General features: G+C 40.2%; 1 protein-coding gene and 1 pseudogene across 5 annotated transcripts; one reads left to right on the plus strand and one right to left on the minus strand.

Moving 5' to 3' along the window:
- Nucleotides 1–56,893: 56,893 nt before the first annotated feature.
- Nucleotides 56,894–119,751, minus strand: IBTK (inhibitor of Bruton tyrosine kinase). 4 transcript variants are annotated; one of them, XM_080934820.1, is made up of 29 exons: nt 118,590–119,750; nt 114,120–114,800; nt 109,825–109,921; nt 106,980–107,104; nt 103,425–103,535; nt 101,905–102,075; nt 99,759–99,876; nt 99,489–99,669; nt 97,660–97,783; nt 94,290–94,467; nt 92,532–92,706; nt 90,912–91,508; nt 90,078–90,164; nt 89,253–89,335; nt 89,138–89,175; nt 88,611–88,707; nt 85,993–86,094; nt 83,730–83,847; nt 83,462–83,522; nt 82,847–82,968; nt 79,968–80,080; nt 76,581–76,729; nt 74,325–74,485; nt 71,868–71,960; nt 71,179–71,322; nt 64,393–64,536; nt 60,336–60,407; nt 59,718–59,847; nt 56,894–58,070 (listed from the first exon to the last, which is right to left on the minus strand). In XM_080934820.1, exons 2-29 carry the CDS (start codon nt 114,438–114,440, stop codon nt 57,939–57,941), a joined length of 4,044 nt encoding a protein of 1,347 aa, XP_080790946.1. In that variant the 5' UTR covers nt 114,441–114,800; nt 118,590–119,750; the 3' UTR covers nt 56,894–57,938. The 4 variants fall into 4 exon arrangements, 3 of the variants coding, with proteins under 3 accessions (XP_080790946.1, XP_080790945.1, XP_080790947.1); XM_080934819.1 differs by having other exon boundaries at nt 92,532–92,709; XR_013975482.1 differs by lacking the exons at nt 56,894–58,070; nt 64,393–64,536 and having other exon boundaries at nt 59,794–59,847; nt 92,532–92,709; nt 118,590–119,751.
- Nucleotides 95,866–97,145, plus strand: LOC308434145 (G patch domain-containing protein 4-like; annotated as a pseudogene). The gene has a single exon. The product of its transcript is annotated as a G patch domain-containing protein 4-like (transcript).
- Nucleotides 119,752–144,179: the final 24,428 nt, after the last annotated feature.

The following is a 144,179-nucleotide window of genomic DNA, read 5'->3' on the forward strand; positions in this document are numbered from 1 at the left end:
TGACAGCGTAAATTACAAACTAATGAAGTCTACCTTACAAACTAATGAAGATTTCAGTTTTCACCAATCACAGCATTAGGCTCAGCATTTCCTCCTCTAGAGCTGCCATGGAAGAATTACCTCTCTGGACTAACTGAAGATGGCTGCTGGATCATCTGTAGTTTACTTTGTCATGTGATAGACAAAAATCTGATGCACACTCAAACAATGCTGCCTCCTCAGAAGCTGGAGCGATCAGCTAGGATCCTGTGAAGTTTTCTTAGGCAACTGGGGAGTCTTCAAAACAGCTCCTGCTGGCAGCAAGTGTGATCCTGCTGGCTGTTTGACAGTCCTTTTGCTCAAGGCAGTCAGAAACACTTGAGGGCTACAATTGCTCTCCCAGGAGGTCTTTGCTTATTTACAGGAAACTGAACAGAGAAGAAGTACTTGTAATTAAAAAAAAATAAAGAGCTTGTCATTAGTAGTAATAGTGATTATTAACATGTATATTAAAATATGGTTACACTACTTTCCTTTGTTCTCTTTCTTTTTCTAACTTCTCCACGATCTTCCTCCATTCCCTCCTGAGCTCCTGGCCTCCTCTTCCTTAACTGTCATTGTTACATGTATATGTATTTACTTCTTTTGAAAGTCTATCTGCCATTTTATATACAGTAAAAACTATATTTACCCTTTGTTCATTTTTTTCTAATATGAAAATATTAGGTAACTAGGAAGGAGGCATGGGATTATTCCTTACCTCTTCCACCAACCTTTGTAATCCCTCTCAGTCTCCCCTAAATTCTTCATTTCCTCAGACAAACTACAACGTGCCCCAATCATTTATTTTTTTATAACAGGTCACAGGAAGCAAAGAATAGAGTACCCTATTCTCTTTCTATTTGGCAAAATGGGAAAATGTGTAAAATGATGTTTTTATCAAGAGTCTCCCAATTCAGTAACAACACGACATCCAAGTATCAAGGTGGCACCTTGCAGTCATTCATCTTTGCTTAACTGAAGACACTTGAGTGTAGAGAAAGAATTATCTAAAAAATAATCTTAATCTAATTATGATAAAAGAGAAAAAGTAGGAAGGCAGCTCTGGCACCAGGGACAGGGTCTTTCCAGCCAGCATCCTGAATATGCCAGATGTGTTTTCCAGTTAATGATAATGCGTGTCCTTATCCCTGGCTCTTTAATCAGTAACAAAATCAAGTCAATTAGCTTTGTGTGTAGCTGCCAATCAGGAGACCCCGGACTCAGTAATCACCACTCTAAAAATATCTCAAAGCATTTTCAACATCTCTTTATTTGGCTGGGTCAGGCAGTATCTGAAGGCTCTAGTCGAATTATAGACAATATTCTGGGTGTAGCTGTGAGTGACCAGTTATTTATTGCACATGAGGACTTTGAATTGTAAATTATTTCAGATGATCAGTAGTGTCTATGATCAAAGACTGGCCAAAGGCACTATGAATCACAATATCACATAGACATCACTGACAGACTTCCTATCCAAAAATAGGATTAATCTTAAAATTATAATAAATAATTCTACTATTCAGTTAACATACAGGATTATCAAAGCCAGCATTTAGATTGTAGAGGGAAATGACTCTGATAATTTAAACATGGTTGAGTCTTGGTAGTTTGGTATTGTGTGTGTGTATGTGTGTGTGTGTGTAAGGGGAAGAAAAGTATGATGCTTTGAATAATGGCCCTCATAGGCTCATACATTTGACTGCTTGGTCAACAGGAGTGCTATTACTAGAATAGGAGATGTGGCCTTAGAGGTGATGTGGCCTTGTTAGAGGAAGTATGTCACTGGAGTTGGGCCTTAAAGTTCCAGATGTTTAAGTTCAGCCCAGTGTCCTGCCCTTCCTGATACCTGCAGATCCTAATATAGAACTCCCAGATTCTCCAGCACCCTGTTTGCCTATATATCACCACGCTCATAACAGACCTCTGAAACTGTAAGCCAGTCCCAATTAAATTTCTTGTAGGAGTTTTCATGGTTGTGGAGTCTCTTCACAGCAGTAGAACACTAACTAAGACTGGAAGGCAGAGTACAACTTCAGGTGTCTTCTTTATAACACAGCTCACCTCCTTTTTAGATACTCTCATGGGCTTAGAGCTCACCAATTAAGCTAAGCTCGCTGGCCAGTGAACCCCAGGGATCCTCCTGTCTTTCCCTGTCAAGTGCTGGAATTACAAATACATGTCACTGTGCAAGCCATTTTTAGGAAGTTCTGTGGGTAATGTGTGCATCCTTCTGTTTACAAAGCAATCACTGTATCCACTAAGCCATCCTCTACTGAAGATAAACACATTTTCAATTTTATATATAGGATGCTTTTAGTATTTGTTTTAAAAATAAAAGTTGTTAGAGAGAGTTTTCTTTATGTCCATACCTTAATGATGCATACCCCAAACCCTTAAAGTCTTGGCTTGCAGTGACCATGTTTACTTACCCAGAGTCAGTGTTGTGGTTTTCTGGCTGTGGATAATGTTTTGATCTTTGAGCTTGAACTTTTTCTCTTTACTGGACAAAAAAGAACAGTTTCATCTGTCAAAGAGCCCCCTGTGCCTTCTTGCTGACACCCCTAGGATCACAGAGAATCCATTCACTGTGGCTTCTGGGGAGACAGCTCCTATAACAAACCACACATGGAAAGCTGAAGTTTACCACTGGACCATCCTAACCCTGTGGCTATGGCCTGTGAAATCTGAGCAGGGAACAGTGAAGTGGGTGTCTCATGATCTCCTTTAGACATGTGCAATTAGACTCCTTGAAATCATTGCCCAAATGAGATATTGGGCATTAATCTTAGTATAAAGTGGTAGATGTGTTTCCTACATTTTTGAAAATAAAAAGAACCTAAGTAAATTCTTAAAAAGCAAAGTACAATATATTTTCTCCTAATATAGAGGTGTGGGGAGCACCAGACATTGTATTATCTTATATTTGTTGTCTTAGATACCTTTCAATTACTGTAATAAATCATAGTATATAAGGCAACTTATAGAAGAATTTATAAAGGCTTACAGTTAGGCAAGTCAATGACTATTATGGTAGAAATAATGTCAGAAAGGAATGGAGCTGACAGTAGCTGCGAGCTTACCTCTTAAGACACAGACATGAGGCAGTGAGCCAACAACACTAAGAATGGCATGTACTTTTAAAATGTCAAAGCTTGACAGCAGCGATGAATGTCTTCTAACAAAGCCATACCTCTTAATCCTTCCTAAACAGTTCCACCATTCAGTCATCAAGAATTCAAATACATGAGCCTTTGGAGGCCATTCTTATTTAAACACATTTTTAGAACTATAAAAGTTACAATTGAATCAAAGAGCAGAGTGATAATCACCAACAGCATACAGGTAGGAGAGCTTTAGGAAGACATTGGTCAAATTGTTCAAAGGTCACAGTGTTCTATTGAGATAGTAATAAACTCATTGTCTATCCTATAACACTGTGACTATAGTTTATAGCAATGTGTCATACTACAGAGTTTTTTATTCTTGCTGCAAAATAAGTATATATGGTAAAATACATGAGTTAACTTGATTTAGTCATTAAACAATATATAGTCTTTTTAATATCTTATATACTGAAAATATATAAAATTTCTCAATTATAAAGTTAAAATAACTGTTTTAATATGCTTTAACTGGAATGTCTGTTCAATATGCCCTGCCAGCCCTTATCTTACTTGTCTTTATTCCTTCTACAACTCATTGATTCCAAGGCAAAGATCAGAGCCCAAGTTTCCAAACCAACCATTCAATGCTAAGAGAACACGTTGTCTCTGTAGCCTTATTTAGAAATCTTGGGGACTCCTTGGTAGGGTGTATGTCATGTGCTGTCTAAAGTGAACCCATTTACTCAAGCTGAGACAAGAGCCATTTGCCTTCAACGTCTTTCAGAGATACAGGGTGGAATTAGAGGTTCCTGTGTGGAGTACAGTGAGGTCTTTCAGAGTGAGTTTTCTCAAGCGAAAGAAACCGTTTGTGGTAACTCCATTCTAAAGGAACCAAACTGAACCACCAGACATACCTTCACTAGAGAGGTGGATTGCAAATATTTGTTTAAGTGGACTTGAAAAGGAACCTGAGACTGACTGCTTTGGATGAATTAGCACCCTGGGCTAAAAGCACCTTGGTGAAGCCTTGTATGTGATGCAGCAGAGAGGTGTTCTGACTTGGCACTGCATTCGAGTTATATGAATTCGAGTTATTTACATAAGTAAATAAAAAAAATAGAGTAAGTGGGTCTTAAACTATCCCAGCAAAGAGTTCACTGAATTCTACCCCTTATTTTATAATGTTGGCGACAATCAGGACATTTGGCTTTTCCAACCAGCTCTGCAAACATACATGTGCATAGTTACAGTTCAATAAGAAAAACTAAGAGACTTTACTTATGCCACAGGATGCAGTTAAGGTCATCACTCGGCTGGGACCAGGATTGGAATTGGGCAGAGAGGCCTGGCAGCAAAACTTTAAGATACCTAAAATGGACAACTGCTTCAACACAAGGTAGGGAGACCCAGCCTTGCCACAGCCTTCAGAGGTTCTGAACACGATCAGAACTCAACATATGCTTATTATAACAGAAGCACGGACAGCCTAATGTCACACCTGACATGTCATGAAGTACCTTAGAGTTGGTGACATCACTTGCAGAACCCATTACAAAACCAAGAATTGTATTCAAGGTGATTTTTGTCCCTCTGAGGTTTTCTGTCTCAACCTGACAAGGGGTTTGTTAAATCATACTTCGTTTTTTAATACCATTGTTCCTTGAACCCCAGAATATTAACTAAGCAAATAAAAACTTCCATAGGTTTGGAAAGATGCATGACAAAGGCTTAATTAATTTAAGCTCAGTAAGACTTCTCAGAGTCCCATTAGAGAAGTTGTTCTCTCATCTCTGACCCCACTCCCACAATTTTCCAAAACTGTCATTCAAAGTTTTGGATCCTAAAGATGGAAAAGAGGTCTACCTGGAGGATCTAACAAGAATTTCTCCAAATGCTAAGATGTAACTATCTCTAACTATGGGTGAGTGTATCCAAGTGAACTGTCTGGGCTTCCCTTGTCCCTCCCTTGACAATTTAGGATTCTGGTGATAAATACATTTACCCATAGAAAGCCAAACAGAAAAGTTCAGGAATTAGAGACTAGATCTCTCACTAAGGAAGCCTCAGAGACCAGACAGGGGGAGATGGGCGGGACTTAGTGTGTTTAGCAAAGCAGAGAGAAAGTGGGTATCATTTGTCACCTGGAGGCTAACTTTAAAAGTAGTATAACTATTTTAATATTTTCCCTAGAAATGGGAAGGGAGAACCAGAGTCCTGAAAGGCTTGGCTCCAGCATTCACCAGAAGCGACTATATCTAAAAAGCAAGAGGATCAGATGATCATGAACTCAAGGACGTAGCTCCCTCTCCATATGAGCTCTCTGTAGGACAGAATGACAGATAGAAGGGCTTCTTCACTAGTCATTGTGTGCTTCCAAATCACAAAATAAGATGTATGTGGTATTCCAGGAGTTGGGTTCAGAACTTCATAGTATCTTCTCCACTGAGTTCTATCACTTAATGTGTATCATGGAAGCCCAACTAATTTCAGTATCCACAAGGGTTGACCTCCAAAGATAATATAAATTGTGTAAGAGGTAAGAAGGTTATAAGACTGATTATATTTAAAAACAAGCATTTATACTTGAGATTGGACTAGATTGAATTTTAAACAACTTCCAAAGACAGAAAATTATAAATTCTGGACAAAATATTACTTTAGAGCTGGGGGAAAATTAGATATAATAGTACAGAGAACATTTCACAGCACGCATGATCATTTTCTTTATATAGCTTTTTCTTCCTACTCTAACAAACTATCTGAAACCATCTATGTTACAAGCAAAAAGTTTGTTTTTCTTATAGTTTGGGGGTTCAAAGCATAGTGCCAACTCTTCTAAGAACCTCACTATAGATGAATCACGAAAGGTGATTCACATAGGAGAGGAGAGGTCATATGTCCAGGCAGGAAAGCATCAAGCTATTATAATTGGTGTTGATAACCTGCTTTTGTATGAGCTACTTCAAAATTTTTCTAGTACTTTCTTACTCCCCTTCAAGAGAGAGTTCCATCAATACCCCACAAGCTCCCTCTAAACCTTGAGCTGTCAGCATCTCTTCCAAAAATGCCCACTCTAGGGCCTAGAACTCCAACTCCTGAATCCTTGGGATGAAGAGCCATCTACGCCATTGTATCATCTTTCTTGAAGAAATCTTCTGTAAACAACATAAAACTGTGTTCTATGAAGACTGCGAGTTATTAGGAAAAATAATGATTTTAGGTTACTGTGCCAAAACTGAGGTTTTGCAATTATTTCATCCTTGCCATAAATTTTTAGTTAAAGCTCGGTATGTGACCCCTTTGTTTTCCATAAATTTTTATAACTTTCCTAGATATGAAAATCATGGAAAAATAAAGTGTCCTGTGGTCCTCATTCACATCCTGCTCAATTTTGAATAGATTAATGGATAACGTTTTGGAATCCACAATATCTGTTAATTATTTCCTTAAAGCTGAACAATGTATTAGAGTAGACTTTTTATAAGTATCATCAAGAATAACATACTTTTCATTATTATTTTACTTATTTTTATTCCACATGTTCTCCCCTACTGGTCCTCTGTCCTGATCCTCCCCCCAGAATTTTTCATCCCATTCTCCCTCCCCTTTGTCCTACATCCCCCAACCCAGGCATTCCCCCTCCCTGGGACATCAAGTCTTTACAGAATTAGGTGTATCCTCTCCCACTGAGGTCAGACAAGGCAGTCTCTTGCTACATATCTGCTAGGGCCTCAGACCAGCCAGTGTATGCTCTTTGGCTTGGTGGCTTAGTCTCTCGGAGTTCCCATGGTTCCGAGTTAGTTGACACTGTTGGTTTTTCTGTGGAGTTTTCATCTCCTTCATCTTCTTCAATCCTTCCCCTGACTCTTTCATAAGGGTCCCCAACCTCAGTTCAATGGTTGGCTGTAAACATCTGCATCTGTCTGAGTCAGCTGCTGGTAGAGCCTCTCAAAGGACAGCCATGCTAGGTTCCTATCTGCAAGGACAACATAGCATCAGTAATAGTGTTAGGGTTTGGTGCCCACCCATACAATAGATCCCAAGTTGGACCATTCCTTCAGTGTCTGCTCCAGTTTTGTCCCTGCATTTCTTTTAGTAAAAATAATTCTGGGTCAAAAATCTCCAGCATATTATTTTAAGTACCTATAGTGGTAACCTAACTGTTTAATGGTTTTAGAAACACCTTCAGTTATATTATTTTGTTCTATCTCAAGTTTATTCATATTAAAATAAAATGTGGGATTCAGTATTAGTAAAGAGTGTTTAGAACTAAGATCGCTCGTGCATTAATTCAGGCCTTGATGGAAGTCCAGAGAGTATCTACTGAGGACTGCAGACTTTTTTTCCGGAGGTCCCAGAACAGAATAATTCAACCAGGGGCTGTAAATAGTGGTAGAAATTGAAGCAGTTTGTTAAGAACAGTCCTGAGTGTAGAAGCAGGATCGAGAGCTGGGAAAGGTCCTGGTTTCAGAGGTCCTGCTCCACAGGAGTCATTAATATGGTCATTAATGCAGCACCCACCTTCTCCCACCTTTGTGTGTTATGCACTTTTCTTGCACAAGACCATCCCTTATATGTAAGCCTGCTGGGGAACAGTTTCCAGTTGTAATGTACATTACAGTGGTGAATGTTCATGTGCTGTTTGTTTTCACTGAGAAGCTGGCTCTGGAAGCAGGGTTGTTCCCCTATTCCTATTTCAGACCCAATGCTTAGTTCAAAGAGCCTTCCAAGGCCCCCTTGTCCGGAGATGGGCCACCTCCCCTAAGTCTCCGATAGGAAGGATAAAACAGAGTCAAAACACCATGTCCCTAAAAACAGCTGGAAGGTGAATAATTTCCAAAAGATTATCCATTGTTTATCCCATGTTATAAAAGTGTCTGCAATGGGAAAGGGATGCTGAGAGTTCAGCGGCGGGTGGTTCAGCCATGGAGAAAGCTCAGTGAGTCACTTTATCGGACTGCCTCAGCTTTCCCAGGTAATTTCTGCTGGGTGCAAACCCCCAAGTTTACGGTGTGACCTTTATTCACTGCTATCTGCTCTTTTACCTGGAAACTCCATCTGTAGAGACACAGGTCTGCCTGGGACTCTCAGTGAGGAACTACACTTTATGGGGTAGCCTCAGATAGCTTCTGCTGATGTTTGTAGGCTCCCAATTAGAAGATGTTACCTTTATTTGCTTGCTTGTTTTGGCTTGGCCCCCTCACCTGAAGAGACAGTCTATCTTGTCTTAGACTCTCTCCAGCTATAGTCACAAGGAGGCTTCTCTAGTCCGTTTCTGCTGGATATTTTAAGCACATAATGTGATGGTGCTTTCCTGTCTGTCTGTCTGCCTACCTACCTATGTGTCTATGTATCTGTCTGTCTGTCTACATCCAATAATTGCTTGTCATTTTTCATTTTATTTTTTACTTGCTTTATACATAATAAACTCATTCATTCAAAAACAAAAAGGTTTTTTTTTTTAACAACAGGCTTCTTTTATATGTTAACCTTTTTGCCAGTTACATACATGTTTAAAATGAATTGAGCCCACACTCATGCCCATCGCCCTCTGTATTCTCCCCCAACTCCTGCTGACTCCTTTCTTCTTTCAGACAAGGCCTGATCTTACCCCCATGTCTAGTGACATGGTGTGTGTTTGTCTGTCTGTCTGTCTGTCTGTGCTCCTGTGTATATATGAGGAGGTTCTTATGAAGACAGCAAAAAGTTTATGTGTCCACTAGTTCTTCCAATTTTGGCCACTTCTTTCATGATATTGTTTAGATTTGAGGGTGTTTAGAGCTGAGATCTTGTTTAGAGCTGAGATCTCAATAGTTGCTTATTCCCAGAACTTGAACCAGGTGGAGTCTCTGCATTTTCCATCACTCTGTGCAAAAGAAGCTTCTCTGATCCAGGCTAAGATAAGGAGTAGCCAATGGGTCTAATTATACATGTTTGGGGTGAAGTTTGGCTATGGGTCCACTCTGCAACACATCAGTAATGGTCTCTCCTAGAGTCTGTGTCTGCCCCATTCATAATCTTGTAAGCAAGTTTATAGTACCAGATACATATTATCTCCCAATGAGTCTGCATCAAATACAACTGGAGAGCAGTTTGTTAACCACAAAATATTCTTGACAGTATTGTAACAGTGGGCACATCATGCCTAGCAAGTTGGTAAATAGTCTACAGGGTACATAGTTGGGAAAGACCATTGGTGTCTTTTCTCCCCTGTACCCAGAATAGCCCCTTCTAGAACTATCAGGGAGAAAGCTAACAGATTAGTCCCAGGTTAGCTTCTCTGTTTCTTATATCCAGAGGGAATGATATCCTTCAAAAAAGTTTTACCATCTTGTTCTGTTAGATGACCAAGAGCAAAGGCAATTGCCTGCTCACTAACCTTGATGCACCCCTCCCCTGCACTATTCTCCTGTCATACTTTGGTTCCTGTAGTGTGTGATGGGTCATTCAGTCATCTGAAGATAATTTCTTGTGTCAGTTCAATATTCACTCACTGAATATGACACACAGCACATAATCTTGATGGTGAGAGACTACAGCCACCTTGAATTTCTTCTCTCTTTGTCTTTGTAAAGTTATACCCACAAGCTCCAAGTGTCTATAAATAATAAATGGCAATCAGTTAGGCTTGACACAGAAACATTCTTGCTTTGAGATAGGACTTGTGTCCACTTCCCCAACACTAATAAGGGAGCTATTTGCAATTGATACCTACTGAAAAAGGCAAAGCCAGTTTTCTCCAGTGGAGTGATGCTGGGCATATAAACCACATTCCAGTAGATTGCCAACAAAGAAACAGGCATTTGGGGGGCAGCTTTTTTGGTTTGCTTGGTTGGTTTGGGTTTTGTTATTGCTGTTTTTGTTTGTTCCTTCATTTGTTCGTTTGTTTGTCTTGTTATTGTCTTGTTGGATCTTCCTTCATTTGTTTGTTTATTTTCTTTTTTTTTTTTCTTTTGTTTTTGAGAGAAAAGAAAGGAAAGAGAGAAAGAGCATGAAGTTGAGTAGGTAGAAAGGTAGAGACAGCCAGGACTATTTTCTCCATAAAATATAGCATTCTAACGATCACAGTCTAAATGAGAATTAAGATGTTCCAGAAGCAAAAGTAAAGGGCTGGAATGTACTATAAAGCATGCTTTCCTTTCTCCTCCCCTTTCCTGTAACTAAAATCATATAGAGGCATCTACTGCTAATCCTGTTATGACTCCTGTAGGAAAATCAGTGACGATTTGTTCTAACCATAAACACTGTCAGGAACCATCACTACAAAGGTTGTGGTAAAACTAGAAATAAACTAAAGCACTTCGATAAGTATGGGTGGTTGTGATGAAGACAAGAGGGTTGTTTTTCATTACTGTTGTTACTGCAGGTCACTACAGAGTCAAGCACCATGTTTCTGATGCCTTCTCTAACTTCTCCAAGCTTGCAAGGATGTCAAAAACACTGAGCAATCAATCTCGTAGTCCATAGGTCCAGAACACTGTTCTATTCCTTTGGTCATACTTTGTAAAACTCACTCAGATTCACTTGTCCCTGAGATACTTCATCCAACAGGCTTCATTATAATTAGAAAGATAATTGTAGTGATGGGAAGAGCGTTCATAGAGGGTCTGGGAGGAAATGAAATGCTGAGTATCGAATGTGATTTTCTCTTAAAGAGTCCCTAAGCTCCTTTTTTACCATGGCTCGTGGATACCTATAGTAATCCAGAACCTAGAGATGGGATACTCCAGTGTAAATTACTGCAGTCACTAAGCAGGTCTCCATCCAGTCTAGGCTGCCTAGGGACTTGAAACTAAGCAGTGTCTACAGTGCTTTATGAATCAGCTGTTCCCTCAGTACTAAACACAAATATATTTTTTACTTGAAAGAACAGCAAGAGTTTACCAAATTTTAAAATTATGTGAGAAAGTTTAATGTTTTCTATCCCATTTAACTGTGACAACTTTAAAAATTAACTAAAAAAAAAAAAAACTTCTTACATGAAGGGATATAGTTTAAAGTGATATTACCTGGTTATTGTTTTTTATCTTCTGCATACAAAAGGTAAACAAACAAGCAAGCAATGAAGAAGAGGCAGAAACTGAGTTACAGAATGTGGTGATTTTTATCCCCAGTATACTCATCCAGGGGTGGTACTTCTTAAGAGGGATTTAGAGGTGGGGCATTGTTTGAGTGGGTATGGCCTTGTTTGAGGAAGTGTGTCACTGGGAACAGGCTTTGTGGTTTCAGAAGCTCAAGCCAAGCTCAATATCTCTCTCTTCCTGCTGTAAGCCTGGGTGCCATCATGCTTTCCTTCATGATAATAATAGACTAGACCTCTGAACTCTAAGTCAGCCCTTGTGAATGGAATCATAAACTCGATCTACTTTGGATAAAAGCCACACAATCCAGGCATTTTGTTTACAAGCTGGAAGCCTAGACTGTGCAGGTATTGGAGCTATTCTAACTTACATCCCAACCACAGGTTCCTTGTTACTTGCTTGTTTCTCATGGCTCATGGTCCATTTTTTCTCATGGTAGTCTCCTCCTCTTCTGTGTTCTTTCTTCTTTGCTTCTGTCTCTATCTGCACTACCCAGTCAGGTAACTAAAAACCCACCCACCTCTTTCTATTGCCTACTCACAGGTGTTAGTCTTTTATTGACCAATTAACGTGGGGTGCAAGGCTTGCAAAACAAAAGCTGGTGTACTCCAGAATTTCTTCATAAGGGCAACTAGATCTTGTGGGTCAGAATTTAGTGTTCAAATTTATTGCATCACCAAAGCAACCCTATACAGCCCCCAAATTCATTTTTTATAAGAGTTGCCAGAGTTGTTGTATATCTTCAAGCAATACAACACTAATGGGGTGGGGGAGTGTGCGGGAGAGATGATGATTCAGCAATTAAGAGCACCGCTTTTCCAGAGGTCCCGAGTTCAATTCCCAGCAACCCCACAATAACTCACAACCATCTGTAATGGAATCTGATTTTTTCTGGTGTGCCTGGAGACAGAAACAGAGCAACCCACCCAGAAATCAGAGAAAAGATTTTTCTGTTTTATTTTCCATTTCCCCAGGAAGTGTATTTTTCTTGGCATAAGGCCTGAATTTACAGTATCTCTTTCTCCCTCTTTCTTACTGATGGGGACTTAATTTTGTAGAGGGGAAGTAAAATATTCAGGCAAAACCCCAAATGCAAGCACACACAGCACAGAGTTTCCTGGCTTCTCCTATAACTCTAACTCTAGATGTCCATATGACACAGGTGTCATCAATATGTTGCGGTTGACAGGTGGCTCGTACAGGAAAGGAATTCCTTTGTCTTTAAAAGTGAGGGATCTGAGACTACAGTGCCACTGAACTAACTACTCTCACTGCTCACAGGCAGAGTCAATCAAACCCACACCTATTTCCAAAGCAGCTTTGACTTTTTTATTGGTCTATGCTCTTAAATTCTGTTTCATTGTAAAATGTGAAGTGTTTCCTGATAACTAGATCTTGTGATAGAAGTTGTATCTGTCTGTCATCTCTGTCTCTCTGTCTGTGTCTCTCTATCTCTCTTTCTCTGTCTATCTTTCTGTCTCTCTGTGTCTCTGTTTTTATCTATCTCTGTCTCTGTCTCTCTTTTTCTCTATCTTTGTCTCTTTGTCTCTCTGTCTCTGTGTCTCTGTCTCTCTGTCTCTCTCTCTCTCCCATGTATGTGTGTGTGTGTGTGTGTGTGTGTGTGTGTGTGTGTGTGTGCCTGTATATGCCTATGCATGTACATGTGGAGACTAAAGGTCAGTCAATGTTAGATATCTTCTTCAATCTCTCCTTACCATATATATATATATATATATATATATATATATATATATATATATATACACATATACATACAGAATCTCCTACTGACCCTGTAGCTCTTCTTTTGCCCCAGTCCTCGGGGATCCACCTGGCTTCTCCCCAGTCCTGGGATTACAGGTATACTTTGTCACACCAGCTTTTTTATGGATGCTAAGAATTTGAACACTGCTCCTAATGTTTGAGCAGCAAATATGTTACCCACTAAGCCATCTTCCTTCCCAGCATAGACATTCTTAGTACTACATGACTTCAGAATCTCTCATGACTCACACCCAATGTAAAGGCCCAGGTACTTTTCTAGTCCCCAGTGTCAGATAAAGGTGCTAATTCCAGACAAGCTTTGGTTAGCCTGTGACCTGTGCTATGAGTGTGTCAGCATCTTAGAAACTGAGAATGCAAAGTTTTCCAAGCAAAGGAACTCCTTTGACAGAGTATAAGAAGGCCCTAGTCCATTTCAGTAAGAGCATAGAGTGTGTGGAGGGTTGTCTTTACGTTTGACAGCAATTTGCTTATTATTTCCAAATATTCAAGAAGGCATACATTGAAATATGAAGAAGAAATAAATACAGAGTATCAAATAGCAAAATAACTAAAAGTGACGGACCTATACTAAGAAAGACTATCACAATTTATAATGCCAAAACTGATTTTGAGCTTTCTGGCCTCAGATGCAAATGCATTCTACTGTGCTGGTAAAGGGAATAACAGTTTTCCAACCATTCAGCTGAAGCAGTTGACTGCAAGGTGACTCACTAGGTTATGGTTAAGTTATTGTCAAAGGTAAAGCCTGGAAATTCCACTAGAAGCGGGCTGGCCCTGACTATAGTGTGGTACTAAATAGGTACCAAAATTGACTTCTGCACCAGAGACCTGAGACAGAAAGAGAAACAAGAATTCTGAGCCTACAGGATGGAGATGAAGAAACTAAGGCATATGGAGGCAAACTATGCAACGGACATTTCCTACTTAATCTCATGAGGTCCCTATAACACATCCTCGAATAAAGGTGATAAAGAGAGCTTGGTTTTCCAGCTATACTAAAATGCTGCCATGTTAGTAATATCTTGACAGCGTGGCAAAAGACCCACAGAGAATGAATGAGAACACTGAAAAATAATCTTAACACCTCACAGACTCTGCAACTCCTATGCTGGAAGTTTGTGGTGTAAATGCAGCCATTGACCTTTTCTGAAGCACAATATCAAAGCCATGTGAGCAGGGATGCTCTACTAAGGAGAGAGGATCACAGTCCACCTGGATTCTCTTCCTAGGAACCCTTTCCTGAGGAGCAGGAGATCCCAGCGTAAGTCCCGGAAGTTCAATGAACAATTCCAAGTCGGGGCACTAATGCTAATGCTCTGAATTGGGCTTACTTGGCTCTGAGAGCTGAGGTGATAGATTCATACAAACCTTCCAGGGGAGGATTTATATATAATTCAGGCTGCTCTCCAGCACTGGCTGATTCATTCGACTGTGTGTGTTCTTTCTTCCCATGGCCACACGCATTGACTTGTAAAAACTAAGGACATCTGTTAAACCAGATATGTTTGAGAATGTATATTGGAAAATAAAGGACATGCTCTTATTCAGTTTTGAGTAGAATTAAATGTGGGGTTAAAGTGCAGTAGAATCTGTCTCCTCTGTTGAATGGACTTTGTCAGATTCAGTAGAAGTGACAAAACTTGAATCACTTGGAGAAGATGGAAGGCTGTCTAAGTTTGGTTGAGCATGGTTCAGTGGGCTAAAGAGCCCACATAAAATTCAGAAAGTGTGCTTCGACTGCTGGCTTTACTGTTCATGTTCTGCCTTCCACTGAAACTCTGAGCCATGGAGCATGCAAAGTTGAATGAGGCCTGCATACCGGGACTAAGAATTAACAGACATGACGCAAAACCATACAAAGACTCCTGGGATGTATTTTCATTTCAGATAGGTGTATATGTTGTGGTTTCTATTGTTTGGATAAACACCATGACCCAAAGCAATTTGGGAGGAAAGGGCTTATTTTCATTACACTTGGGATAACAATTTGTCACCTCAAAAAGTCACAGCAGGAACTCAGGCAGGGCAGGAACCTGGAGGCAGGAAATGAAGCACAGGCCATGGAGGAATGCTGCTTAGTGACTTGTTCCTCATGGTTTGCTCAGTCTGCTTTCTTTGAACTTAGGACCACAGCTCATGGGTGGTACTACCCATTATGTACTGGGCCTTCCAACATCAATCATCAATCAAGAAAATGTACCGTAAGCTTGTGCGTGGGCCAGTCTGGTAGGGCATCTTCTCAAGTGAGGATCCCTCTTCCAAAATGACTCTAGCTTGTGTCAAATTGACAGAAAACTAGTCATCATGCTATTCCAGATGAAGGACACTTCAGTATCTTGATCATAGATGTTACAGACTTCATGTAGGAGAGGAGCCTCAATACTAAGAATTTGTTTTAAAAATTTGGGAAGAGTCCACATAGCCCTAGGTAGAAATGTAATTTAAAATAATTGCCCAGAAGGTTCTTTCTTCTTAATCTCATCCTAATGGGAGGCAGCTATTTTAATCTGTACATGTAATACCAACTGCACAAGCCAGAGTCACTGCTTTCTGACTGACTCCAATCCAACTCTAATCCGCTGTTCAAGAGGGCCTGCCAAGCACACAGGGACTATGTCTTCTAAGGGACTGACAACTTACTTCTGAGACCTCAGACAGTGTAGTTTAATAATTTTCCTGAAAACTCAGAGAGGTCTCATCAAGCATATAATATGAGTGTGTCAGGATGAACATTTGCATATGGGTCCTGAGGCAGAGAATATAGGGCAATTATAATGGTTCAGTTCAAAGGAAGATATGGCATTGAACTGAGATCACCAAATAAAAGCAATGGTGGGAAAAGGGATAAAATAGACATAGGGTCTGGGCAGAAGAAAGGATTCTAATGCAAAAGGATTCTTAAGGATTTAGAAAGCAAAGCTTATAATTTTTCTAGTTATGATTAAATTATCAAAACTGAACATAATAATTGGTTTTGTGAAGAAATGCATTTGTACTATTTCATGATAAACAATGTCAAGGAAATAGGCGAGCAGCCTATCCCAAAACTAAAGAGCAATATTTAGTCAAATTCCTAAACACACCTGAAGATAAAGCTATGTCTCAAAACCCAAGGGCCACTCCCTTCCTGGTACTAGTGAAGCCATGGCCAATGGCCTAGGCAGGGTTTCCAGGAATCTAGAAGCATGTGAGGTAAGGATGGTCTGCCCTTCTAGAAGTTCAGAAGGGAACTGAAAGACTCATGTAGGGTATGCAACCCAAGAGGTGTCTCCAGGGATGCCAGACACGGAGAGAGGTGGGGCCTGATCACCAGTTTCATAGATGTCACAGAGGGTGGGTGGTCAGCCTTTAAGAGACACCCTGGGAGGTTTTCAGAGAGTACAATGGGTATCGTAGAGGTAATTAATGGTTAGGTTGGGCAATCATAGCTTCTTTCATCTAGTCACCATTATTAGTGTGTGTGTGTGTGTGTGTGTGTGTGTGTGTGTGTGTGCATACATGAATGGATACCAAAAACACACTGGAAGTCAAGGGCCAACTTCCTGTAATAGGTTCTCTCCTTTCTCCTTTGTGTGGCTTCTAGAGATTAAGCCCAGGCCTCCAGACTTAACCAGCATGTCCCATGCCCCTCCCCAGAGCCACTTCACCAGCCCAACCACAGCTTTTTGACATAAGAAAAGGAACAGTAATCACTATATACTCACGTGCTTTATTTTCCCTTCTGACAGAACCCCTTTCTAGGGCCTTCCCTCGAAGGTGAAGAGCTCCATCAAGGACAGTGTACTGCATTTGAATTGGCTGAGGAAGAAAGACATTATCCAGGACCCAGGGAACAGAGACCCTTTATGGAAGCATGCATATTTTACAGCATATTTCAGATAACAAGTATGAATGATAGACTTTGCAACAAAATGAGGACTTTTCTGGTTCCACCCAACAATCACACTGCACTCTCTTCTTCATGTGGGTTCTGTTAAACCCTCAGGTTGGAAAATTCTTAAGATGTCTATGTTTGCCAGCTCCAGAAAGGTAGGTGTGGCTAGTTATACAATCTAGTACTGTAATGTAAGAGACTCCATTGTGACAGGAGTCCCAGGAGGCCAGAATAACTTTAAGCAGTAACCTCAGAAAGGCCATTTAGCTGACATCCTCAGCTATAAAATAGATTATCACTAGTATTACCATTTTTCTCAATTGTGACCATAATGTGATATTAAAAATAAGAAATATGAATGTGTAAAAATTTATGTATCTTTTAAAGGCCATATAAGGTAATGTTAAAATTTTACATTTGAGCATTGTTGAGATGGCTCAGTGGGTAAAGGCATCTGAGTTGAAACCCCAGGACCCATATAGTAAAGAAAACAACCAACTCGCCCAAGTTGTCTGTCTTCCACACTCATGCCATGGCTCGTGTGTGTGTGTGTGTGTGTGTGTGTGTGTGTGTGTGTGTGTGTGTGTGTTTGTGTGTGTGTGTGTGTGTGTATATGTGTCTGTGTGTATTTACATTCCTTTAAATGTCATCTATCTAAATACACACACACACACACACACAATTGTGGGGGGAAATGTTTGCTGGTACTGGCATGGTGGCTCTTTAATCCCTGCACTCAAAAGGCAGAGGCAGGTGGATCTATGTGAGTTCATGCAAGCCTAGTATACAAAGTGAGTTCCAGGATAGCCAGGCCTATTGTCTCAAAACAAACAAACAAACAAACAAACAGAAAACTATAGTGAAGCCTGTTCCTGCCCACTAGATTTCTAAACACCAGGGAGATCCCAGACTCAAAAAACTTAATATCTGACTAATGGAATATCTCACTGTTAAACTACTTGTGATTTGCAAACTCACTCATTCTAAGTTTGAAGACTTTGATATTTCACACATGTTAATCTCAGATGCTAAAGTTCTAACTCAATCACTTCACCCTTCTGCTCTCTCTTTGTGAACAAAATCAGCATCCATCAATGTCACAAATGAGTAACTTGGGAGTTATCTGGCTTTCCTCCCCATTCCCTCCCACAGTCTGTTGCTATAAACAGCACGTGCATCTGTGCTAGTCATTGTTGCTTTTGATTCTTGCTTCTTTTAACTAGTATTCCGGTCTGTTTAATCCTTTCTGGTTTTTTTTTTTTTTCATTGTTACTACTGCAAATGTTATTTTTCTGAAATTGAAATACAGTCTACATATTCATGAACTCTCCGGAGAGCCCAATAGGAAAAAAAAAAAAAAAAAAAAAAAAAAAAACGAAGTCCCATAGCACAGCTCACAACCCTTCAAGATCTTGCCTCTCTCCCCCTCCTTATTTATTCTTTTGTTCTAAAATCCAGATACACTGATTTGCATTTTCAAAACATACAACCACCTCCCTGATTCCACATGTTACCAGTGCTGTTCTCAATAGCACTGCTACTTAGCTCTCTCCTACAGATCCTTTGGCCTCTGGGAACTTGCTTTGCCTTTGGGATTCTGGGACTGGAAACCTGGGCCTTGCTATCACTGGACAGGTTCTCTACCACAGCACTACCTACTTGATGTTAGTATCAACTCTTCCAGCAAACTGCCTGCCACACCACTCCCAACCTAGACAGCCCTTCGCCTTCCATCTTCACATCTGGCTTTGCTAATACTCTGAACCTGAAACCACTTTTCCACAGTCTGTTTTCTTAACCAGATGTGCTCCCTGAGGGCAAGAAGTGAGACTTTTATTGCTTTCTTCTCAAGCAGTCCCCTCTCCCCAATTGAACAGAGAAGGATTTCTCCTGACCCTCATCGGGTAGTAAAAGCTGGGGAGACCCATCCACGGAAGGAATTTTCTTTTGAATCACTTCCCAGACAGGAAAAGGATCACTTTAATTAGGCATGACCTTGAGGTTGGCCAGCAGATGGATAAAAGCAGGTCAACAGTTTAATAATAGGTCTTCTCTAGACCGATGACATTTTAAAGGAATGTACACAACTATCTGGGCATCCTTCAGTTTCAAGGCTAAAGAGAAGCCACAACAATCAGGAAGACAGTCCCTCTCCTTCAACTAAATGCCACAAGTCAATGAGAGTTTATTCCCAAGGTCCAAAGAATATCGGGTCCTTTGAGCCCTTTTTTCAGAAGAGAAAAAGAGAGACTAAGTTCTTTTGTAGTTATGTTTTTATCTCTTCTACTGTATGGGCAGTCCTCTTGGCCTTGAAAATTAGCAAGCGGTCACTGCTCCCATGGTAACAGCATCTTCTTGCACCAACTCTGGACAAGAAAGGACCAGAAGAAAAGTAGCCTTGAATGTTTTATTAGAAAACTCTTCTCTGCTTAACGAATCTTAGAAATCCATTTGACTATCATCTTCCCAGTAAGTTATTATAATTGATAAAGTGACATCAGTACTCCAACATGCACAACTATTACCTAAAAACACCAGGATGTACTCCCTCTATCTAGTCTGACTAGTCATCCCAGTTGCTCTCTCCCTTGAAACAGCCAAAATTCTGGACCAACACACTGTTCTCCACTCATGCATGTGTCCCTGTAGCAAGGAGAGCACAAAAAAAAATCCTTAAGCAAAGTAACAGCAGAGCTCCCATTTGGTTTTAGCAGACAATCCACTCAGATTATCAGAAGTATAGACAGGCAGAGAAACTTGCTCAACTTTTTGGCTGGAGAATATCCATGCCCCACCCCTTGCCAATGCGATTTCCATCAGACAGAATAGACACCTATATGCACCTATACAGGCAGATGCAACTTCTGGAAGGTAATAAGTTGTCTATAGCCTGGATCACCTCATCAATGTTCACCTAGCAACCTGAAAAATCTATAACTCCAACAGGGTTCCTGGTTTGCTTTCCTCTGGCTTTGTTGGTATCAGTTCCTCTTAACAAAATGTTTTCAGGAAGGCAGGAAGACCCAAAGGATGAAAAGATAGCACTCCTTTGAAACACTTTGATTTGTGTTTGTTTAAATAACACCCAAATTAGTTCCAATTATTCATTCACAAGTTTACAGAATGAACCGGGGTAACTGTCACAGGCGAGCCTAGGGTTCACATTTTTGTTTTGTTTTGTAGTTTTAAAAATATTGCTGTGATAAACAGCTACTAAGACTTTCCAGGTTTAACCATTGAAAATAGGGAACTCCAGTTCAATATGGATTTCAGATAAACTATGAAAACATTTCTGTCATAAATGTAAGATAATCCTTGGGATGTACAAACACTAAAAGAACCTTTATTGTTTGTCTGAAATTCACACGTATCAAGACATCTCGATTTCGTTCATGATACTACATGCATTCCTTATGGTCATAAACCGTTGGAGCAGACAGAAGAGAGAAAAACCACACAGAACGTTCAATGTGGTGGCAACGGCTCTCTCCAGAGTCGGGTTTCGTCTGACTTTTATGTTTATTAAAGTTGTGTGAAATTTTCCCTTTTTCATATTAGCTTTTGTATTGAGAAATCTAATGCAAGTTGTATTTTAGATAATCTGTACAGCAGACTTATAGTTATGGAAATTTTACCCAAACAAAGCTTTATTATTTTGAAATGGAGTCTATAGTCTACGCCTCCACGGCAGGCTGCAGGAGTAAGTGGCCCTAAGGCTCCCTGGTCTTCATCCTGAGCATCACGCTCAGGAGCTTTACCGTATAAGAAGAAAATCAGCATTTCCATCACAGAACATGCCTGCAAATGGAAATGCGGGTGTAGGCTGCAGAAGGAAGCAAGTATGGGGACTTCAAGGGAAAGGAGTAGGGGGCAGTACGTGCAGCAGAAAGGGAACAGAAATTGTCTTTCAAAGTGATTGGGTTTTTTTAACTCCCAAAGCACATACAAAAAAACAGTATGGATTTAAAAAAAAAAAAATTTATACATGAGCCATTGATTCTTGTGGTAAATATCGTTTCTATAAATTTGGTCCATGCTGGGATAAGTACTGAGCCAAAACCAAATGAATTTCACAGCCTCAGGCAACGCTTTTCTTACTGGAGTCTTATGGACCATAAATAGTCCCACCGACTGAGACTTTGTAAGCCTTTCAGAATCATGAATATTTGAGTGAATTTGCTGTGTTATTAATAATAGAAAACTGGAGCTATTTTCCCATGATAGAACAAGCAGCATCTAAGAAATTTGCATTAACAGTTCACTGGGATCACAATCAGACACCACGTCTGTTTATGTATATGTTCATTGGAAGTTACTTTCACTTTGTGGAACAATTTGTTAAAACTGGGTGATCTAGGCCATTTTATAAATCACACTAAGAAGTGGTTCCTCTTGGATCTGTTGGGATTCTTGGTGAATTTGCATGATTAATGAAGATTAAAGGTTATTAAAAAGTTAGATGACAAGTATCCATTGTGCTAATTATTGGCTCTTAGTCAAAGTCATTTTTGTAATGACGGATTCTGTAAAGAGTCTCTCAAACAAAAGAACGATGTTCACAAAGGGCCTGCCTCTTAGTGGAAGCCTCCTTTCAACTCCTGATTTTAATGGAATCTTACCTCTACGTTCCCAGCCATAGAAGAGAGGTTAGCAGAAAGCCACCAATCGGTGCTAGGGAAGACAGAACCTCTAGTTTTTAGGCTTCTTCATTTATTTTCCTTCTTAATTTTCTTGTGTTTTAGGGTCACTATTCCAAAAATAAGATATAAATGGTAACAATAGTATAAAAAACAAAGGGAAGGAAATCTGCTGATGATGATAATTTTCTCAGAAAATCTAAGAAATTCACCTTGTTTTTCAAATGTCAAGTAGAAACACCACACTATGGCATAAAAGCAATGTCTCTGTTCCTTTGTGTGAAAGAAAGAAAAAAAGAAAGAAAGAAAGGAAGGAAGGAGGGAAAGAAGAAAGGAAGGAAAAGCAGCTGTCTCCTTGAGTTCACAGTGCAACCAGAGCTGATTTCTTTTAACATGATGAGGACATGCCACCCCACCCCCGATAGTTTACAGTCTGCAAGCTAAGACAAGCCAAAGAGTCAGGAAAGCCAGGAGGGAAGTGAGGGGAAAGGAAGCAATGGGAAGGCAGGCGATGGGAGAGAAGAGAAAAGGAGCGTGGGTTGAATTGGGAAAGAGAGAGGACAGCAGGCAGAGAGAAGATCAGGGAACTGGAGGTCAGGGGTAGGAATAACCTGACACAGAATCTCGGAGTCAGATAGTGACTTAGAGGCTCCAAGGGGTGTCCTTTCCAGGGAATGGTCTCAGCTGGAGGGAACAAGAGTACTTTTAAAAACCCAAGGAGAATGGGAACCATCAGGTTGTTCTGTAGGAGCCTAGGTATGAGACGTGCTGTTAGAGCATGCAGGCCTAGCTGACAGACTCCAGATACCATAAGAGATCTTGTCTCAAAAAATTAGATTGAGGGCCCAAAAACCTGGGTCAGCAGTTAAGAGCTCTACTTGCTTTTGCAGAGGGCCTGGGTTTAGTTCCCAGCACTCACTTGGAAGCTTATGACCATCCATAGGTTCAGTTCCAGGGGATCGATGTCCTAGTCTGGCCTCAGTAGATGCTATACACACCACATAGTGGTGCTTTATATATTCATGCAAAAAAAAAAAAAAAAAATGGAAAGGAAAGAAAAAGTCAACCATTAGCCTCCATGGGCTCATTCACAGTTAAGCACACATTTGTGTACACACTCAGGTGCACACAGACACACTGGGTTGACATACTCCTCAGACTCTGTTTTTTTTTTTTTTATACCCTTTCTTCCATTGTACTAAAATAAACTTGATGATTTTTTCCACTAGTAGGAATTCTGCTTTTCATAGAAGAAACTACATTTTATGAATACACTTCTAATGCTGATGTCAATGACATCAAAACAAAGCATTCAGTGCTGAATGATTACTTAAATGCCTTAAAATATCTCTAAGAGGATTGATATTCTGATTCCCAATTCTACCCTCCCTCCCTATTCTATGAAGATATTTGAGATGCAAAGTAGATTGATTAAAATGCAAAATTCAGATTTAAACCAATGGTTTATTAGTGTTTGTCAAAATTAAGTTCCTGTTGCTGTGATAAAACACAATGACCAAAGGGAACCAGGGACGAAAACATATATTGATTTTTGTTAAATTTCTCTAACTTATTTCTTGATATTGCTTTTATTCTTATTGTTTTTGTTTTTTTAACTTTATTTTAAAAAACAAAGATAAAAGAAAAAATTTTAAATATTTTTGCATAAATGTATAAAAATACAATTTTATCAGTGCTTGGCTTTTTTTTTTTTTTCTTTTTTTTCAGGTTTGATACTCTGCATTAAGGTCTTACTAGTTACAATGAGCAAAAAGTACATGTAAAACAGGATGTAACCTGAAATTAGTCAACATTTTCTTGGTGTGTAAGGATTGAGCATGACTTTTTTTTTGTTTGTTTGTTTGGTTTTGTTTTCTTTTCTTTTTTTCTTGAAATTCACACAGTCTGTGAGTTGTTTCTGGGTCAGTCCGAGCCTCTGGGGTTAGCATCCCACTGTCAGTGACTGCATATTATGTCTGTTCTTTTGTGACTGGGTTATCTCACTCAGGATGATGCAACCATTTTCTTAAGAATTTGGGTAAGTCATTGTTTCTGATGGCTGAGTAGTACCCCTTTGTGTAAATGTACCACAATTTTTGTAGCCATTCATCTACTGAAGGACATCTGGGTTCTTTCCAGCTTCTGGCTATTATAAATAGAGCTGCTACAAAGATTGTGGTGCATGTATCTTTGTTGTATATTGGAGTATCTCTGGGGTATATGCCCAGAAGTGGAATAGCTGGATCTTCAGGTAGTACTATGTCCAATTTTCTGAGGAATCGCCAGACTGATTTCAAGAGTGGTGGTATCAGTTTACAACCCCACCAACAGTGGAGAAGTGTTCCTCTTTCTCCACAACCTCGCCAGCATCTGCTGTCATCTGAGTTTTGGATCTTGGCCAATCTGACTTGTGTGAGGTGAAATCTCAGGGTTGTTTTGATTTGCATTTCCCTGATGGCTAAGGATGTGGAGCACTTCCTTAGATGTTTCACAGCAATTCCATATTCCTCAATTGAGAACGTTTTGTTTAGCTCTGTACCCCATTTTTAACAGGGTTGTTTGATTCTCTGGTGTCTAGCTTTTTGAGTTCTTTGTATACCTTGGATATTGATGTGGAGTTGGTAATGATCTTTTCCCATTTTGTTGGCTGCCGTTTTGTTTTCTTGACAATGTCCTTAGCCTTACAGAAACTTTGCAATCTCATTAAGTCCTATTTGTTAATCTTTGACCTTAGAGCTTGAGCCATTGGTGTTTTGTTCAGAAAATTTTCTCCTGTGCCTATGTGTTCTAAGGTTTTCCCTAGTTTCTCATCTAATAGTTTCAGAGTATCTGGTTTAATGTGGAGATCTTTGATCCACTTACACTTGAGCTTTGTACAAGGAGATAAGAAAAGGTCTATTTTCATTCTTTTGCATGCTGAGTGCCACTTGGACCAGCACCATTTGATGAATAGGCTGCCCTTTTTCCATTGAATATTTACAGCTTCTTTGTCAAAAATCAGGTGACCATATACGTGAGGGCTCGTTTCTGGATCTTCTATTATTCCATTGATCCACATGCCTATTTCTGTACCAATACCATGCAGTTTTCAGCACAATTGCCTTGTAATATAGCTTGAGGTTAGGGATAGTGATTCCCACAGATGTTTTCTTATTGTTGAGGATGGATTTCACTATTCTAGGTCTTTTGTTATTCCAGATGAAATTGCACATTGATCTTTCCAACTCAATGAAGAACTGGGTTGGAATTTTGATGGGGATTGCATTGAATCTGTAGATTGCTTTTGGTAGGATGGCCATTTATGAAATGTTAATCCTTCCAATCCATGAGCATGGGAGATCTTTCCATTTACTGAGATCTTCCTTGATTTCCTTCTTTAGAGGTTTGAAGTTCTTGTCATACAGGTCCTTCACTTGCTTAGTTAGAGTCACACCAAGGTATTTCATAGTTTTTGTGACTATTGTGAAGGGTATCTTTTCCCTAATTTCTTTCTCCACATGTTTATCCTTTGAATGTAGGAAGGCTACTGATTTGTTTGAGTTAATTTTGTATCCAGCCACTTTGCTGAATCTGTTTATCAGCTGTAGGAGTTCTCTGGTGGAATTTGTGGGGCAACTTAAGTAAACTATCATGTCATCTGCAAAGAGTGATGTTTTTACTTCTTCCTTTCCGATTTGTATCCCATTGATCTCCTTTTGCTGTCTAATTGCTCCATCAAGGACTTCCAGTACTATGTTGAATAGGTAGGTGTAGAGAGCCGTTTGTGCGGCACCCAAACATGTTGACAGCTTCCCGCCGAGGACTCAGCAAACAGAGCTGTTGCCCAGCCAAGAGACTTAGAGCACATGCGCCACATACATCATAGCTTGCTCTCAGGGCATGCTAATGAGTTACTGGAGGGCACACCAATCAGGTAGAGACACAAGTCTCCTGGGCATATAAAAGCAGTGCATTTCTCTTCCACATGGAGATTCCCTGCTCAGAGTGTTGTACAATAAAGGATGTTCGCAGGAGAATCCTGTTGTTGCACGTCTTTTCTTGCCTGCAGGACGTGGGGCGAAGGACAGGTAGGGGGAGAGTGGGCAGCCTTGTCGAGTCCCTGATTTTAGTGGGATTGCTTCAAGTTTCCCACTGTTAAGTTAGATGTTGGCTGTTGGTTTGCTGTATATTGCTTTTATTATGTTTAGGTATGGACCTTGGATTCCTGTTCTTTCCAGGACTTTTAACATGAAGGGGTGTTGGATTTTGTCAAATGCTTTCTCAGCATCTAGTGAGATGACCATGTGATTTTGATCTTTGAGTTTGTTTATATGGTGGATTACATTGATGGATTTCCTTATATTAAACCATCCCTCCATCCCAGGGATGAAGCCTACTTGGTCATGATGAATGATTGTTTTGATGTGTTCTTGGATTCGGTTTGCAAGGATTTTGTTGAGTATTTTTGCATCAATGTTCATAAGTGAGATTGGTCTGAAGTTCTCTTTCCTTGTAGGGTCTTTGTGTGGTTTAGGTACGAGGGTTATTGTAGCCTCAAAAAATGAGTTAGGTAGTATTCCATCTGATTCTATCTTTTGGAATAGTTTGGAGAGTATTGGTGTTATGTCCACAATAAATGTCTGATAAAATTCTGCACTGAACCCATCTGGAACTGGGATTTTTTTTTTTTGGTTGGGAGGCTTTTGATGATTTCTTCTATTTCTTTAGGTGTTATGGGATTATTTAGATGGTTTACCTGGACCTGGTTTAACTTGAGGATATTGTATCTGTCTAGGAATTCATCCATTTCCTCCAGATTTTCCAACTTTGTGGAGTATAGGCCTTTGTAGTAGGATCTGATGATTTCTTGAATTTCCTCAGTTTCAGTTGTTATGTCTCCACTTTCCTTTCTGATTTTGTTAATTTGTATACTCTCTCTTTGCCCTCTAGTTAGTCTTGTTAAGGGTTTATCAATCTTGTTGATTTTCTCAAAGAACCAACTCTTGGTTTTGTTGATTCTTTCGATGGTTCTTTTTGTTTCTATTTGGTCTATTTCTGCCCTAATTCTGATTATTTCTTGCCGTCTACTCCTCTTGGGTGTATCTGCTTCCGTTTGTTCTAGAGCTGTTAGCTGTGCTGTGAAGTTGCTGATGTATGCTCTCTCCAGTTACTTTTTGGAAGCGCTCAGAGCTATGAGTTTTCCTCTCAGTACTGCTTTCATTGCATCCCATAGATTTGGGTATGTTGTGTTTTTGTTTTCATTGAATTCTAGTAAATTCTTAATTTTTTTCTTTATTTCTTCTTTGACCCTGCTATCGTTTAACAGAGCGTTGTTTAGTTTCCATCTATATGTGAGCTTTTTGCTGTCTTTGTTGTTGTTAAAGGCCAGCCTTAGACCATGGTGATCTGAGAGGATGCATGGGAGTATTTCAATCTTCTTATATTGATTGAGGCTCATTCAATGTCCAATTAATGGTCAATTTTTGAGAAGGTGCCATGGGGTCCTGAGAAGAAGGTGTATTCTTATACTTAAGGATGATATGTTCTGTAGATATCTATTAATTCCAGTTGGTTCATAGTCTCTGCTAGTTTTACAGTGTCCTTGTTCAGTTTCTGTTTCCATGATCTGTCCATTGGGGAGAGTTGGGTATTAAAGTCTCCCACTATTATTGTGTGCGGTGAAATGTATTTTTTGAGCTTTAGTAGGGTTTCTTTTATGAATGTGGGTGCTTTTGTATTTGGAGTATATATGTTAAAAATTGAGAGTTCCTCCTGACAGATTTCCCCTGTAATGAGTAAAAAGTGTCCTTCCTTATCTTTTTTCATAACTTTTGGTTTGAAATTTTCTTTATTCGATATTAGGATAGCCACTCCAGCTTGCTTCTTGGGGCTGTTTGCTTGGAAGTTTTTTTCCCACCCTTTTTCTCTGAGATAGTGTCTGTCTTTGTCTCTGAGATGAGTTTCCTGTATGCAGCAAAATGCTGGATTTTGTTTATGTATCCAGTCTGATAGCCTATGTCTCTTTATTGGGGAGTTGAGTTCATTTATGTTAACAGATATAAAGGAATAGTGGTTGCTGTTTCCTGCTATTATTGCTTTTGTAGGTTGAGTTGTGTCTGTGTCTCTTTCTTCTTTTGGTTTTCTTGCTTAGGAGTTTTCTTGTTTTTACTAGGATGTAGTTCCCCTTGTTGTATTGGGTTTTCCACCTATAATTCATTGTAGTGCTGGGTTTGTGGTCAGGTTTTGTGTAAGTTTAGATTTGTCTTGAAATATCTTCATCTCTCCATCGATGGTAATTGATAGTTTTGCTGTGTATAGCAGCTTGGGCTGGCACTTGTGCTCTCTTAGGGTCTGCATGATGTCTGTCCAGGCTCTTCTAGCTTTCATAGTCTCTTTTGAGAAATCGGGTGTGATTCTGATTGGTCTGCCTTTATATGTTACCTGACCTTTTTCCCTTACTGCTTTTAGTATTCTTTCTTTGCTTTGGGCACTTGGTGTTTTGACTATTATGTGTCGGGAGGAATTTCTTTTCTGGTCCAGCCTATTTGAAGTTCTGAAGGCTTCTTTTATGCTCATGATCATCTCATTCCTAAGGGTAGGGAAGTTTTCTTCTACAATTTTGTTGAAGATATTTACTGTGCCTCTTAGTTGATATTCTTCTCCCTCTTCTATTCCTATTATCCTTAGGTTTGGTCTTCTCATTGTGTCCTGGATTTCCTGGATATTTTGGGTTAGGAGCTTTTCGGTTTTTGCATCTTCTCTGGCTGTTTTGTCTATGTTTACAATGTTTTCTTCGGCCCATGAGATTCTCTCTTCCATCTCTTGTAGTCTATTGAAAATGCTTGCTTCTGTGACTCCTGATTTCTTTTTTAGGTGTTCCACCTCTAGGGTTATCTCTTTTAGTGTTTTCTTTATTGCATCAATTTCCGTTTTAAATTCCTTCTTCCATTCCTTCATCTCTTTGGTTCTGTTTTCCTCTAGTTCTTTGAGTTGTTTGAGTGTTTTTTTTGTTTCCTCTTTAAAAGCTTCTGATTCTTTTTGCTTTTCCTCCCGTTCTTGTTTAAGGATCTCTATCATTGTCTTGAGGCATGATTTTAGGTCTGCTTCTTCTTTTTCTGAAGTGTTTGGCATTCTGCTGTTTGCTGTGATGGGAGAGCTGGGTTCCGGTGTTGCCAGGTTGTCTTGGTTTCCTTGGGATATGCTCTTTCGCTTTCCTCTTGCCATTTTGTTGTCAGTGATATGTTCTTGCCTTTCCCTTGTACCTGGTCTGTGTCCCTGGATCTCCACTGGTCCAGGTGTCAGATGGTCCGAGTTTTGTTCTGCGCCCCAAAGCCGCCGGGTGGGAACCGAGTTCCCAATGCTGGGTTCTTGGTCCCTGGGTCAGGCAGGGCAGGGGCTCATTTTCTGTGTGCACTTGGCAGAGATCTCTCTACCCCCTGGCTGCTCAGTTCTCCTTCTCACCAGGCCTTAACCTGTGGGAACTGCTGGTCCAAGTGGCAGGTGGGCTGAGCCCTGTTCAGCACCCCAGAACCTCCAGGTGGGAACAGAGGTCACAATGCTGGGTTCCTGGTCCCTGGATCAGGCAGGGCAGGGGCGCGCTTTCTGTGTGCACTCGGCAGAGATTTCTCTGGCCCCTGGCTGCTCGGATCTTAACCTTTGGGAACTTCTCCAGACTCTGTTCTTATGACACACCCTTGACCTTCCTCTTGACTAAGGCTCTGTATTTCAGTGAGGGCATCAACGTTGGTCTTAAGAATGAGAAAGAAAGAGCAGTTGTGTTGCTGGAAGCTGAATAAGCCTTGATCCATTATAAGAGTATTCTTTGTGCATTCTTGCAGCTTAGCAACATTTTTGTAATTAAATTAATTAAAATACAATCACTCATGCACACACAGTGTTGTCTGCATGTATATGTTTCTGAACCAATGGGGTTCATTCCTGGAGAACACTCATTTTCCCAATCTCTGCAGTTATTAATCACCCATAGTTCTTCATCTAGGCATGGTGACAATGAGGATCTCCCACTTAGGTTGAAAGTTTGTGCTGGTGAGATTTATGCCAAGTTGATGAAAGCTAGAGTTATCTGAAAGAAAGGAAATTCAATTGAGAAAATGCTTCCATAAGATAAGGCTCTAAGGCATTTTTCTTAATCAGTAATTGATGGGGAGGGTCCAGCCCATTGTGGGTGGTAACATCACTGGGCTGGTGGTTCTGGGTTCTAGATAAAAGCAGGCTGAACAAGCCATGATGAGCAATCCAGTAAGCAGCATTTCTCCGTGGTTTCTGCATCAGCTTCTTTCTGGGTTCCTCTCCTGACTTCCTTCAACAATGAACTAAGATGTGTAAGTATAAGCCAAATAAACCCATTCCTTCTCAACTTGCTTTTGGTCACAGTGTTTCATCACAGCAATAGAAACCCTAACAAAGACAGATATCAAACTGATGGCATGGGTGCTTCCCTGTCATGGCTAAAAGGCACAATCTCACAGTGGAGTTCCTGGTCCTCTGGCTCCTGCAATCTTCCTACACCCTCTTCCACAACATTCTGAGCTTGAAGTGTAGGAATTGTCTCGTAGATGACCGTTTAGGACTGGGCACCCCACAGCCAACCAGTCTCTGCATTTTGAGTGATATACCTTTCTGTAATGGTCTCTCTCTGCTATCAAATAAGCTTATTTGATGAGGGATGAGATCTATACTTACTGTGAGCATAAGGATCAATATTTAGAATGCACTAGGAAAGTTTACTGCTTCAGGAGAGTGCCAGCAGTGGTTCTCCTCTAAGCTCCATGGCCTCACTAACCAGAAGCAGTTAATAAGTGTTAACATATTAGGCATGAGTCCCTCTGCTACTTATTATCCAGGATCTGAGTCCAACTAGACAGCCATTGGTTAACTCCAGGATATAAGAGCCACTATTGCACATTTAAGGATATCTTGCCCTGCTGTTCATTGCTGGTTCAGTAGATGCCACAGCTGGTAGGACTTTCTTTCGTCCCTTTCCAGCTTGCCTATCCTACCAGTACAATGAAAGTTAGTCCTTAGTGGGGGAGGCTTTCCAGCTAGTTCTAGCTCAAATCTCCCAAGTCTCCTATGTCCTAAGTACATGGTATGTTCAGCAAATAGGAACTTACCTTCAAGTTCTGGAGGGCAAACAACAGTAGTAGCAATAATATATATATATATATATATATATATATATATATATATATATATACATACATATATACATATATACATATATACATATATACATATATATATATATATATATATATATATATATATATATATATTGTTTTGGAAGTCTTTTGGGCTTTTGTGAACAACAACACTTATGCTGGAAGCCTGTCTAGAGGCTCGATTATGCGCACTGGACTTAGGCTAGCTGTCCTGCATAAAGCTAGTGCATATATGGTGTCTTCCTTTGGCCTCCAAGACTGAGCTGACTCACACCTGAGGAGGATGCTCCAGGCTCACTCCAAGCGTAGCAATGAGTCAGGCTAAAACCTAAGTGAATCCCACAAGTGTGCACATCACAGCCCAATGCCCAGAAGGTCCAGAAGTCCCATACATAAATTTTGCCCTAAGTGTAGAGGCTTTCCATTTCTATCAGGACCAAGCTCTCAACAAGAAAGGAACATGCCTGCCACTGTTCCTTAGCCAATCTGCGGCTGCAGAGGTCAGAGATCCTCGAAGAGTACCTCCTGTTGCCATTTTCCTAAGTTAAAATGGCCTCTAACTGTCTTTCAAATACATATCCTTATACCCACAGGTATGTGTAGAGGTCAGTCTTCATCAAAGAAGCTTCTTTTTGCAGCAAAAACCAACCCAGAGACCAGAATCTGGTAATAAATGACTGTAGGGTGTCCAGCCACAATTGTTCTAATCCAACACAAACACCTAAGGCTCATGGAAGAAGATGAAGAAATATTGTAAGAGATAAAACCACAAGACATTGTCCTCTAGACCTGACAAGGTTGCTTCGTGGTTGCCTAAACAAGATCCAAGACCGGTAGCAACCATATTTAGATAGGGGAAGTTTCACAAGGCTCTGCCCATAGAGGATGAGAGACTGGTAAATCAATGGCTGATAAGAAAGAGAAATTTCTATTTTCCCAGGGGCAAATGTCTCTCTCTCTCTCTCTTTCTCTCTCTCTCTCTCTCTCTCTCTCTCTCTCTCTCTCTCTCTCTCTCTCTCTCTGTGTGTGTGTGTGTGTGTGTGTGTGTTTATCTGTGTATGTGTGACAATTATACAGGAGCTCATTAATTCTAGATGAGGAGAGACACAATAGGAGGTGTAGGATTTCAAAGAAAACAGAAGAGGTAGAAATTCAAAGGAAACAGAAGAGGTAGAAATTATGTAAGTGTAGTGCTCAGGTATAAAATTTGCAAAAAATAAAAATTTAAATTAAAAAAATCACTAAATCTTCTGTCTAAAGCATTGGATTGTCTTATGAGGAAACACACCCATGCGCACACACAAACACACACACACACACACACACACACACACACACACCAAGGATTCTTCTCTCAGAAGGAAACAAATCATCTGGTTTCCTTCTCTATGCTACCCTTGGTGAGCTTCCTGTATTCTGAATCCGCAGGGGTCACAGGTCTTACTTGCTCAAGTATCAGCTAATTTGGCAGGGTTGTGCGCTTCTCCTCGTGTCCCTGCAGATGGGCTCAGATGGTTTGATGGGAAGCAAGCAGTTTCAGACAAATAACAACTTGACTCTCAGCTATCTCTGAACCAATACAAAGCTGGTGAGAGGTTTTAAAATCCTAGTAACAAAGCATGGCCTTATCTTCTTGAAAAAGACATTGCAGGAGGCTGGTGAGGCGGTACAGCTGGCAAAGGGCTTGCCACCATACCTATAAACCTGAGTCTGAACCCCAGAACTCATGGGAAATGAGACTCCAAACTGCTCTATATGTTGCCCTCTGACCACCACATGAAATGCACACACACACACACACACACACACACACATGTATGAACACACACAGGCATGCAGGCATGAATGAACACATACTTAAAATAAATAAATGTGTGTGGGCTGGGGGTGAAATGAAAAGGCACTGATGAATGGGAATTTATTTTTCTCCTCATCTCTTGCACTTTCTCCCTTCATTTCTGTGCATTGGGCATGGGACAGAGACCATTTGCCCCAACCAAAAAATTAAAATTAAAGTAATAAACATAGTTTACTATAATAGCAAACCGGCTAATTAGTCTCCTGGCCAAAACCCAAAAGCACGTTGAATATTTTTTCAACATAATTCCCTAGAAGAATTCCATAATAATAAACCCATATCAATTTTTTTGAGAGTAAGTCTCACTCAAGTGAGCCCCATGTCTTCAAAAGATACCGTTACACCTATGACATAAAATTGTCATAGAGAAGTATCTTGAAATCTGCTTAGATCCAGACTACAGCTGCTTGGACTCTGGCTTACCTACCACTGTCCCTCCCATTAAATGTATATAATATATTAAACATAATAAATTTCTGGTTTTCCAGATATACCCAAAAGGAAATAAACACACAGACACATGTAAGCATACATGAACACATAATACATGTTTATATTACAATAGAACATACACACTATTTTATAGTTAATAAAATACACAGAAATTTATAAATAGCATAATAATTACATAAGTTAAAACTGTGTTTGGATTTAAAATTATGTACATAGAAATAATATATAATAACCTTTATATTATTTAAATCATACATATATTTCTTACTCAATGTTACAAGTTATACATGTATCTCAAATGAATTTCTGTAACTTCAAAGAACTACATTAATAGGCAGTGATAGAAATCTTGTTTTTACAAAGTATATATAAGGTAATTTGAATGTATAATTTTATTCTTTGATGAAGCAACCTCTGAACACATTAAATTAAAAAATATGATTATCCTCAGTTCTGCCGAAGGTTTTGTGGCTGCTGTGTAGTAGAAATGACCTGGATTTAATAGTAACCCAACTTCCTTGCCTGGCCTCAGTGGGAGAGAATGTGCCTAGTTGCACAGGGACTTCATGTGCCAGGATGGGTTGGTGCCAACGGGGGTTTCGACTCCTTCTCAGAGGAGAAGGGTAGGAGGATCTGTGTGAGAGGGGACCAGGAGGAGAGGGGGTGTGCAACTGAGATGTAAAGTGAGTGAGAAAGTAAATAAATAAAATAATTTTTAAATTAAAAAATTAAAACTCAGGCTTTCCCAGAGGTCCTGAGTTCAATTCCCAGCAACCACATGGTGGCTCACAGCCATCTGCAAAGGGATCTGATGAGCTCTTCTGGTGTGTCTGAAGACAGCAACAGTGGACTCACATACATAAAATAAATAAATAATTCCTTAAAAACAATTAAAACACAAATTCACTGCAAAGGAATCTGCTGATTGAAAAGGCATGTTAACTTGTCCACTTTTTCCTTTGTAAAGTAAGAACCTTTATTTATAAGGATTATGTTTTTTCTGCCATATATTATGTAGAGAAAGTCAATGCACTAAAAGTAAAGGATTTCAGTCCAAAAAAAAAAAAAGCCGCCCAAATGAAGAGTATCTTTTGTCCCAATCAGGACTTGAAGGCAGTTTTGCAGGCAGGCTGTGTGGACCAGCTGCCTCTTCAGTGAAGCCACAGACCAAAGAAGCTGCAATTTGAGACCCCAGGTGGCTTTGTGCAAAGCAAGTTATTTCTACATTATCTAAAATGAATACAAACACAGTGCTGTATTCACAAAACAATAGCCCACGCTTTCCTCCTCCACATGGTTTTATAATACTCTAATTAACTTGAATTTATCTGTTAGCTAAAGTCTGTAATTGAATTGTAATCAGAGCCTCCCACTACATTCTAACTAGAAGTCACAACTGATCATCTTGAAATATCATCCAGTTTCTCAACTTGATGCTCATTATAAAACCATCCATAGAATTAGAATAGATATTTTATTCATCATCTATTCTTAGAGGAAATGTATTATTTTGTTATAACTTTGAATACGTGTTATAATTATTTTTCCAACTCCCAATGAAGGTTTTCTAATCAAAGAACTTGAGGAAATGTCATAAAAATAGGCAAGTGTCAATGGCGAATCCAAATGTAAATTCACTCGTAGTGAATAAATGCTCTGAAGAAAAATGATGTATGTGTCCTTAGCTTTTCTGTATTTAGGTTAAAAAAGTTAAAATTTTCCTTTTGGCTAAAATTAGCTTTAAGAGAATTCATATCCAATGTCCTAACCCCTGAACTTGCAGCACAAGAAACAGCTACCGTCCCTTGCTTCTCAACCCTGCTTATGCATAGCAAAATGTTCACAATGCATCATAGCAAATCTTCAGAATTTGGTGAAAAAATTTACTCCAAAGAGCTTTGTAAACTCGTGGAAATGATATGTAGTTTCCCAAGATTCCCCCCCCCCAAAAAAAAGAACATTTCTGTTCCATAGAAGGAAAATGATTTAAGGACTTTAAAAAATAAGTGTACGTCCATTGAATGATCAATGGCTTGACTGTGATGTTTCCACACACATGTATAATGTACGGTGATAATGTCCACCTCCTGTTGCTCTCTTCTGATTCTTCCTACTTCTTTCTGGTTTCCCTCCTTTTCTCAAACAAGTTCTCTTTTATTTTCATGTCTTATTTTCTTACAATCTAGATTGTACATATGAGAAAACATGTTATATTTGTCTGAGACTGGCCTATTCCATTTACTACAATGAGCTCTAGCTCCATATTTTTTCTCTGAAAATGACATAATTTCACTATGTTCAAATACATTCCATTGTGTATATGTAACACACATTCTTTATCTAGTCATCTGACGATGGACATCTGAGACAGTTTGCTATCCTTTCCTATATCTTGGCAAAGATGGCTCACTCTCATCACTCAGAAAATAAAACAGTCTCTCCTGCTTCCCTTTTATGCATGAAGAAAGTATCGCTGTCCCTCTGGACACCCTATCATTATTCTCATCCATTACAAGGATGCCGTGTTTGCAATGATTTCTTATTTTCCCTATTTTCCCTCAAATTTAATAAAATTTGGAGTTTCTTCCATCAACTCTAAGACTTGCTCACATTGATCATGGTATCTGCCCTCAACCCCAGCGACACTCGGTGACGTCATCAGATTAATGCCTTTCCATCTCTGTATTCATTCACATTCTTAGTTTCATCCTTAAGTTGGTGTCCCTAATGCTGAAAAAGTCACTGTGGCAAGTCAAACTCTACCCACACATCATGGTGTTCAAAATAATTAGGAAGAGTGATTTTGGCAGCTTTCTTGGTGTTCTCAGAAGGGCGTGAAAGACTTCTTTCTTTAGAAGCTCACAGAAAATAAGACTAAATACTTCATATGCTGACTATTTTGCAGACCTTCTCCTAAGTCCCTTGAATAAAGGCAATGACGTATGAGAATTACTTAAATCTATGTCATGTGAGTCAATGGCTATGCGACAGCAGAGGATAGATTACCTAACTAAGACACCACCATCAAACCTGTGATTCTCCAAGTTGGGAGCCAGAACCCTCCAAACGTAACAAGTGTCAGCCAGCCTGATGAGAAAGAAAGAATGAAGGGAAACCAAGCCATTACCCCACACATCCTTTCCAGAATTATGTGTTGCACACTACACGGCCCAATGTGAGATACCCAAACTAAAACTTGTGCTCTCCTCTGCTATCGCTAGAACTGTGGTCTCCTCCAGTGTCTCAGTGAACTCCAATACTTACCACTTCTCTGATGACCAGATTTAGAGATTATTTTAATTTGACTTGGTTTTCCCAGCATCTCATTCATCAGCAAGGTCTATGAGTCCTATAATACCACATCTATAGTAAAGATGTTGATTTTGTGGTTGCAAAGCCACTGTCTAGGAAACAGAATCACTAATACACACAAACAGCAACAAAACTAGAATTGCCAACACAGGGATGAGTAAGTTTTTAGTATAGTTTCTCAAAATGTCAACATTAAATCCATATATTGACTAATCAGTCTTAATTAAACAAATAAAAAGTATGTTCAAATTATTTTGAATTCAGGAAGAATGAAATCATATATGTTCCTAGAAATGGAAGCTAGGCCTACTCGGTAAAACTTTTCACTATTTTTTTTTTTTGCATGTCATGTTTTTAACATTTCTGTTTCAAACATATTTAGGGATTTCTTAAAATGCTTTTAAGTTCTTTGAGTATGAAGCAATTTTACACTTCTGCTACTTATATATTCTTGATTGCTAATTCATTTTCTGAAGGGTAGTTGTCATTTGGCTTACTTTTCCCTGGGGTAGGGTCCTCTTAAAAGTAGGCTTCATGCTGAGCTGGGTGGGAGCTGCATTGCAGAGACATGAATCACTACAAGTCTGAGGGTAATCTGGCTTACATAGTAAGGTCCAAACCAGCTAAGGCTTTATAATAAGACCCTGTTGCAAACCAAGAAACACCCAAGCAAACACAATAACCTCAATTTTATCAGAGTTGAAACTAAGTAAGTGAAATGTGTCTTGAATTCATTTTGAAAGGTTTTTAACTATATGCGGTTGAAATAAATTAAATCTTTTGATAGGTTTTTATTATTTATATTCACTGTGTAAAATGATGAGTTTCTTAGACATTTTCAAGCAAGATATTACATACTTTAACCATATTCAATCCCACATGCTTAAATTTAAGATATCCTCTTTAATTATTATTGTGACACACACAGATGCACACATACATACACATACATACACATACATACACATACATGCACATACATACACAAACACACAGAGACAAATGGGCATAGAAACAAATATAGAGAAAGAAAATATATTCATACATATCTAAAATCAGCATATGAGAAAAAAAATGTGATTTTTTTTCTTTCTGAATTTTGCTTAAAATAATGATCTCCAGTTCCACTTACTTTCTCTCAAATGACATAACCAACTTTTTATCATCACTAATTAAAATACCACTAGTTCTATATGCTGCAATTTCCTTTTCAACCTGATAGATATCTAGTCTGACTTCTAATCTGTGTAGTGCTACAAAAACACAGGCGAACAGGTGCCTCTGTAGTATGTTTAGACTCTTGAGGGTATATCCCCAAGAGTGATATAAAAAACGGAGAAGAATCATATAGTGGCCCTGTTTTAGTTTTTTAAGTTCTTGAGGGAGCCTACATTCTGACTGCCATAGTAATTAGACGAATTTTTAGGTCCCACAACATCCCCAATAAATGTTCCTTTTTCCTCAACACCTTGACTTGTTATCTTAATGATAGCCATCCTGAGAAGTAAAACAAAGAAAGAAAGAAAGAAAGAAAGAAAGAAAGAAAGAAAGAAAGAAAGAAAGAAAGAAAGAAAGAAGGAAGGAAGGAAGGAAGGAAGGAAGGAAGGAAGGAAGGAAGGAAGAAGGAAGGAAGGAAGGAAGGAGGGAAGGAAGGAAGGAAGAAATTAAAACCCACCAAAGACCTTAATGCAAAGCCTGAAAGTGAAAAATGGTTTATAAAAATATCTCAAGATCTCTACATAAGCCATAAATTGAAAGGATGTATAATGGCAAAGTTAATAGATGGGACTGCATAAAATTAAAAAGCATCTCTTCAGCAAAGGCGATAATGAACTGAGTGAAGATGCCCACAGAATGGGAGAGAGTTCTTTGTCAACTTCACATCTGGATGACAGTTAAAACTTATACCAGATGAAGAACTCAACAAACTCCCCAAACAAAAGCGTCAAATTAATAGATCCACAAAAGAAATTTGCTGGTTAGTATTGTGGCAACTTGACATAGATAGAGTCATCTGGGAGGAGGGATTATCCACTGAGTAAATGCTTCCATAAGATCAGTCTGTAGGTCAGTCTGTAATGCCTTTCCTTGATTAGTAATCACTATGGGTGGTCCCAGCTCATCCTGGGTTTGCAATCTAGGATTTATAGAAAGGCAGACTGAGCAAGCTAGTAAGCAGCATTCCTCCGTGACCTCTGCATCATGTCTCCAGGCTCCTGCCTTCAGTTCCTGCTCTTACTCTCCTCCGTGATAGACTGTTACCTGAGAGTTGTACACTGAAATAAACCCTTTCGTCCTCAAGTTACTTTTGACTGTGGTGTTTTATCAGAGCAGTAGAAAACCCTTACTAAATCGAAAATGGACAGATGATTCTCAAAGGGTGAACTATAAGTAGGGGGAAAAAAAAGCATGAAAAAGGTTTATCATCCACAGCTATCAAGTAAATGCAAGTCAAAAAAAACCCTGCATGGTGGCACATGAATGACCCCAAATAGCCAACACAACTGTAGGCAAGAACAGCTACACTCCTGGTATTATGATTCCCTGGTTTTATATTACCCTACAGAGCAATAAGAACAAAATAGCGTGGGGCTAGCACTCAGCCTTATGGACTGATGAAACAGAATCAAGAACCTAGAGATCAACCCACGCAGCTACACTCATCTGACGGACAACAAGGAGCAAAGACTCCCATTGGAGAAAAGACAGCCTCTTTCATAGTAAATGAGCTCTTAACAAAATTCTATCATAGATCCATCTACAAGAATGACTAAGAAAAAAAAATAGCTCTGATCTTTCATCATCTCTAAACAGAATTCTGTGGAGACTGAGAAAGCGTTATCTTGGTATTCTTCCCTCCCTAAGTGTTCCCAAGGGGAAGTCCCACTCTAGCAAATTACAGCACCAGAGTGTTCTGAGATTCCCTGCTTAAAGACTGTTTTATGGGGTGTGGGGAAGGAATAAAGAACGCTTCTCCACAGACCCATAAACAGTCAGTCTAACTCATAAGCCCTACCCCAGCACTAAAAGAGAAAGCCCACCATGTCCAAAGCCACTCAGCATCTTACTTTCCTCTCTTTCGTGTGTCAAGAAGAGATTTCTCAGGGGGCTATGTGCCTTTCAAGGCTCCAGGGATGGAGAACGGAAGGCACCAAGGCATCGTCAGGTGCCCAGAGCCCGGAAGCCTCACAGCCTTGTATAATGATGATTGTTTCCTATTTTTGTTTTCAAAAGAGAACAGAGAATTAGGATTATGTCATTAAAACATTAAAACATCGGCTTAACCTTCTATTTGAGGTGGACAAGTGGTAGCAATGGAGACAAAGCGAGACGTCTCGGGATATATTTTGGAAGTAGATTGACATATATTATGGTTGAAGAAGTAGCAAATAAAAAAAGGAACTAGGAATTACTCTGAGGTTTTTTGTTTCTTCTTCTTCTTCTTTTTTTTTTTTTTTTTTTTTTTTTTTTTTGAGTAACTGAGTTTCTTTGAGTTTTCCACTATTGAGAAAGAGAAATATAGTCAGGAGATATGTTTGTGGAGTAAGAAATAGAAATTAGAAAGTTCTGATTTGGGCCATTTTAAGTTTGCAGTGTATGGTAGCCACATAAGTGCAGAGCCAGATCCAGCACTTCAATCTGGGCTGACGTACACTCAAGGCCACTTACTGGACACTCCGGGTCACCTCGCTTCCTGAGGGGAAACTTCACTCTCACATTAAGCCAGGCCTTGCGTTTCTTTCTGTCAGCCATTTGCTCCCAAATCCTTCAAGCTTTCTACATTTCATTGAGCTAATGCTGACTCTGAATTTCCCCACCCAGCCCATTTGTTTCATCCCAATTTTCACTGCTGTATGTTCTCTGTAATCATTAGAACTAAGAGAACAAGATTGCAAAACTTCTGTTGGCTGGTCTCTATCATAACGCAAGAAACAACTCAACAAATAATAAAACAGCAGTCATCCGAATATGGTAGAATTTATGTTACTGTAAGCCGTTCCTGTTTGCATCCTTCTGACCCACTCTGGGTCCAGCAGATAACAAAGATTATTGAGTAGTATCAACCCTATAACATTTGGATGTCTTCACTTGATATAAAGGATGGTAACCAAGAAACTCTGCAAAGGCATTAAGAGACTTCTGGTTAACAAACACTCCCGTTTTAACCTTAAAAATGATCCCAAAAGTCTAAAACAAACAAACAAACAAACAAACACCCTGAATTCACAACAGGCTTTCTCCCTCAAGTTTGTTCATCTCAAAACTCCAGTTTTGGCTAACATTTTCTTTATCATTTCTTATTTGTCCATGCTTAAGATAGTAGAAGTCAAGTCAGGCATGATAGTGCATGCCTTTAATTCCACATAACTCCAGAGGCAGAGGCAGGCAGAATTCTGGGTCCAAGGCCAGCCTGGTCTACCGAGTAAGTTCCAGGACAACCAGGGTTACATAGAGAAACCCTGTCTAAAAAACCAAAAAGCAAAAATCAACAACAGCAACAACAAAACAAAGTAGAAGTCAAAAAAAAGGAGCAAGGGAAAGAAACTATTGTAAAAATACCTTTTTATTCACCAGATGTAATTGTCGTCTTCTTAGAGGCTACTCCCTCGGTCTGCTAACCTAGGCCTACTCCGGAAAGCTTGTAGCCTCTATACAATCTTATGGAGCCTAGAATGATCTCGGTCTCTGAGATTTACTGCTGAATGAGCTCACCCTTTCTAGTTCTTTCTGGGCTCTGGTTGACTTGTTCAACTCAGTTGTTCTGGGCAAACTCATCTTCCAGACGACTTATCAGTCTGGCCTTTCTCTCAGCCCCTGAATTGCTCTGCTTGATCTCAAACTCCAGCAATTCCTTCTAACCTTCTGGTTCCTACTCATTTTTTCGCTGGTTCTGTCTTTCCCTGTTCTAACTTGTTCTCTCTTCAGTCTATCTCTATAAAACTCTCCCAGTTACTGCCTCCTTCTCCCTCTCTGTGAAGCTCTATTCTCCCTCACAACTCTACTGTCCTGCTCGCCACAAACTCTACTGTATTCCTGTAGTATATTTTCTTCTTCTGTACTGTCTCTAGCTTCCCTTTCCTCTTCTCATGAGACTTGTGCGTATCCTCTGCACATATGCAGCTGGAGTCAAGGATCCTTGAGTTGGGCACACACTATTCTGTCAAATCTTTCTCAGATTTATCCCTTTGTCTCCCCCTTAATTAGATGTCACTTTCAAACATGGGTGCTTCCTTCTACAAGCTAACTTTACCTTTATCACTGTTTGAGATTAAAGATGGATATTAAGAGTGTGTCTGTATGCCAAAGAAATTAAAGGTGTGTGCTAGGGACTAAGCCACACCCTAACTAGTAACAGATTTAAACATCCAGTAACAGCTGTGGTCTTGTCTCGAACTTTATATCACTCTAACCCAAAGTGCTATTTGAAGCAGTCTGATGTTCTGAGAGCATCTGGATGGCTCTCCACAGTGGACTATTTACACAATTCATGTTCCTTACATGGTGAAAAGAGAAGTAATGGAGATGAATAAAGGTATTTCTTAGATCTCCTCAGACAAGGTGTTTGGCAGTAGAGCATTTTCACTGATGAAAATGAGTGAAAATAGCAAGGGGAATGGAGGCACAAAACATGAGAGGAAGACAGAAAGGATGCTACTTAGAAAAAATGTCCTTGAATTGAGGCAGAGCTAACATGACTCGCAGATCACAGGGATGCTTGCTTAAGGAGTAGACACTCTGAGGCTCTAGTACATGTTCAACAGAAGTCACCAAAATCCATGAACAGGAATTTGAATTCTGCACCTGAGAGACCAGTGCAAGTGTTGTAGCTACTTTTCTGTGATCAACACCATTAGCAACCCCCCCCCCCCGAGACAAAAGTTGATCTCTGTTGTGAAGGCAGGCAGGGCAGGCACTCAAGCAGAAACCTGGAGGCAGGAACTGAAGCAGAGCCCATGGAGAAAAACTGTTTATTGGCTTGCTCCCTGTGACTTCCATAACCTACACTTGTATACAAGTTAGGACCAGAAGTCCAGGAGTGGCATCACCCACATTGGGCTGGGCCCTCCCACATCCATCATTAATCAAGTAAATGCCCTAGACTTGTCTACAGGCCAATCTGATGGAGGGATTTTCTCAGTGAAGTTCTCTCTTCCCAGATGACTACAGATTGAGTCCAGTTGACAAAAAACAAACAAACAAACAAAAACCTAAGCAGCACTCCAAGTAACACCAGTACTAAGTGATGCTAATCTGGCTAGCCAGAGTCAGGAACACCACCATGCCTTTCACCACACCTCCATAAGAAATTAATTTGGGTTGCACAACTCGGTCTTCTGGTGTAGACAGAAATATTTCATATTTTAGAAATTACTAAAAATACTTATAGCTTGACGAAGCTAATTTAAAACACACAGGAGAGGCATGCCATTGCTTTGGTTCTCTGGGCTGCAGCTGCAGGAATGGCCACTTGTCCCTCAGCAGTGATGGCTCAGGCAGAAGCTCTCTGTGAAAGCATTTCTGTACTCGGGATGACCACTAGGCAGACAACAAAGTCTTTCTGTTCATTGGGTGACTGTGGGGTGACAAGATGAAATAGTCTCTAGTCCCCATTTTCCCTAAACTTCCAGGCATTTGGGCCTCCGCATCCTCATCCTACAGCGAGGTGGTTTTTTTTTTTTTGTTTGTTTTGTTTTTGATTTTGATTTTATGACCCAGAAACATATTTTATAATCTATTTCCTAATCTAGGAAAAGCTGAATCTTAGCCCTGTTTAAAAAACAGAAAAAAAAAAAAAAACAAAAACAAAAACAAAAAAACTAAAATTTGTTCTGAAAAATAAATGATTAAATAAAGCAACTGAAAAATATTTTCTTTGTTCTGCTGAGAAAACTCAACAGAGCCTGAGGACCCCAGCAAGCCTGGCCATTAGGAATCTTGGCCAAGATAGGAAGACAACCATGCTTACCCTATCCTTCCGAAACAGCCGTAAGGCATATCTGCTCCTTGGATAGAAACAACCGCTATTAGCTTCTTTAACAGCTTCAGCGAAGATGAACTCCATTATCCCTCAACATACTAGAGAAATAATTTTTTTTTCCCTCTGATGGAACTAGCAATACTTCTTGTGGAAAAACTATTTTGGCATAAATTTTCAAGAGCACACAAGGAGAAGCAATTTGCTGGCTCCAAAATGAACAAAGAAAAAGAAGAAAGAAAAAATCTGAAGGAAGGTGATGGGAGAGGAAGTAGGGAGAGGGTAGGAAGAAAAAGAAATGGGTAAGGAGGGGAAGGAAGAGGCAGAGAGGGGAAGGGAGGGGAAGAGAAGCTATCAGGAAATGGGAAGACCCACTAATCACATTTGTTCGAGGACGTGCTAAGCGGATGCCGATTTCACGCTCCGCATTTGAGACACATATGTCTCTTGATAAAAGCAAAGGGAATGAAATTATAAAGGCTGACAATGTCATCACCATAAAAAGCGCTGAAAATTATTGTCTTAAAATAAGCGCCTGGGAGGCCTGAGAGGCCTGGATAGTTTCGCCCACACAAAAGCAATTTCTTTTGTCATCGTCTTATTTAACTACTCTAATCCCCAGCAAAGTAAGTGTGGGGTTCTGACGAAGTGCAGTGTTGTGAACCATGACATTTAACAGATGAGCATGCTGTTCCTCCAAATGAGCCATTGCTCTGAGACTGGAGGAGCAAAAAAAAAAAAAAAGCCTGAAATGAATCACACAACCAACATACAATGGCACAAAAGATGACTCACCAGGTCCCAGGGGAAAAAGTAGGAGTGAATGGTTAGAGCTCTCAGGGAATCATGGTCCCAGTGGGCAGTTTATTTGTCTATATCACACTGAATCTGCAGCGGAAGGGATGCTACCAGAAGTGCTGTGATGGACAGGGCGTGAGAGAACTACTGCTTCTGGGATGGTGGTACTGCTTGTCTTCTGGGGCAGAAAGGGCCTATTGCTCTAAACCCTCTGAGTTTATGCAGCGAATGATCTATCCAGAAGGCTGCACGGCTGCCATCAGATAAAACATCTGGGATCATTTTACTTGTATGATACCTAGAGGCAGCATTCCTTCTTCAACGCGAAATCTAAACCATCCCTGTCATTTCAGGCTCTTTAATGAAGTCTGTTTCTCACAGGATGTCTCAGTCTTGGAAAATAGTATGTAAATTCCCCTACCAAATGGAACCACCTTTTTTTTTTTTTTTTAACTCCTTCTGCTGGGGTGGGGAGAGAAAGAAAGAGATCCATGATGCAAGTGATAAAGATGTGCTATCCAGGATGCAAGTGATAAAGATGTGCTATCCAGGATGGTGAGGGCAGGGGCTCACTGACACTCCCAAATAGCTCACACTAAAGGTGAATGCTCACTGACTCGTGAACAGTCCCGGAGATACTGTCTCCCATCGTTATTCCTTAAGAAAAAGGGGAAAGAAAAAATGTGGTATAATATGCCCCCACAGAATCACAGCTTAAGTGGCTTCTGGGGAGGCTAAACTTGCCTTTCTAGAGGTTCACCAGTGCAAAAGTATATAAATCAGGTACTGGCCCCTTCCTAATATAAACCATTGGAAAACATTGAAAACCACCCCACACATACACACAAGTCCAAATCCAGTGGTGGTGTATTGACAGGCTGTGATCCTGTCCTATTTAATGCTTGCGTGTTAGTCAACTTTACTTCTTGATGCAGTTTTTTTTTTTAAAGCAAAGTCAATATTGTGACGATTACTATCCCTATCTCAACTATAGGTTCCAAAACTATTTTAAGACATTAGAAAGCAAGTTAAAGCAAGTCCCAGGAAGAGTTCCAGTTAGAAGCCCAAACATTAGCACTCTTTGCAATTGGGAAATGAGCATCTTGCCCACATTCATTATAACCCACAGGGAAACCACATCTTTAACTTCTCCCATATGTTCTGGGTCTGCACAGTGACAATGCTTCTTGCTTACCGCCGTTCTTCACTTCATCTAGAAATAGCCAACAGATTGGATGCTATTTCCAGCCTGCCGGGAAGGATCCTAGGATTCTATGTTCACATGGGTTGACAAGGGCAAGCAAGGTTAGCACTCCTTTCTTAGGTCTGAGTGCCCCCCCCCCGACCTTGCATTACAATGGAGCTCAGAAAACATAGATGGCCAAGCTCGAGTTCCCACAGCTCTCCTGTAAGACAATCAGTGCACAGGTCCCCAAGAGCTCTCATCAGTGGTACCTCAGAAGAATTGAGAAGTCTTTGATTCTTTTCTGTCCAAAGCATAAATCATTGAGACTCCAAATGACCCAGGCCACATGGGCTCTTCAGTTTAAGTGGACTGCTGTCAACTGCTAAATCTTCTACACACTCTTTAATGAAATCTGTTTCTCATGGGATGGGATGTCTCAGTCTTGGAAATAGTATGTGATTCCCCTACCAAATGAAAACACCTATTTTTATAACTCCTACTGGGGGGGAGAGGGACATTATTTCCTTTAAGAAAAAATATTCTTACACAGGAAACTATAGTATGTAGATAGCTAACATTGCTTCCACTTTGTAGTTTATGGGAGGTAGCATAAAGTCACAGAGGAGAAAGCCGGTTCTTGGTAGGAGGTCCTGAAGTCTGACATCAGAGATCACTTTAGGTGTCAAGATGACCTCTTCTTAAAACACAGCATCAATGTTATGGCATCAAAAAAAAAAAAAAAAAAAAATCACAGCAAAACCCACATGCAGTCCTCACTACCAAAACAAAGTATGTTAGTGTTCCTGGGATTCTACTATGTTTTCCTACATGTTAAGTATTAATGAAACATGTCACCCCCTCAGACTCTTTTTGCTGTAGGCCTTTCCATTTAAAGAAACTTTCCTAAGAAGTCAAAACATTTGTTGAAACCTAGTGTGTGTACATTCTGGTGAGGGAAAACTACTGTTGGTTATTAGGTATTACATTACCTTACAATGAAAGGCATTTAGGGTGGGAGATTAACGCACAACATTGTCTATAGAATGCAATCATCTCTGTGACAAGGACAAAGGTGGTGTTAGATTACTAAACCAAAGTTTCTACACTTTTCCATCCAAAGAACTGAACTGCTGATTAAAAGCAATCTACCTGGTGGGCTTGGTCAAGTAAAGGCTATCTCAATCAAGACGTGTCAACAAAGCAGTTCCTCACCCATCTGATTGTTAGACATTTTTTAAAAGATTTACTTTATTCTAACTTATATGTAGGTGGTCTGCTTGTGTATGGATATCTCTGGAAGCCAAAAGAGGGCATCAAAACTCCCAGAGCTGGAGGTGCCAGGCAGTCCCATTGTGAGCCACCTAATGTGGATTCTGGAAATCAAACTCCAGGCTTCCTCAAAAGTACCAAGCACTCTTGACCAATAAGCATTTTCCCTCAGACCCTTAAAACTTTCATTCAGTGTTCAGATCAGCTTGATTGGGATTTCCTGCTGATTTCCAGACTGCAAACAGAACTCAAATGCTCTCTTTAGTTAAAAAAAAAAAAAAAAAAAAAAAAAAAAAAAAAAAAAAAAAAAAAAAAACATGCCATGGTTAGCAAAGTCTGACCGTGCAGACTCAGTCTCTGAGATATTTTAGATGATTTGTAGGCGGTCATGAAACATGCCTACCACTGCCAAGCAGAAAACTAGGCACCACTCATAACTTGCTTCCTTTGGCAGTGACAGTGGCAGGGGTGGGGGTGGGGTGCTGTGGGAAATGTCTGAATCCTGTGGGATCTGTCTTCAAGACAGAGATGAACACTTACTGCAGGAGTGGCTTTCTTATAAGACAATTCTTTTCTGGCCCACTCACTCTGTCCTACCTTGTGATGCCCTTTGTCATTTTAACATCCAGCAGTAAACCCTCACCAGAGGTCATTCCCGGGATCCTGGGCTTCTCTGCCTCCAGGTACATGAGACTGCTAAGCTTCTGTTCCTTGTGCCTACTCTTGGGGATTCTATTATAGGACAGAAATGGACTAAAGCAACCCTGATTCACTATGTGACTCATCAGAATCTTCCTCTGAAATTCATAGTAATTAAAATCCTGGCCTTTATAATCATTAGTGTCATTGTTAAAATAGATACAGCCACCGTGATATCTGTGGTCCCAGAATTATAGTCTAACAGAAATGTTCATGAAATAAATGCCAGATTTAAGATTCCTTAAGTTCATCAACAAGTGAATTTCTTCTTAAATCTGTCCACAGTTTGGGTTTTTTTTTCTCACAGTGTCCAGTTTAATGAAAAACATGTATACTATTTGGTAACCCACATCAACCTAACATGATGCAACTGTTTATGCAGAAGCTAATGAACACTTCGAGGAAAATGGCTGTTTTTATCTCCAGGAAGAAAGTTACGTGCCCCACAGCATTTGCACAGTATGCATCTATTTACAAACTATCCCAGTGGCTGCTTTCTGGAAGAAGCAATGGAAATGCATGTTTCCTCTATCCGAGGTGGACTTTTACAGATGTGGTCTCACTGTAGGGGAAAGAGGCAGCTGGAGAATCACAGGATTGCGTCAGGATAGGTGTGCAGAACAGAACCAACTGTCATAACTACTTAGTGGCTCTTGTTATTGTGACAGAGCAAGAATGCTCCCTGTGGGCCTTGCTCCTGAATTCTCTCCTTTCCCTCCTTCCTAGTCACAGGATAAAGACAGAAGTCTTGGGACATAGTTCCTTCTGTGGAAATACTTCTCCCTGATATTCATGTCATGCAAGGAAGTGGGGCTGGGTATCAGCTATTCTTATACGGAAGTGAGAATAGAGTCCCAGCTATGTGGAATAGTAAGGAGTGTGGCATGGACAACTGCAGGGCCACAGAGCTGTCTCTGTGTCAGTCCAAGGCGGAAAGAAAGGAACTCTGAATATGGCAATCACACTTGCTCCTGTGCTCACACTTAACTGGGAGTGAAGGTTCACTAGACAAATGAGACACATGTACTCTGCCACTAGTCTCCTGAATCTTGAGATACAGGAAGGGATGAAGACAAAAACGATTCATCCTCCTTTCGGTGTCTAAGAAAGGAATGAAAGAGATATTTAGTTAGAAAGAATTTAAGCCCCCACATTTAAATACATTGCCATAGCTTGGAGTGGAGGGTTACTTGGGGAGTGTTTCAAAAGCTCTTTCTTCTTGCAGGAAAAAGCATGCATAGTGAACGTGACAAACACTGACATTCAGTAACATCACACACACACAGACACACACACACACACACACACACACACACACACACAGAGAGAGAGAGAGAGAGAGAGAGAGAGAGAGAGAGAGAGAGAGAGAGAGACTTTACTCACCGGATGTGGTTTGATTCCACCCAAATACACCTTTACCTTTCTTTGTAAGTCAGTAGCTTTGCTATATAAAGAACAGAACTTTGCAGTGACATCTTAACTAACAGCATATGGAAGAGATGCCATAGCAACTCGACACAAGCTAGTTACCTGGGAAGAGGGAACCACCACTAAGAAAATGTCTTCATGAGACTGACCGTAGGCAGTTACAGCAAACGTTCCCGATTAACGATATGAGAGAGCCCAGCCATTGTGGGTGGTGCCATCCCTGAGCAAGTGACCCTGGGAGGTCTAAGAAAGGACTGACCATAAGCCTGAGGAATAAGCCAGTAAGTAAGCTGCACTCTGCCATGGCTTCTGTGTCAGTTCCTGCCTCTAGGTTCCTGCTTTGGGTTCCTGCCTTAAGTTACCTCAGTGAAAGTATAAGATGAAATAAAACCTCTCCTCCCCAGATTGCTTTTGGCCACAGTTTTTATGGCCACAATAGAAGCAGAAGACACTGCCTAACCCCAAGTTCACTCATTCACCCTTCAGAGTGGTCTTGTTTTCAACACTGGGGCTCTGCTTAGGTCGCCCTAATGATATTTTCCATTAGTTCCCTTGCCCAGTAAGTTCTCTGCCTACAAAGACAGGCATTAGTGGAGATGGGGCCTTTATGGTTCTTGCCAACCAATATTGAAATCTGATTCATGTCCCTGATGCTCTCAACACAATACACACAATGGCAATTACTGGCTCTGGGATTCCAAGTCCTTAGACTCTGTACTACTACGTTCTTAAAACCTGCAGGTCTATGTAACCCACAAACAAGGGGGAACAACAATCATTATTATTTCACTTCTTTTTTTTTTTTAAACAACAAACCAAACAACCTTGTAAGGTTGAAATAATTGTAGTCTCACAGAAAGATGCAAAAATACTACAGTCCCAGACAACCGTCAGCTAACTTCCCCCACCAGTAACATCCTAAGTAGAGCTACATACAGATCACAGCTTTTGTGCTTACTAGTGCAACATCAAACCAGAAAAGTATTATCATATTATCAGTCTATTACTTGCTTTTCTGCCCTCATCTTTAAGCCTATACTCATTTTAGAGCACTTTTATGTAATATGTTTTCATGTAACCACCTACGCAAGAGACAGACAACCATTTCAACTCTTTTCTGTGGCTACTTTGTTTTTTGACCCCTGCTGTAACTGACACCTGTCCCCTGGCAACTGCTAATGTGTTATCCTGTCATCCTCTACTTTATTTTAATAATATTGTATTTTTTAATGCACACACAGTATTTCTACTGTACATGTTGACTTTCTTTTCCAGCAGCCCTGCAGCACTTGAGGTCTGTGGAGGTTGGAGTCACGTGCCAACAGCTCATTTCTTTTCATTGTTTATGCATCAGTTTGGGGAGCAGCTGAAGCAATGCAGGGACTGTTTTCATCTCAGACATCATTCTCCTCCTCTGGCTACATAAGTAAACAGTAAACAATCCACCCACAATTCAAGGGGTGTAGATTGAGGGAGAGCTAGGCAGCTTCCGGTGTTTTCATATCATAGGTAATCTAAGAACGTCTGTGTGCAAGTTTTGTATTGTGTATAAACTTTTTTTTTTCTCTAGGAAAAATACTCAGGTGCAACTGCTGGCTCCAGGGGCAGTTTTCCAGAATGGCTGTGCCGTTTCTCATTCACACGAGAAAATACAAAACTCACTCCTTCCAGGTCCACTGCAACACTTGATGTTTTCACTGGTTTGTGGTTGTTTTTCACTTCGCACACCCTAAACCCACTGATCTCCTCACCCCTCTGTATCTGCCCTTCTGCCACTATAACTTCCCAGTTTCATTATTTGTTGGTTTAGTTAGCCAAGGCAGTAGGTATGCAATGATGTTCCCTTGCGGTTTTAATTGTTATTTTTCTACGAGCTAATGAAGGTGTTTTTGTGAGCTTACCTGCCAATTTCACTCCCTCATATGGTGATAACAGTTGTTTTCCCCCTATTTGGAAACCAGGGGTTTTTGTTGATGTTGATGGATGTGTGTGTGTGTGTGTGTGTGTGTGTGTGTGTGTGTGTGTGTGTGTTTAGGGCCTATGGCTTGTTGTTCATACTTAGAATGAAAGCCTTTCACTGCCACACATTTCCTATTGATTGTTTTCTTTCTCTTGGTTTTAGGTAATTCTTGGATGGCCAGTTTCTCCCTTATAAGAAACTAAGGATGCATTTCCAGGTGTTTGGTAAAGGAATTGGAAGAATGCCAGAAGCCACTGGGGGGCAGGTCGACATGAAACACAGGTGAGCTCAACAGTACTTTTATGAAAATTAAAGGCTAATCGTGAACCAAGGCAATTTTGTCTTTTAATATAAAAGAGACCAGACTGTTTTCTCTTACACAGCAGCTGTGCTCTGTGCTCTAACGTACTCTGTTCTTCCAGGTCTGCTCTGCTGAAGAGTTACAGTAGCTGCATTTGTGATCTCTGCTTCACCAACTACCTGCTCTTTATATAAGTCAACGCTATTTCATCTTCTGGTCAAGTAGGGATTATTATTGTGCATCAGCGTCGGCAGAATGTAGGAATTCAGGGACTATTTCTCCATCTTGGAAGTGGCACTCCTGGCTGTGTAAATAAATAGTAGCAAAGACTGAAAAGGATCACCTACGATACACAGGATTTAGGCTGAGGGGGATCTAGGTAACTTCTAATGTTCTTATTACACTGGAATCAAAGAATATCCATGCACAAGTTGTGTGTGAGTATAAACTTTTTTCTTTTTATACATTTTTAAGTTTATGTGTATGAGCACACTGTAGCTATCATCAGACACACCAGAAGAGGGCATCAGATCTCATTACAGATGGTTGCGTGGTTGCTAGAATTTGAACTCAGGACCTCTGGAAGAGCAGTCAGTGCTCTTAAACAATAGCCCAGTCCTAAACTTTTCTTTTCCTAAACTTTTCTCCAGCCCTAAACTTTTCTTTCTCTAGGAAAAGTACTCAAAATGTACCTGCTGGTCACATAAAACCCAGACCTTTAAGAGGCAGAAGTACTACTGAAGTCTGAGTTTCTGGTAGCATCCTGTGACACCGACTCACATAGTGATTTGCTGAGGCAAGCCAGTGGACAGACACGTGGGGTTTGAAGATTACAAACAGGACTCAGTGGACCGTGGCTGCACGCTTGCAAGACTAGCTTTGCAATGGCTTCACTGGTCTGGAGTCTTCACTGATCTCCGATTTGTTCCCTGGCTCTCACTGACTCATTCCTGTGATTGGGCAGAGGTCTGGCAGCATCTGTTGGATCTGCTGCCGATTGGTGTTTGGTAGCCTGACACTACTAAGCTGCTGGCATGCTGAGAGATAACAGAGATTGGAATCACCTCCAAAGAACTACCTCTAAACAGACCCACATCCCTTACCCTATTTACCATCTGCCCCACACACTCCTTTGGACAGTGGGCCAGAAAGGGAAGGGGGCAAAACATTTGAAAACCCTTATTAAAAGTAGTTTTGCTTTTTTAAATCTAAGTTTCATAGCTTCCATATCTAACTCTAATGTTGGGGTGATCCAGAATAACCTCCCAGAGGGCTCCCCCAAAAATATGCAAATAAAAGGGAGAAATTGCACTGGCATTTTACAGGTTCCAAGCAGCCCTGAAAACAGAGATCTTTGTTCAACATAATAATCCCAAATTAACTTAACCACGGGGCTTCTTAGATAAAAATCAGTGCTCCTCTGAATCAGCAGTCCATTTCAAGGAGCCCTGTACTACACAGAAATTGCTGTTTCAGAATGCTTGCTATTTTTGCAAACTATTTCTGAATCAAAGGGCATATAATGCATGTAAATTCAGTAATAGATGGTTTACTACATGGCATGAGATCATGTTACTAATGAAAGAAACCCTAATCAAGCTTTGTCAAATTATTCATGCAATCCACTTACATATGTGCACTTATATGTAATTATTTACATGTGTTTTATATATATTACATAAAGTATATAGTTGCCTTTGAACTCTAAAGATCCCTGAGTCTGAGGGCAAGTAAGAATAAAGGGAACAAAAAATTTTAATAATCCTGACTCCCACTTTGTAGGGCTTTCCAGCCTGACAGGTGATCAAGACGAAGTGCAAAGTGAATGTTTAACACCTAAGGATCTGGTTTCCTCTACTCCCTACTGCCCCCCCTTTAACTCCAATGTTTACTGCCTGGACAGCCTGGGGATGCTCTATTACTTTCCTAAGTCCGACATGAGCATCAGACCCTAAGCTCCTTCCTTGTTCTTGAATCCTACACTCTGTGGGATTTAAATAAAGGCTTGCCAGTGACCGCAATCACGAAAATTGGCTAAAGGGTACAGATACAGGCACACATCTCACCATTATTTCTCTAAGTTCTCCATTTCTACTATGACTGGACAATGAACCAAGGCTGTGACTCTGCTTTATAGCAACAGCACAAAGGACTGAGAAACCCTGAGTGTGTCATGGATGATTCTCTTTGAAGAAAAAGAAAAACTCACGTTTTCTTTCCAACTTACTAGGATTTCCATTTTGCCAATCTGAAAATGAGAGGAATACTAGAATCATAAGGTGAATGTTTCTTACTGAAAAGTGTGGCTAGTAATTTGTTTTAAACTTATTTTCAAAATCCATACAGGACTTATTCAAGAACAGGGACACATACCTTAGAGAGGTTTTTGTTTTTTTTAATCTAAAATGTAAAATTAACAAATGCTCAGTTAATAACAAAGAACATTTAGCAGAACAGTTATTTCTAGTTTACAAAGCACATTCAAAGGAACCAGACATGCTGGTAAATGCCTGTAATCCCAGCCCATGAGAGGCAGAATTCCACATTTGTATACAACCTGGACAGTGACCATGGCTAAAATAAACAAGAACCCAAGGGCTGGGCTAAAGCATTTAGCGGTGTTAAGCATATGTGGTTTTAGGAAGGTGCTTTTCTATTTCATATTTTTCTCGTTTTGTTTGTATTATACATAGTGCTTTCTTCTCCTGCTATTTTTTTAATCTTTATTTTTGTCTTTGCTGCTGTTTTTCAGAAGTAGGTCTGTGTCCCTGGGCTGTCCTTTCATGTGAGTTAGAGACTACCAAGCTGAAGTTGCAGCAGCTACAGGGAGATGGTCAGGGGAATTGGTTTTGTTCTCAAACTGTGGGTCCCAACCCCTAGAGTGGGGATCAAACAACCCTTCACAGGGGAGGAAAGCCATCAGAAGACACAAAAGGTTACCGTATACAACCGTAGAAAAATTAGTTATGAGGTTGTTGTAATGGAAGCAATTTTATGGTTGGGAGTCACCACAAAATGAGGAACTGTAAAGTTCACAGCATTGGGAAGGTTGAAAAAAAAAAAAAACCTTGCCTTAAAGCAACTGGCCAGTCAAGTAGACTTTATTAAGAAACTGAAAATGTTGGCCTTTCTCTCCTGTGTCCTTACAGGATATTCCCATGCCACACAGAAATTGATAAAATTCTAAATCTGGGCGGAGTCAGCAGGTTAGGGCCCAGAGATCAGTCACAGGTCCAGGAGCCTGTGGACTGAGGCCTCTGAAACTGTTCCTTATAGAAGCAGCCTCTGCAGGCGGGAATGGAAAGCCTGACGGAACTCTAGAAGCTTCCTACAGTCACAAAACCATACCCATGCCCATCGGCCTATGGCTGCATAATGAAACGTGGTATATCTATACAGTAGAACATTATGTACTATTAAGAAAAGTGAAATTATGAAATTCATAAATAGACGGACCTGGAAATAGTCATTCTGAGCAAGGCAACCCATATCCAGAAAGATAAGCATCACATAATTTTCTCTCCTTTGTGGGACTTAGTTTGAATATCTGTTTCCTTTGGAATAGAATATCCACCGAGGTCAGGAAATTACTAAGAAGCGGTAGTCAGGGGCTTTCAGGGGAGGGAAGATAGAATACACTGGTATATAATGTTAAGAGGAGGACACAAAGGAGGAAGGCATAAACTGGAGTGGGGGTGAGAGGACAGAGTAGAAGAGGAAATCAGGAGGAATAAATAAGACTAAAGACTTTCCCACAGTCATAAGAAACCCATTACTGCAGAAGCTTCCTAAAATACATCTATACACATACACCAAGTATTAAAGCGGAGTCATCCTGTAACAGTTCAAGAATGTTCCTGCTAGACACGAGAAGCTAGCAAATAAAAAATTTAGTGCCAGGAAAGGGCTGCATCTTTGGGGCTGTTGGCTACCGAGAAGACAAAGGACTGGAGATGTGTCTTTTTTCAATCAGATGCTTGGCAGAAACTGCAGGGATCCAGTTCAGAACATCAGGGAGAAAATTTCTTCAGACTTTAGCTGAAAAGCCACCACAGAACAAGGAAAACAGGAGCCAGATGTGTCTGTCTTGAGTCCCAGTACCCAAAATGGCTGCTCAGAAACATCTGTAACTCCAGTTCCAGGGCTCTGATGCCCTCTCCTGGCTTTTGTGGGCAATACAGTGTACAGAGATACTGGTAAAACAGTTACAAGTAAACATTGTAAAAAAGGATGGTGAATAGATCCTGAGAGCAAAGTCTGAGTTTGTTTTAAAGGACATAGAGAACAGTGAACTCAGTAGCAGCAGTAAGAAAAACAGAGACTAAGTAGCCGACACGGATGAGTTGGGATAGACGCTGGAGGACCACCAAGTGAGTGGGATGCAGAAACCATGAGGAAAGGGCTAGGCGTGACCCACAGCTTCAGCCCGAGTGATTCCAGTGGATGGCTACTGTACAAGGAAAGAATGGGAACAGAAGGAGCTCGCCATACCACAAACCAGCGGCTGGCCGGGAACCAGAGAAAGGGCTGGAAAAATGCACGGGAGGACACATGTAGAACCGAGACTGGCTTTGCTATCTGGCACAGCCTGGCATCACCTTAAGAAAAGACTCCTGGACCTCAGCATGTCTCCGATCACTGTTTCCAGTTACTTCCTGAAGATGGCTCTACTTATTTTCTGAAAACATCTCTGTATTAACAAATCGGAAATATCTGGACTACAAGCTTTATATTCCTCTCTATAAAGGTAGTCTTTTATATAGTTTTCTTGGTAAACTGTTATAGATAAATGACAGTTTCAAAGACACAACAGCCTGCTGTGGTTGAAGGGGACCATACTACAAGGGGAGAAGATGACATTCTTGTTGGTCACCTGCTGGACTTCACTTTCTTCTGTATGTGAAGTATATAAAGGTAAACTAATAGGGCTTCATATATAGATAGATAGATAGATAGATAGATAGATAGATAGATAGATAGATAGATAGATTATACATCCTTCAAAAGTGCTGCAGACAAGCTGCCTGCCCACAGCTGGCCTTCAGACCAGGCTGTTGTTCCCATATGCTGCAGGATTTTCCCAAAGAAGACATGTGTTTAGAATTTAGAGACTTAGTCAACAAGTTCACTTGACTTGACTTGTAGTTTTCTTGGTTTCACATCATAACACCTCCTCCTGCAGGTTCTCCTTCACACAGCGTCAGCTTTCCAGACTCAAGTTCTAGGTTTGTCTCCGAGAGGCTTAAAGGGCCTCTCCTAGCAATCACTCAAATTGACGACTCACAGCTTTTCTTCAGTTCTATTGATTGGCTTGAAGCTATGCAGATACAGATGGATGGGTGACTTCAGGAAGAAGGAACTGTTAGGTAAAACTCCCATCATCCTCCTGGGGTTTCAAGGCAATAGATCAATCAGCTGTCACCTTCATGGACTCGTTCATGAAAAACTAAACTTCACAGTGAGGCTTATCTTTCACTTTCCTCGCAGAAGCATCTTTCTCCATATGAAATTTCGTACAGTAGCTCACTACATGAAGCAGACCATACAGGACAAGCAATCTGCTCATGGTTTATAAAGGAAGGACACGAGCCCCATGCTCTGTCAACCCCAGCTCACCCCCATGCCCTCCAGATGCCACAGGGTCTCCTAAGAGTTCTTCACAGGCAGAACAGAGGACAAAAAGAAAACCACCATTTACAGTGTCTGAAGAGTCAACCCTTCCGGCAAGCCAAGGACTTTACAACGCTTCTTTGTTGACAACACAAAGACATAAGAAAATTAATTGTTCCTCAAATTACTCAAAGATCTAGAATATAAAGTGTTATAGTCTATAAATGAAATTTTTAGCAGAGTAAAACTATACAACTGAGCATCAGTGTGGCTCATCAGGGGAAATAATTACTGACAGCTGGACATTCTTCCCTCCAGGGGACCGTCTAGTGCTCCACTCGGAGTCAAACACACACACCACAAGTGAAGTGGATCGACATTACTTTTATTGCACATTTGCTTACACGTCTGCTGTTTGTGGGCGGAACTGAAGTAAAGCACTGAGTTAGTTACTGTCATCCAATTTCCCAACAGCTGAAGTCAAGCGGCGAACTTCCAGCCTATCTAGCTCCAGAGATCCTTTCCTAGAACTTAAAAATCAACGCTCTCATTTGGTCTGCACACCGAAGCACACATTTTAAAATTATTTTTAATCTTAAACATTCAAAATCAAACCAAACAGCATACTATAAAGAAAAAAAAATCAAAATTTCCACATACACATATAATCCAGGCTCACAGAAATTCTGATTACACAGACTAAAAAGTAATTATAAACAACCACTCTGATAAACTATTCAATAATCTTACTCTCATTTTAGAAAAACTTAACACCTTAAGAAACTGATTCTTCACAATTAGGTACTGGTGTTTGTCCTCTCTTGCTACCTCCCCACCCCAACAGCAACACAATAAAAAAGAAAAATCCATGAATCCAAATCTCCCACAGAAGCTATGATCATAAATTGTCCAGCAACTGTAAAGAGGCCTAAGAAATGAACAGTCCCATGACAAAGCAACAATAGAGACACATCCCAGGCAGACAGAACATCCTATCCATCAGTGACTCAGAAGTAATGACTGAGGCTCCTGCCGGAAGCTCATCAATGTCTTACTTAAAAGTCATCTGTGGCAAGCTCTTCTAACTCACCCCACATTCTCAAGTGAAAAAAATTATTTTTAATGAATTATCCTAAGCTTTACATTTCTCCCCTATTTTTCTTAGGTAATTTAAAAGAAACAACCCAACCAACCATAGCCTAACATTTTTCCTGACACATTTACACATGAAAGTTACTAAAATCACAATTCTGATAAATTTCTCACTAGTCATACAAACATTATAAACTACGGGAAGAAATCACATCCATTCCGGCTCTGACTAGAACAATGTGCTAACAAATCTGTAAGAGCGCTTGCGCATGCGTTTTCTTCATGTGGGCGGAGCAACCACAACTGGGAAGCAGCAAGCTCTCCAGTGAGCTAGCACCCATGCTTGTTCCACATAGGCACTGCCAGAGGCCCCTGTGGTGTCCTTTCAACGACGACAAACTCATCAGGGTTGCCAAATGCCTCATAGAAAACCAGCAAGTCTTGTATTGCATGCTCCTCAACCTGGGAGAAAAGAAGAAAAGATTTGCCTCATTTTGAAGGAGAACAGACTAGCAGAATACAGTAATGGTCTTCTGGCTTCTTTTGGAGTAACTGAAATGTCACAGAGACACAACACTGCAGAAATGACTCAGAAACCCTTGGCCTGATTAGAAACCAAGGGCCTGAGCTAGAATAATCAAATATCTGTTCTCACTTTAATTTGAGTCTCTTAAAATTTTTATGTGCATATGTGTGTCTGAGTGTATAATTGTGCGCCACATGTGTTCAATATCCTTGGAGGCCAAAAGAGAATGTCCAAATTCCTAGTACTCAAGATAAAGGTGGTTGTGAGGTAACTGATGTCAGTGTTGAAAACCAAACCCAGGTCCTCTGGAAGAGAAATACATGCTCTAAGCTACTGACCACCTGCCAGCCCCTTGATTTGAATCTTACATTTCAGGGAAAGAAAGGGCATGGAATTGCTGGGACCCATCCCTGCGAGCAGATCTCCCTGGGAGGTGCTCCTGCCGCCGCTCTATCCTCTACATCTTGCTTCTCAGTGTTATGAGGCTTGGATTTTCTGAGTCTGTATGTCTGTATTCTTTCGGATATGTATAGAAATCGTCCACCTCTCAAATAAGACCACTTTTCCATAAGTTAAGACAAAGAAGGTCTCTGTTGTCTATAATCTAGGAGCTGACATAAAAGCTGAGAAAAGTAGAAAACATCATCAAACTCTTTGATTGGCTATTTTTAAAACATCAAAGAGAACAAAGCATTGCCAATACTAAAAACAGAAACCTGATCACAATGTGCTAGTTCAAATTACTAATCCCAAGTGTCTTCAATTAATTACTTAAGTTAATAGATGGGTCAGTCTAGTTTTCCATGCACTTGAGTTTTACTCTAGCAGACCTAATTAGTTGTTCAAAGCCAATCAATTAAATTAAATAAATAAATACAATTTTCTACAGACCTATGAATAGGCTGGGTGTTATAATCAAACCAATAATATGTAGGTTTGGTTCTGATGCTAAGGTCCTGTTCCCCAGTTGGTTCTTGAACTGTCAGTAAAGAAGCCATATGCCAATTGCTGAGTGGAAGCAATAGGAGGGACTTCCAGGTCCCTGGAGGCAAACAGAAAGACATAAGGAGAGGAGAGACAGAGTTTGCCATGCTTCTGAAGGAGAAAAGGTGACCAGCCATGTGAGATCTCAGGCATGGTGGTGGCCTGTGGCTGCTTCTACAGGCAGGAGATCAGAGGTGTTTAGCTGGGGCTAGAAACTGAGCAACTAAAGTTGAGGGCAGGTGGAGAGGCGTGGAGCTAATATTGATAAAGGCCACTCCTACAGGATAAGTAGTGCCCAGTAACTGTGTCAAAAGGCAGGTTGAATTTGAACAACTGTGTCTGTCCGTGTTTTCATCCTCAAATCCAGTATTCTCTGGGCGGTGGTTGGTAGCACGGTCCGTCCCCAGAGCCTAGGTGGGGTAGCAAAGCTATATGCAGCAATAATGCATTTGGAAGGCAGAGGCAGGAAGAATGCCATGACTTAGAGGCAAGCCTGGACTACAGTGTTGCTTTAAAAACCCAAACAACAAATGCCATAGAGCCAGGGCTGAAATGTAGCACAGTTCTCACTGTGCGAGCTGAACAAGAACGTCACTCACCTGAATGAGAGCCAAGGGTTTCTCTCGGCTTCGGATGAGGGCAGCTTCTTGTTGCCGCTCTTCTTCTACAATGGATGCAAACGTGACTGGAGCAACCGCAGAAGCGGCCAGTGAGGAAGACATCCAGGGACTGTAAGGATGACAATAATGACTTTTACTCATGCCCACCAGGTTTTACATGTAAATTTCCTATGAAATATTACTTAGCAATGCTGCTTCCCCGGGACTATCTCATAAAGTGACAGGGAAGCTCTGCAGAAATAGTGAGGTGAGAACACTGAAAAGGAGAAATATCATTTCCCTTATAGATATGTTGCAGGTAGGGAGGGGGGATGGGAGCAGGGTGGGCTAAGGGGATAACATCTCAAATGTAAATACAGAGTATCTAATTTTAAAAAAAGATTAAAAAATATATGTTGCAGGTTCGATTTTAGAAAATTCTAAAAAGTTAAGGTGTAACAGATGATGTAATTAACTCTTACTTTAGGAAAGAGAATATCCAAACAATGCATTCTAGGAATTTCAACTATACAATTATCCATTAATCCTTAATACACATTTGTGTCAATGTGAAGCACCAGCTCAGGATAAGGCCCACAGATAACCAACTAAGCTTACTTGGGACTGTCTAGAAGTGGAAAATCAGAGACATGATTGCCTTCTAGTCCTGGGGTTCCATGAGGTGAACATCTGTAAAACAAATTCCAAACATCAGGATCAAAGATTCAGCAACATTAGTAAAACTTCTTACTAATAGATACAGCAGAACGTGAACTCCTGACTCAAGAGACAATCACTGCATGTGCTCAGGCCTAGCTTAAGAAGTACAACCAAAGAAATCCACAGAGGCTTCTGTAAGTCACAGGCCAAGCATAAGAAGCAGTCCTTTCTAGTGATGTTCATGTGTCTCTATGTAGGTAATCAGGCATATATGGGAAGTATAAAGGCCTAGGTGAATAATCAGGACTCATATTCTGTGGACAGCTAACATCCTGTAATATGATCCAGACGACAGACAGAACAGAATAGAGTATGGGCTCCGTTCAGAGTCTCTGGTCTGGAACCATAAGGCAAATGAGCCCTTCCTCCTGTAAACTGCCATGGCTGTGGCATTTCTGTCACAGCCATATAAAGTGACATACATTGTAAGTCTGTCCTTTCATTGTGTTCACCACCATAGCAAGCCTCCAGCCTCAGTCCTGGTTTGTAAGACCTTCCCAAAGGATGTGACTCCATCCAAGTTAATCCCATCATAATATAGAATATTTTCATTTATGTTACACTTTTGTCTATATGTAAAGGTTTAAGAGTCTGTGATGGCAGAGCCGGGACAGTATCAGTGGCTGGAACAGCATGCTGAGAGCTCACATCTTCTATCACAGAGAGCTGAAAGAATGCAGTAAAAATGGCCCACATCTCTCTCAGTGCTTGCCTCAAGTGACACACTTCCTCCACGAAGAACAAACTTCATAAGCCTCCCCAAACAGTATCGCCATGAGGGGACCAAGTATTCAAATGCCAAGTCCACTGGGAACAGCTCATCAACAACCATAGTTCAGATACTGGAAATTATCCAGGTAGTTCTGGGAACCAACTAACATGTATCAGTATTCAACAATCCACAAACACTGTAGAACTGGTAACTGACAGCTGTCAGATGAGTACAGTAAGTCAGTAGTTATGACTTATTAAAGAGGAATGAAGCATAGGTATGATCAAAGTCACCACAGCTACACACAGACATGTCACAAAGTAATTTTCCACAATTACTAATAGCTAATAAAGGATTGAAAAATGGTATGTTACAGACTAACAGAATTAAATTAACAGAAAGTTTCAAACCCAGGGTCTACTGGATCAATGCAAACTAAAGCTTTAAAAAAATAACCATTCTATTTTAGGAAGGACTGTGATAGATGGAATCAGAAACAAGCCTCAGTGGTCTGTATGACCCTTACTTCATGTATGATGACATTAAAGACGGGTTTCAATGTAACACTGAAACATCAATCTGGGGATTGGAGATTTAACACAATGAAGAGCTTGGCTACCAAGTCCCAAAAACCTTTTTAAATAACAAAATAATAAAAACAAAAATATATTTTACAAGATTATAATTCCACAAGTCTTTCCACAAATAATTTTAATGAATAATTATATTAATCATTTCTTTATCTAAACAACTGGGAGTCATCAAAATTTCATCATAAAGTATAGGAAAGCTACTAAATAAAATAGCTAGAAATTTTTTAACAATTTTAAACTTTCAAATAATATAAACTTATTAAACTTCAGATTCTAAAAGCAAAACCAGACATTCTAATATACAGCTTGTATAAATTTAATCTTTTGAAAGATAAAAATATACCAAAATATTATATAAAATATTTTAAAGAATTTTGTTTAAATCAAAAAGTACTGTCAAATATAGATGTTAAAAGAACTAAGCTATTTTTGCCTAGACAATATCTTTTACTTTATAAGATTTTATACTAGCTTTATTTTAAAAATTTACATAATATTAGAATTAATATAACCATAATAGCAATTTTTTCCAGAAATAGTTTTTCATGGTGATTAGGAACATGGCTCACATTTCCCAGTCCAGAACTACAGAACTATTTTGGTGAAAGGAAAATAAAACAAGAACAACAACAACAACAAACAAACAAAAAAAATGCAGCAAGGAACAAAGAGCTGAAAGAAGAAGCACAAGTCCCTCCCTTCTGCATCTTAGCATCCCCTGACGATACTCTTTGCTGCCGTTGCCTGGGGGAGAATTAATGGTAATAATTTTTTCGGTCAAATTTTCTACAATCTAGACAAAAGTGCGTGGTATGTAGATGTTCCTCAACAGAGTCCTGACCCTTACACTCTAAGGTCTACCAGCATCCCGTCTTACTGCTTTTTGTCCACTACTTCCTGTTTATGCTTCCCTTTCTCCTAGCTTTTCATTTCTTCTTTAAAATTCTCAGTCCACATTCCAAAGTCTGTGACAACAAGGAGGATCAATAGTGACCTGCTCCTTGGCTGTCCCACGGTCACTCACTGGAGCAGGATGGTGGGGCAGCAGCTGGATCTCCTGCTCCTCTAGGGTGCAGCACGGACTTGCCCCGCCCTGCGCTCACCTGTCACGTCACTCTGGAATGTACTGTCTGTATGCACATCCATTATGGGCTGGACCTGCACATGGTATTTCTCCATGTGCCCAATGGAGTCAATACAATGCTCCTACCAGGTATTCTGTTAATTTGGTGCACATTGTTTGCCTACAGTGCATATATATCCTTTTAAGAAACAAATTCCCTTGTGAATTACATGTTTTCTATGATCAAATAAAGCATGAAACACAATCTATGCTTTTTTCCATACCCTTATCAAAGAGAGCCATCTATATAAAAATTAGTTCCCATTCCAAACATCAAGCTACTGACGATCTTTCAACTCAGTCTTCCAAAATCATGAGAGCATATACTTCTCACAGTTCAGTCCCAATGTGACAGCACACTCTAGTGACCAACTAAGCAAACCACAGATCCTTAAGATGTTTTTAGTTCCATGACCAACAGCAATTTACTCAATGAAGAATTAAATTCCCACTGTATACTGCTAGAATTTAAAATGTAAAAAGACTATAAAAATAAACTTAATCTTTATACTTTCAAGTTTGTCCATCATGGACAGCAATTAAAATTCACTATATTCAAAACAAATATTATCTGAAAAGGAGTTACAGTTGGAATGTATTTCTTTATTCAGTCAGTCACCAAATACTGTTAAGTGCCCACTTTAAGCATGTGTATGCCATGTCTGGATAAGACCAACATCAATCTTGCAGCAGAGATGCTGCATTCTTTCATCTGAGGGGAAAACAGATGGAGCACATGTAACTAAGAAATGTTGCCATTAAAGTATGTATACATTTTCACGTATTACATAGGCATTTAAAACATGAATCATCTTTTAAAATTAGTACAAAGAGAACCTACAATAGCTGAGTTAGGTAGCACACACTTCTAATCCAGCACATAGGATGCCAAGGCTGGAGGATCCAAAGGTTAAAAACACCGAAGAAGTCCCAAGCTAGCCTGGGCTATGAGATCCTTGCTGAACAAACAAGGCCTAACTAAATTAAATAACTCCAGTTAAAGCCGGAAACACCCAAGTTCACTAACAGATACATGAAGGCAGGCTGCCGTAGATCAGTATCAAAAGACGTGCTTCGACGAGTTAGGTGGACCAACTGCTGGTACATAAACGTGGATGAGTTCCACAATAATTACAGTAGGAAGGGTCAGACTTTATAAAAGGATGCATCCTACATGGTTCCACTGACATAAAATTCTAAACTAAACCAGCTCCATGTTGTCAAAAACCAATGGGTAACTGGTAGGGAAAAGGGACACGACTAGGTTCTCTCCTCTGACATGTGACCACGTCACGGGTGCTCTGAACTGTGGCTTTATTTACAGGCCATTTACTATACTCAAATATCTCCAAAACTGTTATCAAAAGGAAGAATGAAAAAAGAGAAAGAGGAAATGGACTTGCTGACATTTGTAAAATGTACAGAAGCTATAACATCTGCTCTGCATACTTTTAACACCATTTTAGAACACAGAACCAACACAATATTTTAAAGGAGAAAATATTATACTAGTTTTAAATGTATTACCTTGCAACATTTAGGACTGGAGAGTTTTCAGTTCCTTTAAAACAAACTTTTTTGACATGATCTCCTGAACCGTGGCCAGGAACGGGTTTCTTTTCTTCTAAAGAATCCCGGAATGGCCGGGATGAAGGAGAGTGTAGAGACGCCCTGCAGAAGAAAGCAAAGATGGTGCTACAACGCTTTGTAGAGGGGCACACTAGGAGGCAGTGTACCGTATAAAACTGTCAAAAATGAAAAATGTAAAAACCCGATCTCACAGATTTTCCAACAAAAAACATTTAAAAACAAGACCAGTTTCACACGTTTTTCTTCTTTTTTTTTAAAATTTATTTGTTTTATAATTGTTTATTCCCAACAGAGTTTCAGTATACATGGTTGAACAGGACATGGCATACTTATTAATTTTTGGCAACTTGATACAAGCTAAGGCCATCTTGAAAAAGAGACCCTCAAGGAACAAAATGTGTCCATCGGGCTGGTCTGTGGGAAATCTGTGAGTTTTCTTGGTTAATAATCAATACATCAGGGTCTAGCCCACTGTTGGGCTGCCCTGGGCAGGTGGTCTTAAATCACTGGACCACGCCAAGAAGCAGCTTTCCTCAATGGCCTTTACTTCAAATCTTGCCTCCAAGTTCCTTCACTCAGTGATAGACTGAGACCTGGGACATGTAAGCCAAACAAACCCTTTCCTCCCTTAGTTGGTTCTGACATTGCTTTAACACAGCAAAAGAAAAGCAAACACAAATAAAGACACAGAAAAACACTCCTATTAAATGGCTATTTATATTAAAGTATATGCAAAAAACTAGGAAGGTAGTGTGTTAGTTAGGGTTTATTGCTGTGAACAGACACCTTGACCAAGGCAACATTATAAGGACAATATTTAATTGGAGCTGGCTTACAGAGAGATAAAGACAAGACTGAAAATCAGAAAATGGCCAGAATCTTCCCACAACTGACAGAAGAGACATAAATTTAATATGTAAAAATGTTAGCAACCCTCAGAGACAAATGCAAAGAAAAATACCCATAGGCAAACTAAAAATTTGCTTTAAAAATAAGAGAGAAAGTTGGGGCTCAGCACACTTAGCTCAGTGGTATATCCTGCCTAGCATGCAAAAGGCCCTGAGTTTGAGACCAAGACCAGAAAATGAAAGGAGGGGGCTGGAAAAGAGACAGAGAAATGCATTACTATATGAGAATATGGCTTGGGGATTATTTTTGTTTTGTTTTGTTTCATTTTCAGAAACAAGAGACCAGAAAGCAGTAAAAAGAGATCATTAACACACCAAGAAAAAGAAACATGTCAGTCTAGCCTACACCTCCAAGTGAAAACTGAAGGCATTAACAGGCCTTGACTGTGTTAGGCAGGAGCCAAAGGTACCTTGCCAGGATCCCTGAACCAGACCACTGAAGCTGCTTCGTAGGGAAAATACATAATGGAACAACAGATGATACAGTGTACCACAGGAATTACAAAGGTAATGAGGAACCCAATGGAGAAAAGTGTGACAATTTACATGATCATATGGGAAGATATACTTGAAACATTTTTTAACCAAAGAATAAGTGCTCATATACTTAAGAAAGATAATGCAAAAGGCCAGAAAACACACCTAATTTTCAATTCTACTGAAAATTACATATTATATTCTAATTACATATATTCCAATTTCATTACATTCTAGGATAGTTAAAGCTAATCTACCAGTAACAAAGGAAATTACCAATTTCCTTTGGCTCTGGAACAAGAGAGACACAATAATAGAAACTATTCCAGTGAGAATGTTTTAAGAGGACTGTAATATCTAGTAATTTATAAAAACAATATATATATATATACATATATATATACAATTTAAAAGAGGGGTTTATTCCAGGAACATTAAAAACACCCCAAAAAGTCAATCAATACAACTCATCATATTAAGATTGCAGGATGATAAAAACCATGGAAATACGAAGTAACGGAGTCAGCAGAGGAATCACCAAGTACGTAAGAATAAGTATAGGTGAGATTTGTACACTGAACTTTATTAACATTGTTGAAAGAAACCCTTAGATTTAGTAGGCTCACAATTGAGAGCATATTAAATTCTCAATCCTCAAATTGATCTAAACATTTAAGATAATTACCAGCAAAACCCCATGGGTCTTTGTCTTTTTATAATTTATGTTTTCATTTTTGACAGAATTCCTGCAGACATGGAAGAGATACAAGTAAGGACTCAATGGCTCTGATTTCAGTGCTGACAGGCACTCCTCACGCTGGTGCGGCAGAGGCAAGAGTGCACACAGGCCAGAGAGAGGAACGAGTCCCCTCCACCAGAGACCAGCTCCACATTTAAGGTCACTTATTCTACGTAAAAACTCTCAAGGGGTAGGAGACAAACAAAATCCTTTACAAATTTGCATCAGAACCATTAACTATGAAAGTATCCGTGTAAAAAGAATACAGAAATGGAAAGTTCGTTTGGAAGACCCACTTTCAGTTCCTTGGGACCCTTATCTGAAGAGAGGGAGAGTATGATGGACACAGACCACTTGTGACTGGGAACACGGGAACACGGCTGCAGATACTCCTGCCAGACAAGCAGCTCGCTGCTCTAGAGACAGGAACGCTGAAAGGCTGACTATGGAAGCCAAAGCTGTCCAACCCACTTGTGAACCTAGGAATGTGTAGTAAACAGCATATACCCTGCCAAGTCTTTCCAGAGAAAAACAGTGCTTTGCTTGGGATAAAACCCCTTAAAAATAATAACAGTTACAGACTATCTTAAACTCGCACACTCATTAGCTGAGCACAGTAACTATAAAGCAGCTAATGTGGCAGTCTAAGCAAGCCCTGCCTTTCCACTGGGTATGCCCAGATTTAAAACTGTATCGCTTTGCACAATTTTACTTTTGGAACTTAGGCTTTGGCTATTTTCTATCCTAAAAGCCACAGAAACTTTATAAAGAAATATCTGCAGACATTTATATCCACACAAAAATTAGTCAGGATTTTGTTCCTTAGCTTCAGCAAATTTAATAAATAAAATTTCTAGGTGAAAAAGGTTAAAGAACTCCAATTATTTTACATAAGCTAGCTCAAAGGAATTTACATTCAGACATCTGGCCAAACCACAAAGACCATACATTTTCCACAGAAGTAAAAAATATATTTCTCCAAGTAAAACATTTGAAGTGAGACTTGCCCAGATCCACATGCATTCGGTGTTTTTCATCACTTTTATAAGTCAACTGGCTGGAGCTTCGCTCTAATGCAAAGCCCCGGGGCATTTAGTATTTCCGTCGCCATGCCTAACTGTAGGTAGCAAGGGTCCAACTGTATCTTGGAAGATGTTTATGGAGTTAGTGCATGCAAATAGACCAGCAAAAACACTTCCACAACCACTAATCTGTGCTTTCATTAACTGCACATTTAACACTAATATAAAGACAAATATGAAAACATCCACAAACATAAATTTTCATTTCATGATTCTACAGATAATAAAATGTAACTAGCTTCAAAAGAACTAGCATCATCATACAGTCTGTAAAGATGGCCTACAAAATAAAATGCTAATTTTGGATTTTCTACTTCTCTAAATTAGAATATAATTTAAACTCTGCCAATTGTTTCTTAATTAGTGTGTATACAGAATAGCATCTCAGGGAAGTCACTGTACACTACACTCCTTTTCATCACACACGTTGCGACTTAAAAATAAAACTATATATTATATTAAATAATATAATTTTACTATTTTAACTATGCATTCTGTATATAATTAATGATTATAATATAAAAAGCAGCATATTACCTTTGGTTTTTTTGTCTAAAGTTCAACTTAATCTTTAAATTTATGAGGAAAAACCACTCAACAACTAGTACTATTTGTTTTAACTTGCATTCAATGTGCTTCAAAGCTCCTAAAAACCAACCATTAACTATTTTATATAATGTATTCTTTAAGTTTCTAAGAAATATTTTCCTTTCTGGTCTGTGACAATACGTTAAGGAAAAATGCATATAACCTCACTGCCTATTTTAATTATATACAATGTATATTATTCTATATAGGTATCTAAATATATATACGTGAAGGTACCTACTGAAAAGCTGTTTCAGTTTAGTGTTTAATGAGTACAAATGAAAGCAAATATTTATCCTAAAACGTTTCCCACAAAGGCGGTTTTGGACGCTCCTGAGGCAGCGCTGGAGTACGGCTCAGGGGAAGAGCACTTGCCTTGAGTACCTAAGGCCCTAGGCTCAACCTCCGGCACAGAGGAAAACCCCTTCAAGGTAAAAACATAGATGAGTCTAAAGTGGCAAAAGAACATGAACCGCAAACATTCATTTATTTTTAATCATTAATAAATTAATTCAGATACCGCTTTCATTTAGAAGCCAAAATAATCTATATTTGGTCTGCTATGTAAACAGTCTTGATATCTAAAGATATAAAATTAATCACTTATTTGTTTACAAAGAATACATAATAATTATCATTTATATTTGATCATGGCATAAATGTTTTTCAAAGAAAATATCCTCATGTTTCTGTCAAACTTAATGACATTTTCTCCCCATATTCCTAGAATTCTCCTTAACAAGCAATAAACCCCCTTTGCATTTTAGGAAAACAGTGCTATCTACATGGAGCTTAGCTCATGCTGCTAATGATTACTAGAAAAGAGTTCACTAAATTTGAACATCAAAATCTGAGGTTTCAAATACTTGATTACTTTTCCCTAAAATCCCACATAAACAGAAAATGACAGCAGCCTGAGGTCAGCACAGCGTTGCAATAGACAGCTACAGAGACAACTAATGTGAGCTCACAGAAGACAAAAAACTAGACTGACTGGACAGGAAGAACCCCGAGAGCTCCTGTCTGCTGGAGACACACTGGAGACAGATTGGCGTGGCTGCGGTACCAGATGTCACCTACCTGAGCTCAAGAAAAACTTGAAGTCATAAGTCAGATGGAAAACGGGAATAAGCTGTGTTTTGTGCACCACGTCTAAATTTGAAATAGTAAAATGTGAAAATCTATACTAAATGTGAACCAAATACCAGAAGAAACCTCCTTATCCTGATCAGCTTCCAGAATGCCAGAACCTAAACACACGGGCCTCGTCAGTGGAAGCAGAAATTGCTCATTAGAAAACTAAGAACTTTAGAGATGAAGAGAAAGACACCGAAGGGATCACCAACATACGAGGGGCCCCTACGGGAGACTGAGAGGCACACTTCACCAGTTACACATACACAGGCATACGGTAGTTCCAACCAGAGTACAAAAGCAAAACAACCAACAGACTTATACAGTGAGACACAAACATGAACCATAACACAGACGACGAAAGCAAACAGCAGTGTCAATCAAATGCTAGTTTTTATGTTCTATGAATCATACATTATGATTTCTTTTGGATTTCCTCTACCAATATAGTATAAGGTTTTATTATAATTTCATGATTTCATTACTCTGCAGTATTATACTTAAAAAAAAACATGTTTGAAACCTGTTTATCCATTCATTAATGACAGATAACAAAACTGTATCAAGATCTAGTTATTACAGTACGTATACACAGATCCCTGCCAAACGGGAGAACATTTACAGAGGAGATGGATCTATCATAGTATCTGTATCATGACCACTATAAAAAAGCACCACAGAAAATGAGACAGACCTCAGACCACAGGGGCCATAAAAGATACTGCCAGGAAAAAGCCTGAAACTCCCTTTCCTTGTTTACTGCTGGCTTTTAAATATAAGCCAACTGATGACAGTGAAATTCATATTCTATAGCTCAAAGAATCCTCAAGTATTTAACTTATTCTCTCAGAGTGCAGCATGGTCAGCCATGCTGTGTTTAGAGGAAAACGCTCAGTGCTTTAACAGCCCCGCGTCCAAGCTTCAGCAGCTCCTAGCTGGCTTCTCCCACTTCCTGTGCTTCCTTTCTCACTGACATGCTTCGAACCTACTGGTGTTTCATCAGCAATGACTGAGTTCCACAAGGTAATGTTCAGAACAAAATCAAGTTTGCTATTCTCTTCAACATAATGTATGCTTTTAGTAGTGGGGAAAATACCACAAGTCCTTCATTTTCAGGAACAGAGTGACAGGCACAAACACTGACAGAACCCCACCTCACCCCAGATGCCTGTGGGACATGAGTCTCCTGTCCCTCCCTCCCTTGCCCTTCCCATTACCCAGATACCTTTCTCTTAAACTGGGTCCCAAGCATTATGACATGCATTTCTAAGAAGGAAACTGGGAAAGTAGCAAGAAAACATTTTACACCACTCATCTCTGAATGTGGCCTCCATGGGAAGACCGTGATGGCACAAACTTCCACGCTAAAACAGATAAGACAGAGGGGACAGCACCGCCCAGACAGCACTGTCTCAGCTGTGCCGTCCAAGAAGACAACCACGCATGCGTGCAGAAAGACAAAGGCAGCAAAGACTAAGTGTCAAGTTCACTTTTGTGACCACATTTTAAAATGAAACACTAAATTCTTTTCAACAGGAACTACAGACTGACAAGAATGACACTAGAGTAGAAAGTCAACACACACTTGAACCATGATGTCTGTCAGTACATCTACAATTAATAATAAACCCTTTTTAAAGGCTGTTCTACACAAGTTCCAAGGTTAAGTTTAAAGCCAACAGGGGACGTGAATTATTTAAAAGGACTTTAGAAACACATGCAGGAGAAACTCAGAGGCCAAGAACCACCACTGAAGCCAAGGCAAGGCCTCCGTATTTTAACAACTGCAGCATACCATGCGTTCACTGGCTTGGGGGACTTTGAAGGAGTTGTCAGAACGGGCTCCATGCTGTTTGTTCCTGAATTGTTTTCTTTGGTAGTCAATGCAATCATTTTCCGTTGCTTCTGAGAAAGTTTGATTCCATGAGAAATAATTTTTCTAAAAATTAAATTAGAGCAAACCAATTACTTCTACTGGCTTCACTGTTTCTGAGAAATCTTAGTTTCCTAAGAAATCATTATACTAGAAAACAAAAGTAAACCACTCAGCATTAATCTCTGCTTAAAGTTATCCTATTAAATTTCAACAGTTAAAATGTCAGTTTATACTATTGATCAACAATGGTTAAACACGAGCCTCCAGAACAGAACTTGTATCAGGCTTGTGCATTTCTCAGAAATAAGACATCACAACAACCACTTCCGTGGTGACTGAACTCCAGCACATAACACTGTATGGTAATGCACTAGTGTGTTCGCTGGTGACTTCACTCCAGCACCTAACACTGTATGGTAATGCACTAGTGTGTCCGCCTGACCGACCATTAGCACTTAGCTAGCAAACAGTGCCGAGGCTGTTCGCTATCAGAAGACTTATAATTATTGTATCAAATGCCCAAAAATAGACTTAATATATCATTCCAATTATGTAGGACAGAAATACAACACAACATAGTCTTTTGTCTGAAGTTTTTTTTAACCAACCCTAAGTTTAACTTTGGTGCTGCGCCATCTTTCTGTCTGTTTGCTTCTGTTTCCATGATGGTTCTGAGATCCACAACAGGAGGACTCACAGGACTGGAAGACATAAAAGACAGTGATACATCTCGTTACCTATCATGCCCAACATCAAACTTAACCAAGCCTGTGATCTTATGTAAGGCTGGTGAGAACTAATCTATAGTCTAAGTAATAATTAGACTCATTTTGTTAGCTTCATCCATCCTCAAAAGAGGCATTTTGAATGATACCTACTCCCATAGATGCATATAACAAATAAATATTTTAAAGCTCTTCAAGTTGAGTGATAACCTGAAATTATTCTACTAACAAACAAAAAGCCAGATAACAGGAATCCTGGATCATGTAAACTAGGCAAAAGAATTCACTAAGACTTTAACTTCTCCTTTCAGATAAATGAAGCCTGATAATCATTTCATTCTCAAAAAACAAATAAAATCCTTACTACCATCTATTATTAACAAAACTGGACACTTTTTAGGAAATATGGGGGTTCTCAACAACACTGTACTCCACTGAAAGAAATATAAAAATAATCTACACTCTTTGGACACCGTTTCTGTTATGACTGAAATCTATGGTATACCTAAGAATAATCTGCATTATTACATATTAAAGGATAATATTTCATTTACTTACTTTCACTAAGAAATTCTGCTGCTAGACATTAAAAGTCATGTCAGGGAAGCTATACCACCCATGAAATCCTAACACTAAGGTTGTCTTACAGCAAGATCTCCCTAATGATACTACCAGGAGACATGCCAACATAGACAGAGGAACTTGCAGAAAGCCCTTCCCACAGATGAGGGCTACAGGCAGTCAGTATAGCCTAGCGCTCCCTAATAGGCTATCCAATCCCAAATGGTTAACTCTAATCATTTGTACATACGAGGCACACTAAATGAACGTGTGTGTGTGTGTGTGTGTGTGTGTGTGTGTGTGCGTACATATGTGTGAATGCAAAGCAATAATAATTACAAAGAAGAAGTCATAAATTTGAGGGAAGACACAGGAGTTGACGGTGAATAGTGGGAACAACGTGTCTGTGATTCTCAAAAGAATATAAATAAGAAATAATTGTAAGGTATCAGTATTAAAAAACTTTTTAAAAAAATAAAGCACTGTTCTCACTAGGTAATACTTCACAGTGATGTAGAAATTCTGGTGCATAAGCTAACCCTGAGAGTACTGTGATACCTACGCACTCTGTGAGTGTACATGGAGCTGAGGCAGAGAGGCAGCCTCACTGTTGACTTATACCAGCTACTCTGTAAATGTTTATCAGAACAATTACAAGATGGATCTAGGTGTTCACACAAATTACGTATCACCGATATTACAATGAATTATGTCTAAAGGCGAAAAGAGCCTATTATAGCTGGTTAGCAATTTTTACACATGCAGATAGTTTTCTGTGTATTAGAGTAACTTAGTATTCTTTATTATAAATATTCATTTGGCTTTCAGAGAAACAGAGAAAAAAATGAAAACCCTACATGCTGAAGTGGCCACACCAGACTGGGATTCCGAGTGATTTTCATTCTTTTTCCTGTCCTCCATTACAAACACCTGATTGGACTGAAGGGCCACTCTACAAGATGGAATGCCTGACATTACTTGAGAAGCCAAAAACATTAGACAAGAGAGGCCTAGAGGAAAACCAACTGCTGCTATTCTGCTAAACGAACATAGCAATGACTGCTAATGGCCTTCTGCTCTACCACAGATCAGCGTCTCACCCAGCCACCAGAGAGGCGTCCTCCTGCAGCAGATGGGGACAGATACAGTCACAACTGAACAATGTGCAGTCTCTGGAAGACACTCTTAAATTATTTTAATCAAAGTCCTGTCCCATTTAGGCTGTGAGAAGTATGTGGGAGAGAAGGCAGAGACATTTTAAGAGCTTGAAAAGATGGGGGACATGAGGGGGACAGTGTCTTCTAGATACAACAGGACTGATGTACACATGAGCCACAGTGACGGCAGTGTGCACAGGCCTGCTCAGGTCTAAGCCACATGTGGTCCCTGCGCTGAGACAGGGAAGAGGACATGAGCTCCTATCCTTAACAGATGCTGTTTCCAAGTTACAACTGCTTATAAAAGTGAAGTTTTCTCCAGTTTCACGGGGGTAACAAATCACTCTTAAGGGTAAACCCCTATCCATGCCCAGGTCCTGGATGTGTGTGTGTGTGTGTATGTGTGTAGTTCTTATTTGTGTTTTAATTCTGGTGACATTTTTGTTTGTTTGGTTTTTCCCTGTTTGTTTTCTAAAAAGAGAAAGAAAGGAGGTAGGCTCTGAGGTGAATGGGTATAGTGGTGAGGAGGATCTGGATGAGAAACCATGGACAAAATATAGTGTATGAAAAAAGATATTTCAACGAAAATATTTAAAAAAAAAAAAAAAAAAGAATGTCCTACCTGCAAGAGCCAGCAACCCAACTGGAAGAGCCTGCAGAGTCCACTCTGTTACTGGGGATGAACTGGGGAGCAGACTTAGTCGTTGGTGATTTCTCCCATGGTTTTAAATCTTCCCTAGTACAAGGAGGAGGTATACCATTCACATATGGCTTAGCTTTCCCCTGTGAAGAAAAAGGAGGGCTAAGTCCCAGTTCAGAGCAGGCAGCTGGCTTCGCAGCTCAGTGAGGACAGCCAGCGGCACTCAGCCGCCAGCACTGTCAACTGTGTCCACACCCACTGCTTCAGCAGCCTCCAAACGTCACTTAGGACTAGCGAGCTGCTGTACACACAGGAAAGGAGATGCACACACTAGCCTTCCACTGAGACGAACAGCAAACAAGACATAATAGTACATATCAGATAGGAAGCAGCAATATTAAAATCTGCATTTTAGAAGGAAAATTAACTTTAGATTGGAAAAATTGGTACAAATTTCTTATAATTCACTCGATGATATAGTACGTTAAATAAAGTGGAAGTAACATAATGTTGACACTTCTCTGGGGTCCTAATGTCACTGCCAGTACAAACAGCTCAGACTGGTTTGAACGAGCCCAGGCACTGTCAAGGCAGAGCCTTCTACTCTCAGAGGACACTCACTACACCTCAACTGTCCTTCAGATTAACCTGTTGAGAACGCAATTTCCCTCAAATTTCTATTTGAAACTTCAACTTTCTGTAAGAAGAATAAATTTATAGTCTCAGAAATTGTAGGTGTAGCCAATGTAGGTGGTCATGGTTCGTGCCTTTAATCCCAGCACTTGGAGGCACTTGGGAGGCAGAGGCAGCCTGGTCTACAGAGTAGGGCTACACAGAAAAACCCTGTCTCAAAAAACAAAAACAAAAACCAAAAAATTTTTAGATGCCCAAATATGTTTCATGAATGCGGCAAAATTGCAAGGATGACTCAGTTTCTGAAATTGTACCTATATTCCTTCCTGTGCAGGACAGCTACGGAGCGGGAATGAAGGACATCTAAGGAAGCCTCCAGAGCTAAGCGGAGGAGCACTGCATCGAAGCTGCCAGACCAGCAGAACAGCTTTCCGGCTGGTTGTGCTTTGAAAGAAAGAACCCAAAACTGGAAAGCAGTCTTACTTTCTTTCTTTTTTTTCATTGGATATTCTCTGTATTTACATTTCAAATATTTTCCCCATTTTCCCCCACTCCCATTCCCCCTCCCCCTCCCCTTGCCTCCATGAAGGTGCTCCCTCTCTCTACCACCCTCTCCCACCTCAGCACCTTGGAGATTCCCCTACACTGGGAAAATGTGCCTTCACTGGACCAAAGGCCTCTCCTCCCACTGATGCCAGACAATGCTATCCTCTGCTACATATGCACCTAGAGCCATGGGTCTCTCCTTATGTGCTCATTAGTTGGTGTTTCAGTCTGGGAACTCTGGAGAATTTGGTTCGTTAATAATGTTGTTCTTCCCATAAGGTTACAAACCCTTTCAGCTCTTTCAGTCCTTTCTCTAGCTCCTTCATTGGGGTCCCCATGTTCAGTCTGATGGTTAGCTGCAAGCTTCATCAACTGTATCTGTATGAATCTGGCAGAGCCTCCAAGGAGGCATCCATATCTGGCTTCTGCCAGTAAGCACTTTTTGGCTTCAGCAATAGTGCTTGGGTTTAGTGGTTGTATATGGGGTGGATCCCCAGGTGAGGCAGTCTCTGAATGATCTTTTCTTCAATCCCTGCTCCTTTATGTGTCCCTGTATTTCCTCCCATGTGTTTTGTTCTCCCTTCTAAGAAAAGAAGGACTGAGGCATCCGTATTCTGGCCTGCCTTCTTTTCTTAGAAGGGAGAACAAAGAAAAATTCATAAGGTCTGTGAATTGTTTTTTGGATATTCCAGTCTTACTTTCAAAATGATTTTTTTTCTGAGAAATTTTATCTCATTCATAGGCACTTCCTAAAATATTTCTGGAATTTAGCTGCAAATATACTTTTCAATGTCTGTTCAATAATACTATATTGTATTTAGCATCACTATATTTTACTTGCCAAAAGATTAGCAATGAAGTTCATAAAGAATTCAAAACTATATTAAAATTCCTACAATTAGAATAATTGCACAACACAGGGAAAAACTAACCTTATACATATTATTTTTTTGTTAAGACCAGAGGAGTATTTCAAAGTTTGAGAAAATGTAATGAAAAGGAAGGTAAAATATCAGCACCTCCAACCATGGAAGTGAGGGAACAGGCTTGCAGACCAACCTCAACTTTATCCGAATGGAGTCCTGCTATAAAGTCAGGTGACTGTAGATCTCTGGGACTGCCCACTGCTGCATAGCTTCCTTCAGAGTCTGAGGTCAACAATTCTGGAAGAGACTCCACAGAACTCGTCTTTGCAGACTTTAATAATCCTAAAATATAAAGTAAATAAACTGTAGCTACAGACATACTAAACATATGTGTTACACTCAGTGAGCCAAAGGTAAAACAAGAAGCTTAAATTACACACATCACACCAATACTGTTTAAACCAAGGTGACATAAACATTGACTAAGCAAAAGGTTAATATGAAAGAGGTTGTGACACAGCTGCTTATTCAGCCTAAGTACCTAATAACCAGTCAGTAAGACTCAACAACACAGAACTCCATGAAATCTGCTTTGAAGAGAAGATTAACCTCCTTCCTCAGGAAAGATAAGGGAGAAGAGATGACTGCTCCATGCTAACACAGGCCGTGCCTGTCCCTTTTCAGAAATCTTCCTGCACAAAGTCACCGTGCTCTGCAGCGAGGCAATGGCTCCACTGTGAGGAGGAAGCTCCTCGGTCTCAGTGGCAGCACACAGCCGCATGGACACAGGCTCCTGCTGTCCCCAGTGGCACCGTACTGGAGGGCTTGTCAGTTTGTTGTCTGTAAAAACTCTCATTTGTGAACTTCAATTCCCTTATCCCCTGACATGACCTAAATGCCTGCCTCTGAAATCTCTAGTGTTCAGGTTCATCATAAACATAATATACAGTAAATTACTACTTGATTTCAGGTGATAATTCATACCTTTTTAATTAATTAGAACCTAAATGAAGTGTCAAAACAACCTGGATGGGGTAGACCTTATATGAGCTGTAAGAGCTATGACTAATTAAAAATTCAAGGATGCTGTCTCCTATACACTCAGGAGTATTGTTCCTTTAAGGAAACCGTCATTAGTAAAAACTGACTGGAGAGATGGCTCAGAGGTTAAGAGCGCTGACTGCTTTTCCAGAAGACCTGAGTTCAAATCCCAGCAACCACATGGTGGCTCACAATCATCTGTCTGACTACCATATGCTAATACCTCAAAAGCCATTCTGTAGTCTCGTTTTTTTGTTCATACTTCATAATTTCATCTAAAGAAACCATTAAAACTTTGCATAGTTTAACTATAGATAAAATAAATATAAAGTATGGGACATTATGTAAAACAACTTGCCTAATGTTTGAGAAAAGAATACAACAAAAAGCAAGAGAAACTTGATGAGATGAAGACGTAGGGATAGAAATGAAAAAGAAAGGGGGCTGGAGAAACAGCGCAGAGGTTAGGAGTCCTTGCTCCTCACTGCTCCTGCAGAGGTGCAGATTCTTAGCACCCATGTCAGGTGGCTCACAACTGCCTGTAACTCTAGCCTCAGGGGTCCAGTGTGCACGCGCACACACACGCACACACACACACACACACACACACACACACACACACACACAAAGTGAAAACATTCACATGTGCATACACATGTAATAAATTAAAATCTTCAGGCAACAGGTAGTTTTTTCAGGTTTTCTCTGGCATATTCCTCCAGAGCTTATTAAAGCTCTACACTGTGGAAAGGCTTTTATAGCACCTGCTGGGCAGAGGAGCACTGAAGGTCAGGAAACAGCCTTCTGGCACTCCTGTATTTACAAAGGCCTTCCTTGTGGGCACTGGAGAAAGAAAAGTCCAAGTAGGCTAACTATCACCCACTGGCCACAAGAGTTAGTTAAGCTAATTGATTTAAAAGCTCTAAAAATGTTAGAGTTGATTATATTTTTATAACTTTTAAAGGGGGCAAAAATTCTTAAGAACAATACAAAGGTAGAAGTTCACTTCTGGTTTCTTCTCTGATCACAAGCTGATATACTAGGTTCCCATACACTTTGCTTAAGTGCCATGGCATCCTAGACCAGACTCCCCAGAGATGGTTCAGCAACATTAACTTAATCCGTTTGGGGACCCAACTTCCTGTTTTGGAGACCCTGAGACAGTTTGCCTAACAGGATGCATCTGAAATTTGTTTCTTGGCATTGTCAGCAAGTGACAAGAGACAGAAATTGATGTGATGGTCGTTCTCTTCTCCCCTCAGAAAACCTGGGGCTCTTGGGCTTGGCTAATTGCTTTGGGCACAAAATTGGGTACCCAGAAGGAAGCCGAAGTGTGCGGAAAGGAACTGACCCATTTCCAGAGAGCCATGTGGGCATGGGATTCAGGAGAACAGCTCCTGACACAGATCTGGAGCAGAGTCATTTTGTAAAGTATATGGTGGTTAAAACATCAAGGAAACCTACATCCTCAAAAGAAGTACGGCCTTTCTGCCTTGATGATCGAGCAATGACTGGCAACATAAGTAATGTTTTAAGTTGGAATGAGCTACCTGCCTTCTAGTGATAGTACTATATATATGTATCCTAAATAAAATTGTCAACAGCATAGACTATGGCTGTGTGGTAAGAGCTATGGCTCCAGATCCTTTTAAGATCCTTTTATTCTGTTGTGCTTACTTAAAAAAAAAATGGGAGTTTGGAATACACATGAATAAAATAATTTTCAGTATTGTACATGAGAAGGTGAGATTATAGAACTCACTTTGTTTGCAAATGTCTCTATTAATAAAATTACCTTAATGATTAAAAAAAAGAAAAGAAACATAGCTAAGAGAAACTAACAAGGAAAGGAAGTGGGAAATCTTCATAAAGCAATAGACTCCTTAGTTGCTAAGGCAAAACTCTAAAACCACTTTGAATAGTCCTGGAAATCTGGATACAGAATCTAACGCTAGATAAAGCTAACCATGTTAAGCATCTGATACTGGTAGTTGGTTTAGTAAGGAGAGTGGTACTATAATTTTTATGAGAACATCACATCTGCAAAGTATTACAAGTGGACCAGCTACAAATAGCTTCAGTCAGTACACCCAGTGTATGTGGGATGTTTAGAACACCAAGCAGGCAATAAGCAACTGTGTTTCTAAGAAGACACAACCTGCACAAAGCTGTACTGCAGGGAACACTGGCCTGACATGAATGTGGCCCAGGGTCAAGCCTCAGAACCACACACAGGAAAAATGTGTGGGAGAGAAGGAAGAAATGTGGCAATTAATAGTGGCTCTAAACAGAGCATAAAGGTGCTCATAACTTGTGTGTGCACATGTGTGTGTTTGCAAGCACCTTTTACAGTTTCAGTAAGTAAGTAAAGATTTTCAAAATAAGGCTGGGAGGTGGAACAGCAAGTAAAGGCTCTTGCCACCAAGCATGATGACCTGAACTTGCTCCCTGGAACCCACATGGTGGCAAATGAAAGAAATCACTCCTCCAAGTTGTCCTCTGACCTCCTCAGACCAGAAATATGCTCCAACACACTAACCTGCAGACGGTGGACTCTGGATAACATCTGAAAGGTTGTAGCCACCTGAACTGTCTGAGCGCTTCCGTGGCTTCTTTTTAGCTCTTGTTTTCGCCTTCTTGAACATAGCTTCCCTGGGAAGTCAAGGGTAAAATCAACAGATAAAAAGAGCTGCTGAAGCAGAAAGCACGTAAGGATTTGTACGTATCAGTTAGACATCCAGGCAGACCGGGCAAATCACTAGCCATACTAGATGACATACCAGCGCCGTCTATTCTGTACCTGCTGTAGAGCCAGCATCACTGTGGAAGTTAAGGAACCTGGAGTTGGCTGCAATAGCAACCAAAGAGCAGCACTGAGAGTTCTGGGCTAGCATGTCACCAAGAGTCATTACATGGGCTACCAAGTGACAGAGAACACAAGCAGGTTAAGACACCCACTCCCACAGACGCTTCCTCAAGAACACCAAGTACACTTGTTCTAAGCTGTGGGCCTAGTCACGTATATGCAGCATGCTACAGAGCTGCTCAATGATTCGAAGGGCAAGGGGGGACTGTCAAGTTCATCAAAACAAGAATGAGGACACATGTCTATACCAAGAGGAAGTGAGAAGAGCTGAACAGCATCCTGATATGATAGGATAGGATAAGGAAAACTGTTGTCAAGTTTTACCTCCTCTACTCACAATAAAGCCCTTACAAAACAAAATGGCACACACTGCACAGTTACATGAACTATAATCTTCAAATAGAAACACAACCTGTGTGTGGGGGGTGTGCTTTTGAGGGTATCAGGGGTTCTGCTCCATCACCTTCTCTACACCTCATTCACAGGAGGCAAGATCTCTCACTAAATCTGGACCTCTCAAAGTTTGCTTTTATTACTTCACACCAACACCCAACAAACTGCTTGAATTAAGTACTATGAATCAGGAAAGGGAAAGTAGACATCGGTGAGTGGCAACACCGCTCTTATTTTAACGAAGTGTCAGACATGTCATTATACACTACATCATACAAGCTCCGATCACACCATGCTGTGGCAGTTATATGAAGTACTTAACTCAATGATTATAGATTTTATAATTTCAGTATCATGTGAGTGATACATTTATGAATAATACGTCTAAATTTCATTGTTCGAAATGATATCACATATCTGAAAGAGGTTAGAAAGTAATCAAAAAAATATTTCTGGAACTCAAGAATAATTTTTGTGAGGTATATAGTTGTTTGTCTAGAGCAAATAACCTCCATGCCCAAAGACTTCACACTACCAAGTTATTTGTTCCTGAGAAATAAATAATTGTGTAACTAACTAATGTGAACCTATGATACTAATTAGGTATTTATTTTATGCCGAGGGTGCCAAAATTGTTAGACAATACATTTTGTTGAGGGACTCTCAAATATCACTTTTGGGGTCTTAATATGAAATGGGGATCTGTCCTCCCACAGACTCACATATTCAAAGTGATCCCAGATGGAGTAAGACTCAAAAGCTGGGTCACAGAAAATCCCTGGATAAGTCCAGTTTCACCAATGAATGAACAAGCTGATGAGTTCACATTGTAATGAGCTATTCCGAAGGAGAAGTTAGATCACTGGGCCATTCTTGGCCTTTGCAGGCATCATGTTTCTGTGCTCTGTGTGAGGTTATCCTTGTGTTATTCCAATGCTCTTCTCTCTGCCCAATATCTCATTTCAACCCAGACACAGCATTGTAATGCTTATGTCAAGAATCTCCTGTCTCAAGTTTGTGTAAACAATTCTTAACATTTATTCTCTGCTTTGTCAATAAATGCTGATAGGCCAATGGCTGGGCAGAAGAGAGAATAGGGCGGGACTTCTGCCAATGAAGGAGAGAGAAAGAAAGATTCAAATCTGCCATGAGGAGTAAGGAGGAAAGAGTTCTTGAGAGTTCAGCAGAAACATGGAAGGCCTAATTGCAAGTGTAATTGAGATCAGGGCTGGGAGGGAGTCAGATTAATTTAGGGGATTAACACAGACTGCCCAGTATTGAGGTGAAGCTTTAAAATAAATCTTGGTCTTTCTGTGATATGATTGAGAACTAGCTGGGGTACAGGAATTCAGTCTCCATATTATACATCGCCCCTTGTTTGCTCTGTCTCCTGGCCCGCCCACAGAGGTGAGCAGCCCTGCTCTGCTAGCACTGCTGAGATACTGGGCAAAGGAACCAGCGGATATGGACCAAACTGCAGAAGGGGTCGTTAAGACAAACCCTTCACCTCTAACATGGTTGTCTCCAGGGTTTGTTTACAATACCAAAAAGCTAGTGCAGTCAGGGTCTACAGAGAGGACACTGAGAAAATACCAGCCCATCTATGGTTACTGCATTACTCTCTGGACCCTCTCTAGTCCAATCTCCCAGATATAAACCTGTAGTCTTCAACAGGACTGAGAAGAGACAGTTGTCCTAATCTTCATGAGCCTGGCTGCTATACCTGCCAAGCACTACCAAAACTGTTCCAGTTGTGTGTTGCCATTACGACAGAGCAACAGTGTGCCAGCTCCCAACACCAGCCCTGCCTCCTGCCCACTGTGGGCACCTTCCTGTTCTTCAGGCTACAGTGCATCTGCTTGTGTTTTAAATGTCTTTACCATAACTCCAGGAGGTTTGGAGATCACTAAGACAAATGACCTTAGCTAACCCATGTTTCTCTGAAGGTCACAGCACTCTTATACTTACATGTTGAACATTTTAGACTTAAAATGTCAATTATGTTTAATTACTTTGCATTATATCAAAATTAAAACTGCACATTCATACTTCCTATATCAGAACGTCTCAATTTATAATCCCAACATTAATATAAAAATATCAGGTGTCCAATGGTATAAAAAAAGAAAGAGGGAAAGAAAAAAGACAATAAGGCTTACGAGGAACTTGGTTCCATGCTTATTTCTTCTCTAAAAAAGACCTCTCCATCTTCTACGTGCATGGAGCTAATATCTGGTCCACCCTGATATGGTGTAATGACTCTTCTCTCCATCGCTGGAATCTACAGTATGAAAGACAGCACTTCGTAAATACAAAATTTGTGAAGATTTTCAAAATTTGATAACACCACTTATGTCAGGCAGTAACATTAATAGAAAACACCAGATGCTTAATGAGTCACAAGTACAATGGGGAAAATTCAAACAGATGAACTGAAAAGCAGTAGTACATAAAACTGCTGTGGACGGAGGGTTTAGAAGTGGTTCTTCCTCCCTCCCTGCAGATGACCCGTCTCTCAGCAATCATGTGAGTCAATGTTCTGGACCGGCCTGACCTTGGAACTAAACCACCTGAAACACAGCCATTTTTATCATATAAAAAAATTTAAGACATGGATTAACTTTGTCTTCAATTTTGATTATTTCCACTTTTCTGTGGGACTTTATGTTTTACTTTCTAAAAGATAAACATATTTGCATTCATTATGAAATTACTCCATTGTCTGGTCTAATACCCTGTACCAAGGAATGTGCACTGAGAAAACAAAATCTTACCATTTTTCGATAAAATATGGAAAGATCCTTCAAAACATCCTCACTTAAAACATCAAGAGATCTGAAAAACAGGGGGAAAAAAAATCTTAAGACTCAAATAATTTAGCAGCTATCAAGATTTTTAAGCATGTTTATATCAAATTGCCAAATAAGGATCAGAACTCTTTCTCAAGTTTACATGTGCTCGCTATTAAACTTCCTTTTAGAAATAGGTGTAGTTGTGTGTTACGGATTTTAGGTATCCAGCAAGCATAGGAACCCAACCAACCTCGATTCAAGTAAAGCTGCCATATTCAGTCCTATGAACTGTAAACAAGAGAGTTTCAACTGCTCAGCACTGTACATTGTCGCAAACTCCAGCAGCACAGCAGCATTCTTAAGGGTAACTACAGAGAAAAAGAGATTTGCAAAATTAGAGAATTAGATGAAAATGAATTACTTTAATAAGTGAAATACTTGCATTTCTAAAGTTACAAGATTCCAACCTTTCAAACAAGGTAACCAAAAATGAATGGCGAGGTGAATACAGAAATGTGTTTCATAAGACATGCCAAAGTAATTTCAGCTGACTTGTTTTGAGGAGACAAAATAACTTGTACACAAAAGTTTTAGAGAAAACACAATACAGAAAGACGGGGGTTAGTGCTAGCTGAAAGCCAATATGTAAGAACTTCTTCCCAACAGCCTTGAATAGTTTCCACTCTCATGAGTGAACGACTTTCCTTCTCATCCAGATAGTAGAGTGGTTAATCTTTCTCTTAACCCTGAGAAGTAAAGTTGGACAGGGTGGCATACACGCTGCAGTCCCAGCATGGCAGAGCTGAGCCAGGACTGCAGTGCGTCCCCCAGTCCAGAATGCACACAAAGACCTTGCTTTGGAACCAACAACAAACTAAGCGAGGCATTAAGTCTAGGAGAAACTGAAAATTAATTCTAAATGCTCACTCGTCTGTATATACGAAAATACATCTATATCTTTCTGTGGTCTGTCCATGCCAGTGCACAAGATCATTATACAAGAGCCTAGGTCTAGTAATGCCAAGTAAATGTTCTACATGAAATGCTGTTAATATTCTACCTGCTCATAGCTACAGCTACCTAAAGCTCTCGCCATCTTACTCAGAGAGTTCCAGCCAACAGAAGAACAAAGTTTTCTTCTCCCATTTCTTTTTTCTTCCTCCCCTAAACTGTCAGAAGTGACCATCCCCGTCAGTCAGCCTCTGCCTCCCTCTAAGCTAAAACTGCAAATGATGATGAAGTCGAGGTCACAGAACAAAAGCAGCGCACACAAACGCTTTCCTTGAACTGCTTAGTTGAGAATGATGTGTGCAATGCATGTGAACAGGCTCCCCTGCAACCCTTCTGCTGGGAACGTATCCACCAGGAAAGCAATTGTACAGCAAAGAAAGAATGTCTGGGAGGTCAGAAGAAACCACTAAGCCAATGGAAATACCCATGCCATGGAAAGTACTTTCTGCAACATCTTTTTTTGCTTGTGGAAAGAAAATCAGGGCTGTTTTCCTATTCTAACCAAGGAGCAGACAGCTCACAGCACTCAAGAAAAAAAAAAAAGAAAATTGACAGAACTTCTTCTAAAGCAGCCATGAAATGAAAATACAAAACTACTGCATATGCTTACGTACCTGGCTATGAAAACTGCAACTTTCATATTAGAATATAAAAAGTTATCCAAGTGAAAAAAGTAAAAAGGGTTCAGCGTGGCACTGAAAGGATCAGTTACCCAGAGCTCAGTGTGAGCAGTAACAGCAAGAACCAAATGGTGGAGAATAAAAAGCATGTGCTCATTTCCACAGCTTCGGGAATCAGGATGCAGCAGGCAAACCACAAATAAAATTAATATTTGATTTCTAAGATGTTTAGAAAAACAACCTAGCAATTGACATAAAAAAATAAATAAATAAAAGACTTGAAAGAAAAGAGTCCACGGATTTTGTTGAATTAAGCTACGGGAAGAACTTCATAAAATTTCCAGCAAATGAAAATCGGTTGGTACAAAGAAAGGAAAAAGAAGTGCAACCAAGACCATTCAATACTGAAACACATAGACAGACTAGAACCATTTTCATTATTTACGGTTTCATGACATATTAATAAAAATACTTGTTAAATCTAAAGTGTATATATATTCAATTATTTCTAAGGAAAGAATGTGTTTAGAAATGACAGCATATAATAATCTAAACGTCTTGCTATTTTTCTTTTTGTTGGTTTTGAAGCACAGTTTCACTGTGCAGAGCTGGAATTCTACACAGACCAGGAGCTCTGGCCTGGACCTCAATATGTAGATCAGGCTAGCCTCCAACTCAGATTCACCTGCCTCTGCCTTCCAAGTGCTGGGATTGAAGGCATGAGCCACCATGCCGAAATGCCTTGACCTTTGTTTAAAGGCACACACACAAAAACTGGTGCTTCATTCTAAAATGGAATAATAAATCTAACAGGACAAAGTGAATACACTATAGTAGCATTAGGTCATCTGGAAACAGTAATTCTCTGCTCAGAGTACTCACGGTTCTCAGTCAGGGCTACTTCACACATCTCCTTCAACCTAGTTATGAGGAGCTGATCCGCCACTACAAGAACACTACAAACAAAATCCACGTTTTGAGACTCTAACAAGAGAAAAAGAAAAAGAAAAGAATTACCCTGTTAATTCTGCAACTATTATAAGCAGTAAAAACAAAACAAGTTAAGACATCAAGCTAAAGAGGTTTATGATTCTTTTCTACCTGTCAATGACAATTGCAACTAATTGTGAACACATCAAACTAACTCTACCTCTTAGGGGGAGAACTAGAAAAAAGCCACCACCAAATTCATTGGTGTTTAAACTTCTCTTCCTATTACTATGAAAAACAAAAACCAAAAACTAAAGCAATTCAGCAAGAAAGGGCAGGTTGTGGGTCCGTTCGATACGCAGGCTATCACAGTAGGGGTCAGGACAGCAGACGCATGAAGCAACTGGTAACGTGACAACCACAGCGAGGGGAGCAGTGGACGGTGCTCACCCCCATCTTTCTATTCTAACAATCCAGGACCCCAGGCCAGAAATGGTTCCATCCTGAGCAGATGGTTCTTCCACGGGCTTCCAATCTCCAGTAACGTCATCAGGAAAATCCCCACAGCATGTGTCCAGAGGTCCATCTCCCTCCCAGATAATTCTAGTTCCTGTCAGGTTGACAACTGCCACTAACCACTCTCCATATTGGCTCAGACATTCTCACAATGGAATCATGAAATGACCAACTTGAAGTGAATATTTTAGTATGGAAGGCTGCTGGAATGTCTGACTCATCTATAATTTCCCGTTTCATTAAGAAACATTCCTAAAAGTCATAAACAGTCAAGCCCCACCATCTTCCGTGGAGCTACACACAACACTTATGGGAAGCAGTAACTGTACTCAGTGCTCTTTCAAAAAGAAAAAGGAAAACACCAAACATGGGAGGGGAAAGTTGGGAGATTCCAGGAGGCGCTGAAGGAAAGAAGCAGAGCTGATAAAAGCTGAATGTGATCATATTTCACTGAACACAGGCACAAGTCCCAAAAATAAAACATCTTAAATTCAAAACAGAAAGCAGAATACCAGAAACATAACTAACACCAACCAACAATAGTAGAAACGTATTTCCCCCTTGGTGACACACTTTTTCAAAAATGTGTACAGTACTAACAGATCTGCGAAGATGGGCACACGGTATTATGTAGAAATATAGTACAGTAACAATAGCACAGAGAAGTAGGTAGACGGAGGCTATCAATATACATTTTTAAGTAATACTGACTTAGGATTAATTAAACAGGATTGTCTTAAGACAGTAAAATTTTAAAAAAAAGAATCACTTTTTAAAAACATAGCAAGCAAGGGCTGGCAAAGCGACTCAAGTGGGAAAGGTGCTTGCCACCAGGCATGATATCCTGAGTTCAATCCCCAAAGATCCACGAGAAGGAAGGAGACCAGTTCCAGTAACTTATTCAGTACCAGGGTATGATACCCTCATGTGGCCTCTATGGGTACCCACATACACACAGACACACAGACACCCAATACAGATATATACAAAAAAATTAAGTGAAAAGCCACAAGGGAAGACACCTGATTTTTATCTTTGACCTACACAAGTGTACAACACATACAAACACACACACACACATACATACACACACACACGCACTAATTTTTAAAATTCCATTTAAAATAGTGGCAAAACGAATTCTCAAAGTTGTTTTGACAAAAGAAGTGATTGCAAAACCTGAACACAGAAAATATTACAACTCTGGGATCACATCCCATGCCTTATACTCAGTTACAGTTAAAACAGCAGAGTTTTCATATTAATGAAAATATTTTGCAATTGAAAATGGTGACAGGGGCACAATTTTAAATTTTAACAAATAACAGTTATGTTCTTTAGAAAGGTGAAAATATTGGGTATGAATATTTCAATCTTAAAAAAAGAAATGCCGATATATCTATCTTAAAATATATGTGTTATTTTAAATGTATACAGTAAGCATATTTTAAAGTCTTAATTACATACTCAAGTATGCAAATCTTCAGTCTTGCTCTCAGTCGAACACCTCCTTAACAAACACCACCCAGATTTCCTCATGCAGACTTTACAAAATGCATGCACTTTAGAAAACTACCCTGTTTAATTACTCTTGTCTTCTTACAGTTTGACTGTCCACTACACTTTAATTTCTTGCAAACACACAAGGTCTTCTCACTTTAAAACTTGAACGTTGAACTAACAGCATTAAAACCCCCACAGGGTACTCAGAACCGGGGCCCATCAAGCAGGACATCTAAAGCATGAGTTTCCCCTGAAAACGTGTATGAGTCAGTTCCTTCATGAATGGCCCTCGAATACCACTGTTTCACTGCTCAGACACTGTTGGAAAAGGGAAATCCCATAGAGAATTCGTCAGAAACTACACACCTTGTGCTCACTGATCTTAATCAGAGGCAGCTAGAGAGGTGAAACTTCTAACACCAATTTCAACCATAACAAACAACTCTAAAAGGAATAATTCAGCGTGAGGAAAATGTAGCTCTAGTGTTAGTCCATTCATGGAGATTACACCATTCTATTGTAACGGGACCAGCTTAGCTTCCTGTCAGTACCTTTTATCACCACAGCTTCATCAGTGTAGAGGTAGTCCAAGATAACTTCCAGAATCTCAGATTGGATTGGCATTTCCAGAGCTGCACAACTGGAGGCCTATGAGCACACAAGACGGAATAAACTCATTACTCTGAAACAATACAACCATATTTGAAGTTGGGTTACTACTATAAATAAAGTTCAGACAGGAAATCACACCAAAGACCCTTGAAAGAATGTATAAATCACAAATCTGAAATGAGACATTTAATTTAAAATATAACATGAAAAAGGGACACAGGAAATTTCAGAAAAGAAGACATACAGGACAGTACTATTGTGTGTCTAGATAATGGTAAGACTGGGAATTTTAATCAGCTTTATAACAACTACTTTAACTTACAAATGTTGGTGTTTTCTAGCAAACATGAACACACATATTCTAATACCAATGAATTAAAGAGTTAATTCAAAATAAAAGGTTTCAGTTCTGAGTGTCTGAGTGTACAGCCCCTGTTGTACCCAGCAGTGCCCACTCACAGCTCACCTCAATCCACGATCTGCTAAGCATGCTGTAGAAATACTCTGGAAGAAAAATAGTGCAGTGAGAAGAGGGAAGCAGAATCCAGCAAAGCACTCAGCAGCTCACAGACGCCACCTACCAAGTCTTGCACAGAGCACACACTTGTGACAGGGGAATTCCTTTCCATCCACAGACTTCATGGTAACATCATATAGAAACGAACTGAAAGAAAAGGTCCATCAAACATAGATCAATTTCTTGCATATTTGCAGAGAGGGTAGAAAAGCCCAAGGATTTGGCTCGACTTTAATCTTAATCAAATGCTGACAAGAATAAAAATATGGATATGCATGTATCTCATCTCTCACTATCTCAAGAAAACAGCAATAAATAGCCAAATCATTTTTAAGTTTTTATTGAAAAAGAAACTGAATATAAACTTTAAAACCTTCCACTTGACTTTCCTTTTTTTAATTGCAGGCAAGGTATTAGTGACAATCAGAAGTATACTCAAAACTCTTTCATTCTCTTATTTGAATATGCCAAGTAATCCACAAGAAAATTTCAGTTTCTCCTTCTCCAAGACTTATCACCTATAAAGTATCTAACACAATATTTCAACAATGTATGTAGACTATTTATTCTTGGAAAAGTATGCTAAGCAAAACCTTCATCCTCGTGATGAAAATACACAGTCTAATGGGGGAAGAGGTCTGCATAAACTCCCACTTATAAGATTCAAAACTGAAGAAAAAAAACAGTTAAAACCCCTCTCTTCATCTGAATGAAACAGGAAGGACTTCCTTCAAAGACTTAAATAGTATTTTTTGCTCAATGGCTACCCCCTCCAAGAGTAGCAGGGTGTTGAGTGTCTTCCTTCTCATGAGGGCTGCAAATAGCTCTACTTTCAACTTGGGAACCAAAAACCTAACTATGGAAAGCTGATCCTCATTTACTAACTTACCATTTTTTCTGACTTAGCTTCAGTTTATCACCAGTTGTCTTCGCAATCACATTAATTTTTTCATTTTCAAATCTGACTCCATCTAACCTATCAAGGAAAAGCATAAATTAACAAAAGGTGAATACAGTCCTCTCCTAAGACCAACACACAGCAAAATCTGACAGGATTACTACACTTAAACACAGCTATGTCATCTCCTAGAAAGTAACAAGAAATCTCCTTCCAAGCCATAACATATCCGTTTTAATTAGAATTTAAAATTCTTGAGAAGCCACAAATGAAAGCTATAACACAGTCTTTGTATTTTCCATGGGAATCAGCCTGTGTCCTGTTCCAACCTACGTCAGGTCATCCTAGCACAAGCAGCTTTATATGGCAGCCATGTAAGGAAAGGGAACATCCATAGTGATTTATAATGACAGGAGCCATGAGACACTTGATGAAACTCTATGGCAAGCCTTTATCAACAACACAAGCACTTTCCAGCCTGAGAAACTGAGGCCCATAGAGACCTGCCTTAGCCACAGTGAGCAGAGGAACAAAGCACACATTGTGTAGGTCTGAGACCAGAGACCTTTCCAGCACACAACAGGACTTGCCACTCTTCCCCTTACACACTCCCCGCACAGCACTGAAACCCATCCCGTTCTAAGGGACTTAGGAAGTCCCTTAGTGATAACTGCCCGTAAACAGCAGTGAGGGAAAGGTAGCACCCCTACCCCGGAGGCAGAGAAACACTGAAGACAAGAAAATGAAAGGAAACACAAGAAGGAACAATGCTTCAACAGAAGGCTGAAGGAGGCAAGTTCGGGAGCACAGCATGAGAAACTGTACCTGCTACTCAAATTACTAAGGCCAAATTTCTTTGCAACATTTTGCAACATCCTTATGGGATCATCTTCCCCAACACCTTTTCCCTTCTTAGAAGATTTGGGTTTGCTCTTCGGCCTTTCACTAAGTGTGTGAGCCTGGTTGCTTCTGTACACTGCAAATGCTGACTTCTGTTTATCATCGTCATGACAATTCACAACGTGCAGATCTGGGGAGCCCTTACAGTCTTCTGCCTTTTTGTTCACAATCATTGGAGGTTTGAAGCCATGAGTTAAGAAGTCACAGGTATCCGTGTATATGAACTGTAAGAGGTATTCGAACAAGTCAGGATGAACTTTCTCCACCACATAGAGATGGCACCCTGCAGCATCCTCATCTTTCCGGTACACATCCGTCGGTTCTAAAGGAGTGCCATCTGAAAGAAACAGCTTCTGGAAGAACTCAGAGCGTACTGCCAAGATGTATTTATGTGCAGGGAAGAGTCTGTTGCCAACTTGAAGGGTCACGTCGTGGAAGCTGTCCATTTCATCTGTCTCCCTCAGGAGCTTGCCAAATTCCTCAAAAAAGGATGATGAAGACACAACTGGAATTTCATAAAGGCTAGAAATGAAGCAAAGATAATTACTACTATGAAGAAAACAAGGAAATCGATCCCAAGCTGACTCTCTTGAAAAGAAACAGTTTACTTAATTGAACTTAGAAACATTCAATTCTGGCATTTTGTAAAATACAAGAATATCACCCAAAAATGTTAAATATTCTATCAATTTTTAGTGTTTTTCTACTCATTTTAAAATAAGGTTAAGATTCAACAAAACTGAAAACAATAAAAGTAAGAAAATTTCCCAATTTTTTTCCTTTCTTACATAACTTAGTTTAGAAGTGGAGGAAAAAAAAAACAGGAACTAATGAAATAAAACTAAGGTCATAGTTACTCACACAAGTGAAAATATATGATCAGCCTACAACCCTGAAGCATGCTGGGAACCACACCATCACTGTCCATCTACCCGACACCCTACTAGGGGACGTGATTAATGCTCTTGTTCTGCCTCCAGACTGGGAGGTTTCCCAGCGTATAATACTCTCAGTGCTAAATTGGGGACCTGGGCAAATGATGGGTGGTCACCCAGCCTCCAGGTCTTCCTCCCTCTTCAAGGATGCCACTAATGTTTCTCTTCTCTCTCCGAACATACTTAGAACATATGACCACACACCTCTTTTTGATGTTTCTCTTCTCTCTCCTAACATACTTAGAACATATGACCACACCACCTCTTTTGTCAATTATCATATGCAAAAGTCAGAGACTTTTGCACACTACCTAAGAAGTGTTTTTTATAACACATCCTTCAGAATCTGAGACCCTCAACTATAGCATGGACTAAAGACAGACCCTATGTGGGCATATACATTTGTCTCCGATGTTTTTAAATCAGGTATAAACTAAGGGGAAGACACACCATCTCCAGTGATTGCCCTTGTAACATACTCATTTGTTGAAGGTCTCTACAGATCGTAGTAACAGCTCCTCAATTAAATATGCATCAGGAGCTACTGGAAACAAAAGAAGGTCTAATGATTATTCCTTCTAGAAATAGAACATATTAAAGACAATTATACCTTGTTTTAGGGTCTGACTGTAGGATTGCAAAGTTGCACCCACTTGGATCTGTGCTGACACTAACAGCTCTATGGGCAAAAGGAAGTTTCTCAAGTCGAATTCTTTCATACACACTATTTGTATCAGAGACACAAGACACATCTGATGAGGAATGATGTAGGTTTGGTAAAATGTCTGCTAAAAAGAAAATAAATGAACTATCATTAATCAAGGCTGCAATGAAATTAAGAGTAACTGGAATAAAAAATGATTTGAAAATATAAAAGTATCTTTCATGACCTCTCCATCCTCAACACAGCATTATGATCTGTGTACTTGACACAGAGAATTTCCGGTATTAGCCATCACATCTCCCAACAATCACACTTCCACACGGCAGCCCAAGTCAACATTCAGAATGGCATGCCTACCTGTCTAATTCCGTATGAACATAAGTGTCACTACACGCCCCCTCCATTCTCTTGCAGGTACTGAGCAAATACCCAAATGACCACAATGTGCTACTACTGTGAGTCAGGACAAAATGTCCCTGTCCTTAAGGAGAGTAATGAGAACATGCAATAAAAAATATAACTAATAACTAGTCAAATTCAGTCTATAAAAACAAAGTATAACATGTTTCCATGTAGATGCCTGTAAAAAATTATTCTGGCTACAGTAGAATTTTGAATGAGAAAATATACACAAAGATTATGACTTTAAGCCAAAGGAAATAATAAAAAAAGGTATGGATTGAGACTACTGCAATCAATCAGGAGAGGGGAGAAGGAATGATTTAAAAAAAAAAAATTAAGATGGGGCTGGAGAGATGGCTCAGTGGTTAAGAGCATTGACTGCTCTTCTAGAGGTCCTGAGTTCAAATCCCAGCAACCACATGGTGGCTCACGACCATCTGTAATAAGATCTGATGCCTCTTCTGGTGTGTCTGAAGAGAGTCACTGTATAGTCAACATATATAAATTAACCTAATAAATGTTTTTTAATAAATTAAGATAGGAGTGGCACGACGTGGTACCTGCTAAATATAAGGGAAGGATGTGGGGTCTCACGGACAGCCAGTCACCAGGACAGATAAACATTGAAGACCAGCTCAGTGAGCATAAGATCGCGGACTCTGTGTCAGACCACTAACAGTGATGGAAACCTCTGAAGATTGGCAAGTCTTCTTGTAAGACAGATCCATGCTCTGGCTCCACTCTCAAAGGAAGTCTATTTCAGGCTCCTGGACGTGTCTGTGCTTCCCCTGACTCAGGCATCCCCCTCCCCAAGCTCATAAGAAACTCATGTGTACTTATATCCCTTATCTGTCTCAGGGAACATCACGTACAAAACTATCTTTTGGCTCTATAAGCTGTGAGTTTCACATTTCTGCACATAGTCAATACACCTTGCATGTTTACAGACTTAAGTCATCTATAACAAAGTAAAACACAACAAATCAATATTATGCAAGGCTCTTCACTTAATGTCTTATAAATTTGAAGCAGTCATAAATGTTCTTAAGATATACTGTAAGCATGTAACAAGTAACTTGGTGACTCAAGAGGACATAATGAAAGACCACGATGCCAAAGACTACATTAAATGCTAATGACAGACAGGGACACCCACACCCTGTGCCGTGAGTGACCTTACAGTCTGTAGCAAGCAGGCACTGAGCTAACCACAAAGGCACATACACAGCTCAGAGGTCAGCCGAGCAGTACCCAACACATCAAAAATTCACTAGGGACTGAAGTGCAGTCATACTAACTCACCTTTCTTTTCAGAATTCTTTCTTTTGTCTTCAAACCATTTCCCTTTAAATCCTTCCCCATCCTGTGTGACAAACAGAATCTCATTCTTATTTAAAGCAATGTCGGAGATTGACACCTGGCGAGGATAGGCCCACCGGCACTGCTTCAGAGAACTGCTGAGTGATCTCCAGCAAAAGACCTGTGAGGAGACCAGAGCACATTATAACATAAAGCACATGGCATCAGAACAAGAGCATCTGAACTGGAACAGCGCTGTCACAATAAAAGTCCTATCTTGTGTGTTACTCTTCCACAGAAAGGCAGAGACGGCTTGTGGCTGTTTACTTGTTTTCAAGCAGGCACTTCCAATGCAGTCCAGGGAAGTCACGAGTACCAGCCTCCTTGTCCTGTACAACGGGATTAACGGAGAGTTCCACCGTACCGGTTAAAATGGTGACTTCCAAAATTGTGACTCTTCATAACCATTTTTGTTTTTAAGTAAAGCACAAAATAGACAAAATAGTACCTGCCAAAGTCATTCCCCCAGAAGGTCATGCTCCCACTATGAAAAGAATGGCTACAACCCATACCTAGGAACACACCAGCAGGTGGAGCTTTGCAATTGCATCTTGTTGTGTCTGTTTATCTTTGAGGAGTGGGGTTGAAACAGGGTCTGCTAAGCAGCCCACGATGCACTGTAGCCTACTATGCAGCCAACATGGCCTCAGGCTCCAGCTAGGACTAGAGGAAAGCTCCACTGTGTAAATAAAGGCCGCGCTGTTTCATGAGGAGGGAAGAGCCACCCAGTAATATGGACAAATATGCCCAGATGTGACTGTTCAGTTTTTAAATGTGAAGGGTCATATCTCTATTTATACATCACAAGATATTTTATATCATTATTTTATAAGAAAACTGTTTTCCTAGCCACAGTATGTAATTTTATCAGTGTTACTAATATATAACACACAGATAAGAGTGTTAAATATATTTAGGCCTTACAATACTATTTAAAGTTAAAAGATATCTATAGTTTATAATATAATTTGAGTCTGTATTAAGCATAACTTTATGTAAAAAATGTATTTTAGGGCTGGTGAAATGGGCTCCCAGCTAAAGCTGCTTGCTAAGCCTGATGACCAGGGCTTAGAAGGAGCTCCCCTAATGTTTCCTTGGCTTCAAATAAGTGCACCCTAGAATTTGTGTGTGTGTGCTTCTGTGTGCATCTGCATTTAAAGATATTTAAAACTCGCCATTTTATTAGAGAAAGGCATTGATACATTTGCACAAGAATAAAAATTACATTTAAGAGCTAAGATCTAGAAACACACTGCTGTTTACACATGTAACAGAAAAAAGGACATCATAATCTCTGCACACACACACACACACACACACACACACACACGTTCTATATACACTTACAGAAAACTCTAACTGGGAACAATCCGTTCACTTATGGCCAAATGTGCAATATGTTGCCTATTTACTGTTAGAAAATAACTAAATGACATTCTCTTCTATCTATGCCTTTCAACACTTTGATCAATATTCAGTTTACCCGGGAAGATGGTGGCACCCAAGTCAGGTATGGCACATGCTTCCACGGAGAGGACCATACACTGACAAGGATGGTGAGAACCTGAGGACAGAGCCTCTCCCAACCCTGAGCGTCACCCCAGGGGTCAAGAGCCGGGGGATGAAGTTGCTGAAGAGCAGCTGCTGAAACATGGATGGACTCAAGGCAAAGCCTAGGCCGGAAAGAGAATGGCATTACCCGGGCCCTCCAAGTGACATTGAAGATACCCATGGGGTGGGACACGACCCTGCCAAGGAATTTACAGACCACTGGTGGAGTGATCCCTTCAACAAGACTGCCACCAGCTTAGTAGTGGACTCGGGGAAGGATGGAGTGCAGATAAGGCATCTTTCCAAAAAGACCACCCAGTGCAGTCACCCCGAGCCCAGCTTGCTGTATTAGAAGTTTGTGAAGATAGCCACACTAACCTCAGGTGAACAGAAGCCCGACAGAGACGTGGGGAGCTGCAGTGATGTTGACAACCATGAACCTATGCCCCCAAAGATTCTAATGAAATGCTACTCAAAGCCTGTAAGGGACAAGCAGCACCCAAGGCTGCCCAGGTTGGAATAACTATGAAGGCCAAGCTTGCTCACCTACAGTCCTAAGAGCAGGCCTTCCTGGCTTGGCTCAAAGGCTCTTAGGACATGGGCACCTCTCAACCACTGACTGACAGCGAACCCTCCCAAACAAAGAAGAAGAGGAGGAAGCAGAAAGAGGAGAAGGGGGCTGCAATAACTGAAAAGAGTCTAGGTGAGGAGTTCCTGGAATATACCGACAAGAGCTTCAGGAAAAGCAAGAAGAAGGATGAGAGAGGGAGCGGCTATGGAAATGAGGAGGAGGCTGCAGGAGCGAATGGGCCTGGAGAACTGAGCACAGAGCAGTCTGATCATTCTTCCAGGAAAAAGAAGGAAAGGAGGAGGCAGCACCATGAAGAAGGGGAGATGGGAGTCTGCGATGAAGGAGTCACAGATGTGACAGGCGGGCCTAAGGCAGTCAACGGTGGAGCAGACACAGACCCCTGGAGAAGCAGCAAGAAGTGACAGATGTGTGGGGAGGACTTGGAGACCCAAGGTGACGAAGGGAAGGATGACCTAATAAAAGGAGAGAGAAAGGTCAGAAGAAAAGACAGAAAGAAAAGACGGCAGGACTGTGAGGAGGTCTTGGATGTAAGCAGCAAAGATGACGATGGGACATGGGAAGCAGAGAACGAGGGTGAGAGAAGTCAGCCACACCCAAAGGAGAGAGCCAAAAAGAAGCGGAGGAGGGACTGAGGGTCTAATGTGGATCTCAGCTGACTCCTCTTCAGGGGTAGCCTGGTTAGGGGCAGGGTTTCTGCACACTCCTCTGTAAGCAGTTCCGGAGCACCAGTCTGCTGAGGAGAGACAAAGCATTCTGTGCTAGCTGAGGAGTGGACGTGGTCCTCTGTGAAACTTCCTGTCCAAAAAGTATAATCCTGGTGCTACACGCTCACCAGCTAAAGGACGGTGGGAAGAAGAGTCAGAATGGAGGAATAGTTAAAGAAGTGTCTCTTTTAAAAGTCTGAAAATGTAGATTTATATGAAAAAAAAATTCAATTTACATACCAAATAATTCAAACTTGTTTTCGTTTTATGAAGAAATGACTCTTTAGCCTGCAGTACTGTGCAGCATTCTGAGATAGTCCTGTGTATCTCTGCAACCCTAGTTCTCCACTGGGATGTCGCAGAAGGGTAGGAGCACCAGTACCAACCATCGAAAGCTAGGCATTACACTTCCCATTACATGAACTATGTAAATCACAATACTAGTCTAACATAGAACTCCACTCACCCTTCCAGCTCCATCCATAGCAAGGATGCATATCTTCTGACCCCCATTTTCTGTCAAATGTTCAGGATCAACCTTGTATTCCATACAACCTCCAGAGACAAGAACCTTTTTCAAGTTTAGTTGTCTGAGTGAAAAAGAAAAATCATAAATTAACATTCTCTAAAGCACACACGCTTAAGTTTACAGAAGTGACTATTCAGACAGTGGTTACTGGAAACCAGAAAGGCTCCATCTGCCCTCACTGCAGTCCCCCAGCAGCGCTTCCTTTCCTATGCAAGACTCTCCTCTCAAAGCCTTGACTCATAACATGAGTCCCCAGACCCTACTTGCTAAGACACACATTCACTTACGAGTTTCATTCTCTGGCAGGCTATCAGCTACTACATATAACTGCACTTTAACAGAAAAATTTAAATTAAATAAAATAAAAATGCTTTAATATGGCCAGGCCTAAGCAGGCACACATACCATGAAAGTCTGGGCCACTGCTAATCACAAACTTGCCTGCCTGTGTGGGGACACCGGAGAACCTGCCAACTGCTACTCCCCAACTGTCTTCCTTCTCATAAGTTTACTTGCTTTGAAAAAACAAGTTTTCAAATTTTTTTTTCAAAGTTACCATGAAGTACTTTCAACTGTATCAAAACAATTTCTTACTGAAAATTTGAAAGGAAGGTATATTTACATAATTTAATCTGTTCAAGGGGAACTTTTAAATGTTTTATAAATGCTAATTAAAACTACAACTTAACATTCCATATGTCATCTCGAACCTATTTAATTGGTTCTAAGAAACATGTGTGATCACACTTTCATGATTTTTTAAATTAAAACGCAACCTACAACCAATGTCACTTGGGAAGATAGAATGTGGTGGTAAGTTGATGTCTGGCAGCTCAGAGCTAGTTTCACAGTTAACAATGTGATGACATCACTGCCTCCCCATCGCCTTCACATATGAGCAAGAGCATGTCTGCTGCCTCCACATTAAAACCCTAATTGGAAATTAGGCAGTGTTTCTAAGAGCTATGGTATCTTTTCCCAGATCAGCCATAACTGTGCAATGTTATTTCCATGCTGGAACTATCTACTCTAATGAAGTACAATTAAGTGAAACATTGCTCAAAACTCTGAAATATCAGTCTGAAGAGAAAATGGTTTCCTACAAAAGGTAATTACTTTCAGAAGGACCTAAAAAAAAATCCACTGCTCTTAAATCAGATACAAATTAATCAATTACTAGGGACTGAATGTATCAGAAACCTTACTTCTCAGTTAAACACCTATACTTTGTATCACTCTAACTCAGAGGTGAATCCTAAATTTGTGTACAAGCACAAGGCGGAGAGATTCTGTATCCTCTGCTAGTCTACTGCACCTACTCCAACCTGCTGAACAACAGGCTAGGCTGGGATGCGCTGCACCAGTGAGATGCAGACAGTGAGCCTGGGTAGTGCTTATGGTGCTGATCCTTTTTAATAAATAGCATATAAGATATCAAAGCCTATAGATGACATAGTGATCATGTTATAAGCCAAGAATGAGGGTTAGTCTCGTTATGTGTACCAGATACATTAAAAAGGAAACTAAGCACTGTGAAACATATGTTAAATATGATTCAAAAATATTATTTTACAATTTGCAAACAAGACTTTTATATGTCCATTGGATCCTTGTCTAAAATCAAAAATCAAAGAAAACATTCTTAGTTTTCCCTTCCACTCTGACTTCTCATGGAGCACAGCACACAGCGATCAGTTGGTAAGCAGCTAGGGCACTGAATTCTTATATCTTATAGCGACAGGTTTCTTTTCCAGAAATGCACATACTTCGTTGCCATCTTCTTGCACTGATAGTCTGCCAGTAAGTAAATATCACCCCTTGTGGTGACACAGACTGTGGCGCCATCACTTGCAGCTACCAAAGACACAGCGATATCCTTATGATAAAGGGCAGAGACTTGGCGAGGGGTTGTGACACACTTTTCTCCATTGGGATCCAGTAAGTGACCTAAAAATGTACACAAATAAGCAAACCATCAAATACCTACTCTAAGATCATACTGTAGTATTTGGATATTGCCATGAAAGATTTCTTACCCAGCTGTCCACCATTCAGTCCCAGCGTGTAAACGGCTTCTCGAGTCCACAGCACAGTATGAAACCTGCCTGCTGCTACTCCAATGATAGTTCTTCCTTTCAGGTACTTTGCCTGTATCTATGTAAAATGATAAGTAAGACTGCAGCTGACTACGTATCTAAAACCTAGTGCAATTTTCTTTAAGATACAAGTACACCCTCCTCACTGCCACTGCCTGAGCAATGTTAACACATTCATCACTCATGACAGACCCAATTCTCAGAACAGCGACGCAGCCACTTTCGGCCATCGGCGTTAAGAAACCAAACTAACACTGTATAAAACCAAATCATTAAAATTTTAGCAATAATAAGCAATATACAAAATAACCATTCTTACATACATACATAGTGGTTTTTAAATATGAAATATCCAGGGTCCTCACAAAGGTAGCAAGCTTGATATTCTGGCCCAGAGGACTTGTTCCATGAGGGAACGTCCTGTGCATATCTGAACTCTACCCACCAGAGCTGTCACTGGCCTCACCATCCCTCTCCTGCTTAAACTGTCTTCAAATACTGTCATGTGACCCCTGCCTGGAAAATCAAAGCTTTTTTTTATCAACTCAGAATTCCAAGGTGCCCATAACGCCACAAAACTGAATACCTACAAGTTGACAGGAAGTTAGAGAATACAGATCTTTCTGAAAGTATCCAACTAACACTCCACACAAATTTCCTGGAGTAATGCTACTGATCCATTAGCAATCCAGAAAAGAGGAAGACCTCCATACTTAACTAAAAATGTCAACTCAATAATAATTTTAGAAACAGAGGATTGAGCCTAAAAGGGAGTTAACATGTAGGATTTAACGTGTCGTGCAGTGAGAATATCGGTCACACATTACTCTGGAGGACTCCACATTAATCAGAGTAAGCCTTGGACAAGGCTTCTATGTTTGGGGATGGTGGTCATGTGCTGGAATGGTGACCGTTGAACCACATACCCTCAGGTAAGCAGGTGTGACATCTGAGTAGGCACACAGTTAAATGAGCAAAGGCTTTTTTGTAGTGCTTTGCTTGTACAGGTATATGCATTTTTTTTTCCAAAAAAAAAAAAAAAAAAAATATATATATATATATATATATATATATCCAGAGCTAAGGTTAAACCTAGGTAGTAAAAACCCTGTCTAACTTGTAAAAGTCTTGACTTCAATCCCTAGAACCAAAAAATAAAAAAAAAAAATAAAAAACCCAAAAATGAAAACTCAAACCAGGTTCATCTCTGCTAAAGTAAAGCTAAATCTAGCAGGTGAAATGGTTCATGAGCCAAGAGTTCATTTTGTTCTTGCAGAAACCCTGAGTTCCGATCACAGCGCCTTGTCAGGCAGTTCGAAGCCACCTATAGCTCTAGCCGACTCTTCTGTTATCCAAAAGTACCCACCCTCTGATGCACATACACACAGGGACATACATACACTGGTTATTTTTTTTAATCTTTTAAAGTTAGCTCTGTGGTAATTTAGTAAGTAATCCCCAAAATGCAAAACCTCTGATGTGCTTTGATTTTTAATTCCAAACAAATGCCAATTTGTACTGTGATTTTCTTATAGAAAAAGACAAAAGTGGGGAGCACAGGAAGCCCTGGGTGAGCGAGGTCCTCAGCTAAGTGTACTGTTGACATTAGCACAGAGCACAGACATACGGAGGGAACTAACTCCTCGGCCCCAAGGGAGCAGCAGAGCCTTACCTGAGTGAGACACTGGAGTATGTGTGTGCACAGATTAGCAACTGCAGCTTCCTCTTCCTCCTGCATGTTTACAGCCTGAGACTATAGCCTGCAAAGACTTCCTACCAAGACCAGCTAACTTTCCCTTTGCTGCACCAACAAACATGCTGAGGCTCCAGGATGCTGGTGTAATAGGTGCCCTCATCGGTGTAAGCACACAACCACTTGATTCAAGCTTTCCTGTACGTGACTGTTTGTCCTTCCTTCATTCTCTCTCCGCTGCAAGCCAGGGTCTAGGACCCAAGCCACACGGGTATCAAGAAGTATGTATTACTGAAGATGAAGTTAACTAAGTAAATAATTACTCAATACTTATGTCTTTTATCCATTTTTTATAGCAAATAAACACCTAACCGGTTACAAACAGAAGCTTACCTGTCTGGGTACATTGCAGCTAGAAGGTGGAGGAATAATTCCTAATTGGTGAAACATGTTGAGACCAAATGTATACACACATCCATCTTCAGTTAACACAACAGTGTGATCCTTAGCAGCTGCCACTTGGGAACAACTGTGACCAGACAGCCCTTCCACAAGCCTGGGAACCTAGGAAACCAAGTTAACTTAATTATAATACAATAATCTGTAGTAACCATTTATATAAAAATGCACACAGAACCTCTGGCACTATAGCCAAAATGCTATGACTATACCTTCAAGAATTTAAGTCTCCATCTCCTCTAAGAGCAGGTAAGCTAATGAAGTTAGATTTGTGGCTTACGAGCAAAATAGATAAAAGAAAGCAGTGAACTTCAATAAAATAATTCAAGTGAGTTTTAAAACATTTTTAAAATTTTTATTCTGTGTGTGTGTGTGTGTGTGTGTGTGTGTGTGTGTGTGTGTGTGTGAGACATGGGACATGTGTGCAGGTCAAAGAAAAAACTATAGTTCTCCTTCTGTAAATTTGAATGGTCAATCTCATGTCAGGCCTAGCAGTACCTGCTTAGCCATCCTGAGTCTTGAGTGATTTAAGCCAGTACTGTATTCCAAATGCAAATTTAGAAGGCATGAATAAGAAAAAAGGAAGCCTTCATTATTTGGTATTTTAGGGAGAAAAGGGATGACTAAAGCCTCTCTTGAAGGAATAGTCAAACATATGTTATGCTTCTCTGGAGTTATTACCCTAAAGCCACTTACTAGCTATTTCATTTCAATCAAATTTTAACTTTTTTACCCTCATTTTCCTTATCTGAGATCTAAGGAGTCAATAAATGACTCCTTTCTTAGTGTTACACACAAAATGCAGAGAGACCCTTGCAGCTCACAGGACCACTGTGAGACTTACTAAAAGTAACAGCAGTATACCAAATCTTCAAGCAGTGAAAGTTATTAATGATGTAACTTTCTTTTAATAAATGACAAACTTTTAATAAACATGCTAGATATCTTCTTATAAAAAAGAAAATAACAAATCAGCCTTTTCCCAGTATGTAATAAACTAGATTTCTTCCAATTACCACTAAGTTTTAGTAACATAAAAATTCATATTCTAACTATATATAAGATATTGCTCACTTTTTTAGATCATGTATATTCTCACAAAATAGTTTAAGAAAATAAAGTACTACTTCTTGAGAGAAAGGGTTTTATATTTAGTCAGACCTTTAATTACAACTCTATAATTTATATATACATATATACATACATATACACATATGCTCATATTATAAACACATCTATTTCTTGAGTCCATATTTTCTGTAGGTCAAATATTTGGGAAACTTTTACTTTTTATCTAAGTCTTTAATTTGTATGCAATATAGTTGAAAACACACTTCTTAAAGCTATTGCTAATTCTGTAGATTATTTTGGCCTTACAGTTGCAACTAAGAATCAAGTGGAGCTTCTAATTCACCATGGCTTTACTAACATCTGCTATGTAATGACTCAATTACCAAGCATGTCTGCTCATCTCCATGGCCTAACCGTCCTCCACGACCATGGCCACAGGTGTAAACCTGCCCTGTCTGGGACAGAAACACTGAATGAAATTTGCAAAGCACCACCTAAGGAAAAGAAGAATTGTGTTATTAAAACAGTCTGGAAGAAAAGTTCTTTGATTTTATTCTAGTGGGTTCACTATACTATTCTCTTTACAAGTGTTCTAAAATAAAAATAAGACATATAAATGCCTCACTTTATATAATATCTATAAACATCAACAAAAAAAGCAGCCAGGTAGATTAAACATTAAGTGTAAGCTTGCAGGCCTCAATGACAAAACGTAACTGTCCTTTCTTCTTTCCAATTCAATGATGTCTCAAACAGCAAGAATTGAGGAGAGTACAAAATGGAGAACGAAGATGATCATAAAGAATCTGTGCTGTTAATTAGTAAAACAGAAGCATGGGAAGAGTATTTTTAGACAATAGTCATTTGACAGCTTCAATCTCATCAGGCAGTCTTAGAGGGCTTTATGTGCTTGTCTTTCTCTTTCCCACTTCCTCTCTCAGGTCAGGCTCCACCAGCTGCTGACATACACTCAGCACTCTCGGCCTCCAGAAGCAAGCACATGGCAGCAGGCACTGCGCCATCAGAAGGCAAGCGTTCCTATGCTTACAGGCTAGCCCCCAGGCCAGTTTGTGCTCTCACGGTGGCTCTGTGTGGCTCTGCCTTACCATTCCTCAACCCCTTCCTTCTTACTTTACAGACAGGTGAAAAAGAAAGCCTAGGATCCTTCTCCAGAAAGCCATAATCCTTTGGAAAATAAGAAAATTATAAGCTGATACATAAATAAATCCATGTATAAACACAGCATGACAACATGCCTGTCCAAAAAGAGTAATATAAAATACTCATTTAGCTGTGCAACAAATACCACAAATTAGAAAAAAAAATCTAAAATCTAATCCCAAGGTTTTAAACTTAAAACTTATAAAACAAAAATAAAATTACTGTATAAGTCAAAACAAATAAATGTGGCTCAATTACATATTCATTATCATCCAACTACTAAACAATCCATGATAGCAGAACCTTTCACTTTGTATTTTGGAACAATTAGACACGGCTTTTCCCTTCAGTTTTCTAGGACATATAATGGTCTTATCTCTGCGCCATGACATTCAGTTAGTTCACTGGTATCACACTGCAGTCAGCTCTTTCTTCAATGCCTTAACTATGCTCAGTAAGAAGCCATCCTGCGCCTTCCACAGAGCTGGTCTCACCCATAAATCCTCTTTGATTCTCAGTTACTCCACAGACGCTATTTCCTTCCATTAGTGAGGTTTTTGGTTTTTTAGTGTATTGTTCTACACGTCATGCCATCAAGACGTACAGAATCAATTCCTTATACTACACATACAACAGGGCCATCAGACTCATACTGGAAGTCCCTCCCTTAATGGTCCCATTATTCCCTCACTGCTTGTGAACGTGCCCTACTCGAGCCACAAAATCTAGCTCCACCACAGAAAAAACTCAGAAAAGGAAAAATATTTTTCCAATACTAATCAGTGGTTTTTCAACCTACAGGTCTCAACCACTTATATCTTGAATAACAAGATATTTAAACTACGATTCGTATTGATAGCAAAATTACAGTTACAAAGTAGCAACAAAATAATTTTATGGCTGGGGATCACCACAACTGTATTAAAGGGTCACAGCATTAGAAAGATGATGACTGCCATATTTGGCTCTTAGACAGGAAACTGAGAAGGGATGAACCACCCCTGTATGAAACCCTCGAGGAACGACTCAGGCTAATGTGTCCGCACTGCCCGGCCCAGGGACAAGGTAGTGTACACACTCCTTCCCTCCTGCTCTGACGGCTCATCTTCCTCAGGTTTTCAACGGACTCTTGACACCAGGCCCATGAGTTCCACCCTTTCATTACTGTAAGTTTCTTCAGGTTTAAAGAGAGCTTTTTTATGACACTAACATACCATCCCTAAATTCTTTAGTCTCTTCCCATTCCTATACAAGCGCCTATTCCTGGCCTTTCAAAACTGAACATTCTCTATAATTAACTTTTTCATTAAAAAAGAAAAAACTTGCTAGTTATAACCCATTAGATCATGACTTTTAAATTAAAGAGTGTGGCCTCCCTGGTGTTATACCGAGGCTTAATGTAGTGTTCAAGTCATCTACCATCCACATATTGCTTTTAGTTAAATAGGATGACGTTCACAATTCCAGCTGAAAAAACATCAAAACCAGGACTGCCACAGGAAAACCAGGCTTGTACAGCAATTTTAAAAACTGAGAGTTCCATCTTCAAATATGGGCTTAGGGTTTATAATGACCTATGACCTTAGATTACTATTTTGGGTCAAGCAGAAACACGCACACTCACTTCCTGAGAAAGTAAATGAAATTATGGAGCGGAAAAGACCTCCCATTCTAAGTTACTGAGTCTGGATTTTCCCAAGGATGAATCAGCTAAACTACTTAGTTTAAAAACAAAATAATAACAAGTAACAACAAGGATCAAAAGTCAACCAACCCGGGAAAGAGCAGCACTAAGAAATCAAGTTAAACACCAAGAAGGAGCTAGAAAGGCTTGGCAGGGGCTGTGAGCTACAGTCAGAATCCGGCCTGTCCTCCAAAGGCTCTTGTGTAAAGGCTTGCTCCTCAGCTGGTGCCACAGGAAGGTGGTAGAAACTTAACAAGGGGGGCTAGTAAGAAGTGAAAGATCATTGCGGGAATGCACTTTCTCAAAGGGGACTGTGTGAGAGCAGTCTTTCCTTCCTCACCGTTTGCTGGCTGCTGTGAGGTGAGCAGTGTCTTTTACCAGTCTCCCAACAGCTACGCTAGCTCACCAGAGCCAACCAAACATGCACTCCACAACTCTGATCCAAAATAAATCTTTTCCCCTTTTAATAAGTCCCAGGCTTTTTTAAAAACTAGTAACAGAAAGATTAACACAGCTCATAAGACAAAGATGAACTTAAGTGATGTGATCTGCAAGTAGCATTAAAATGAGGGAGGACAGAGTAAGCAGCAAAAATAAAACTTCGACTTGATCAGTTTAAATACTGTTCAAGGCTGCGTAGAGTAAAGTAAAAGCGAGGCTGAAGAGAAGAGTAACATTAGACAGTGAGCACACAGAACACTAGAGAGCAGGCGTGTCCTGAAGGTGGCACAGTCTGTGCAAGTAAAACACCACTCAGCAAAGCTTTACAAGTCACCAGCTCAAAGTGCACATCCACTCACATTTAGGAATTCAGGACCATGTGCTCAAAATCCCAGCAACACAAGCACTTGAGAAAAGAATGCCCTAGCACCCCTTTCAAACATTTCATATGTCCAGGATACCTTACAGCCCTGATATGACAAAAACTAAGACAGTAAGAAAAACAAAACAAAACAAACAAAAAACAGAAGTAGGAAATTCTTAATGGACTGCATCTTTAGACCTTCAAAAGAGTAAAAATGTGCAAAATCCAAATTATAAAATACAAAGTTTGCATTTTCTCTCAAAGTACACAGATGATCCTTGAAAATACCTGCTTGACATAAACCCCACTCCTGGAGAACAGGTCTAGCAGCTCAGGGTGATGTTTGCTATTCTGGCTTCCGTGACCCAGAGTGAAGTTTGTATTATCTCCCCAAGTATAGACTTCTGTGGGATCTGAAATAAAAATAAAGATTTTTTATACTGCTCTGGTTTAAACAAATTACAACTTAGCCTAATTAGATACATAATAATCATCAGTTTACCTGAAATATCATCCAATAGAAACATTTAGAACAATTGTAGTACTGTATAAATATGAACCTATTAACACAATATATAATTCTAGAAAATTCAAACACTCAAACTATCAAAATCATAGTTAAACCCTGAATCTGAAGTGAGCAGTCACAGCATTTGGTCCTCCCTCAGGTCCTCACTGAGAGCTAACATGTAACTGTAGTGAGCCACCACCTGACATGTCTACCTTGTTTCTAACTTTCTAAGTATAAAACTCCTAGTTATAGGTGTGTTTCTAAAGTGAGCACAGTGTCACTGGTACTTTTTTAGGGGATTTGAGGGATTGAGACAGGATTTCTGGATTGTAGGATAGCTTCTGAATGTATTTCTTAACAGATCATGGCCTCGACCTCCTTACTCTCACACCACCTCACGAGTACTAGGATTACACACACAAGCCTAACATTAACTTTCACAGTTCACTCCTGATACACAAAATCACAGTGACTAATACAAACTGATATAAAATTTAATCAGAGGTAAGTCTGTGTTAAGTCTTCATTTTATTCTGGAAGACTGAAAATATTGTAGAATGAAATTTTGAATGCCATGCACAATGTAGTATGAATAGGGGTTGGGGGGCTGTGTTCTCACTTTGCTTAGATACAAACTACACAGTATTCCATTGAACTTTCTTCTCCTTTTCTGTAAATTCACATTTCCAAAAACGAAAGGGTAAAGAAACTGGAAGAAGTAACACTGTAAGTAAAACTGGAGAGATGGTGGGCAAAAGTGCTTGCCACACAAGTATAAAGACCTAAGTTCAAATCCCCAGAATCCATGGAAAAGCCAGATGTGGAGTGAGCATTTGCAATTCCAGGACTCCCACAAGGTGATTAAGAGTCAAAGGCAAGAGGAAAGGCAAGATGGAGGATGAAGATGACCCATCTCCATGTGGCTCTAAATAGCCACAGGTAGTTATGAATATTTTATAAGAAATGGATTAGTATAGGATGATTTGTCTTGTCTAAGTAGGCAGATTGTATCATACAATTGGCTCTGAGTTTATTGTGTGGACGTTTTATAGAATGTAAATTTACTGAGATAAATCTGGTTGTCAAATTCCAAAAAAAAAAAGTCAAAGCTTGTAGAACAGTTAATCTGGCAGATGTAGCAGGAAAAAGAGAGAGAGAGAGAGAGAGAGAGAGAGAGAGAGAGAGAGAGAGAGGGAGGGAGGGAGGGAGGGAGGGAGGGAGGGAGGGAGGGAGAGGGAGAGGGAGAGGGAGAGGGAGAGGGAGAGGGAGAGGGAGAGGGAGAGGGAGAGGGAGAGAGAGAGAGAAAGAAGCTAGAACCAACACCCAAGGCCACCCTTTGACCTCACACATACACTGTATTACATAAGTGTCCCCACATTCATACTGAAATTCAGACACATACACTCACAGAAAGATATTTACTAAATAGACTTTTCAGGTTTTAAATGTGTGGGTGAAATAGTTACTTGTATTATTTGTTTTCATTTACTTCAGATGTTGTTTTCTGAGTGGACATTAAGACTTTAAACTAGTGAATGGCATAAAGTACAAACCCTTTGGGTTATATTTTAACTCTTACAGACATACAATTTTTAAAAGATAAAACAAACTTTGTAAATATACAAAAAACAAAAAACAACAAACATGAAAGTAAAAGTTCTTTGTACATATTCAAACAAATAAATGCTCAATATTTTAATCAATAGAATTCTATTAAGAGTTTCCAAGTAAAAAGACCCTCTAGAATGTACCAGAGACCTGGGGGGGAGAGACCCTCAAGACTCATAGGGAGGGACCTTAGATGAAATGCCCTACACTGGGGAGAGGGAACTTGTACAGCCCACCTCCAGTAAAAACACAGGGTAAGTGGAGGGATGGGGTTGCCATCCCACAATCAAAAACTCTGACCTAAAATTGTTCCTGTCTGAAAGAACTACAGGAACAAAAATGGAGAAGAGCCTAAGGAAAAGGGAGGTCCAGGGACAGGTCCAAATTGAGATCCAGGTCAGGGGGAGGCCCCAAGGCCTGACACTATCACTGAAGCTTTGGTGTGCTCACAAACAGGGGCCTATCATGACTGCCCTCCAAAAGGCCCGACAAGCAGCTGAAAGAGTCAGATGCAGATATTTACACCCAACCAATGGACAGAAGCTGCTGACCCTGTGGTTGAATTAGGGAAAAATAAAAGAAGCTGAGGAGAAAGGCAACCCCTTAGGAGAACCATGAGTCTCAACTAACCTGGACCCCTGGAATCATTCAGACACTGACCCACCAACTAGGCAGCGTACACCAGCTGATATGAGGCCCCCAACACACATACAACAGAGGACTGATGGGTTTGGACTCAGTCAGAGAAGATGCACCTAACCCTTGAGAGACTTGGGGCCTCACAGAGTGGGGAGGTCTGATGGGAAGAAGATATCCTCTTGAAGATGGGAGGGTGGTTGGGGGGAGTTGTGGGATGTGGAACAGCTGGAAGGTGGACCAGGAGGGGGATAAAAGTCTAAACTATAAAAAAAAAAAAAAAAAAAAAAAAAAAAACAAGGATAAAATAAACAAACAAACAAATAAATAAGTCTCCAAAGCTGTGCCTTGCTAGACTGTTTGTGGAACTATTCTTACCAGTGTTCTTAAATACAACGTGAGTTGGCCTGTCCTTCATGAGAAGATCCAAAGGTGACAATCCTTCTTTATCTTGCATATACAAGCTAACACCATGCTAAGAAAAAAAGTACATATTATCAATTTACTCCAAATCAGTAATATCTACTCTTATATATCAAAATCAAATGATCAACACCATAAGCCCATTGAAAATAGAAAATAACTACTATTTCTCATTTTTCTCTGATATACAAAAGAACTAAAAAAAAATGTCAAATTCTCAATTATTGATAGAACAAGAAAAAAAAACAGTCTGGTTTTGGGGTGTGTGTGTGTGTGTGTGTGTGTGGACATCAGATCCCACAGAGCTGGAATTCCTGGTCTTTGTGAATCACCCAGTGTGGGTGCTGGGAGATGAACTCCAGTCCCCTAAAGTGCAGCATGCACTCTGTTGAGCCATTTTTCTAGCCCCAAAATAACATCTCAGTCAGAAGAAGACATGACAGCATTCCAAGTTAAAACATCTCCACTGAGAGTCCACATCTCCACGTGCGGCAGGCACTGCTGGGCAGTGGAAGAGCAGCTGACAGGAAGGGCCGATAGGTGCTCTCCCATCTCTGTCCTGCTCTACTGAAGGGGCTACAGTTTTGGCCTCTTCCCTTTTGTTGCTCCACCTCAGGCTCCTGGACACGATGTGCTATGCTATCACAGACCCCAAGCAATGGAACCAATGAGAAATGGTGTGAAACCTCCAAAAGCACAAACCAAAATCCAATTTCTTCATCATTAAGTAATTTATCTCAAGTATTTTGTTACAGTAACTTCAAACAAACCAAAAGAGGTATATCTGATTGCCTGGAAGGACCTACACCTGTATACATGTAGTAAGGCACATTTACAGACACACTAACTTTGTTTTTAATTTATTTATCTTATGTATGTGAGTACACTATAGCTGTCAGACACACCAGAAGAGAGAGGAAATCAGATTATATTACAGATGGTTGTGAGCCACCATGTGCTTGCTGGAAATTAAACTCAGGACCTCTGAAAGAACAGTCAGTGCTCTTAACTGCTGAGCCATCTCTCCAGTCCCACCACACTTTTTGTAGTCTATAAATGTAAGGATTGCAAAGATTTCACAGCACAGGCAGCAGTAGTCAGTGTTTGTCTCCTGTAATGTGATCAGCAATGCCCTGTCTCTTTCATCACACCTGCCCTGGTCTTACAAGAGTAAGAAAAGCAGACTGGCAGGCATAATATTCCAAACTATATACATGACAAATGAGAACTCGGCAGCAGTGATCCCTGGAGTTCATTATGTATTCCTACTAGGCCTGACTGACCACTGTATCTGCGTGATCCAATGCAGTGGCCTCTCAACAGAATACAAGACTCTAGACACTTGTTCTCTAACGCCCCCTTGAGGACTTCCTTCCTTCCTAGCATCCTAGCATATCTGTCTTGAATGCTAAAGGTATATATGTTGAACAGAGTCTGTGTAATTTACAAAATAGTGTTTAAGTCTACAGAAGCCTTAAGAGCCTGAGAATCTTATGATAGTATTTTATGTGTACCAGTTGGACTTTATACATCATTTCATTACAGAGTACCAATGCTATTGGAAACACTAACATCTATTTGAATGCTAACTGTATAGTCCTAAACAGTGTAAGGTAAAAACTATCATTACTGGGATTTGGAAGAAGATAAAATTTCAGATCAATTATTATGTTTATAATTATTCTATATTGGTGTGTAAAGTGGTTTTTGTTTACAGGTCTAAGGTCACTTGGAAGTTTCTTCTGTGGGTGTCTGATTCATCTTAAGATCTTTTTGCTTTATGTTACCACCATAGGTCTCTGTTATGTGCAAAAATCCTAACACTACATGATAATATCTTGTTGCCAATATGTGATACTAAAGTACTCCTCTGTACATGAAGGAACTGACTGAAGCCCCTCAATGAGGCCTCGTCCTGCACCTCTTTCCACCAATAGGAGAATTGCAAGGCCACAGGAAAGTGCATGCTGAGCAGGTATCTTACAACAGGAGAATACTAAACAGTTTTGGAAGAATTTTTTGGTAGAAACATTTTAGCAGTGAACTTCACTATTAGTTATCTATCAAGTCAGTAAGTCTCTAATAATAAGACGGTCTAAGAGCAAGATGGCCAAAGCAATTTCCCAGCTTCTCATAGCCACACCGCCGTGAAAATCTAAAGCAGGCAAAGTCCAAAATCTAGGCCACATCATAACGGTTTAAAATGAAGCCCTAAATACAGACTTATGACTAGTAACCTTTCAGACAGAAGAAAATGAAGGAGCCTCCAAAGCTCACAGATTAGAAATAATTTCCAGCAAGGTTACAGAGGTAAGACAGGGTAAGAATGGAGCCAACTGATGCTTGAACTCTTTTGCTTTCCCTACATGGAGAGAAAGGGGTAAGTGAGGCTTCTTAAAGGAGTAGGGACAGATATGGGGAAAAACTCTACTCTCTTTTGTACATAACTGAAAGTTGGGGAATTATGTTTGGAAGTTTATCTAAGATGTCTTGAGTAGAGAGCACTTAAGACAATTTAGCTATAGAAAATAGATAGTGCACTACCAATTGTAGAGGAATTTTAATCCAGTAACACGGCTGCTCTGGCAAGAGATTGCATCCAAAGACCACTTAGGTCTATGTGGTCCAGCTGGAATGCAGACATGCTCTGAATTACAGTATGGACTGGCAGGAATACCGTCACACTTAATGCACACTTTGAGTCCCTGAGAATGAAAGTAAGGTTAGTTTGTAGAAGGAAGCAGCCATGTTTGAAAATAACACCTAATTGAAGGGATGTGCTGAGTGTATACAGTAGTTTTACCAGGAAAGATTCACAGAGAGAGGGGGCAGAGAGAAGAATGAGGCGAGCCAAAGCAATTCAGTCAGAAGCCAAGAGAAGCCAGATTGAATTAGTCAGCTTAGAAGAGTAGATTGTTCAGAGGCTAGAAGCGTCCAGGTGTAGGCTTCCAGGTGTAGGCGTAGGTAGGGATAGTTAGAACAGAAGGAAACACTCTGGGTTCATGTATTCAAACAGCTTGCATATGGGTCTTGTCTCGTCCTTTCTTCTGAGGAAATAAAAACACCATCTACTACCAATACACATTAGAAATTATTTTGATGAGTATACAGTACAAAAAAAATAGTAAAAATATGTTTTTTTTTAAATCAAACAGATGAGGCTAGAGAGATGGCTCAGCAGTTGAGAGCACTGACTGCTCTTCCAAAGGTCCTGAGTTCAAATCTCAGCAACCACATCATGGCTCATAAACATCTATAATGGGCTCAGGGACCACAAGAGAAGAGAAGGTAGAAAGATTGTAAGAGACAGAGGAGATGGGGGACATACATGAAACAAGGCTTTCTAAACACAGCAAACCAAAGCACATGTGAACTCCAAGTCTTTGGCAGCATGCACAGGCCTACACACAATGGAGTCTGAGAACTGAAAGGAACAGTGAATACAAGCCTGACCCAGAAGCTATCTCTAATTGATAACTACCTGCAAATGACAATTTCGTGTTCTCCAAGGGAATATCACTGGAAAAACACTATTCTTGATGGCAGGCTACATGCTCAGCAGTAGATGTCCAAAAGACACTAAATTCAAAAGCATGAATAGAGGTTTCCTGCCTCAGAGTGTCATGTCTTCATTTTTTTAACCTCAATGTTTTGTTATTATTCATTTATATTTATATATTTTCTTCTATCTATATTATGGCTTCCAGTTTAGCATTTTCATAGGATTCCTGTATGAATAAGTAGGTTTCTATTTCTTATGCCTTTTCTTGGGCTCTTTTCCTTCTGTTTGTTTCGAATTGCAATTAGTTAGTTTTTATTTAATCTTATTGTTATTTTATTTTATTGATATCTCAGATAAGTATGTTTGTTTTATCTTTTTTTATTTTATTTTATTCCTTCTTTATTTTTCTTTATTGTTTTGTTCAAACAGAATCTGACTATATATATAGCCTTGGCTATGCTGGAACTCACAATGTAGACCAGGCTGGCCTCAAACTAACAGAGATCCACTTGCCTCTGCCTCCCAAGGGCTGGGCTTAAAGGTGTGTCTTGTTTGTCTTCTGATGAGAAACACAAAGGGAGGGGGTGTGCATGGGAGAGGAGGATAGGAGGAGGGAGGAAAATAGAGGGGAGAAACCATAATGAGAATGTTAAATGTGGGGGGGGGGGGGCTGGTTTCAATAAAAGGAAAAAGAAACAAGAAGAGCACGTTTAAATAAATAAGTTTTAAATAAGCTAATGATACGTACCTTCAACAGAGACCAAACACAATTGATATGTCCATAAAATATGCTTCTGTGCAGTGCTGTCCAGCCTGACTCCTTGTCTTTGACCAGCAAATCCACTCCTTTCTCAATAAGCCAATCTAATACTCCTTTCTTCCCGCAGGAGGAAACCAGGTGGAGCGCATTCCTGCCAAAGGCATCCTTGACAGTGGCAGCATTGTAACAGTAACAGGAGAGAAAGGCCTTGATCTGGTTCTCAGTCCCCCTGCTTACCACAGAAAGGACATCCAGAGCATGCTTCAGGGATCTGCATTTCGCCGTGCAGTCGGGGGTGGCAGACTCCATCCTAATTGTTTTATATTGCTTACTCCTTCAGAACAGTCGCTGAAGTAAATTTTAAAAATGAAAAACCCAGGACACAAAGAATTCAGGAAGAATTATCAAGAAGAGATGGCCCTTTGGGAGTTATAATTTAAGTAGTCACAACAATTATATAAAACTATATATCTTTGTATAATCTTTTGGCACTTAAATCAAAAATTTATAAATAATTCTATAAAGTTCATATCAAATAGAAGTTCTTCATTAAAAAAAAATCCCAGCTTATAAATTATTCCTGGAGTCAAGCACCAAGGGGGAGTGAGGAGGGGAACTCCCCCTCCACACTATCTGAGCCTTTCAAATAGCCATAATTGCGAGGGTGACCTGCAGGGAGACAAAGTAAAGTACAGTTACAAATCTAACTTATAGTACTTGAAGTCCTTGACAATATAAAAAACTCCACATCTAAATGCCATTAATTCATAAAAAGTAATAACAAATAAAAATAAAAACATACACATCGACTTTTCATGTAGGCCTCTCTTCCAGAATCTTCATATCTTCAATCATCATTTCCTGTATTTTCAGTCTATAAGCTATATCCCCCGACGCTATAAACATATTCAAATTCACTGACTTCAAGAGAACCCTCTTCCAATGGCCACCAACTAAAACTGCCCCTTAACCATTACCAAAACAATCAACACTTCATCTATTACTGCATGGTGGGCAATGAGTCTTCCCACCTGAAAGGTCCCTTGTTCCAGGGGGATAATTAAACTAAAGGTATCAGAACAACTAGACAGCTATCTGGGAAGAAATCATTTCTGATACTTTATATCTATATTAATATAAATTCTAGACAGCTCAGAGACAAAGATAAAGATTAAGCTATGAAAACATAAGAGGGTTTTATAATCAATGTGTACAAAAGTATGAACTGAAATCTCAAAGTATAAAATGATGATGAGACTCAATATAACTCTTAAAGCTACATAAAACTTTTGAAGACAAAAGAAGGAAAACCTTCCCTAATACGTAGGTGTCAACCTTTCCATACTAGCTGATCTTTGGTAACAACAACAATAAAGCAACTACTAGACTCTTCAGAGAGAGGTATGTGTTCACTATGCGTACAGGGAAAAGTTTGGTACATATATACATTAGACAGATATGATGTAATAATAGTAAAATATGGAAGAGCCCAAATACGTTATTGTCCACTTGAAATCACAATAAGTCAGAGGTTAACATCTGACTAGCTTTTTGTTTTGATATTGACAATTATGATTTGCCTTTTAGAAATGAAGAGCAATGAACTACTTGACTTCTAACTCTTTTTAACTCCAGCTCTGCTTCTGAACACCTACAGTCTTTAACTGAACACAGTCCCACAAAAGCAAGTAAGCAAAAAAACAAACAAAAAACCCACCCATTTCAAATCATTAATTTGAACCTGAAAGAAAAGAATAAAAAGTCTTTGCATTTAACAAATCTTTCATTTTACTCTTTCAAGCTCTAAAACCTACACCACTCTTGCTTTTTCCTATCAGGATGGGTTAGATATTATTTAACAGCCTTTTATGCTTGAAGTAGACAATTCACATTTATGTTCAAAATCTTACAATGGCAGGGTAAGAAAGGTACTAACGTAAGGCTTCTAGCTTCAGTGATGGGATAAGAAAAAAAAGGGGAGAGCAGGGCTAAATACTTTGAAAACAGAAATGGTAAGCTATACTGGTTTGAATGAGAATAGCCCCATAGGGTCATGTTTTTGAATACTTGGTTACCTGTTTTTGGGAACTATTTGAGGAAAGATAATGAGGTATGGCCTTGAATAAAACACATCTCTGGACACCAGCTTTAATGTTTCAAGAGTCTAGCCATTTCGGTGTTTGTGCCTCCTACTTGCAGGTAAAGATGGAAGCTTTCACCTCTGAACTTTCTGAAAGGTTCAATATTTTCATTTGTAAAAAATGAGATTAAAATGTATCTCTTGAGTGTTCTAAATGAGACTTTTCATCCATATAGCACAAGCATCAATCAAAAAATTAAAGTTGAAAATAGGGCATCTTAGTAAGTCAGAAAACATCAATACTATATTAGGGCCTTTTCTACTTCAAATGCCTTTCATCCAAATCTTTTTTGATTTTAAGATTTATTTATTTTGTGTATGTGAGTACACTGTCTCCAGACACACCAGAAGACAGCGGATCCCATTACAAACAGTTGTGAGCCACCATGTGGTTGCTGGGAATTGAACTCAGGACCTCTAGATGAGCTCCCAGTGCTCTTAACCACTGAGCCATCTCTCCAGCCCCCATCCAAATCTTTTAAAAGGTACTTCTCAGTGCTTATAAATATACCATCTTTTGTACTTCCACATGGACATGTACATACAGAACTATCTAAATTAACTATGTCCCATTTCAACTTCATTAGTACCCTTATAAATATAACTACCTTCACCTTACTGTGAGAAAACAAGTAGCTTACTTAAAAATCATACACTGAGAGGAGTGCTCTGGATATCATCTGTCAATCAACTGGCTCTCTCAAAACAGGAATAGCTATAGGATGTAATATAGAGCAGTCAAAAAAAAAAAAAAAAAAAAAAAAAGCTGTCATTTGAGGTCATGGAATTGGATTGCTTCCCTAAGACCACAGACAAGCGACAAGAGTTCTCTATTCCTCCATTCTTCCTTTGTGAGCTAATGGTGACAGCCTCCCTTTGACGTACATATGCCTTGTCCACAGGTAAGAATTTTAAACTCCTTGCAGTACATGAGGGCAGAATGTTAGACTTCTTCATAGTTTTTCACAATCAGTAAAGCAAGATTATTGTTTATTGGACTCTTTATAACCTAAACCCTTCCCCTGTACATTTGCATCTGTAATAATTTAAATGTTACAAGCTACAGATTATGAGTCATAATAAAGAGAAGTTTTTTTATAAGCCCTAAAAACATTTTTTTAAATAAGTATTTACAGTTTTAGGACCTAAATAACTTAGCCCTGCTAAACATTCTAATGTTTCTCAAATAGTCTCTGTGTAAAAGACCAGAATTTTAGTATGATAGCTATCTCATTTTCCTAAAAGAAATTTTACCCAAAATTTAGGGAGTGAAGTAGTGCATCTCTAGATGAAGTAAAGGATTATTCCCCTGCCTGTGATAAGAAACTAGTTTGTGTCAATGGAAGTAACAAATCATACTGACATCCTTTAATGAGTGTACTCATTCAGATTAGAATTTTAAAATCCACAGGTATCTTGAAAGTTAAAAATGAAATTAAATCATCACACAAAAATTAGCACACTGAAAGCCCTTTAAACAAGTTTTACTAAAAAGGAGAAAAACTGAAAATTAACATATCCAATTTAAAAAACTGTAAAGCTGCGATGTGACTCAAGTTTTGCAAACACGTTTTAAAAAGTGGTTCTGTCCTCGGTACTGTGAAGTAGGTCTCTAAAACAAAAACAAATGAAAGAACTCAACAGAGAAGCGAGAAACCGACCAAAAACAATGCCTGAAATTTGCATATTAAGAAGGTAGCCACACTATCTATTTGGGGAAACTATTTCAAACGTTACCTACTTCGAGGTAAAAGGAAACAGGTGCTACTCGACTTCTTGGGGGAAAAAATCCCCTCTTACTAACACAACTCAAGTTTTATGACTATATTAGATAACAGAGCTAAAGATGGCTTAAGTCAGGGTCGGTCATTTTCCCCTCTGAACCTTTGCAATCTGATGGGTACGAACAAAAGGCCCCTCTACCCTGTCTCTGAAGAACAGACCCCTGTCCGTTCCCACCCAGCGGCAAATGTTCAATCAGGACCTGCTTCTGCAAACTCAGCGAACTCAAACTTTGGAAACTCCACCAGGGGTTTACGGGACAAGGGAGCCTCTAGGAAGGAATCCAAGAGAGGTGACACCAGTCAACCCTCGGAACTAGAAATGCAACGACGCTGGAGGGCGTGTCCGGCAGCTTGGCGACGTAGCACTTTGTAGGACAAGGCCATTCATTAGCTGGCAGGGGCGTCGGGGCTGCGCTGCCAGGCCACCCGCCCGTGCCACGCGGCGCGGAGCTCGCAGCCGTCCCCTCCGCGAGTCCCCTCCCCGGACCCCGCTCCCACGCAGGGCTGGCAGGACGCCGTCGCCCCCGCCCTCACCAGTCGCTAGATGAAGGTGCGCCGGCGGTCTCCGCGGGGCAGGCGCGCGGCCACGCAGGGACTCATCCTCAGTGAAAGCTACCGGAGACAACGAAGGGAGCCAGGAGCCGGGATGCCCGAGTCAGCTCCGGAGGTGGCTGCAGCGAAAGCGACAGCCGCGACTGTCGGCGCCGGGACGGGGTTTCGGGAACCTGGACTAGAGCGGGCGGGACGCGGGAATAAGACGGGCGCTGATTGGCTGAAGTTCGTGTAAGCCCCACAGTGATTGGTCGAGGCATGCCCACAAGGCCTAGCGTGGCAGTACCTCAGCTGTGGCCTTTCCCTAGAGTCCCGGAGGAGCTTGACCCTGCTGGCCTTGGTGCTGTCGTCACTTGCTGCCTACTCACACTCAGAACCAGTGCTGCCTCTCTTGGTGCCAGATGTCACCCTAGGAGATCTGTCTCCCCCGCAGGTCGAGACTCGGAAGGGAGGTTAAAGCCAGGATGGAGGAAACAAGGAGCTGGCTGGATGCCCAAGCACCACTCGGTAGAAACGTAGGCATCTTAGAAAAGTTGCCTCCGGAATCACTAGTAGTGGGATAACTGGAAAACCAGGTGTCCCCTCCCCAAGACTCAGCCCTGCTGCTCTGTGCCCCGCCTGTTGTACCCGGCTTGTCTGAGTGTCACTCTCTTTGTCAGAAGGCACCATATAGCTTTTTCAGATCTCCACTGTGCAACCAGCTGCTGACTTGGGTCGCATCACTCGGTGCCTGACGCCAGGCTTGCAATACGTTTTCTCCTTGAACTCCAAATCTAAAGTCCATTTTACAGGTTACAGGCTGTTAGGGAGGAAAGCAAGCCAATAATCAGCCCAGAATGGGAAACACACTCCTGCCGAAGTCTGATACAGAGGCGCTTTAGTAAACATGTGTTCAGGGAGGGGTAGCATGACTCAGAGAAAAACAGCTCTAGAAGCCCAGAGTAGTTTGAACCTGTCTTGTTTGTGTTGCTCTATGAGCCACTAACACTGTATTCTGTTAAACTGAGTTAAATTCAATATCTTCTTGTACTGCTTCAGCCTGATTGCCTGTTTTTGTAGACTTTGTAGGAAAGTAAGTTGCTAGATCAAAGTGAAGGAGAAATGAAAACAGACCTAGCTGCCCGGCTCTCCTCCCAGTACAAGGACTTCCTTTGCTTTCTTGCTTCCTACTCTGACATGGAACAAAACCCATTCTGTAGTGTATAACATGGAAGGAAGCTGTGTATAATAACATATTCATGAATAAAGATGCTCAGTGATCCGGAAGCTAATCATGTAAATAAATGTGTTGTTCGTATCTTTTATCTGTCTCTTCCTTGTATCATTTAGGTTTTCTGAACCATTAATATCCTCATCTGCAAAGTGGGAATGAGATGCCTTTTGCTGGAGTGAAAATGTGTAGCATTTATTGTGTGCCAAGTAGACAATAGCACCGTCTAGAAGTTGCCATGTCTCAGACACTTGTAAACATTGAGGCGTGCAAAATGTTCATATAGCCCTAATCATATACACAAAAATGAATTGTAACTTTAACACAGTTGTGAAAGAAGATAAAGGTTTCATCTGACTTCCCGAAAGAACCACAAACTAGGTAAGAAGTAGAAGAGAACTAGGTGAGGCAGAAAGAACAAAAAGCATCATGCCAGGAATCAATGTCTTTGAAGTTGGAGATGGGAACAGAGCTGGTCCTGCTTCAGCAAGTATCAGAAGAGAGAATATAAGAAAGATACTTACAAGGTAAAACGTACTTGCTACAGTTGTTATGGTGCTGACCAAATCAAGAGAAACTCTGATACAATGTAATTGTCCGTGGCACTAACAGTATGAGCTCAAAAGGAATCTAGTTGGTGGCACCAGTCCATATCAGAAATGCAGTAGGTGATCACATCAGTTTAAAAAATTCTAAGCTAATGAAAACTTAATCTTCTCCCGTAGACTAAAACTGTCCAGCTTTTACCCCAAAGTAAAAATGAAGCACATTATACCAGAACGTAAATAGTCTGGGTTATCTTTGGATGAGACAGAAAGACCCTGCTCCACCTCCTCTTTTTTTCTTCTCACATTGCTTCTGCTCTCCCCTTTTATTATAAGTTTAGCAATATTGGTGAGTTAATACATTTTTAAATACTTTTTTCATTGTTTAGACACCTTTGTCTAAAACTTCTATGTACTTTGTTTCATTTCTGGGCAATCTTTTCCTTTTCCTCCTTGTTCCTGTGTTCCTTCCCACTTTTAGTAATATTTTTAAATTTTATTTTATTAGTTGTAAAAACCTTCTGTCTTCTGTTTTTTTTTAATTGGATATTCTCTGTATTTACATTTCAAATGTTATATCCCCACTCCCCTCCCTCCTCCCCCTCAACTTGCTTCCATGAAGGTGCTCCCTCTCCCAATCACCCTCTTCACCTCAGTGCCTTGGCTGATTGATGATGATGTTCTTCCCATGAGGTTGCAAACCTTTCAGCTCCTTCAGTCCTTTCTCTAGCTCTTTCATTGGGGTTGCCATGTTCAGTCTGATGGTTAGCTGCAAGCATCCTCATCTGTATCTATATGACTCTGGCAGAGCCTCTGAGGAGACATCCATATCTGGTTCCTGCCAGTATGCACTTCTTGGCAAATATCTTCTGTTTTTATTTCCCTTCTGTTTATCTAATTTTATTTTTGAGCTTTCTCATTATTGGGGAATTCTTTTCCCTTTCTTGCTAACTGCTTGTTCATTTTTCTGTCTTCCATAACTTTTCTCTACTCTTCTTCTTTCTCCTTTCTTGACTTAGCCTTGCTTCTGCTCCAGTTTTCTAAGACCTTGACTCCTTTATCTATTGCAATATTAACCATAAATGACTGTTTATCTCATAGGACTCCACATTAGTTTTGCCATTTCCTGTTTTGTGTCATTGACTACTGAGACTTAATTGGGTGTGGTGTATTTTTATAGTACACAGTTTGATGTTGTTGCTGTTACAATACTTCATCTTTTCTTCTCTGAGTGGTACTGGAAAAGGATTCTCAATGCCAAACTACTCAAATACAGCTAGCATTGAGAGATAGTCCACTGAAGAGATGTAAAATTTTAACACAAAACATAACAAAAAAGAAAAAGCACAGCAACATAACTCTCAAAATCATCCTGTGGAGCTGTGAATCCAAAGATACTGAAATAGGAATAATGTGAACTGAAGGTTTTAATGTTTACTAATAAAACCTATCAGTGCACTTAAAGAGACTACAAGCAAGCAGATGAATTCAATCTAGGTCATAAATGAAGGAGCACAGAGGGAGAAAAATGTCAGGAAATGGGTGAGAATGAAACCTGGATTGAAAAGTAAAAAGAAATATTGAAGAATAATTGTCACCAGTATACTTAACCCAGCAGAAGAAAGAAATCAGAAATGGAGGATAACCTAGAGGATATACTTACTATATTCAAACATCAATAAAACTAAATAAGCTTGACCACAACATTCAAGAGCTCTGGAATATAATCAAGAAACCAATTCTAGGACTCTAATGACAGAAGAAACTGATAGAAAAAATTAAGGATCTAGAAAATTCTATTCACTGAAATTATACCAGAGATTCTCCCAATTCTAGAGAAAATGATGGCCTCTTAATGACGTGTTATACTCATTCATGTTGAAAACATTAAAAAAAAAAGAACCAGTATTAACAGCAGTTGAGAGATATACTCTAAACCACCTACTAGGGCAAGCACATGAGAATCACATCTGCTTTCTGATGAGAAGCCCTAAAACCCAGGAAAAGGAACCAAGACTTGAAAGGAAAAACTATAAACCAGAACTGTTATATTCAAGAAAGCTCTCTTTAAATTGGTGGAGAAGTGAGGATGTATCAGACAAACACAAAATAACATGGTTCTTGATCACCAACCTGCAAAGGATACTTGTAGAAGTACTATAGATGAAGATGGGCTCAATCACAAGATGAAACAAGAGAGGAATAAGTTAATGAAGAAGGAATCTAGCATGTCCAACATAGTAAACCAGCACACTTCTGATACAAACAGTGTAGAGAGATGGCAGGGGAGGGGCAGAGAAATGATCAAGGAATTAACCAGACGATCCCATAAAAAAGTTATAGGATTTAGTAAATATCTTTCCATAATAAATTACAATGTAAATAATCTTAACACATCAATAAAAAGATGCAGACTAGTTGACAGGATTAAAAACAAAAACCAAACAAAAACAACAAACAAACCTATCTGCTGTCTCTAAGAAACATACCTCATTAGTAAGGACATCCAGAGGATCTGAGTCCAAGGATGGAAATCAAGGTATCAAGTGAGTGGAAGTTAAAAGTCACAGTGCTGCTATGTGATAGAGTAAGGTATCTTAATGGTCACTATCATTAATAAAGGGTGTTTATTAATCATGTTATCATTCATCAAGGTCTAGATACCCATCTGTATACACACAGGTAAGTGTAGCTCTTATGCCTCATCAAGGAAGTTTTGTTTTGCAGCAGATAGAGACCATCACAGAGATTCAAACTAGTCAAAATACAGAGAACAACTGACTGTGTGTCCTCATACACAGCTCATACATCTAAAGCACGGCCCCTATTCCTGAGGCTCAGGGACCATCATGTGAAAGGGGAAGGAAAGACTGTAAGGATCAGGGAGATGCTTCAAGATAGTTTCTTCTACATGTGACAAGGAGTTACACCTTAACAACTGTTATGTACCATGTATCTTGGGGTTTCTATTGCTGTGAAAAGATGCCATGGCCATAGCAACTCTTATACAAGAAAGCAAAAAGTTGGGGCTCTCTTACAGTTCAGAAGTTTTGTCTATTATTCTCCTGGCAGGAAGCATGGTGTACAGACAGGCATGGTGCTACAGAAAAGGCTGAGAGTTCTATGTCTTGATCAGCAGGCATCAGGAAAGAGAATGCCACACTGGGCCTAGCTTGAACATCTGAGACCTCAAAGCCTAGCCCAAGTAACACACTTCTTCTAACAAAGCCACACCTATCCCAGCAAGGCCACACCTACTAATAGTGTTACTCTATGGGCCTGTGGGGCAATTTTTCATTGAAACCACCATACCATGAAATGTTAACAATATACTCATCTAAGATGTGTGTAATGATAATATATGTTACCATGGTCAGGATAGTTTTCACAGGATCCTACTACTAGATAAAGAGCTACAACACTTCCTAACAAGTCACACACACACGCGCACCCACACACACACACACACACACACAAAGGTCAATGATAAAGAAGAAAAAAGAGTTTGAGAGAGAGTAGGTAGAGATATGAGAGGAGTAGGAGAAAGTGTTCAGAAGTCATAATGCAAATACAGTACTCATATATGAAATTCTGAAGGAAAGTTTAAGACATAAAATAATATTAAAGAAGAAATAATAATTGGAATACATGCACCCCAAACATTGGGGTTCCAAATATCATAAAATGAATTCTCATAACCATAAAAGTCCTGTAGGTCCTGACATAACAATAATAATGATTTCCTTACCACACTTTCATCTCTAGACAGGTCACCCAACCTGAAAACTCAACAAAGGAATCTCAGACTCAACTTACAGCATCAATCAAATGGACTCAACAAAGTTACACAGAATACTTCAGCCAAAAGATGCAGAATACACAGTTTTCTTAGCAGCTCATAGAATCTCTTCTTATGGACCACACTATCATCCATGAAATAGATCTTAGTAACACAACATAATTAGAAGGGTGTTTTTTGGGTTGGGGGGGGGTGGTTTTGTTTGTTGCTTTTTTGTATACTATCAGATCATAGTACAATAAAAATAGAAACCAATGTGCAGAGAAATTATTCAAAGGCCAGAGACTAAACAATGCCCTTTTGAACAGTCAGTGGGCCTTCTAAAAAAAATACAAATCAAAACAAAAAAACAGGAGTGTGGGGGGGGGGGTGAACATTCTGAGATCAAATGAAAATAAATACAGAATTGCTGTAGTTACTTTTCAATGGCAGTGACAGACTACCAGGACTAAGGCAGCTTATAAAAGGAAGAGTTTACTCTGTCACTTGTGGTTTCAGAGGGTCAGAGACCAGATGGAAGAACAAAAGCTGGGCAGCAGGATTAGCTAAGAGCTTACTTCTTGCTCTGCAAGCAGAGTGTAGAGAGAAACACTGGGAATACCTTGAGTCTTTTGTAACTCAATGTCTACCCTGCAGTGACACACCTACTCCATCAAGGCTTATTTATCCCAAACACATCCACCAACAAGGGACAAAGTATTCAAACATATGAGCCTATTGGGGGCATTCTCGTTAACATAACTCATTAAAACAATCACAACTTTCCAGACTATTCCAGACACATCTAAAGCAGTTCTAGAGGAAAATGTTTATAGCTACAAGTGATTACAATAAAACACAAACAAACAAAAATCCTACCATGTCAAATCATTACCCTTTGATGTACTCAAGAAAAACATAGGAGGCAACACAAGCCCAAAGGTGATAGATGAAAAGAAATAATAGACCAAAGCAGATTCTAGTAAAATGGAGACTAAAAGGACTATGAAGCTCAACCAATGTTCATTTGAAAAACATAAATATGATTTTTAAAAAACCTACCACTGAAAGACCCCGGCAGAGGGGAGACCCTCACTCAAGTCTCAGGATAACACGACCCCCCAAGAACTCATGAGAGACTATCCTTGCTGCAATTACACAAGGTTTATTGATGAACAAGTGCACTGGGGTCGAGACTCATATCCTACGCAGGGGTAGAGGAGTCTGACCCCCAGTGGTTGGGAGAAGGGGTTTTTAAAGGAAAAAAACCACAACCAAGGGGGAAGGGAGTATGTCATTGGAAAATGCAAAAAATACCAGTGAAGAATCGCAAGGGAAACACCCGGTTTCTCAAGATTGTTTATAAGGTGTTATTTTAACTTTTATGGTTTTATGATCAGTCAGTTCCTGAAACAGAGTCACTGAACTGGTTATCCTACATTTTTGGCTCTACTCTACCTGCTAGGGGTCTTCTACTTTATCTGTTAGAGGGTCAGGATTTATTCTGGTCTTTCACCACAGTCGAAAAAAAAAAAAAAAAACCCAAATTAATAAAGTCAGAAATTTAAAGGGGGAAATTATTAAGTTATTAATATCCAAAGAATTGTTGGAGGGTATTTTGAAATTTAAATTTCAGGAAAACTGAAAAATCAGCCTGGCAGTGATGGCTCACACCTTTAATCCCTGCACTCAGAAGGCAGAGGCAGGTGATTTCTCTGAGTGTGAGACCACCTGATTTACAGAGCTAATTCTAGGACAGCTAGGCTACACAAAGAAATCCTATCTCAAAAGAAAAAGAAAAAGAAAAAAGAAAGAGGAGAGAAGAGAAGAAAGGAGGGAAGGAAGGAAGAAATGAAGGAAGAAAAGAAGGAAGAGAAAACTGTAAAATCTAGAAGAAATAATTTGCCAGTGTATATGACTAACCAAAACTAAGAAAAAAGAATATGAGCAACATAAATCAACAGTACACAACAAGATTTAAGTAGCAATAAAGAGCCTCCTAAAAAACAAGAAGTAGTGGATTCCTGTCCAGTCCAACCAAGTCTCTAAGGAAGGCTAACACCAAAGCCTCTGAAATGGTCCCAACAATGAAAAGGGAAGGTATAGTACCAAACTCATTCTCCGCTGTCAGCATCCTCCCACACTCCTGCATCCCACTGGGAAACAGACACACACACACACACACACACACACACACACACACACACACACCAGAAAATGAAATCTATGGACCAATTTCTTTCATGATTGTACACTCAAAAACTCTTAAGTAAGATTCTTATAAACTGGAGTCAAGAACACAATGACCCAATGCCATGAGCAAGTTGCTTTTTCACCAGAGATACAAGGGCAATTTAACATATCAAAACCAATATAATTTTGGCCCTGAAAACACAAATATCACAGGAGCATCTCAATGCAGAAATGACTTAACAAAATTCAACATCTTTCAATGATTAAAATCTCTAAGAAGCTAAGAGGAAAAACATTTTTAATGAAGACTGCTTGACAAACTTGTGGCCAACTTTACACGGGGTGAGAGAAACTTAGGCATTTCCTTTAAAATCAGGAATGAGGCAACTGTGCTGAGATAGTTACATTTTGTTTTTAATTTGACACAGTGTAGCATCCCCTGGGGAAAGAATCTCAGTGGGGAATTACGTAAATCAGATTGGCCAATGGCTGTGGGATTATCATGAATGCCTTGGCAGGTACAGGAAACTGTGTGGGTGGTGGGGCATCATTGCTGGGTTTGTTTGGCCTTTTACTGTAGAGAAGTAGAGAAAGGCCCTGATAGTGTGTACATCTGTCCTGCCCTGCTTTTGACTGTGATGGGACTAGCAGTTTGGAGCCTCAGCCTAGGTTACCTTGCAACAAATGGACTGTAAGGCCAAACCAAGCAAACTCAAAACCTTTCTACCCCAGTTCCTTTCTGTCCGGATCCATTATCACAGCAACAGAAAGAAAACTAGAAGAGGCACCCACTCACTGCTCTTATTCAACACAGCGCTCAAAACCTTAACTAAAACAAAAAAATAAGAAGAGGAGGACATGAAGGGCATACATGGAGAAGAGGAAGAAGTCAAATCATCCCTCACTCCATTAAAAGACTCTTAGAACTAATAAACGCTTTCAGAAAAAAAAAATCAACATTTAAAAATCAATACATTTTCTGTATTTCCATAACAAACTTGGAGAGGAAGAAATCAAGAAACATCATATTTACAATAACTTCAAAATATTAAAAACATTAATAGTAAAATAAAAATTGCTCCAGTAGATAGTTATTTGGCGTATCTCTGTTTTGTTTTGTTTTTTTAATGTTACTATAAACTTAGCCAGCGAGGAAGAGACCTGTACACTAGTCACTTTGAGACTTTGAAGAGGAACTGAAGAGACAGTCCCGTGGCTAAACGCACTTTCTGCTTTTCCAAATCAAATTATTAAGATTAATATTTAAGTTTAAACATAGTCTTTAAATTCTACATGCATAATATAATGTTTCCACTATTTAAAATAAAGCACTTGCTGTTCTTGCAGAAGACCCTAGGTTGGTTTGGAGCACTATATTTGAATGCTTAGTCATCGGGGATGGCACTATTTGAAGACGATTAGGAAGTATGGCCTTGTTGGAGAAAGTGTTTCATCTGGGTGGGCTTGGGCTTGAATCTTTTTATATTTACATCCACATATAATAGCATAACTTTAAGCTAAAATATATCAGAAATAAAGCGTGTCTACTGACAATTTAAGTATCAACAATTAAAATAAATCAAACTGGAATGAAATAAATACATTAACAAAGATCCAAGGAATGTACCTCTTCTCACACGTACTGCTGCCTCACAGGGAAAGACACGCAGCCAGTAGTATCCCAGGGTTAACACTGATGACAAGAACACACTGAAGCACAAAGGGCTGCTTAAAGAAAAACCTGGAATTTTCATGCATTCAGAAAATGTAGCTAGAGAAATCTGAAAGCCCCCAAAATTTTAACATTATACACATTGACTTGTTTTCTAATAGATTTGGTGATTTTTTTTTAAAATACAGGTTTAGGTTTTGGCCCCCACTGTGTATATTTCCCCCCAGATTTACATGTCCTGTCTCCGAAGCAAGCTTCCTGTACACTCGCTGCATCTAGACAAAGATGGAGTCAATCACCTTGCGTTAATCTTCAAAACTAGGCTATAAAAATGCTGACCTAAGAAAACAGCCTAGATTATGTACATATGGCTCAGCTTGTGGACGGGAACAGGGGCCTCGTGTACAAAAGCACTTTCTACAAGAGCAGACAACCCAGGTCTCCATTCAACACAGAGGGCCCCTCATGGTGCACAATGAAAAGGGGGGGGGGGTCCAGGGTTCTTTGTGCTCCTCACACTTTTGTCCAATCAAGAGGGGCAGGGCAAGAAAAGCGAGCGGTGCAAATTTATTTTTGAAAGTTTCTTTGTTTTAAGGATTTATTTGCTTGTTTGTTTGTTTATTTATTTATTTCATGTACATGAGTACCCTGTCACTGTCTTCAGACACACCGAAAAGAAGTCATCAGATCCTATTACAGATGGTTGTGAGCCACCATGTGGTTGCTGGGAATTGAACTCAGGACCTTTAGAAGAACAGCCAGTGCTCTTAACCGCTGAGCCATCTCTCCAGCCCGCATTTTCTACTTCTTTATACTTTGCTTTAAAACGTGTTTTAAAGTTCATTCTCACCGAGTCTCTTGTTTGTCTTAGCAAACTTGTTGATGGAAGTGTTGACACTCGGAAGATGTGCCGTGCATCTCGGGGTCAACAGACATTGACCTGGCTGGCACCTTTAGCACAGCAGTTAAAGCTAGTGTGCACCGTTGTCCTGGAACCCCTGCCCTGGGGACGGCGTGGTGCTTTTGAGTGTGTGATTCCTACAGACAAGCTGCCTCTGTAGAGTGGCCGATGTCGCTGACAACTTCATGGTGAGCTAAGTTCTTTCTTTTGGAAGGTTCCGTTTCTCGGAGACTTGACTGACTTAAGTCTAGATAAATATGCCTCATCTCCGTGTATGAATTGCATGTTGAGAAGCGATTTGAAAGGGAGTGGCAAGTTTGGGGAGATAGTTTAGTTTTGTATTTGGAGTCTTCATGTGTCTGGTATTTGAGACGTGGACACCTTGAGGCTGGGTGAGGAGCTGCTAGCTGAGCCTCCTAGGAGGCAGGGAGAGATGTCATGCCGCCTTAGGCACCTGTGTCTCCCCGTCGCTTGTTTCACAGGGTGATTTCCTCAGTGCACACGCAGCTTGGACAGACACCAGCTAGCTCACTCGGCATTTTGAACCCGAGTTCCTTTGATGGCTTCGATGTTTCAAAATCCCACATCAGGCCCACTGTTTCTCCCTGCCTATGGGTCAGGATGTTGCTCTCTCATACAGAAGACTTGCCTGCACGCTGCCTTCCCACCCCCATTATAATGGATTAAACTTCCAGAACTATAAACAAGGTTCCGATAGGACAGTGACTAAGGCAAGTACCTACGTGGTGATGGGAAACCATCAGGCGTGCCATGCACGTGCATATGTTCGAGCAAAATGTTCACAAACATAAAGTAAGTCTCTGTTTTAAAAACTCGACAGAAATAAAGTGAGCACAGTTGAAGATGGATACCTCACACGCTCTGGGGAAGTTCCTCAAAAAACTAAAACTAGAACTCTCGTGTGTGCCGTAGGGTTCTTGGTCCGTACCTGAAGGATTCTAATTCAGCACTCTCCAGAGGGACTTTCAAATTCATGTGCATTACTACTGAACTAAAGGATGTGTTTTTATGGTAAGCATTATGTATTGAGAAAAAAAATATACGGCATCTATTAAATGCGACCGCACTAAAGGACAGGGGATAGTTACAACTTCCCAGAGGGATAAGAGAATAAGTAGATGGGTAAGTGATTAAAATATATTCAAATGCTAATGATGACATCGTGGTGGGTAGCCAGTTGGATATAGTAGCATTCTAAATTCCCTCCATTTCAAATGTTTAACACAGAAAAAAACAAAGAGGGAAGTGATTTTTAATGTATGGATATCATTTGAATTGATCTGGACACATCAAGTGTAAATTATTTTTAATTTATGGGATTCTGGAAGCAGAACTGCCAGCTCATTACTTCTAGGTCTCCGTAAGAGGTGCTGCTGGCCCCCAGGCCCCACCCTTTACCGTACGGGAGAGAGTGGGCTGCTCTGGGCTCAGTCATGCCCACCTGCATTTCCTTCCTGAAGAACCCAGGACCCAGAGTAACCCTTCCATTCAAGCCTTACTCCCCCACTGCTCATAACTGTTTTGACTTCCTCCTTCCTTCCTTCCTTCCTTCCTTCCTTCCTTTTTTTATGTTATTTTATTTATTTATTTACATTTCAAATGTCTCCCTTTCCAGTTTTCCCTCTGCAATCCTGTCCTATGCCCTCCCCCTCTCCTGTCTCTATGAGGGTGCTCCCCACCCACCTACCCACTCCTGCCTCACTGCCCTAGCAACCCCTATGCTGCAGCATCAAGCCTTCACAGGACCAAGGGCCTCCCCTCCCATTGATGCTAAATAAGGCAGTCCTCTTCTACATATGCAACTGGAGCCAAGGGTCCTTCCATGTGCACTCTTTGGTTGGTGGTTTAGTCCCTGGGAGCTCTGTGGGGTCAGGTTAGCTGATATTGTTGTTCTTCCGATGGGGTTGCAAACCCCTTCAGCTCTTTTCAGTCCTTCCCCCTAGCACTTCCACTCGGGTTCCTGTGCTCAGTCTGATGCAGTATTTCTTGACATCAGCAATAGTGTTTGGGTTTGGTGTGGCTGCAGATGGGATGGGTCCCTAGTTTGGGCAGTCTCTGGATGACCTTTCCTTCAAACTCTGCTCTATTCTTTGTCCCTGTATTTCCTTTAGACAGTAACTGTGGAGAGCTTTCAGGGTCGCTTGACAAGAATTTGACTTTGGGCCAGGACAAGGAAGTAGGGCAACTCCAGGCAGGAATTTGACATTGGGCTAGGACAGGGAAGTAAGCTAGGGCAGGAATCTGATCTTAGGCTAAAACAAAGAAGTTTAAGGCTTCAGGCAAGAGTATGACTTTGCCTAGGACAGGGAAGTGGGCTCAGATAATTCAGTCATCCTTACAAGCCCTTAGAAACAGTGATTATGAGATTTTGTTTATGACCTTGCTTGTTCCCTGTTTGTTTACGTTCACTGTCTTGCTTGTTCCACTAACTGAGGATTGACCCCATTATTATGTGAATGTAATTAAAGTGGTATAAAAGGAAACTGGAAGAATTGAACCCAACCTCAGAACTGGCTGGGGGTCATGCTGTAGCTTTGTCTAATCGTTCTTTTTTTCTTAATCCTCACTCTGCTGCTGGAGAACCTTGTTGACTGACTGAGCTGGCTTGGTCAAGTAACAATTCTGGGTTAGAGTTTTTGAGATGGGTGGGTGGCCCCATCCCTCAATGGGGTGCCGTGCCTAACCTCTGAATGTGGTCTCCACAGGTTCTAGTTCCCCTTTTTCGGACTAATTTTGGCTAATGTCATACCCGTTGGTCCTGGGAAGCCCTTGCTTCCTTTGCATCTAAGACTTTCTAGCAGATTCCTCCAGTTCTCCACCCCCCACCCCCCACTGCTACACACCTCTGTATTGACCCTCTATACTTCTCCTTTGTCTCCTCCCACAGCTAATCTTTTGTCCCGCGCAACCGTCTCACCTGCAAGAACGACGCGGCACATGAAATAGAATCCTTCTGCGGTAAACTTTATTGCTCTCGAGAACCAGTACTTGCTACACGTGACGAAAAAGACGAAGAAGACCAAGAAGTCCAAGAAGACGAACAGGACGAACAAGACGAACGAGATCCACGAGACGACGAGATCAATGAGAGAGAGGAACTATTTAGCCCGTCCCCTTACAAAGGGATCAGTCCTTGCCTTGGACGTGGAGCCCCCTAATTGGCTGAAACTCATCAGGCCCTATGACGCCACGGGAGAGGCAGAGCTCAAGGAGTGGAAAGTTACCCAGCACGTGCGCACATGGCTTGTTTACTGCTAACTCCAGCCGGATGTCAGCGCCATCTTGTAATGGAGAATGTGCAGGCGGCGCCCCACAAACTTTCCCCTCCTTTGTCCCTCCACCTCCTCTCTCCCTCCCAAGTCTGTCCTCTCTTTACCTGCCATGATTATTTTATTACCCCTTTTAGGAAGGACTGAAGCATCCACTCTTTGGTCTTCCTTCTTCTTGAGCTTCATGTGGTCTGTGGATTGTATCTTGGGTATTCTTAGCTTTTTTCCTAATAACCATTTATTAGTGAGTACTTACCATTTGTGTGTTATTTTGTGACTGGGTTACCTCACTCAGCATGATATTTTCTAGTTCCATCCATTTGCTTAAGAATTTCATGAAGTCGTTGTTTTTAATAGCTGAGTAGCACTCCATTGTATAAATGTACTACATTTTCTGTATCCATTCTTCTGTTGACGGCTATCTGGGTTGTTTTGAGCTTCTGGCTATTATAAATAAGGCTGCTATGAACATGGTGGAGCATGTGTCCTTGTTATATGTTGGAACATATATATACATGTTCCAATTTTCTGAGGAACCTCCAGACTGATTTCCAGTTATACCAGCTTACAATCCTACCAACAATGGTGAAGTGTTTCTCTTTCTCCACATCCTTGCCAGTATCTGCTATCACTTGAGGTTTTGATTGTAGCCATTCTGACCGGTGTGAGGTAGGGTCTCAGGGTCATTTTGATTTGCATTTCCCTGATGACTACCGATGTTAACTCCTTTCTAAGGACTGTTGGCATTGAAGCCTTTCTCTCACTTTCATGTTTAAAGGAAGACAAAGTGTAGAATGGAGATAATGGCTTTTAGTTATTTTTTTAAAAAAGACTTTAGTTTTTAGAGTTATACATGGAAATGTTCACAAATAAAATTGTCCTATCTGGCTATTTGCTTCAAAATACAAGAGTTGTTAGGAAGAGTAGATGGAGGAATATAGAAAACAGCCACAAATGATGAGACTCACTGAAGCCCAGTGCTAGACATGGGGGCTCATTATATACTTCTGTATACTCTTTATATGCGAGGAGAGCCACTCAAATGACTTAGGCACCAAAGATGACAAAAGATCCATTAGCACAATCCATTGTTGCTTGGGCTCTGCTGAGCAACTCAGTCAAGGAAGACAGAAAACTACAAAGCTATGTGTTGTAGCACTTCAGGAGGCTGAGGCAGGAGCATCAGGAGATCAAAACCAATCTGGGCTATATAGAGAGTTCAAAGCTAGCTGGGGCTATGTAAGGAGTCATTGTCTCTCAAGAGAAGAAAAATCTCCAGAAATGGAACAACACTAAAAGCTGGGCAGAGAATATGTCCAGATATATTCCCAACATTTTACTTGTAATAGTCTAAAGCCTGGAACAACACTGTCACTTGACGGGTAAAAGGCCACACAAACACGTGGATACATGGATAAATGGATACACATGTGTTATCAGTTCCATGAGATGCTTCTGCCTTAGAAACGAATGTAGGTTTATGTTAAGGCAATACATGATTAGACAGTGGAGAGGTAAGCAGAGAAAGAGGCTAGAGGACGAAAGAGGAGGCAGAAGGCAGAGATTGACAGAGGAGGAGATGGAAGTAGATGTGTATGTTTCTCTTGGCAAATCTCTAGTTTGATGGGGTTGTTACAATTATTTCTAAAGTTTTCTATGAGTCTAATTTATCTTTTCTGAATGGGCAGTTTATATCTTTGCTGGTTTATTGTGTAGAAGGTTTGTGGATTGAGAATTTAACATATAAACCTGTTTGATAAGTTTGTGAGTCATGTTCGTACTGGGCTATGGAGGACAGTGTGTGAATGCAACACACTGGGGAGGTCGTAGGCCACCTGGGACAGAAGCAGGGGCAGGTGTAGTGAATCGTGCCTGAGTTCTTAGAGGAGGCCTGGAACACCAAGACTGAGATCCCTGCAGTGCCAGATGGCCCTGTGGGAGGCCACAAAGCATGGGATAAAAGGTTAAGCAACCTTTTAATATTTACCACAACAAAGGAACTTTATTGATACACTGGAGTCATTGAAAGGGTTTCATGAGTAACATGCTGAGTCAAAAATCTCATGGCCAAAGATCACATGATTCACTTACATGGCCTTAAATGCAGTAAGATGAAGATGAATTAATGATTGTTAGTGGGGAGAGAGGGAGGAGGACTTGTCTATAAAGGAGGAGGGTGGAGGAGGTCATGACAGCAATGGAGCAGTGTGAGTGTGGCATCCTGATTGTATTGTGGCTTTTGTAACCTATGCAATTACACAGAACTGTACACATACACACACACCAGCCCCACTTTTCTCCTTTTATAGCTGTACCATATTTGTGTAAAATGGAACCACTAGTAGACAAGTTGAAAGGATGTCTCTGTGCTATTTTTGCAACTACCTGGGAATCTGCACTTGTTTCAAAGTCCATAGTAAAGCAATTCATGTGAGTTTTAAAGGCCTCTGTGTTTAACTGCCCCGTGAACCCAGTGTTGTGTTGCAAGTGTGAGGGTGAAATCCTCCTTTCCACTCTCTAGAAGCAGGGTTGGAGAGTTCTACCCAAAGCCCTCTAGCTACTCATTAGAGGCCTTCTACCCTCTTTGAGGCTCTCACATCTTAATTAGTTATTTTTCCCGCTTATGCTAGACAATGTGGTGTCTTATCTGCTGATTAGAAAGCTGACTAATTTTTATGCTGATAGTTTCAATTAGCTGTCATTATCTCCTAAGAGATTTGGGACAGTGATAAGTAAAACTAATTTATCTTCCTACACTGAAGCCACTGATGAAGTTGATACAAGGAAGGAATTAATTAATGGATAGCTAATATGGCTTGGGGACATCTTTTCTATGAGCCTAATAACAGCAGAATTGTTAACACTAGCAGCCAAATGGACAGGAGCCGATATTGTCTTCTGGTTATTGATGGTCCTCATTCTGTCAGCCTTTTGTGTTATTCTGAAATCCTTAGGATGCTAGAATGTTTGTGTATATCTGTGCCCAGGTCAATAATTTTTCTTCCTTTTGTTCTCACTAATGTGATGAGAAACAGCATTGCCCTGACCTCATTCTCACACTTGGTAATTGAAGAAGAGTCTATGGACAGTTCTCATAGGACAGGGGATGCTGAACACAGCATTACACTTGCCTTTGGCAGTATGATGATGAGGAACTGTCCTCAAAACAGGCAAAGTACTAGGAAAGAAAGCAAAAGGAAAAGACGAAACACATAGTTCAGAAAGGGAATAGGATGTATAGAGATTCTTTTGGGCTAAGTTAAAACAGGAAAGTCAGAGCAGTATCTTAGTGCTCACCCAATCCACATTTTACTGATTTCCCTTATTGCTACATTGTACTAAATGTTTAAGGAGGTAGGAATCTGTCCTAGTTACAATTCTATTGTTATGACAAAATACTCTAAACACAAGAAATATTGGGGGGAAAGTGCTTATTTGGCTCACAGTTTTAAGTAAGACTATCATTTTAGAGAGGTTATGGCAGAAAGAAAAGCATCAAGTCAAATCACATCCTTAGTCAACAACAGAATGAGAACAAACACAACCTTGTTTACTTACTTTCAGCTAGCTTTCTCCTCTCATATTCAAGATACCCTGTGTAGAGAATGGTGCCGCCCACAATGGGCTGAGTCTCTTCCTTCTCAATTAACAATCAAGACAATTCCCCACAGAGTTACTTATAGGCTAACTTGGTCAAGATAATTTTGCACTAAGAATCCCTTTCCAAGTGTTTCTACAGTGTGGAGAGTTGAAAATTAAAACTAACCAGCAGAGAATCTGTGTTGGTGTTGGTACATTATACCACATGCACTTAGAGTACAATTATGAAGAAATTAATAAACTTTATAAAAATAGAAAAACACACATAGAATTTGAATAGAACTTAACATTTATCCATACAAAAGTGTCTGCCTCCTCTTTGCTGCGTCTGTGTTTGGCTCCAGTGCAGCCTGTTCTTGTCTGCGATGCTGAAACCTGGCCTACCCAGCACCACATAGAAATGCAGGCCATAGATAGATGCCAATGCTTGGGTCATATTTGATGTCCAGGTTGATGTGTTTCTGAATCACAAAACCGAAGTTTCCAATATCTGAGAAATTATTTTTCTAAAGTTTGTACTCTCGAACCTCAGGCCTCTCTCCAGAATCTCCTCTGCTTTGGCTCCACGGACTGTGCAGTGAACAGCATTCTTTTCATTTCTCCGTAGCCACGGAAGACTGAAATCCAATCATTCCCAGCCACACGGACTGAAGAACTGACCACTGTGAAATAAACCAGGGTCCAAATACAAACACTGCATCTCCTCCCTCCCCTCGTCAATCTACAGAAGTCTATTTCACGGAAGAGAAGAGACATCTGTAGACTCTAGAAAGCGGAGAAGGAAAGGGGGCAGGGGAAGGTTGTATAAAGACGCCAGACACAGAGAGTAAGCTCCAATGTTCTAGAGCACAGTGAGGTAACTAGAGCTAACACTGATTTATTACATTAATGTGAGGGCACATTATTGTGTATCACTTAAATCTTAGGATAAAAATATTTTTAAATGGGGAAAAATGAAGTTTCAAGAGGTTAAATGACTTGTTGGTCCAGGGCATTTGCCACCTGTGAAGTTCACTTGGGCTTTCCTTAAACAGTTTACTATGTACATAGAGGAGGGAGAGGGGGACTGGAGGGAGGGAGAGACAGACAGACAGACAGACAGACACACACACACATACACAGAGTCTCTGGTTACATAAGTAAAAGTCTATATACAGTTTCACAAAATGTAGCACAATGTATTTAGACATGGACTGATGTTTTTAATTTTGGATTAAGTAAGTTATATGAAAGTAAGGAAAATAAGACTTTGGCCCTCAGAATATAAGATTCGAAACATCTCATCTGTCCCTTGTCTGATGGATACCTTGGTTGATTCTGTCATTTAGTGACATAAGCCAGGTACTCTTCTATCTGTTAAATCTGACACGATAATCTTCATCATGCTTTTTATTCTATCTCATTTATTTCATTTTTTCTTCGAGGGTGCATGCATGTGTGCATGAGCAGATGCATATGGAAGCCAGAGGTCATCTTCCAACTGTCCTCTTCTTCCATAAAGTAGGCCCCAGGGATTGAACTCAGATTGCCAGGCTAGGCAACAGACACCTTTACCCACTCCATAGACGATTACATTAGAGACAATGATATAAACCACGAAATAGTGAACTTAGATTTCTCAATTAGTAAAATGCAATCATAATGAAAATCCCAAAGTTAAGATTGGCTTCAAGTGAATCCTAATCTTCCAGCTCAAATAATGTGAACAAGACAGAGTTTTCATTCAGCTTCCTTTCTTCGAGTTGGCTCGCTTTCATACCAGACTGGTCTCAAGATGTGCTTAACAAATCATTAGTTATTCACACTGAACAGAGAAATGCCAAAACCATGTTCTAATAGTCACAGTCGAGGTCATAGGTCATGTGTCCACCACTGAACCATTTCTTTTGGTCACAAAAGTAATCTGAGACTCAGTCTTACATTAGCACAGGAGTGAAAAAGGAATGATTTCCCAGGAACCGAATGGAGATTAGTAGCCACTGGACAGACAGACACAATGCTGTAAATGCTCATTCCCTTGGCTTTCTCCTATCTTAGCCAGTGCATATTCAAGGAAGGCATCAAACAACATGTGGAGTGTACCAATGTAGTCATGGTCTCCAACAGGGTGGGTCCGACTTTAGTGATCTCTCCCTCTCGTTCCCACTCTTTCTTTGGTGTTTTTCCTCAGCTGATTAGTTTGATCACATATCCCACTAATAAAAGTCAATAGAGATTCTCATGGAATCCTTGTGTTTGATAGCTATCTCACTCACTCGTAGCTAAACATTCCATGTGCTTACACAATGTAAACTGTAATAAAACGGGTCCAAAAAAGATCACTATACACCCACAAAAATGGACCCAGTCCCTCTCTAGCTAATAGATGTAAGATTTATTGAAATTCTCAATAGAATTGCCCCACTGGCTAAGTCCTTGTCCTTAAACTATGTCCTAAGTTATTCAAAACAAAGAGGTTCCTTTTACTACCATTTCCTCGAAACTCCTAGTCCCTCATGACAAGAAGCCTCCCTGTTGCAATGAGCAATGAAGGTAACTTGTTCAACTAAAGGTATATTTTTGGTCCTTAGTGTATCTAAGCTCTCTCTGAAATCCGTACGTGTGCCTTTCACTCATTTTCTGCCTTACTCAAATATTTACAAAGTGGTTTTCCTTTTACCCAGATTTCTTTTCTCCAAGCCATGGCCCTGCCAGACTGTACTGCTGGGACTCAGACATGACAGCATCATCTCACGCCCTAACTACCTCAGAATATGTTCTCGCCTGTGAGATTTCCTGGTTTGCTCTCCAGCTGTCTATGAGCCATCCATCGACTCCCTAACTCCCGTTTCACCGATTAGCTTCCAAGAGTTTGCCTGGGGCTCTTCCAAAACCACGTCTCTGAACTTCTGCTTCTCTTGTGGCCTCTTCTGAGTCTGGAAATCTTTTGACTAGATAACTTTTATCTGTTCTTCGAGAGCTGACTCAGGTTCTTGCTCAAGGATTTCTTCTTCTGAGAAGCCATTTTGAAATCTTTGTGAGTCAGTCCCCCCACCCCCACTCCCCCACCCCCATGGATTGTCTTACATCCCTCTGCAGAGTGTTTACTTCCCCAAGTGCTTCCCTTGCTAGGTTCCTGAGTTCTGAATCTTGTTTTCCTCCTCCCTCAGCAGTGGACCTTACCCCGAGCTCCTCTGCGAGGACTGGCAATGCAAATTTCGGAGTGAATTGTTTTGCAAGTTCTGAGAAGAAAGTAGGGCAAAGGTTGTTTGGGAACTGGTTACTGTTTTGTGGAGGAGCTCATGGATAATCCATGTTTGTGTCACGTCACGGTAGTGGGGCACAGAGTCCCCTTTCCGGTCTTTATCTCCATGATAAATGAGTAGTAAGACGCAACACAGACGGAAATCAAGCTGGAGATACCCGCAGGGTCTAGGTGGAAGGAGGCTGGAGAAAGCACAGGATAGAAGTAGAGACAAGCTGAGGAAAAGAAAAACAAAAGGACACCCAGGGACATTGTCCTTTGGAGTCCGAAATGAAGGAGCGCAGGTGTTCTCCTGGCACGTGAGTCTTGAGCAGTACCTCAGTCCTTTGGATCAATGAAGGGGGGACATGATTTACCTTCGTATTGTTCAGTTGCTTCCTATAACTCAAGGATAACACCTAACTAGTCCTATGTTTATGGATGCCCACCTGTCTTCTAGTTACGTTATCTTTGGGTCAGTGTAAGGTTCTGTTTGCTGCATTTCTTGTTTGCACCTTGCAGATTTTCGTCACTCACTAAACAGCCAGGGCTGCTCTCCTTCTCATCGACGAAGGCCAGAGCATGGAAAGGGGCTATCAGGAGTTCAGAGATTGTCCTTTATAGCATTCGAACTCTGACTGCCTTTTAAACTTTTAAATTTCTTATCCACAGTGTATCGCTAATCAACCATCCTGTGCTTTGTCTCAAAAAAGCTGACATGTTGGTGATCATGGGGGCTCAGCTGGGGCCAGGAAAGGAAGCAGCGCAAGAGAGTGCCTCGATTTACCTTCTTCCTTTATCATGTATCATCTTGAAATGCAGCATATTGTCTAATACTAAGAATTCTCTTATACAAAACACCAGCATCACACTCATTGAAAAACCAATGTGTTCTCAATAGTTCCTTGTTTAGGAATGAATAAAATTCTAAAAATTAGTAAGTATAATAAAGAAAAATCCATTAAAAATTGTGAATAGATAAATGGGGGGAAATCAGTTTAAACACTATGGTCTTAGTCAAGGTCTGTATTCCTGCACAAAACATCACGGCCAAGAAGCAAGTTGGAGAGGATAAGTTTATTCAGCTTACACTTCCACAGTGCTGAAGTCAGGACTGGAACTCACACAGGTCAGGAAGCAGGAGCTGATGCACAGGCCATGGAGGAATGTTACTTACTGGCTTGCTTCCCCTGGCTTGCTCAGCTTGCTTTCTTATAGAACCCAGGTCTACCAGCCCAGGGATGGCACCACCCACAATGGACCCCCTTTATCACTAATTTAGAAAATGCCTTACAGCTGGATCGCATGGAGGCATTTTCTCAAGGGAGGCTCCTTTCTCTGTGATAATTCCAGCTTTTGTCAAGCTGACACACAGAACCAGCCAGAAGAACTGTACTTGGAGAATCAAAGTGTAACTTAAAGGAGGGTAATCAATGGGAAATCCATATTTTAGCAATACCAAAATACCCTTTTCTGTCCTCTCCACGAGATGCTGTGAGCACCAAATTTTAGTTGCAAGAGCCCCAGTGTGACTATACATGATGACATCAGGCTGGGGACTTTCACCGTGCCACCTGATGGGAGAAGGCTTCCTACAAGGCTTCTCAGGCCACACGGTCCATGACATTTACCTTACCTTTTGTCAAGGCACCTTTTATCCCAGCTCCGACTTGAACTTTATGTTCCACCATTTAACCTAATGCTCATTACTTGCAGTTTATTGTTGCTGCAAATTAAAATCTGCAGGAAGCAGCTACGCACCGTGGTTTTATTGGCTAACGTAAGCACAGAGTGACTCACTGAAGATCTACCCTTCAGGGAAATTGTAGATGGGAAAAACTTTTCCTGTGCTCAGCTTTTCCTGGAATAACTTTTGTCATGAAGGATGCAGCCATTGAATCAAAAGCTAATTGGTTCAAAACTGTGAATAATTTAATCTGGCATTCTTGATCCATTTAGTGCCCAAGTAATCCACACCACACATCTTTTATGCAGGGTGCCAACTAGTTCTGAGTTCCAATGCACTTATTTCTAGTCTTGAAGAAAATGAATCCCTCCCCTCTATTTGCATGGCTGGTGATACCAAGGGGCAGGGAGGTGGCTCCGTGAGTAACAGCAGTTGCTTTTCCAGCCTAAAGCTCTGAGTTCGGTCCCTAGCACCCATGTAAAAAGCCAAGCACGTTAACACACCTAACCTGTAACCCCTATGATTGGAGATAAAGAGGGGAAGGTTGCTAGGGTTTGCTGGCCAGTGGGTCAAGCCGAAAGGACAAGCTTCAGGTTCAGTAGAAGACCTTGTCTCAGGGAGTAAGACAGAAAGTGATAGAGTAGGACACTCAGCATTCTTCCCACAGCTCTCAACATTTAGCATCCCAACTGGCCTCAGAGCACGCACTTGTGCACACACACACACATACATATTCACACACATCTACACACACATAGATAAAAATTAAAAACAAAGATAAATTTATTTTTTGCTGGTTTTTAAATCTTTATACACACACACATATATATATCTAATTAAAATATAATTACATCATGTATCCCCTTCTCCTCCTCTCAAGTACCCTACTTCCATCTCCTTCCATGACCTCCATCACTGTCAGTTTGGTAGTCTCTTCTTTCCCGGTTATCCTGTCATACATGTACAGACATACAGATACAATTTTGCGAATCTGTTTTGTATATGATTTCAGGGCTGACCACATTGTATCGGATGTGAGATAGAGGGCTCCTTTCCTGTCTTATCAGTCGGCAGTTGCCTATGTTTCCTGGTCCTAGGGTGTGATCGGGTGAGATTATTACTCCTACAGGTCGGCAGGTCTAGTGATCTTGCCATTGTTCGGCTCTCATTGTGTAGCAATTGGTGTGGGAAAATGTTTCCCAGCAGACTTCCTGGTAATATGCAGCATCTTCAGCCTCTAGGAGGCAACCAAAGGCAACAACCATAGTTCAGAGATATTGTGAGTCACCTGAACTAATCTTCCTAAATTTCGAGTATCTCATACTAGAGTGGTTTTTACTAGTCTACACTTCTTGTGGGGAGCTTTGCTCTCCCTAGTGGCACAAACCCCCTTACACTATATGTTATTCGTTCGTATGCATATGTACACGTATAGACATACATTTACATGAATTCAGGTGATTTTTTTAAAGTAATAAGACTCATCAAACAGCCTTGGTGTTATTCGTCCCACCCCCTCCTTTCCCTTCGATATTGATGGCCCTCCCTTTCCCCCAATTAGATCCCTCATCCCCATTTTCCCATTCCCAGCTCCATATCACCAGCATACTACAATTGCCCCTTTTTCCTGTCCCCACCCCCTTGTTCTTTATAATTTACTGGTTTCTGTGGCTACTCCGTGTTATATACTCGTACCTGGATATTTGGAGCTAGGAGCTGCATATAAGAGAGAACACAGCACCTCTGGAACCCACCACAGAGAATTCTTAAACAACTAAAAGTCAATCTCCCATGCTATGTCCCAGTTATATCACTCCTGGGCTTATGCCCAAAAGACTCAACATCTACTCCTCAAATATCCTCTTAGCCATGTTCCATTGGTGCTCCATCCACAATAGCTTGGAAACGGGAACATCCTCAATGTCTTTCAGCATATTAATGACTAATGAAAAATGTAGAACAAAGTTAAAATGGAATTCTAGTCAGTTATAAAGAAAAATGAAATCATGAAACTTGCAGGTAAATGGATAGAAAGATATAAGGTGAGGTAACTCAGGCACAGAAAAACAAACACCATATGTTCTCTCTTGAATAAATTTAAATTTATTAAATTGATATGTGTTTATCAATGATTATTCTAAACTTAACTTCATGGAGCAAATTGTACTAAAAGACAATCTCTAAGGACCCCAGGGAGCCCTGTTCATCTTGCTGCTGACACAGCATCCACACAAATTCAAGCATTCTGCTTCTTAGTTCCCGCTTTCAAAGAAGACTCTGCATCCTTTCCTTCGCTATTGTTCTCTTGGACTTACCAAGCTGGTCCATTTCTGAATGCCAACATCAACAGTGGCTAATTGTTCAGAGATGCTCTCATCCAGCCCCTTTTTAATGGTGCTTCGATGCTCAAAATTCACTTGTAAATCTGGGGTTAGAATTGTTCCAGTGCAGGGCAGTGGGGAGAAGGAGAAGTGTGGAGTGTTTAGAAACTCTCAAGCAAATATTGCACAAAGCTAGAATTTATATGAATGTGGAGGAAGGGATTTCAAGATCTCCTTGGTGGGAAGCCAGTATATTTACCTGCAAAGAAAACCCATGCTAACTGAATAATATGGCCGACAATAAATCGAATGAAACTTATCTACTGAGAGCATTCATAGCAACTCTGACAACCAGTGCAAAGAATCACAAGGCCACCTTATTTTCTACATATGGAATAAGACTGATGTATAAGTATATCACTGATAGCAAAGTTGAAACATTCCCATAAATTACAATGGAGTTGTCAAGGTACAAATGACAGTCATGATCAGCTGAGGGGGGTTGGGAAAAGTTTCTAATTGGAGTTATTTGTGAACAGCTGGGGCTTGAAAAGATTTTTTGAGCATCTGAAACCAATCTATAATTTCATTATCTTTGATACAGAGAGTAAGATTTAAGAGACTTAAATTTTTATCAGTTTAACCTTGAGCTAGACCAAAAGGATGACTAAATAGCTACAAAGGAAAACCAGGTGGTTTGCCTGAATCTTTAAGATCGCTGCTCTTTCATTATCTTGAAGCTACTTTACAGTTCTATAAACTGCAGAAGCCGAGGATGACTGAGTAGTTCTGATGTTGGCAACTCTAGCTGATAGATGTAGAAGTTTTTACATTTCAGGTGGAAGTCTGGCTGGTTTCTCTATCTTCCCTTACCTAATATCATAGTATGTTTTGTGATTCAGTGTAAGCAAAGTACCTGATACTAAGTGACTTATGAAAGTTTAGAATTAATTTCTTGTGGCCAGGAGGAGGTGGCTCATGCCTTTAATTCCAACACTTGGGGCACAGAGGCAGGCAGATCTCTGTGAGTATGAGACCAGTCTGCTCAGGAGAGCTAGTTTCAGGACAGCCAAGACTACATTAAAAAGTGTATTTCTATTTTTTATAAGTCTAGAAGTTGACAAGCCCTGAGTCAAGGGAGTGTTAATATGG

This window comes from Micromys minutus, assembly GCF_963924665.1.
Source record: "Micromys minutus genome assembly, chromosome: 21".
Taxonomy (NCBI): Eukaryota; Metazoa; Chordata; class Mammalia; order Rodentia; family Muridae; genus Micromys; species Micromys minutus.

Excerpts from the sequence above, each read along its gene's own strand:
- IBTK (XM_080934819.1), bottom strand. The coding sequence starts at position 114,440 with ATGGAGTCTGCCACCCCCGACTGCACGGCGAAATGCAGATCCCTGAAG. Across the intron at positions 109,922-114,119 it reads GTGTTTGGTCTCTGTTGAAG|CATGGTGTTAGCTTGTATAT; the intron begins GTACGTATCATT and ends TTTTTTTCTTAG. Across the intron at positions 99,670-99,758 it reads ACTGAATGGTGGACAGCTGG|GTCACTTACTGGATCCCAAT; the intron begins GTAAGAAATCTT and ends GTACATTTTTAG.